Raw genomic sequence first — 120,079 nt, 5'->3', positions numbered from 1 at the left:
TGTCTGATACTGCTCCTCCGATTCATCCCTTCACGGGGAAAAAAGAAAGGAGGAAGAGGATGAAACATGAACTTGTGGATTAGGGAGCGGTACCCAGGAGCATACAAAATCAGGGAGCGTGACAGGGACTGTGGGAGTGACATATGCAAACATGATCAAATGTAATTACATGGAGGAGCCTCCTTGTTCCTATCAAAGGGTTTCTTTTAGCCACTGTGTGAGGAATGAGAGGCGCCAAGTGCTGGACGTGTATAATTTATTCATGTGCTCCTGCAAACCAAAAGGCATTGTGACGCTGATTCAGTCATTACATGGTGAAAAGGTGTAAATCCCATTCTGAGCAAAAATCATTCTTCGTTCTTTGGAATTTCTGATTCCTGGAACAGCACGACAACACTGATCATGATTCATTTAACATGAGGAGGAGAAGGAAATCCAATCAGAGGGAGAATCAGGGAAAGTCTTTGATCCATCACTAAACACCTATAGCAGCAGTGAAAATCACAATATTGTCCTTTACTGACATTTTCAAGTCAAAATTCAACCATATTTTATATTTAAATATGAGTTAGATATTTATACTTTGATCAACTGGAAGAAGTACAAGCATCGATTTGCCCATTTGCAGGTCAAAAGGGGCCTTTGGTTGGTTAGTGAAGGATTTTGTATATGTCACATGTGCAAGATAAGCTCAGCATGTATACAGCTCCGGTTTCATAATGAGATATCATTTAATGCTGCTGAATTTAGAAATCTCGCCTTAACAAAAAATCCATGAACTTTTCACCCAAATCAATGTTGACTAGATTAAATTAACAGTTGAACAGTTGTTCAAGATTATGTTTGAGACATCAAATTTAAAATCTTTAATAAAATATTTCCGCCTGCACATGTTGACCCATTCATTCATTGGTCACAAGCCCTTTTTCCCAGCCGACGGTTTGACAAGTCACAGAAAGAGAAGCACAGGTGGTAATAACAAATGGCTGGATTCCATTTCGCTGCTTCAGCGTCAGGCTCCAGGTATCGTTCATGCTCAGACTGTCATGAGTCACTAGGACAGTTAAATAGAACGGAGCCATGGTTAATGTTGTTAGTAACACCTGCTTTTACAAGTCAGACTGGGGCCACGGCTACAACTGAGGTCAAGTGCTGTGTTATATTTTTTTATAGATTTATTTATGTGATATTTATGACATGGGGAGTTTAAAGGGATAGTTCACCCAAATATTAAAATTAACTCATTATCTACTCACCTCTATGCCGATGGAGAGGTGGGTGACGTGTTTGAGTCCACAGGAAACCTTTGGATTTCCAGGAGTAAACAGCATTGCAGCCAAATCCAATACAATTGAAGTAAATGGTGACCAATTCTTCAAGCATAGTATTTAAAAAAAAACATGGAATGCCTCCATACTGCTCGTGTGGTGCCATCCGAGGAATGTTGTGGGTTTTTTTCTGTTGTTTTGTTACATTTGAAGAAGTGATCACCATTTACTTCAATTGTATTGGATCGATTAAATAAAATAGGTTGAAATATATATAAATACAGCAGCCTGATCTGCATCTGAACTACGTAACTGTGTAGAGAAAGCTTTGGACCAGGCTGCAGCTAGATACCATTTACAATAAACACAGTGGAACATTTAAATCAATTAATAAAGTGTAAATTATTCTGACATTTTAAAAGGTTTGGTACGAGAAACTATCAGACATGACGTTATCTTAGGGAGTTGAGGTTCTGCTGTGGGACTCTGACCTCCTGACCTCAGTATGTCTCTGGTCTTGTCGTCAGTGTATTAAGTACAAAAAAAACAATTTCAAAATCCACCAGTTCCCCTTTCAGGACTCAATGTACCAGGTCTGAATATTATTCTCTTTATTTTCAACACCTTGAGGAATAATTCATTGTGATGTACACCACAAAAGCACCATTGAAGATATTGGCCTTCAGCACTGTTAAAATCTGCAACAACCTACAAACAACACACTTTCTGACTTGTTAAATCATGAGAGAGCATCATCATTGTTTTATTTCAGAGCAATTTATGGACAATATTTGTTGGATTAATAAATCCATGGAGTGCAGTGTTTTTTTCAAAAAGAATCTTTGGATCATTGATTTTTTGGGAGAGACAAAGACACTGTCCTTGCACATATGAGTGTGTTTTTTTATGGACCAGATAATTATGAACTGAGAATAAATATCCTGGATTGAGTGTATATTTTTGTTTCAATATTGAAATAGATGTGATTTATCCTTATTTTCTGTTGTCTAATAGTAAATTCAATACAGGTAGAATCTTAAAAGAGAGTCATAGTCTACCCGAGTAATAGTCACACAGTATTTTATTTAGCTGATTGTTACAAACTTAAATTGAGCAAGCACATATCGTTTGGACTTTTGTTTTCATTTTCGATTTTTGTTTACAATTCTGCTACGCTGTAAAATTTTCGTTATGGCAAAAAAAAAAGTTAGGCGTCTCATTGTGTTGATGAAAGCACAGGTTAGTTACATTTGGAAAAGACCAAGGCATAGACAGTATATCTTCCTGACCTGATCCTCATTGGTTAAGAACATCTGAGCCTTCTCATCACTGGACTTTCAAATCAATCATTCTCAACCAGTGGACAATGCATGTGGCACCTACAGTAGGGCTCAGGGCTCACATTATATCAATGACAATAACAAGGCTCATAAAAAGACTGGCCTTATTCACAACGCATAATATGCATCAGTTACATCAACGGCTGCCAGTATGATATACAGACACACACACACGTGCACACATGCACGCACACGCACACACACACACAACACAACACACGTGCCTTGAGGGGAGGGCTACTGAAGCAGATGATGCAAGGTCTGAGGTCTGAGGGCACGACATAATGGAGAGGCTTTGTCTCAAGGAAGCCCTCTGCATTAATGTAATGAAACAAGTCTCCTCTGCACTTAGAGATCCTCCATGAATCATGTCCATGAAAAGAAATCCGTCCAACTCCAGAGACAAAAAGGTTCTGCAGGAATAGGGTCAAGTAATTAGTGACTGTGGGTGTGTTCCAGTCAGTGTTGCAGATTTGGGGATTTGGAAAGTGTTCAGTTTGGCAGAGTCTTGCCGCTGGAAAGCAACAATTTCGTATATTGCCTATGCCACCCACAGATCTTTAATGAATTCCTCTGATCCCAACTTTCATAAAGAAGACATTTGGAGGAGATTTCACACATCGGTGTGCGTCATCTGAGCCTTTCAAGTTATTTCAACCGTGGAACATTTGAATTAGAGGCTGCAGTATATTTGAGCATGTTGGGTGTGGGAGTTTAAGGCTGTAAAGTGTTTCTCTTTATTTGCCTAAAGCTTCCATAATGAGCAAGATATGGACCTTATCATGTTCCTCAATTATGAGGGGGAAAAACCCTTTATAACCGTGCCAGGAGATGCTCTTATTAAAAATTAGAAAGTTATCTCTGCAAAACACAAATCAGAAATAAAACAAAAACATATTTTGTGCTGATGATCAAGGAAATTTGGATACAGTGCTGTTGCAATAATTATGGCGCTCCCATCCAACAACAAATGTGGCATCATTGATTCACTCATGCCGCTGTGAGCTAATTTGTTTTGGGGTTTGCGTCTGTGTTTTCATCTTTCTAAATGTTTTTCACTGCATTTCTGGACATGAAGTCATCAGACATATTTGGTCACTGCGGTGTGTCACTTTAGAGGGAGATTCTGTCTTTTCAAAAGACACCAATGCTGATTATGTTGTCAGGCTGGATTTATGTCTGATAAAAAACTGCCCTGTTACCCCTGCTCCCTGCACCCTGCTATGTACTGTATATTGTAATTTAGGAGGCAGCTGTCATATTGAGTTTCCCAATTATCCACTGTGTAGTGAGACTGGTTGAATGTGCCGTATGTGACTATAGCGCCCTCTATATGTCACACACAACCTTGATCTTTACCTTGAGATGTAATTCTTTACAATGGACCTGAGGCGGGTCCTGTGATGCGCAGTGAAACGCTGCTGACCCCTCATGGTCAGTGTGACTGCAGGTGTCTCACAAACACTAACAGGAGGAACCACGTACAGGAGGAACTACATACAGTAGGAACTATAGAAACAGGAGTAACTACAGAAACTGGAGTAACTACAGAAACTGGATTAACTACATCCAGAAGTAACTGAGGATGTATTTAGGTAACAGGAGTAACAACTGAAACTGTAGTAACTAGAAACAGGAGTAACTACAGAAACGGGAGTAAATATAGAATCAGGAGTCACTACGGGAACAGGAGTTATTAGAAACAGGAGTAGCTTCACAAAAATAAGTAACTACAGAAACAGAATTACCTACAGAAACTGGAGTAACTACAGGAACAGAAGTGACTAGAGGGTCACAGAAACAAGGGTAACCATGTGAACAGAAGCAACTAGAAACGAGAAACTGTAGAAACACAAGCAACTGCCGAAACTGGAGTAACTTAAAACAATAGTAACTACAGAAATAGAAGTAACTACACAAACAATAATGTAATTTGAATACAAAAATTATTTGCATTTGACTTTTGAGATATTACAAGAATACAAGTGCATTGCTTACGATTCACAATTGTTAAGGAAGCAAACTGTGAATTTACCCTTTTGACCTTTTCTTTAGAGAATACACTAACGTGCCTTCAGCTTTGACTACAGTAAAATAACAACAAAAATAATAATGATAAATCATAATCATCATAGATATTATTTTAAATACATTATTGGTAATGGCTAGGATAATAAACCACATTTATCCTTCACATACATATTATATAAAGGGCATATAACATTGCATTTGACTTGGCTTTGATATTGGAACATGTGAACTATCTTTCAGTTAAACTAATAGAGTAAGTCCAATAAAATCCTCAGAGGGTCATGGTGGGGATACAATCCCTAAATAAAATGCTTCTGCCTTTGCATTTTTCAGGCTGTGCACTGCAGATCACGTGTTACACAATTCTTCTGTTCTGCTGTTCTCCAAAGGATACAAATGTACTTATCTTAGTTTACCTCTAGCCATTTAGTTCCCTTTCATGTAATTATACCCTGAACATTTACTTCCAGTGACCGAATCGAACAACAACTAGCACCAGCTTTAACTTTTGTTGTGTTAACATAATTGTTCTGGTGTGTACAAGAAAATGCAACATAGAAAACAAAGACATGGTAACTGATTCTTTGAAAGAACCAAGCCCCAGTGACTGATTGTAAATGCAGTATTATTTGTGAAGTATAAAACTGCATAATCCCTGAAGTTGTGGGTGACACCTCGGTACACCCTGTCTGCAGGTTGTCGCCTGTGAGCTCTTTGTTTATAATTTAGACCTCATCTGCGGACGTAAGTGTGACCTTGTGCAGCTTTGAGCTGTCTCAGCAGAGAGCCTGACCACGGCGGCTGACACAGCGAGACGTCCGCCTGTTTGGGGACAGAGGGTGTATGTAGGTCAGCCATGGGCCTGCACGCTGTGACAGCAGCACGGTCACTGTGCTGTGTGGCAGGACAGGGATTGGAGTGGACAGAGGGAGCCGGCGTGGAGAGAGGCCCCTCTCACACGTCAGCACGGATACTTCCTCATTTCCCCCCTTAAACACTTTGACATTATCAGGCCACACAGAGCAGTGTCCACCCTCATTACTCTCACCTTTGGTGCTGCTGCAAAATGGTCAAAGAGAAGCAGGAGGAGAGGAAACGGGGAGAAAGGCTGGACAGACATCAGATCATGGTGCATGTCTGAAACGCTGGGATGGTCATTTGATGGGTAACGTTCTGTCTGCATAAGTGATGTCAAACACTTATGATGTTCAATCACAACACAGTCACTGTTTAGACAACACAGACATTGTGTTAACATCATTATTGTTAGAAGATAACTGGTGCAACTGGATAACGGATTACTTGTGTAGGATTTCAAAAGGCAAAAATCTTTCTAAAAAAAAAAATCGCAGAATATTAATTGTATTTATACTTTGTTAGTATGTTATTTAAATGCAGAAAAAAAACAATTTAGTACACGACCAGGTGGTCTTTTTAACAAGTCCTTTATTGAAAAAGTGTTGAGAGTGAAGTCACAAACTCAAGCTGCTGTGATCCAGTGAATGATGACATACTGCCATCTAGTGGCTCCAACACTATAGTTGAGTAAAAAATACTCTGGTAAATATAAATCAGTTACAAAGAGCAAAAGCTTTACAGACTAACAGTTTCTTACAAACTATTGCATGCTAACACAGCATCCAAAGGTGTCATCATGTTCTTGATGTAAATATATCTGTTGTCGTATAAAGGTTCAGAATCAAACAAATCCAGGTGGAAGAATTTACGAGGTGGGAGCTCATCGGTTGTAAGGATGTATTGAACCGGACGCAGATTTGATGTTTGTCTTGATGCTGCTTGGCATTTTACCTGAGAAAGAAAAACAGGAAGAAGATCACCAAAAAATGTTGACTATGGCCCAAATCAGCTCAGTTAAAATAATCAAATCGAATATGAACAATTGTGTATTAGCAGCAAAAAGCTCACATTAGAGTTAGTGAGTGAAATGTAAATAAAAGTTCAAAAATCATAACCATATATAATGAAAGCTATACACCTAGTAATTGTTCAGTTACATATCCACTTGAGAATCTACAGAGCTCATCACTCATCAAGTTTTTTATATGCTGTGAAGGCCGATAAGTGAACAGTTCCCCAGAAACATGAGGCTCGTCTGAGATACAGTTCTGCCTTGTCTTAAAGTGGAGAGATAAAAACATCAGAGGTCAAGACACTGAGGTCACTGAGGTCAGAATATTTCCAGCAGAATCATCAGCCCCATACATGAAGTCACATAAACATTTATTCTGAGATCTGTTCAACTAGTCCAGTTCAGCTTTGACTTAGTCGACAATTGTTTGTAAAAATTATATCGTCGGTGTGATACGGTATTACTGACTTTATAATCATTATTGTTTAATATTCTAAATATAAAGTACATCTCAAACTCTTAAACATCAACCTATAGTGCAAATATGGTTTATGTGATGTGTGTGAGAATCATCACACCTACACTTGTTAGCAGAATCTGGATGTCACATTCCAGTGTACAAGAATTAAATACCAGTAATATTCGGTCATTGTTACTTGATAATCTGGAATGAATTCATTCAGCTTCTCTGGCATTACATTTTTTTTACACCAATTACAATAATGTATCTCCATTATTGATTAACTCTGTTACATACACTGTAAGCACACTCCGCGTCCACAATAGCTGTGTTATGTTCTGAGATGCTAACAAATGAACAAATCCATCCCTTCAAATAGACACGTTCAGAACTGCTTTTAACATCCGTCTCGAGTGATCAGGTCTGGACGGAGCCGATTGGTCCTGAGATCCGATCTCTCAAACCACATTTGGAGGTGGTCTGGGACACATGTTGATTCATTCATGTTCTGGATGTGTGAACACAAATGTGTGTCCGGGGCCACATTAAAGGGGCCGCCTACTAAGCTGACGTCCTCTGAGCTCCTACAGTTTCACATTGGATCTAATGAATTTTTAAGCTTCTCAGGGTCCATCAGTTGACTTATTAAAAATTATGTACATATTTATTTGCATATAGAGCGGGAACGTGCATCCAATGTCTGCTTGTGGATGTAATCACTGGAGACACATTCACAGGGTTCCTTAAAAGGGGCAGGCCATGCTAGCAAGTTATTCGCGAAGTAATTTCCTAATCCAATACATTTTTTATACCTAGCAAAATCAAATTTAAGAGTTTTTAAGACTTTTTAGGCCTAAAATTATGATTATCAAATTTGAAACTTTTTAAGACCCCGCGGGAACCCTGCATTCAGGAGGCATTTTGGTAACGGGTGGGTAACAGAGGAAATTAGAGCGGACCACAAGTGATCGGATCTCTCAGGACCGATGTTAATACCAGGTTGAACAGGGCAATAAAGACTCTTGATTATGTTGCCTTCATTCTATCTGTCCTTGTCCTTCCACAAACTACAGTGGATGTTTTCTTCCTTTGCTTAAGCTGCTAAAGTATGTGCACACATGCAAAAATAACACTCAAAGACAAAGAAGTAGAAATAGAAATACAAACCCAGCTCTCCAGGTCTCCTACCTGGCTGCCCTTGCTGCTGCTGAGCCACAGATCCCCCCATAGCTGCTTGCTGACCTGAAACACCACCGATGGTGACCTGCTGTAAGGTCGGGCCTCCACTCATCATGGGGCCTTGTCCGGGGTGTCCAGGGGCAACTGGACCAGGAGGCCTGCATTTAGAAAGCCCCTTTCCAAAGGCAACTGCTCCGACCAGAGCGTTGGTATCAGCGGGGTTGAAAGATGGTTTGTTTTGTCTCAGTGCTGACAAAAAAAAGAATGCATCATTAAAATACACAAACATTCACTTAGAGAGAAAAATTTAACAAAGGACGCCAGATTAAGGTGCAACTTACTTGCACTCTCTGAATCTCTGTCGTCACGTGGATTGTTAAGCTTCTCCAGTAGATTGGAACACAGCTTGTTCAGCGCCTGGATTTGTTTCTGTCGTGAAGAATATGCCAGGGTTTCTTGTTAAAAATGCTAAATACTCATAAAGCCGAAGAAGTTACATACCTAATATTGTGTGTATGTCTAAGACAGCATCAAACAGCTCAGTGTTTATTACTGACCTGTGCCAACTCGGGGCCAATGCGTGCTGCCTCTGTACTGAGCTGTTTCTCCTGCTCCTCCACATCCGGATCAGGTTTAGTCCGCAGGTAGTCTGGTACGATCTCATGGCTAAACACCGGGACACGCTGCTCTGTTAGTTTCTGATGGAGAACAGGCAGCAGTGATAAACGGACATGCCTCATACAAAGCAGACACATTTCTGGCTTTCACCTGTATAAAAAATACTCACGGCTAAATCTTCATCTCTGTCCGGAGACAGGAGCAGAGGAATTATAACCTGGTTGCGAAAGGACGGCGTCTTCTCATTCTTGAGCAGTTTGTTGATGGTGTTCAGTTGACCAGAGAGCAGAGCAAAGTTGTCCAACACAGAAGGCCTGAGAGACACAAAATACACATCACAGCATCTGACAGAAAAGAAAACAATCCACTGAGAACATCTTAAAGAGAAATTTGTCAAGAGTCACATTTGTAAATATATTGACATCCAGTGACCAAGTAATACAAACAGTAACATATGTATAGAAGAAAATAGACTTAAATAGGGTGATTGTGACAACTTTGCCATCATTTTATAAAATGCCTAAAAATGATGTACTGTTTATAATATAATTAATAAATAATGAAATCAGTTATACATTATTGAGTATTGCAATATTAATATATTGTTTATGTAATTAACAACACAATTGTGTCTTGATATGGGAATATAACAATTGAAACAATCTAATCCCAAAGCTGCTCCTTAGAAAGAGAATTATGTGTTTTGGACTGAGCGAGCAGGTCATGGAGACATGTTTGAAGCCTTAGATTGAAATACAATTAATTCTGAATTAGAATGACAATAAGTAAAGTGCAAACCTCTGCCAAAGCCCAACACTGCCCTTATGAAACAACATTTAAATGCACTATAGATCTCGATTTGTTTCATCAAGATCTAGCCAACAAGACAGCTAAAAAGAGAACCTCCTTGGCCGAGGTAATATGCATTTCCAGGCTCAACACTTCCTCACAAATGAACATTTCCACTCAAAGCACAAATCTACTGTCCAGTAGTAAAATGCTTTACTTACCATGTTAATCTCTCATATTCATTTTCCAACTTGTAAATGAAACTGTGAAGAGCATTTTTGACATGAGCCACCCGAGAAATTAGAGAGTCCACCGACGCTTCCAACTGTTTTTCCTCTCTTTGCTGTGGAAGAAAAAAACGCACACAAATACAAAAGCTCAGTCTCAGAAACAAATACAACAAATACAAACTGTATTCTATGAGAGAGGCGTGTGTTAAGCACGAAATCAAAGAGTGTGTATTTATTATATATATATATACACAGCTGAAGACACGTGGGGGCTTTCTGTCTGTGCCTCCTGAATGCTTCTGGTGCTGATTACTATAATGGAGCACCACTTTAATGTGTTTATTGAACCTCCAAGAGAAATTATGTATTTTCATAGAGTTTCCAACAATGTTATCTTATTTCTCTCAATAATTGAAATAATGGTGAAGACCATTATTATTATTTTATCATAGGCTTAAATCCATGATTCATGTATAGATTTGTTTGCAGTATTCTTCACTTAATGTTTGTTGTATGTGTACTTTGTACATTTTCCCTGTGCAAGAAATATTTGGCAAATAAAGCTGCCTCTGATTGTAAGAAGTGGGTTCTTGTGCTGTAGTCGTATCTTAGACATGGGAAAGACTGAGGGAAAGGCAGGGGAGATCCTTTCAAAGAACCAAAATCGTCTTAGTCGTTGATGGCAGCAGGAAAGTTGTTTGTTCTCCATAAATACGAATTAGGTTGTCAATTAAACATGTTTCAATTAAACATGACTTCTTATATCAAAGAGGAGTGATCTCATCATGGCAGACATTAACACATTGATGCAACGAAAATGCTGATTGCCTCAAAAGCATGTATTATAAAATACAATACAATATAAAATAAAACACCGACATGGTTTCTCTTTAACTGATATAATTATGTAATATGCACAAATTAGTCACTTTATATTGTGGTCAGATGCTGATCTGTTTACATGCAGCATCAACACATGAACTCTTCGGTGAAGCTTCATCTCACGGTTTCACACTAAACGTTCCTAAACTCTGTGAGAACCACGAGTCATCTACCGAAACTTTAGTTTAACAGTAACGTTGGATTCATTGTTATTTAAACCTTTAGCTCCATGCTAACCATCGCTACCTTGTTCAGGTAGCTAGCAGCTGCTAGCTTTGTTTATTTTCATGAGCGAACCACAGGCTCGGTACACAAACAACACTATAACTGATTAAAACAACACAGTTATTTACTAAAGGACAGAAGTGAAAACGAGCATTACCTGCATGGCTGAGCTAAAAGCTGACGATGAAATGATCCAAAAGCACTGGACACAAACACTTCCGGTTCACTGTTGTCAAAATAAAAGCACGTTTTGAGTATTTTCGATTCAGTGACATTTGCAAAACGTGTCCATTGACTGTCTATAAGAGGCAGGGACTGGGCCTGTTTACAATTATACTACCTGATAGACAGTGTTATTTTCACAGATCCCAAGCCAAAAGGTTCAAATTGTAATAAGATGATAAATTCACAGTGTTGCAATGTAAAACTCGCATTTACATAAGAAGTCTCCTGAAAAGTAGGTTAGAAATATAAACTAACATTGACTGGAAATACTCATACAGGGTTCATTGCCCATAGGACATTTAGCAATTGGAAATGAACGTCTGCACAAAATTAATTTTTAGTTATATTCTTTGAAATGTTTTCTTTAAACATGTCTTGAGTGATTCCATGTGATCATAGGCTATTTCCAACTATTACAGGGCTTTGACTGACACTGTAATCGTTTTTCAAGATGCTCTTAATGCTACTATATTTAGCAAACCTGGTATATTTTGTATTTTTATGGATTCTTATAGCAGTGTAGTTCATAACGGAGCAGAATGAGGCACTAGCAGCAGACACATCACACCACATGTGTAACTTAACATGGAGATTTTTTGTTACTATCAATACATCAGTATCTTGCATCCTGAGTAGTAATTTCTTTGTTAGAAGTGGGAATAATTTATCTAGTCCATGTGACTTTTATTCAGAAGCAACAGACAAACAAAACAAAAAAATATGAGAAAATCAGACACTGTATCGAAAAGATTTTATTTTGGCAGTAGCTGTCAAAGTGTAGCAGTTTAGAAAATCTGACAAGCTGTGATTAGCAGTTCTTTTTTTCTACTGCTGAATTACTGTAGTTTCTCATTAAGGCTCTTGGTTCTTCTTCCACATACACACCAACATATGTTCTTCTATAATAGTGCATTAGTACATAATTGCCTGCCTTAGTTTATTTAGTCAGTACTAAACCAGTGTCACTTGTTGGTTAAAAGTTGAGAGCTGTGAACAGGTAAGAAGGACATGTTTCATAGTAACATGCCTCTCCAGGTGGGCAGAATTAAAGCAATCATAGGCAGTACAAAGAAGTGTATTACATGTACTTGAACATGTTCAGCACTTAGTACATGACTACAGGGAGAAGTGTTAGTCACAGTCCCAGCACAGCAGCCTCAAATCGGTGAGGAAGGTTTAAAAGAGGCTCTCGACATCACCCATTTCCACGACCACGGTCTTCAGCTGGGAGTAGTACTCGATTGTCACCTGGCCGTTCTCTCTGCCAAAGCCTGGTGAAGCACAGAACAGATCATGAGAGCACTGAATCACCAGACTGTCATTCAGTGAAGATGATCTGGGTCTCACAATGCCACAATATATATTACTATGAATGCATTTTCTTGCAGGTGCAATGAGCATTTTATTCGGACTATTTTAACATGACAGCTGCCCACCTGACATCTTGTATCCACCAAACGGCACTTCCACAGGGCTGATGTTGTAGTTGTTAATAAAACAAGTTCCTGCCTCCAGGTTCGCAGCTACACGATGGGCTCGAGAGATATCCCTGCGAGGGGAGGAAACATTCATAAATAAAATAGAACAACTGCATTATAGAAGGTAAAGTTGTTTGAGATATCAATTATTATTTTCCTATACATGTTCATTATGATCTACAGCTCCTTTTGTCTTCTGAAATTGCGTCACACTCATGATGACGGTTGTGTTGGCGTGACCATACAAGGTATAAGCTGTATAAAAAATGTGCAACTTTTGTTCCATAAGACACCTGACTGACTTTACTGTGGTAAGATATATGTATACAAAAAATTCTACTTGAACCCTTCAGTGTTTTGTGCCTGCATTTATTAAGTGGTTTCGAGCCATTTTCAGCACAGCCTTACATGCGTTGTATGTCTGTTCCAGAAGGAACAGTTTGAGAGAAATTCCCTCAAAGTGTTCCTGAGATATTGCAATTCCAACAAGAATTTGGACAGATGGATGGATACCCTGAAAACATAATACCTCCTGCCAAGGCAGTCAACAGAATGGAGGCAAAAAAGAGAGTTAATACTCTGTAACCATGATCAGGAAGAATAACCCTAGTCACAGAGAATGCTGTTGCATAATGAACCCTTCCTGGAACTTTCCACACCATGTAAAACCCTGGGGTGCAGCCAGCGGAATGCATTGGCCTCATTATCTACGAGAGTGAACCTTTAGCACTGTGTAAACAGAAGGTTGTGATAAACTGCTGAGTGATCATAAATTCAAGTGATCTGCTTTTCCTCAACTGACCTGGTGAAGACTCCAGAGGCCAATCCGAAGGTGGTGTCGTTGGCTCGCTTGAGTACTTCTTCCTCTGTGTCGAAAGGCAAGACCGACATGACCGGCCCGAAAATCTCCTCCTTCACACAAGTCATATCATCTCTGCAGTTATCTGTGCCAGGACAGAGACAGTGCTGGATGTAGTGTGGGGTTTATACTGGGCCACAAATGTGGAAAACAGCTGATTAGAGTGGTGCTGCAGGAAAAATGGATAGGATATAGGAGAACAGCAAAGACCTACCAAGAACACAGGGTGACATGAAGTAGCCGCCTTTTAGTTTGGGGTCACTGGGCACAAAAGGTTCTCCTCCACAAAGAACTGTGGCGCCCTGGCACAACAGAAAACGTCATTTAAATCACTTTGTGGATAAACTCATTAAAAGCCTCTTGCACACCTGTAAAAAAAAAAACTTATTTATGATCAAAACATGTATGAAAAGATGTACCAAAAATGAACAGAAATGAAGAAACCCCTGCAGGCTGTTTAGACAGTTTGTGGGTGTTTCTTAAGTTATCCGATTTCACTGGATCAGTGAAAGCAGAGCCATTATCAAAGTGGATGAGTAACACACCTGCTTCTTGGCCTCACTAACAAATCCCAGCACTTTCTCCAGCTGCGGCTTGCTGATGAGTGCTCCCATTCGAGTGCCATCCAGCAGAGGGTCACCCAGCGGGATGGCCTTGGTCCTTTTAACCACTTCCTCCAGGAACTTGGTCATAATCTCTCTTTGTACATACACTCTGGTTCCATTGCAGCAAACCTGTATTTTCATCGGACAGAAATCTTAACCTGTAAGGGCTGACATAAAGGGTCGAGCTTGAGATCATGCATAATGGGGATACATAATGACCCGAATATCTCCTCCTCACCTGTCCCTGTGTGAGGAAGTTTGCCATGAGCGCTCCTTTCACTGCATTCTCCAGCTCACAGTCTTTGAAAATAATGAGTGGAGATTTGCCTCCAAGCTCCAGAGTCACCTGCTTCACCGTCTTCGAAGACATTTCCATGACCTGAGAAACAAAGTAAATTCTGTGTTATGACATACTAACATGAATGCAGTTAAACCAAATTCCCAAAATGTAAGACTACATTTTACTTTTCTAAAATACCACATGTTAACGCATTAGGCAAATACTGGTGGAAAACTGGTTAAAATACATTAACACTACAATTTCCCACAGAATTAATTCAATCCTTGGTGACAACGGGGTTCACATGCAAGAAGGTCACGGTAATCCGCACAAGACAGAGTGACAGGAACACAGATAAGATCTAATGTCAAATGTAATTTATGGGAAACACTGTAGCACACTAGTACGGTCAATTGAATAGAAAGCAGATTTAAAAGTCAGTTCACATCAGATGCTGCCAACATGTTGTGTCCATAACACATTTTTATACCTTTTTGCCTGTTGGCACACTACCGGTGAAGGAAACTTTGGCGACCGTCGGGTGGTGGCAGAGCAAGGTGCCAGTCTCCGCCCCGCCTTGCACCACACAGAAAAGCCCATCAGGTGCGCCTGCTTCCTTGTAGATTTCAGCCAGAATGACGGCCGTCACAGGAGTCATTGGAGAGGGCTTGAATACCATGGCGTTACCTGACAACACAGCACAAAGTTAACACTGCAGGTCCCTTAATTACAGTTAAGGGAAACAAGAAACGTGACGGCTGGATGAATAAGAAATAATGGTTTAAAACTGGATAATCGTAGTTCGTAACATGTACGTGCTTCGAAACTCACCACATGCCAGAGCAGGAGCAGACTTCCATGATGCGATCTGAAAGGGGTAGTTCCACGCACCGATACCCACGCACACGCCAAGGGGCTCCCGCCTGGTGTAAGCAAACGCTCCCCCAGGAAGCTGGATGTGCTGGCCTGCAGAGAACAAGAACAAAAATCCATCATTATCTTTATATAACATTTTGGAGCAGTAGTTGGTTGAGTCTTCATGCACTCACCTGCCAGTGTACCAGCCAGACCAGCATAGTATTCAATGCACTGCCAGGCAATATCAATATCCACCAGTGCTTCAGTGATGGACTTGCCATTGTTGATCACCTCCAGCTTTGCAATCTTCTCCCTTCTTTCCTGTTTTCATGGAATCATGAGTGTGTAATGGAAAATTTCACTGATCAATGTCTTACTAATGTGAAGAATGTCTTAATACTGTTTGGACTGTTTTCTGTGCACTTATCAGATTGTATAAAAACCTTCCTTTTTAACTTCTCGTGGTTGCACTCTGAGCCATGTTGCTGGCTCTGTAACCCACTGCAGAGCTAATAATTAAAACTCTAAGGCAACTCCGGTCTGGGAAACTCATTATTTCAAATCTAAGGATAAAGTGTAAAAACAGAACTTATCAATACATGTGTATAGCTTTTAAATGATGTTATGATAGTGATAGATGGAGGTTGAAAAAACCTTCTTCACACACTCCTGTTTGCAAAAAATGTAGGGCAGGGGAGGACGGGGCACTTTTAATGAATAACCAGTGTCTTATTGCACAGTTGCAACAGCCAAGTCTAATCTCTGTTGCACAACACTGAAAGCATGCAAAACCCCCACAAAAGCTGTTCACCACCAGACTGACAATACACAACCACTAAAAATGTTGACTGTCTCACCCTGATAATACGGGCGGCCTCCAGCATCACCCGTGCCCTCTCCATGCCGGCCATCTTGCTCCACTTCAGGTAGGCAGCGTGCGCGCTCCTGATGGCCTCGTCCACCTCCTCCGCCCCACAGGGCACCATCTGACACAAGACACGTCCTGAAGAAGACACATCCACACACAGGTCATAGACAGACCCCAAGACATAAACAACTATTGATGTGAAATGATAATTTTTGAAGCAGCTGATCGTTGATTATGATTCCAACTGGAATGCTTAGATATAATTAGCCTACTCACATATAACTGTATGTAACTGTTTCTGGCAATACCGCTATCATTGCAATTGGCATTACTGCTCCCTTCTTATCAGACATTTTTCTTTTCTATATATACACTTTATATACAACTACAATGTATAGAGGGATCTCTCTGTTTTTATTCCCCTGTTGAAAAGTTTTAATTTGGTAGTTTGTGGTTAAGGGCAGAAGATGTTGCACCTTGTTATGCCCTATGAATCAAATAGTATTTTGTGAATATTGACAAAACAAATAAAATGGTATGTGTTTTTATCCATGAAATAAATTCCATGTAACAGGGAGAGATGATCCAGTTTCCTTAATCAAAGGTGGAGAGTCTCTATTACATAACAGCATAACTTCCTCATGGGGGCTCCAGTGCACAGCCACACTGGGACATTAACGTGATATTAACTAGTGCTCTGTTAACCAGGCTTTACGGTGTTGTTCTCACCCGTCGCAGGTTCGAACACGGGCTCGGTGTTTATCTCCTGTCTGGGTTTCACCCGCTTCCCACCCCAGAAGTTCAGGTGGTCTGTGACGGTCACGGTCCCGGTCGAGGCTCCGGGCATCATGTCGAGGACTGACTGGGACATGTTGGAATGGAGAGGACCTGCAGAAACAAAATGGAGACTGACGGGCAGGAGTGGTTGTAAAGGACTTTTCAGAATAATACTTAGGACACGTGCTCTCAGCTGCACGGAAAGTTAGCTAACGCATTTAAATAGCAGAGAAAATGCTCCGCTGGACATCTTTCACACACAGAGACTGGCAGACACGCACAGAGAGAGACAGAAAGACAGACAGACACAGAGGGACACACGGAGACTGACACACCGAGACATTTGGACTGCGTGTCACCGACCCACTCACCTGTTGTCTCGAGGCAGAGCTGCAAACGGAAATGTGTGAGACCACAGCTCACGTTATCGGACTCAGCCCTTTATATACGCAGCCAGAGCGGATCGATACTGTGTCCGTGTCGTTTAGTTTCCGTTGCTGGCTCGATGCTCATACCAGAACATCGATATCTAAACGGAGTCGTTAAAGGTCAATATGGGTAATTTCACCACCGTTTGTTCCACAGAAGTTCCCTTTCTAGCCGAATTGATAGGAACTACTTGTCCATCCGCCAATTACAGTCACATATGCGCTGTGACGCCCTGAGGCAAGATTGTTGTAAGGTTCAGCCACAGAGAAGGTGAGACATGCAACTGTCGGGCAACCACCTCCTGTCATCCCCAGACGGAATTGTAGGGTATGATCACGAGTTGAACATGGCCTTATTTATTTAGCTGATTTGGACAAATAACTTCTTGGCATTTTAACAGATTTTAATTGATTTTATCATTTCGTCTCGTATTGAGGACTTTGTAACAGTGTTCTGAAAAGTGCTGTATAAATGAAGTTTATTATTATTATTACTACTACAATACTGTTTTACTGTTCATATTTGCTGCTCTATCACGATAAGTTTACCCATGTAGTTTATTTAATGTTGACCTATGAGCAGTTAATAACGTTCACTAACCCATGACTCAATTGTTTTGACTGGCAGCTGATAGATTACTTAAAAATGCAAGTGTCGACTTTTATTTATTAACTTATTTATTTCAATGACAATATTTATGTAAATGTGAAACAAAACAGCAAGTCGATGTGACTTGACGATTCCTCTCCTCTTGATGTCTACTGAGAAGCTTTTCACACAATCTCTGAACACAATGTACTGTGATTAGTGAATCCAGCCAGTGGTACATTCTGTGACTTCTTCACTTGAAACTTGTCCCATCAAGTCAAGTGTGTTAGGGTGGGAGTGTCACTCCTCACCTTATGTGGATTCTTTGGGAGGCTGCAGAAAGGCCAGTTAAGGTCCTCTCTGCACTGGATGAACTTAGGTTCAGTGTTGCCAACTCCTCAGTACAGAATGTAATGGTCGCTATAGGACGTACAGAAAGTGAGAAAAAAACACCTTAAATATGTTTAGAACTTAAAATAAGCTTTCTTCTACAGAAGCGTATTGCATTTACTTCACAAAAAAAATATTCTGTTTTTCCGGGATAATTATCTGGGAAATTCCTGCCAAAAAAAAAAAAAATTAAATATTATTCTGTTGATTCTTTTTTTTATCTTGCCATTGACGTAGGCCGTCACTTCTCAAATTAACTTGACTTTAATGTTGTATCTAGACCCACATACATAAATCGATTTTGTCCTGTATTGTTAAATGTTAGAATATCAAATTTAATCAAAAGGCTGTTATGTGGGGTGGAACTTCTAGCTCTAGGTCAAACCTTCCTCCTTTGATGTGCGCCGCAAGACGATGTGCACCGCAGGATGAAGTGCGCTGCAGGATGATGTGCGCCGCAAGATGATGTGCGCTGCAGGAAGAAGTGCGCTGCACGATGATGTGCGCCGCAGGACGATGTGCGCCGCAGCCGCAAGCGCATGATGATGTGCGATGATGTGCAGGGCAGGATGATGTGCAGGGCAGGATGATGTGCGCCGCAGGATGAAGTGTGCCGCAGGATGATATGCGCCGCAAGATGATGTGCGCCGCAGGATGATGTGCGGTGATGATGTGCGCTGCATGATGATGTGCGGTGATGATGTGCGCCGCAGGATGATGTGCCCCGCAGGATGATGTGCGCGGTAAGATGATGTGCGCCGCAGGATGATGTGCGGTGATATGTGCGCCGCAGGATGATGTCTGCCGCAAGGTGATGATGTGTGCTGCAGGATGATGTGGGCTGCACGATGATGTGCGCCGCAGGATGATGTGCGGTGATGATGTGCGCCGCAGGATGATGTGCGCCTCACGTTGATGTGCGCCGCACAATTAAGTGGGGCGGCATTGCTAGCTCTACGTCCAATTTTTTGTTTTTTTTTCAGGGTCCTGAAAGGGTTCAGTTTCACCATGTTCCACACGGGAGATGTGGACTCTGCATCGATGAAGAGACTGATTTCAATGACTCATGACTCATATTTTCCAGTGACAGTGAAGATGCATTGACACTTACATGTCGGGATCAGCGTTGGCTTTGCGCATGCGCAATTCATTTGCAGTCTGGAGGACGCGGAGTGTGGGTCTCCTCTCTGCTCTGACTGCAGGACTCCTGCGTAAGGCTACTAGGTGACTGACCGCCTGTGAGTGCGTTGGGACGGCGGAGGGGCTCACGGCAGCACCCGCTGCTCGTTGAGGACAGTAACTGCAGAACGATACGTGCTTTCACGTCAGTCAGTCTGCAAAACACCAGAAAGTCTCCAATATCACCGGAAAAAGTCGCGAGATTTGTCGGTAGTAGCTTTTGACAAAAAAAGTCGCCAGGAAGGTTTGGTCACCAGATGGCAACACTGCTATGTGAATAAAAACAGGTGCGGACTTCCCTTGCAAGTAAAAACTGAGTACTCGTGTATGTGTGGTGTTTGATTCCGTTCTTACAGCATTGTTACACGTCTGGGTGAAATTCCCTCGACACTGGCTCCAATTTAGGCCAGACACCCGATAATAAAAATAATTTTCTGCCCTGTGGGTGTTGGCTCTTGAATAGAACTGAAACAGATTCAATATTAAAAACAACATGACAGGTCAGGAAATGGACTGGGTAAAGGCTTGTAAAGTAAAAAATAATGTGTTAATGATTGCTAAAAAACTATTTGTGGTCTCTAAAAGGGAGGTATGCAAGAAAAAAATGGGCTTAAATCAGCTGCACATTAATAAGGGCAATAGCAATTACACAACACTTGATTATTACAGAGAACACAGAAATTCAGCTTTCATGTGAAACATGTATATCTCAGATAGAACTTCATAAACAAATTAATAGCACAACTAAAATTTAATCATAAAAATTTATTATCAATTACATATAATAATACTGGATGGATCAGATGTAACTATGCCAATTAATAATTAAAATCCCCCCCAAAAATGTTGAAGGGCATGTTCTAAATACAAGTGAGTCATTTCTATAATTTGGTAGTTAGTGATGTTAAGAACAACTTTTATTCCTCTAATTTCTAGGTGAGACAATCTTCAAGTTAAATAAACAACAAATGAATGAAAACTCAAATAGAAGACAGTGATCACAGTAGCTGCAACAGATAATACGTTTGATCCAGCCTGAGCAGTTCTGCAGGTGCTCAGATGAGGGAGCTATGAAGACGCACAGTTGCAGAGCGGGAGCACAACAGAACCTGTCTGAGGATTAAGAAAACTTGGCTGCTTGAGGAGGAGGTCCCAGGAAGCCACCGGCCTGTTTTGTTGCAGCTCTAGAGGGTGCAAGGCCGAGCATCTTCTGAATGTTCTGGGTAAAAGACAGCAACACGAAAAGGTATTAGGTTTCCAGCCAAACGTTTGTGACATAAAGGTTATTCAGACATGAAAATCACTGCAGGTGACCAGATTCAAAACACAGCTTAGACAAGGGTTAATTATTCTTATCTTGAGTTTAAGACAATTTCAATTATAAATAAAGTGATATTTGTTTTCTTATGCTCGTCATTAGTCAGGTTATCAATATAAAAGTGCTGAATATTTATTTAGATAAGTGCTTCATTGATAATAATGAGACAGAAAAAACTGCCCAGTGACATACAGTAAACGTAGTTCTTAAGCGAACTTTCAGTTATCGGCGAACTGCAGAGGATATCATAGGACATTGTAAAAGACGCCGTTGCAAGATGAATTTGAATATCAAGGCTTACGGACACTTGTACGACACCACAGGAGCCTAATGGTGTGATTTTATTCACTTGATTCTATTGTTTTTTTCTGTTTGAAGAATTGGTTGCCATTTACTTATGCAATGGCTGCAATGCTGTTTACCCCTGGAACTCCAAAAGTGTTTTGTGGACCCATTATTCCATCGGCAAGTCGGAGAGTAGATAATGAGTGAATTAAAACATTTTTGGTAAGCTATCCCTTTAAGTTTAAAACATAGACGTTACCTGTCTGATGGACATGGTGCAGAGGATGTAGAGGAAGATAAAGGAGCAGTCTGTGAAATCCTCGCCCAGGAGGTTACGATGTGACAGACCCTGGATGTAAGACAGCGGCACGAATGGCAGTCTGGCCACTACTCTCCCATCAAAGCTGAACGAAAGCAAAAAAGAAGATTGTCAAAATTTATGCGCAGCTCTGAAGACATATTTTTTACTGATTTAAGAATAGTAATCGATCATTATGTGGTGATCCCTTTCAAACAAATTTACGTTTAAACTGTAGCGGGTCAGAGATTTCCGTTGAGTTGGTGTCAGTGAGTGTGTGTGCGTTTGCAAGTCAAAGCAAGTGAGAGACAGAGAGAGAGAAGTGAGCAAAGGAGTCAGTGTGCATGTCTAATATCGTCCTTATCCTTAAATAACACTGTTACCTTTCCCTCAAGCTCCGGGACTTTCATATAGAAGCTAATCAATGTGGTTATGGTTATCAACCAGTTATATTGAACAATTTGGCGCAGGACAAACGTTTACACTATAAGCGGTTTCCTCTGTATCATGTTGCAAACAAGAAATAAACCAAGGCATTCTTGGAGAGGCTAATGCCTGAAAAAAAGATTGTCAAAAAAAAGTACGTCACTCTGAAGGCCGGTGTGCATCAAAATGTATCACCTCTGAAACAAACAGCACCTTCTGGGATTTATCACACATATTTCCAAACAGATGCTCTTTCACCATTCTACAATGATAATATATTGACCTGATGTAAGTGTGTGCTGGACTTACATGGAGTTGAACATGCCCATCAAAGCCGTAAAGCAGAAGCCGATGGCGAACATGGACTTCATGCGTACCTACATACAAACAAACAAAGATTAAACATATAAATGAAGCAAAATAAAAAAGATTATATTACGGTTACATACTATAAAAATTAAGGAAACACTTCATCAGATACAAATCAGATCTTGATGAACAAATAATACAAGATCTTGAGTCATGTACATTGTATAATTTGACTCAGCCTGTATGCACTCCTGGGCAGATAAATGGTCTGTACTTATATTGTGCTTTTCTAGTGTTGACGACCATTTAGAGCACTTTACAGAACAGTCGTACATACATTCACACACACACATTCATACAGTGGATCTATGTACAGCACTTTTCTCCATGAAAATAATCTAGCCTCAGGACACTTCGGCATTTGGAATGGGGAAGACCGTCGAGACCTTCTGATAAGAGGACCACTGAAGCCCCTGAGCCACAGCCTCTGCGACCCGCCAAGGATATGCCTCCCCAGACTATAACTGACCCACCGCCAAACCAGTCAAGCGGATTGATGTTACAAGCAGCAGTGTTCACCTTGGCTTCTCCAGGTTCGTTCACATTCTCAGGCTCCTCCTGTTCCTCCTCACACAAAGGAGCAGATACCTGCTGCTGAGTTGAAGCCCTTCTACAGCCCTTTCCAGCTCTCCTTGTGTAACGGCCGGTCTCCTGCTGACTCCTCCATGCTCTTGAGACTGTGCTGGGAGACACAGCAAACCTTCTTGCTACAACACGTTATGGATGTGTCATCCTGGACGAGCTGGACCAACTGTGCCACCTGATTGGGCTGCAGGTACTGCCTCATGCAACCAGTACTGACAAGGACACTGGCAAAAGATAACACTAGAGAGGAGTCATTCAGGATGGAGAAGGAGAGAGCCGCTGTCTGTGGCCCCCACAAGTAAAACCATTCCCTTAATGGAGGTTGTTTTGCTTTTGCTTCTCCATTGCACCTGCTGTCACTTTCATTCGCACCAAAGCAATTGAAACTGATTCAAAATCACTTGTGCGCCTTAAATGGAAGTTTAACTGACTTGGTGTTATGCTATGACGATTAAGTGTTCCCCTAATTTTTTTTAGCAGTATATTTGACTCACCATAGAAAGGTCTCTGTTGTTGTTCTTCAGTTTCTCTTCTTGTCTCTCTGTATAATGTCCAGAAGCAAAAGGTCAGAGGTGACACAGTCACTTTGTTCATAAAATATTTAGGTCTTTCTCTTCACTTTATTTGCATCTTCAAAAAAAAGCTTTTACAATGCCTTCACTTGGTTCTTACCAATCTTCTTCTTCTGTTGACGTCCTGAAGATTCTGTGATGGTTTCCTTTTTCTTCTCAACTACCATGAAACAGGTAAACCAGAAAACAATAAACACTAAAATCCCAATAGCATGATTCTCACTCATTTTGTATCACTTACGTTTTTTGCTTTGTTTTTCCACTTCAGCCTTTAGCCCCTTGTACTTTTCAGTGCGATAAACTAAAACCCATGTAATTCCTGCAGAAAGAATCAGAAGAGTTCTGTTAGTTAAATGTCGCAACTCCTAATTGATCTCTAGGGTGTGACACAGGGTCAGGTAATACACACAGAGAACGATTTAAATTTGTCAACTCAGAATTTTTTTGTTCCTGTCATTAAATTTGTCAGATTAGTTTATTTACTGAATAATAATTACAATCCCATTCAAATCAAATAAGATATAAATATACTTTTATTATTTAATCAAGAAGCCAGTTTTTCTGATATCCAAGAGAATATAATACATCATCAAATGTAATCAAATCAAATCAAATCAAAATCTAATCAAAGTTTATTGTCACATGCACCAATGACAGCGTCATCGGAGCAGTGAAATTCTTGTGACATAAATGGCAGGCAACATCTACGCAGTAGACGACTTTACAAAATAGAAAAATAACAAACTATGTAACATAACATATAACATATCTATACATTATTGTTTTTATGATAATTCAGGTAATCTGGGACAATGGGTTTTGGTGGGACACCCAAGCTCGAGCCTGTTTATTTACTTTTCTAATGAAATCTAGTCAACAGGACTTTTACTATTAGTTAGCATGTATATCATGTGACTGAAATCAAATAACTTCATGGTGTCACATTAAGCGGTGGGGCACTTTGTCAAGCATGATTCATAATGTGGGACAGCCTGCTTTGGGTAAATTGGGAATGGGAAAGTCATTTAAGTTCTTTCTGAAGATTCCTGATTTAAAAATAAATAAATAGATAAGATATGTAGCCTATGATGTGCAGTTGTCAGCCAGGAGCAAATGGTAAATACAGTCTCTGCCTGTTTAAACCGATAACTAGCACATCATCAGAAGGCTCTCTAGGACAGAGATTATCCAAAAAGCACAGAAGAGTCTGTTCTGTGGTCTGATTAATATGTTGATCGAATGTGTAAAGCAGACAGTCAAAGATAGAACAGTCAAAATTGCAAAGAATGTCAAAGATTACCTAAAATTCACCCTATATATATATATATATATATATATATATTGTTGTTAATAACTTTATAGAAATAACAAACACTCTCTTTGTGCAACACAAACTACCCAATAGATAGATAGATAAATAAATAAATAAATAGAATTTCATTTAAGTATTTGCCGGATTCATTTAAATTGTACAAAAGTGTAACAAGCTCTATTTTGGAGAATCTAATAAAATGGATATGTGTGGAGGTGGTCATATTTAATTTAATAATAATTTGTATTTATATTCCCTTCAATGACATTGGCTGAACGGCCGACTTCCCCTAAAGCGTTCCAAACACCTTACAACCATATACTGTATATAACGTTACAACGAACTTCTTGCTAAAGATTATTGTGAAAAGTTTAGCGGAAGTTGAATTGCTGGTTCCGTTTGACTTGAGCATTAGCTTGGTTGGCTAAATTCGCTAGTTAGCTTGGCAACTAGCGTCTGATAATGGACCAAATCAAAATGAATTCATATATTTTTTGCTATCACTGACAGCGTTGCTTCGCCATGTGAATGAAGAATGGAGTAGAGCAGTGATTCAGCAGTGAGTTTGTTGAACAGCTTGTCAACCTGTCAGCAGGATTTCACTCACCTTCGGCTAACAGCGCCGTACACACCGAGATGAACACGATTAGGATAGTATCTGCAAACATGGTGCTCATGTCGATGTTACCCTGCCGATCCGTGCGCAGAAGGAGAACAGGAACACTGTGTTTTCCTGATTAGAAATGAGCCTGTGAGCGCATCACACCAGCCCGAGTCTAAGGCTATGTCAGCATTAGTGACGACGAGGTCAGCCTAGGGTGAGAAGTACTTCCGGTTCACCTCGCCCTCAACATAATCATTGCACAGGCCACACAGCTTCACTATGAACAAGAAATACAGGTGAAGAAAGAGTGACAGCAATTATAAGGTGTTATACTCAATATTTACACAATGAACTGCTCATGTCATAGATTCTGATGATTAAATCAAATGTGTTTTAACATATTAAACAACAAACTCCCTCTGTTGGTATCGCGAGGCACTTCAGTGTCCTCATTCAAAAATGTTCAAAATGGCTTTTAACGAGACTTTTTGTCTATTGCTTTTTTTAAATTATTATTGTTGCTATATAGCTTTAAACCAAGCTCTCCATTGTATTTCACACTAACTTGTTTAAATGTATGATTGTACTGCATGTATTTTCTGTTTAGTTTTTGATTGTTATAGCTCCAGTGAAATCTATTGGCAGAAATTGAATGTAAAATAATCCCAGTGATGTGTTATGTGTGTTTTTTTTAAATCTAAATTGTTGTTTTCTTTACCTGAGAATGGGCCCTTTATCTAAATAATTTATATATATTTCATCAGTAGCAGTTCCTCTGTAGGTACCTTGTGAATTTGTATGTCAAGTGAAGGTTTCCACAGGTTCATGGGCATTCAGCTGCTACATGCAACTACACCATTAGATATCACTAAACTCTATACACTGAACCTTTAAGCACTTTGTCAAAGGGCTTTTGAGAGGTCCTACATAAATAAAGTGTGCTATTATTAGATTATGATAACTATTGTTGTTGTTTGTATCATTATTTTAAATGCAGACATAATGATGCCAACAAAAATAATAAACAATTTAATTAAAATAAGGGCTGGTTTCGGCCAACTCCCTGCTTTAGTGTAACCAAAAGAACATCCGTGTAAACCATAATCATCCCTCCTCTGTCGTCATGGTGGCGTCGGCCTCATCATCACCATCTTCCTCATCACCATATGGGAGGAGCAGCAGGCAGCGGACGGACTGGCCGGTGTGTCAGAGCTGGGCCGCATCGCTCCGTGGCTGCAGATGAAGCATGGCAGGCGACAGCGACACAAAGACAGGTGACAAAGCCCGCGATGAGAGCTCCAACTGGCAGCCTTTCCTCATCGGGGTGGCCGGAGGCACAGCCAGCGGCAAGGTGGGTATTTATATCACCAGGTTTTTGTTTAGTTTTCTTAATTTGTATCTCCTGGTTTTAATATTGGGTTGTTTGTTTTCTGTGACACAGACAGAGGGGTTGATATAGTTTGATTTATGTAATTTGCAGATAACATGCGTTGGAAGCCTATTTATCATGTTTCATCAGATTGTGTTGATCAGTGTGGAGTCTGTGTAGACCATCCCTATATACTGCATGTCAATACAGGGTAAAGTGTATCGTCAAAATATGCCTTCACTTGTATGGTTGATAAAGAAGTTTGATATATGTGACTCTGACTCAAACACTCCTTCTCTCATTATTGTGTTTTCACATTTTTAAACTCGAGGGGATTTAAATGGAGACAAAGGCTAAAAGGACAACTGTGGTTTGAGTTAATTGTATCAGCTATGCAGGGTCTGCCTGTGAAAATAAGAGACCGTAAATAAAACACTTCAGGCTAAAATCTGGCTGTTGTGTCAGGATGATGCCATGCTGTCTGCAGGACATAGATTTAAGGATATAATACATCCAGATGTTTTATTCTTTTATCATCCTGATCTGGATTATTGTTCCTGGAGGACTTTCTTCTCTGTGACACTGATGTATCCACTGGTGCTGTTTCTTTGTTTGGCCAAATATCTGCTTCATCATTCTCTGCTCTGCGTATGGTGCCTTGTTGTAAAGGTTTCACTCACTTCTTTGTTACAAAGCTGCTTTGCAGAGTAGATTCTCGGTATTCACAACTCGATACAAAATTAAAAACTTTAACTCTAATTTAATTTAATTTGTATAGTGCCAAATCACAACATGTATGATCCCAAGGCACTTTATATAACAAGGTGAAGAACTTTCAATATTATAGAGAAAGCCAACTGTTCCCACAACAAGCAATCAATTGGTAACTGTGGAGAGGAAAAATTCCAGAGGTCATAAGCCTAACAATAGGCGTAATTTTCATAGATGTAATGATATTAGCAGCACCAGTTGTTAATAATAATAATAATAATAATAATAATAATTAAGTGGTGTCAGATCTGGCAGCTCTGGAGTCACATATTTGTTCAGTGAACCGTCAAAGAGGCAGTTGTGGTTTAAGTTGACTTGATCCCAGGCTCCATTGTGACATTTTTGGCCAAGTGAAGTTAGTTAAAATTATATCCATTATTTTGTTATTTAAGTAGCCTGTTTTCTTTACATTAGTTTTGTAGCTGACAGTTAGTTGGATAACTGAACCAAACTAAATCCTGTGGTTCAGCAGACAGTTGTTGCTGGGTTTAACTTCCTGGTATTTTCTCTGTTTTCATCTACTCGAATAACTGCTCACAGAACCACCTGGTGTCCCTCACATGTTTTCTGAAAGGGGAGTAGACTGAAATCTTAATGTATGCCAGTTTCACATGTGATGCAAACAAATGGGCAACCTTTGAAATCGACAATTATTTTGATTAAGTCATGAAACTTCAAGGCCACAACAATGTGAGTGAACTATGCCAAGTGGAGATTCAAGTTTTTCAGAAAAGAAGAGCCATACATTATCATAGTGCTTGTTTTGTTTTTCTTGTATGGTCAGTCTTCGGTGTGCAGCAAAATCATGGAGATGCTGGGGCAGAATGAGATTGACCACCACCAGAGGCAAGTGGCCATCCTCAGCCAGGACAGCTTCTACAGGGTCCTCACCCCAGAGCAGAAGGCCAAAGCACTAAAGGGCCAGTTCAACTTCGACCACCCAGGTACGTTGGTATTATTCACCGAAATACCATAGTGTTTATTGTAACAGTAGGGCCATCTGCAATGGGCATCTGCTGGCCTGAATCATGTGTGGCTTAACCAGCTGTCTGATGATACTTCATCCTGCTGGAGCAGGACTTCCCAAACTTTTCAACCCTTGACCCCCAAAGTAAAGGTGCCAGAGAATTTGGACCCCAATTATCCCAGCAGGTGGTTGAAGCATACAAAGAAAATCATCGGAAAATCACGGGGTTTGTACTCTTTCGTTTTAGATGCGTTCGACAACGACCTCATAATCACAACTCTGTGGGACATCAAGGAGGGAAAAACCGTACACATCCCCGTTTATGACTTTGTTTCCCATTCCAGGTGAGTGACTCCCTGAATGAGTCTGTACGTGCAAGGACAACATTAGAGGAGTGTATTTGCATGTTTCCAGATTTGAGCTATAAAGTCTCTGATGCATCATAATGCAGCTGCAACATTCACTTTAAAAGCAGACATGATGGCCACTGTGCTGGACTTATTACTATCAATTTTAAGCTTTTTTTTGTTTTTTTATCATAGTCAAATGAATGGAAACCAAAGGCTGCCTGAAACCATACAGTGTGTCTGGAACATAGGAAAATACATTTAAAAATGTGAAACGCCACAATAAGGCTCATTCCCATTTCAATAACCTTTTCAAAAATATATCTAGCATGCTAACGCTATCGTTGTTGCATGATAATCCTGTAGTTTGACATAATTTCATGTCACATTGTGTAGTGCTTTTGATTTATACGTAAAATAATGATGAGCATCCAAGCGTTTCAATTTCGAGTGGATGAAGGTCAAATATCATTGTGCTGTACAATTATTGCAATAGTACAGAAAGAAAGCAGGAAAACATGTCCTGAGCATTTTCCTGGTAGTTTGATCCACCTGCATCAGCATAGATGTTATTTATATTATAGGTTTGTCACTTTAGTAACTGCAAGCAATAGCATTGGTTTATTTAAGACTTCAACACTGTTTTTGCATCGTCGACTACTGATGACGTAACAGCTTCTTGAAGTGGTGTCCCAATTGTCCCTTGGAATCAGCAAATGTTACATAGGCAAGCTCAAAGTGTTTTTATACTGAATGCGTTTGGTATGGCAGGAAGGAGGAGACAGTGAAGGTGTACCCTGCTGATGTGGTGCTGTTTGAGGGTATCCTGATGTTCTACTCGCAGGAGATTCGAGACCTCTTCCAAATGAAGCTGTTTGTGGACACTGATGCAGACACACGTTTGTCTCGCAGGGGTAAGACATAAACTCGACAAGACAACTCCACTTGGTTCTAAACACAAAAGGCACTGAAAGAGATGCTAACCGCAGGCGAAGGGTGACATTTAGGGAAATCCACTTCTTTCACTTCGTTGAGGATGGATACCACCCTTGTGACCGTATGCTAAATGTGAAGTTACAACCTACAGCTAGTTAGCTTAGCACATTGAGTGAAAACAGCCAATTTAGGTCTGACCAGGGGTAACAAAGTTGTTCTACCAGCCATTCTAAAGCTCACTGACAGATATGACCTCATATTTGTGTTGTTTTAATCAAAGAATAACATGGCTGATGTGTTGCTAGGCTGGGAATACTTATTGAGTGAGCCCCATCACGATAACTTTGCAAGCACATAAACCCCTGTTGAAGCATGGCTGCAGTTTTTATACAAATTAAACAAACAAGATATATAAAAGATTGGTAAGCTTTGGAGGTACTGGTAAGTAGACCTATTTTCCCTACCTTTGGACAAGCCAGGCCAAATTAGCAGTCTTTATGCCAAGCTAACCATCATTTTGCTGTTACCTCATATTTGCCTAACACATTTGAGTGGTATCATAGTTCCAAAACTACTACTATAACCTTTATTGTCCCATTTTCAGTGCTGCGAGATATTAGTGAACGTGGTCGGGACCTGGAGAGCGTTCTCGCACAGTACATCAACTTTGTCAAGCCCGCGTTCGAGGAGTTCTGTCTGCCGGTGGGCACATATTCTACCAGTACTACTACTTCAATCAAGTTTGCAAGATTATGAAGATGAACTCAGTCAAAACCTCTCCCCCCCCCCCCCCCCCTTTCTTGTTGATACTATATATAGACAAAGAAATACGCAGATGTTATCATACCAAGAGGAGCTGATAATAATGGTGAGTATTTGTGCTTCTTTAACTTGAGAGATTCTTCAAGTGTGAGAGCATTAGAGATGATATTATTGACGCCAAATGTTTCAGACGCTATAGTCTCAACAGTGTTATCATGAAGGACACAGCTGTGTTTGTTAACCTTCGGGCTAGGAACTGCTGTGCTCTCAAAACTAAGGAAGGAAAAGCTTCTGCTGTGAGAACAAAACAACTCTGTGTGTTGACTGGAGAGAAGAACATCCAAAACAAACTGCTGTATGTTGAAGTAGATTACTCTGACCTATCCCCAGTATGTGCCTCTGTGCAGTAGCATTATATTTGAGCCATTGATCAGATATGGTTAGACATCTTTAAATATTTAGTGTTTTTGATTTAGGTGAAAGGGATCTATTGGCAGAAATTAAATATTAAATGAGCCTAGTTGATTCCACTAGTTTGTTTAATCTAAACTGTACAAATTGCTGTTTCTTTACCCTTTATATTTAATTACTTTATATTTACATACGGAGCAGGTCCTCCCCACGCAGGCCACTATGTTTTTTTTTTGTTTTTTTTTACAGTAATCCAACTGGACAAACTAAACGTCTTGTGAGTTTTTAAGGCTTTTTTTTAATGATTTTAATGTTTGTAAGGGGAGGGTGAGGTGAGTGGTATCCAGCTGAAAAATGAAATGTTACTAGATGTCCCTAGATTCTACACTGAACCTTTATGGCTTCTGAACATGTCTTCGGGAATGTACTTTGGGGCTTTTTATCAATAGATTACTGGCTATTTATTTCCGCAATGATGCTATTAATTGTAAAAGTTATACACTGGAGACACTGAAAACTCAGACTTACCCTGACCAACATCTGTTTATCCCTCAATACAGTTGCTATAAATCTCATAGTGCAACACATCCAGGATATTCTAAATGATGGTTTGACCAAGCGGCTGAACGGGTGGTTTAATGGTTACGGAACAACGAAGAGCCAACCAAACATGGAATCCAGCAGTCGGCCTCACTGAGCACAGCGCTGTGCAGAGAGGAGGAAGAGTTTCACCTGCACGGGGCGAGTGTGCTCTTCATTGTGGCCAACAACACAGGAGTAACGGCCAGGACACCAGAAGGCCGGCTTTTTATATGATTCCGCTCAGATTGAGGAAGGACATCATTTTCCCATGGTGGATATGATGTAAAGCAGTTGATTTCAGTTTAGTTTGTCTCTTTACTTATTCTATGAGATATAAGAGGGAGAAATCCACAGGGGCTCATTTAGAATTTAATTTAAAACTGCTGCTTGCCTTTACCACTGCGCTGAAACAGAGACACTCAAGAAGCTGTTATTGTGTCTAAAAACTCACTCAGTTGAAAGATCACTGTGTGACCGGACTTATTTCCTTTATTTATGCAACTTTTTTTCTCTTTTATTAAAAGCTCCATTATAAAGCATATTTTGACTTCAGATTTTTACCTTAAGACTTCAGGTGTGTGTCATGTGGCCCCTGAGCTGTACTTGTTTTGTCATGTGTAAAAACGACTTATTAGACTAATTTAACAACCGGTTTGCACCTCAAGTCATCTGATATGTGACATCCTCTCCAAAGATAATTTTTCATTCTGTCCGTTTGAACTAATTGATTTATACCTGAATGCAGTATTGACGTCACTGTAACTCATTTATTAAGATGTTGATGTAACTCAGAACAGTTGATTAAATTGTCATTGAATTACCAAACCAAAAATAATTCTTTGATTTTTCTTAAACTTGAAACAGCAGATGCAGGTTTGTTAGGTGAATTCAAATGAAGATGCATTCAGCTGTAAGTACAAGACACCCAGTGTTTGTGTTCTGTAAATGTTTTTCAATTGGTTTCTCCTGTATAGATATTTCTAATGATACAGTTTTCATCTGTCATGAGTCTTTTATTTGATATATTTGTATGACTTACATACATATTAATTTCTGGTTGTAATGAAAATCTGATTCAGGTAACTCATCTGTCTCCCATTTAAATCTAGTGTAGCAGTGGAAAACCTGTAAAACAAAGTGGCGGACAACATTAATTCATTAAGTTCTGAATCGATGCAGAGTCGTTCACATCCCCATCACGATGCCACTGAGAATCAAGAAATGTTCACCCCTCAAGTATAAACTATAAAAACTGCCATGAAGTTTAAGGTAAACAACTTTACTTGAATCATTTGACACTTGATCACAGAAGAAATATTTTGATTCCTTGAAGTCCATATAACATTCACATACAAATTATATTTTTAGTCATAAGGTCAACAATGCTGACAGTGTCCCTCAGAATAAAGGCCTTGATTGATAAAGAACTGAATGTGCCTTCTGAGTCCATTTTACTCCTGTTCCACTAGACCACTGTAACTGTCCACCTCGTCTGAATCAGATCTCCTGACGAACAGCAATGGGGAGAGGGGGTCTCCCCCTTCAATCTGCTGCTCAGCATCATTTTGGGGATGTGGTATCCTGGCACTCAGCATCTGCTCCACATGAGAACCTCCTCAACGTCACTCCCTGACAGAGGAGTTCTGACCAAAAAGGCCACGATAGAGTTCGCTACGAGCCTCGTCGTTCATTAAGCTGTTGTCAAACGGAGCCATAAAATTCACCAGCTTACTGTGGATGTGGAATCGGACCTTGCGCCCCTTGCTGGCTTTGGTATCCACCTTCTTCTTGATCTTGCTGCGCAATTTCTGGATGGCCAGCCACTGTCGGCCCATGGCCACCTGGTCGTTGGGATCTGCTGCATTCGTCCTGCGCTCGATGAGCTCTCGCAGTAGCTGGTGGTAGAAGTCGTCGTCGTCAAATATGTCCTCGTCCAAGTCTTTGAGATGCGTGTTAGCTTTCAGCTGCTGCTCCACCTCTTCATCTTCACAGGGGACAGACTTCGAGGTGAAAGCAGAAGACTCTCTCTTCCCCAGGACTCTGTATTCTGAGCGTCGGGTCTGGGTACGCCGCACCAGCCTATCTTTGTCCATCAGCACCTGCTCCACCTGAGTCAGTATGTTCCTATCAAATGCCCCAAAGCCCTTGCTGCTCTTACCCATGGTCAGTCTAGTTTTGTCGTGCCACTTCTGCAGCGTTGCGTTGCGGTAAGGCTGGAATGCAGCGAAGCGTTTGGCCATGAAGTCTGGGTACTCTGCCATCTCCAATTTTCGTTTCGGTGCTAGGCCCATCTGCGCTGATCCCCATTCGTCGTCATTCTCATCACTGTTTATCTCCTCGTCTTCACCCTGAGCCCCAGTCTTGCCCAGAGAGATGGGCCTCGTGTCTGCGTTCTGGCACAGCAGCTGATCATGCAGCTCCAGCAGGGACCGTTGGAGAGCCTTTAAAGCCTTGTGTGTGGTCTTCAGCGCCCCTGCAATCTCAGCACCGCCCTTCCTCTTAAACTCTGAGAGGGTCTGCGGCTGTGGAAGCTGGTTGGCCGTCACCAGAGCTTTATGGAACTTGATTCGCCCTTCGAGCAGGTGGTCCCACAGGGCCAGCTGGTTCTTCACAGCTTTCCCTTTCTCGACCTCTTCATCTACTTTCTCTTTGGAAAATGTGCGCAGGGTTCCCTCCTCCTCCTCCCCATCATCGTCCTCCATGTCATCATCATCATCATCAGAGGCGTCATCTTCGTCGCTGCCCTCAGTTTCTTCGCCACTATCATCACCAGCATCTTCTTCACTCACTCCTAGATCATCCATGCCCTCTGTCAGCTTGTGGAAATCCACTCCCTGAGGAAATCTCACGCCAGAAACTTTTGTCTTGCCCGCCAACTCTTCCTCATCATCTTCTAGATTGTTTTCATCATCCCCTGGCTCCTCATCCACCATGAAATCCTCTCCTTCCTTCTCGTCCAACCCTTCTATGCTGCTGCTGCCGTCCTCCTCCTCCTCCTCCTCCTCCTCCTCCTCATCATCACCATCATCTTCATCACCAGATCCCCCGATATCTATCTGCAACTGTTTACGGGAGACTGCTTTACCCACGTACCGCCGGTCTGTGTCGGAGAGCAGAGACGTGTTGTGCTTCCGCAGGGCACTGAGGCCGAGGCCGTCTTCGTCTTCGTCGTCATTGAATTTCTCGACGACTTTGGCTTTGGTCGCTTCGTCACCATCGTCCTCTGGATCCACGAATTTAGGCAAAGGATTCAACAGCTCCTCGAGCTCCTGAGAAAACGAGGCTGCCATTGGGAAACGCTTTCAACAGCCACACGTGGGACGTATCAGGCACTGCTCCATAGAGTGGTGGGTGATGACGTCAGTAAAATGCGACGAAGATTTAGGATTCTAAGCTCCCGGGTTTGTCTTAAGGCAGAACCATTTTTCAGAGTAAATATAAACTCATGATAAATCCTGTTAATTACCATATCAAATTAAAACAAATACAACCATTTGATAAAGATGTAATGGTACTGACTCTACTGATAGGTAATGAATAACAGTGACTGAGTTACAGATATGAAGGTATACTTGGAACTGAAATGTATAAAATATAAAACAGCATCAACAGATTGATAACAAAAACTAATAATGAAACCTCAGACACAATGGGAAATAGTGGCGAAATCCTTTAAACTGTCATACAATCTTTGTGCTATACCTCCTTTGATTAACGAGGGATTTCAAGTACGACTTACATTTATTGAAGTAACCACTAAATTGGGGAGACGATTTTTGTAAACTACTATTGTGAATGAAAAATAACCAAAACCATTGAAATTGAATCACATTACAACAGAGGTCATTATATTGTTTTTTCAAAATCAGACCAACTGTTTTATGACTTCTAGAGAGGAATGATAAGATTTTATCCAGTTGTGAGCAGCTGGCCCAAATTCCTGAAAGACAGATCTCGGGGACTGAACACTTCTACTTCCGGTGTTGACTCTTAACGCATGCGCAGTTGTGTTTCGGTGCTCCGGACTGCCCCTGCTCGCAGAGTTTTGTTCCGCAGTCTTCTCCCGAAAGAGCACCTTCTGGAGAGTGAACATGTCGACGAGTGACTTCTATTTACGGTATTATGTTGGTCACAAGGGGAAGTTTGGACACGAGTTCCTGGAGTTTGAATTCAGACCTGATGGTGAGTAAAAATTGGCGGTAATACAGACGTGTTAGCTCTCCTACCTCCAAGCTAACGTGGCTAGCCGCTGTGTAGGCCCCAGCTCACTCACAACCACTTGCTAGCACCAGTTTCAACTTGTAGTTACCATTGTATGATAAATTATATTAGTTTACGTCTAGACTGAATGTATTCCTATAGCGTGTGTAATTTAAAGTTAGTTATGCTTTAAGTAATATCCTTTGGACATAGTAGCGCCACGCGGCCTTAAGAGGAGGTAGCGAACTCGTGCGTGTTGTGGAAGTGATCCATTGATTCAAATCTCTGCTTTAATCTCACCATGTTCCTACAGGCAAACTGAGATATGCCAACAACAGCAACTACAAGAATGACGTCATGATCAGGAAAGAGGTAATCTATGATTAGCAAGCGTCTTTGTTTTGGAGTTAACAGCAACTGAACATATTTCAGCCCCTTTTTGTGTGGTTTTCTTTGGTATGAATGGTAAAAATATCTGCTGCCATATTATAACGCTACTTTGATCATAATGCCAATCTGTGACATCAATATGCGTTTATGCAGCATGGTATGTAATTCAGGGTTGGATTCACAGAGTGTAGTGCGAGTAGAGAGGGTCATTGTTTGTCAGTCAAATCATGTTTTCACAAGCACGGTCAAAGTATGTAATTGTACACATTATCAACGTGGAGCTATCCTGTAAATAGGTGGCACAGCGCTAAAGGTTCTCATCTCCCCTCTGTACCAATCCAGGCATATGTACACAAAAGTGTGATGGAGGAGCTGAAGAGGATCATTGACGACAGTGAGATCACCAAGGAAGACGATGCATTGTGGCCACCTCCTGATAGAGTTGGCAGACAGGTTTGTGACTCCACTCACCATAGATAGTTGGTTACACTTTATTTTCTACCCGAGTTAGAGATTCTCCTTTTGACAGGGCTCAACTGTACAAACATAATTCATATTTAAAAACAGAGCTCAACAATACACAATTTACCTTTAAAACGCAAAGCACACATCTAACCAAAATTTCCAGAGCCAGAAAATTAAAAACGACACCTGACAAAACAGGTTAAAATGCATTGTCTATTATAAAGGTTCAGAATGGTTATTGCAGAGAGAAAGAAGGAGATTTCTCTGGGCCACTGGGACTTGGTAACCCCTGCCTTATGGCAGTAACTGCAGAGACGGGTGTAGGGACTAAGATGGCTCCTCGCTGATCAGGATGTATTTCCTTTAGATTGCTGGCCTGATACCTGATGTGGAAGATTTATATTGTGTGTTTTGTGGTAAGGGCATTGTACAAGGATGAGATGTTTAAGGTGAGAATGGAATTGATAAGTGATCGGTAAACCAGGGTTAAAATGTTTATACTCGTATGGAAAGTCCTGAGTTTTCAGGTGGAGGCGCTGTTGAGCTTTTTGTGTTCGGAGTCAGTGTGCTGGGAAATGGACAGGCAGGTCTCGCTGCCAGTTCCCATGTATTTAAAAGATAATTTGTCACAAGTGACCAAATAATTTTGCATGAATCTCTCCAGCTTCTTGTTTTGATAGTTCTGAATGGTTACTCTACACTGGGCACACTGCACCTAGAACATAACACCAGTCGAGTTTTCTAGCTTTTATTGAATACATTTTTTGCGATAGTCAGTGTATTTGTTTTCAAAACAATTGTCTTCAAGGGATCACATTATGATCTGATATCATTGAACATGGGTTAGAAAGGTTGATACCATTTTAAAGGGATAGTTCACCAAAACACTGTAAGTCTAGAAACACTTTTGGAGTCTCAGGGGTAAACTTTTTTACAACAGAATACAAGTGAAGCAAACAGTCTTACACTTCAGACATAATAAAACGGAAGAAACATAACAAGCCTCCATACTGCTTGTGGGGTGTCATCAAAGTGTCCACAAGCCCCGACATTCAAATTCGATTCGAAACAGCGTAATTTACACCATGCTTTAAAGCCTAAATGTCCGCTGATATCTCACGGACCCTCAGACACCATCGTGTAGCTACTTCTGCTAGCTTAACCACTTCCAGTGGCCTTTTAGGCTAAGAACATGGTGTCAAGGAACTGGATTTGAGTCGAATATGAATGTCAGGGCTTGCAGACACTTGGATGACACCACACGAGCAGTATGGAGACATGTTGTGTTTTTTCTATTGTATAACGTCCGAAGTTTAAGTCACCATTGGCTTCAAATGTATTGGATTCTGCTGCAACGCTGTTTGCCCATTAAACAGTGGTGAGAAGATAAAGGGAATTTCTTTTTTTGGTGAACTATCCCTTTAAAGTTACCACTCAACCGTAAAATAATTGATATTTTTATGTGATGTTAGTTGTAAATTCTCTGTATTTGCGCTACTATTCACAGGAACTGGAGATCGTCATCGGTGATGAACATATTTCATTCACAACTTCCAAAATCGGATCCTTGATTGATGTCAACCAGTCAAAGTGAGTATTGTAGAGTTGAGTGATCACAGCATATTTGTCACTGTTTAAGGGCCACAGCTTTAAAAATCTTCACTTTGTTTCAGGGACCCTGAAGGTCTTCGCGTGTTCTACTACCTGGTGCAAGACCTGAAATGTCTCGTCTTCAGTCTCATCGGTCTCCACTTCAAGATCAAGCCCATCTAAACGTGGATTTTGCTCATTTTAATTGCTTTAGCTAATGTTTCTGTTGTTGACCTACCGCATTTGTAAATTTGCCTTTGATGAAACCATTTTTTATTTTAAATAAACAGTGAAGACAAACGTTGCGTTCTTGTTTAACTTTTGAGTGTTCTTTGCAAATAGACGCTACAGCCTAGGTTTTAAAAACAATTTAATCGTCTATACTCATGTGTAAAGAAATACTGTATTATTAGTAAAAAAATTGTAAACAAGAAAATGGTCTTGCCAAAATTATTTTTGGAATAATTAGGTTTTATTTCAACTTGCACTCACCCACACCAATAAGGCTGCACGTGAAAAACTGTATGTGTATTATAGAGACATTAGTTAATGCTTTCTGATAAGGCACATCATTTGTCTCTATTGTAATTGCAGACAGTTCTACATCTAAAATGATTAAATGCATCCGTTTTGTGACCAGCACTCTTCAGTCTTAGCTGACGCTGTTTCACATGTTGCTAAATCCGAGAAGTTAGCCAACCCTTCACATGATGCTACAGTACAGGTATATCAAGGTGTAGCTGTTTGATTCAATCACAACTTAAAAGAAAAAACACTTGGATGAAATAAGCCAGAGTGAAAAACAGTTTTGATGTTCATTGTACCATAAATTAAAGTGGATACTGTCTATAATTAAATGCAGAAAGCTACCTATTCATTTCACATCTGTTTTGATTATAATGACACTTCATTAAGCCTGTAATTTCCTAACCACCATTTGCTTTTTTTCATAACTTAAAACCCAAATGCTGACTCCTTTTATTCTCCCGTGGCTTATAAAGTATTTCTCTTATTACTTACTGCACCATAATGCAGACATGTTAAACCAACTAAGCAGAAACCAAGCGAAATAAAACAAACTTAACTATTGTTTCTTAACTAGTGTCTTTCCCTCCAGGACTGTGAAAATGTCCTCCAAAGACTTGTGGACACACTGCAGGAATTCATGGACGTTGCGAGCAGGGTAGCTGGACACATTACAGCCAATCCAGTCATCATGGACCCCATAGCCAACGCCAAACCCATCAGGCACCACTGGGGCGAAGCCGCCAAGGTTCACGGCTGGACTGGTGAGGGTGCTGGTCGAGAGGATGTTGTGGTTGATGGCAGCGTAAGCAGGGTCAGTGTACAGGTCTTGCAGAGCTAGGCCCTTTGAGTTGGCCAAGTATCGAAGGGCAAAGAGGTGTCGGTCAAAACCTTGGCCTGGTGAGAGAAATGGAAAAGGTGGTTAGTGCTGCAGCTGTTAGTTTATGTGTATGTTGAAACCACTGCTGTTGTGTCAGAGTCAATGTGTGTATTTACACAGAGGATGCGTGATGACTATATAGTGATGACTGTGCGCTACTCCAGGCTAATTAAGAATGTTAAGGCACATAATCTTGGTTGTGATCATGAGCACTGTGATGACTGTTTGCCTTTTAATAACCAATGATCTACATTTAATCATTTCAAACAGCCCCAGGCTTGCTAACAGCGTCACACCCCCTTCATCAAAACTGATCTCATACAGCACCTCTCTCATATCCAACTGAAAAAATCTGCCAGAGAACATAAGAGTGCAAAAAATAGATCACACTATTTATGATATGAAACCAAATGATCAGGGTTTTATATAAGTTTATAATAAATGGGGACAAATCCATCTCTACTGTTGTAATGTGGACAACTAAAATGTCACTGTTTTAGTAACATTTTTGTGTTTTTTTTAAATCTTAAGATCACCATTTGTAGAAATGTCTTATACACACCCATAGCTGCTTCCTTGGTGAGCTGTCCATGATATTTGGAGCATTCATGGAGCATGGCCTGCAGTTGCTCCACACTGTGTTGTCCTGGCTGACAAACGAAGGCGTGGGCACACTGTTTGGTGAATGAGGTAGCCGGTCGGATCGTCTCTGTGCGGCCATGCTTGAATGCTGCGGTGCTGCACGACTCATATGTGGCCACTGTCTCTCCATACTGCCTCAGGAAGCCCATCTGAAAAGCCAGCTGGGCTATAGCATCTGGACTCAACTTGCTCTTCTTAAGCTGTTTCTTCCCACCCTTCTTGAACTCCATGGCATCAATAGTGAGTTCTGACACAGCTGAATCAAAGTTCTCCTTTGCATTTTTGATGCCATTTTCCAGCTCACTGTCCAGCCTAAACTCAAGTCTGCGCACAGCAGAGGCCGAATCTACAGCAGCAGCAACAGAACCTGGGTGCACCAGTGGCTGCTCCGTGGTGTCTTTGAAGATCTCATTCTGCAAGCGGAGCACAGCTACACCATCGCCCCATGAGTGCTCAAAATTAATGGATGCCTGACCATCCTTTGTGAGAATGATGCTGAAGGACTTGTCGTACCACCGGTTGCAGCCATCACCATGCAGCATGTTGTGGGAGATGTGAATATGGTCTCGCATGGTCTCATCATCCAGAGAGAAACAGAAAATTGCGCTGTCAACAAGATTTAATTTCTCTGCGTTTCCAGCCGCTATCAGTTTTTCCCTTAGCCGAGCCCACGTATCCCTGTTCTCACTGGTCAGCACCCCAAGAGGGAAGGCAGGCGCTGGTGTCGGATCAGACAAAATGTACTGTAAATGGGACTGGATCTCTGCAGGCTTCACTAAATTCCCATCTTTGTCGACGATGTCAAACACATACATGTTGCCTTTTCTCATAACTAAGAGATGTCGCCCTTTCTCATTAGTGAAGAGCTCATCCCGCCCACATTTCGGAATCCGAGTTGAGTTAAAGAGGCGATAGTACTGAGACATGTCCAGGGGGTAAGCATTCATCATGTATGCTCCATACCAAGACAGAGAGGATGGGACCCAGCGGATGAACCTTTTGAATCCGTCTGTGTCACTCTTTGCTGGGTTTAGGTGAAAAACCTCAGGCTCCAGTACTCCAGCTCGAAGTGTTTTCATGAAGCGGACCGCTGAACACACCATATTAGTTGCCCGTACAAGCTGGTTATTGTACTCTGGGTTAGGGTCCAGATTGAAGTGCATGAAGGGGTTGAAGTTCAGCACCACAGAGTCACGAGCAGACAGGTACATATCAAACCAGGGTCCTGAAATGAAAGAAAGCCAACCAGTTGTATTAGTAATTGTATGAATTTGCTCAACTTCAGGTTTATAGTTGTCGAGAAAAAGGCTTCACCTGAGATGTAGCTTGTGTTTTTATTTCTTTTATCCTGGGCTACCAATTCCTCATGCAGCTGTTTCCCCACACCACTCTGGAAATCCTGTGTGAGTTTCTCTGTTGTTCTGAGGGCACACAAAAGAAGATTTTTGCAAGATCTTAAGTGTTAATATTGTCCATTAATGAAATTAAATAGGTCGAGTGTCTCACTACACATACCTGTACTGGTCATCATCCAACAGGGGCCTTTGGGCCGCTAAATACCTCTTCATAGTCTCCTCCAGCTTTGGTATGGGTAGCCTGAACAATTGTTAAAGTTATCAAGGAGACAACTCAGCCCATTCAAAAAAATCAGTAAATATTAAATTATACAGAAAACTGAGTAAAGACAATCATGTGAGGATTTCCATCAGTTTTGACCTGTTTCACAAGAATTAAAAAAGACTCTTCTCAACTACGAGGTTATGCCCCTTAAAATTTTGCTTCTGCAATGAATTGCGGGCCAGCATTTTCCTTTCCCTTAATAAAGATTGGTGCAGTATTTCCTATGCTAAAGGAGATAAAAAAGGAAGCATGGATTGGATGAATAATCCATAGCAAAGGTCAGGTCCAATTTTACAGTTTCATGACCAATTCCTATTTTGGGGTTGCTTTCCATATTATATTTCATGTACTATATCATACATATATATATATATATACACACGTTTTTGTTTTCATCAATTATACCTAACCTGTTTGTCAATCATGCATACGATTAAAATACCCAATAAACAAGAGACACTGATCAAGGGTTTACACTATTTTATAGTATACTGCAGAGGTCACTCATGTCACCGCCCCCTAGAGGCTTACCGAGCTTAACACAGTGCACTTTCCCCTACATTCATCTAAAAGCTAAATGCGGCACTTGTTTAAACCTTGTCACACTTCACCACATTCACCAGGCATTTCCAAGGCAAAAAAGTAATATTCACACAAGGCCAATAATTAATAATAAAGTCATGTCAGTGTCATACTTGTGTGAATACTTGAGTAGATTCCCAGTGAGCTCCTTACCTGGGTAAACTCTTCTGGTAGTGCATCGATGGCACCACACTTTGGTGGAGGTACTCGAAAGGAGACGCTTCTTTCTTGCTGTAGTTTCGCTGACTGACACCAAGTGCTGAGGTCCTGAGGTGAACCAGACCACCGCTTCTCCTCAGGGAGGCGACGCACTGCACCGAAAGCAGACTGGCCATATTGAAAGTAAATATCCGGTGTTGTTCACCGACCTAAAGCCTTCCGGTTTGTTGAAGCCTGCTCGCTGTCAACACAGGAGGGCGTTCAGAGGTGGTGTGGAGCCCCTCAGGACCGTCAGGTAAATACTGCAGCTAGCTATCATGAGCAGCTAGCATTGGCTGACAGATTTCCTCCGCTGACCACGGTTTGTTCCCGCAGCAGTTGAACAACCGGACGAACTCACAATTGATCCGACAACAAATTTAATAATCCCCACTTCCGACCCTGTAAAAATTGACAGAGCAGAAAAACGACCCCAGTTTAGAGTTTTGAATGAATAAGAGGAAGTTGCACCGACTACGGCAGTCACGTGACCTGAGGTTCGTAAGAGGAAGTGTTTCTGGAGGGTTCACAGTGAAGACTCGTGAATGGCTCTGTGGAGCCGACTGCAGCAACACAATGGGATCAAATAGCTGATATCTGAATAACAATAATCGAAGAAGCTTATGACAGACATTATGACAGTGAAATGTATTACTCTGTGTATATATTTGTGTGTATGATACCCTTATTGAAGTGTGGTGGGTATCATGTGTTTAGAATAAAAAATATCCAGATTTATTGTTATTTGATTTTTGTTTCATTAAATACTGATGTTGCTATCAACACTAAAAGTTCAGTTTTCTTTCAGGCGTTTAAACTAAGACAATATATGTATTCATGACCCAGACTGAAAAGTCTAACTTCTATGTAAGCATTACTGTCTAACTTATATCACATGGCAGACTATCAACTATGTGTCATCTCAATGACTAAGACACATGGTCTTCTAATTAAAATATCCATCATTTATACTGATTTCTGTTAGTTGGATGAATATGAAAGAGTGGAGTTGTGCTGTATGAAGGAAAGTTTGTTGTAGCAGATGTAGAGACGAAGGAAGCATGTTCTGTTTAAGACTGAGCTGTAAAGTAGTTGTTGGACCGCTGCAACTTTACCTTTGGTATCATTGGAACCCATGAGGGTTGCACTCTTCTGTCAGCCTGACAGGAAAAATAAATATAACAATTAATCAGAATCAGAATCAGGTTTTATTGGCCAAGTAAGTTGCCCAAACAAGGAATTTGACATGGTGAAGTGGCTCTCAGTGTGCTTACATAGAATACACATAACAACATAAAACAAAACAGATGGTCTAAGAAAAGAAAGAAAAGAAGTGCAGGGATAAATATTGAACGGTATGAGTATTCATTGATTATGTTCAGACATTATCCAATAACCAGTAAGTGCTCAAAGACAAGACATGTTATCTTTCAATACCGTAGCAGTACAGCATTAACAACACATTGCTGCACATTTACATTAGCAAAACGTTAACATTACTTATGCACTGTGCAGCAAATTATTATGTCCAGCAGGGGGCCATGTTCTCATGGTTAATTATTTGCTGTTCTGATCTGCTTAAACTGATGTCCTCCCCCAGGCAACAGCTTCCATCACCACCATCTGACCCCCCTCCCCCAATATACAAAAGAATTGAGGTTGATAGTTCACTTCCATTAGATGGATGACATTTTCTGATGTTTGTCCCCACTGATGCTGTCACTTACTGACCTGCTCTATTTGCATTGCCACTGGTACACAACAACCATCTGCACGTTTTAATTGACTCTTAACCCATCAGAGTATGCCATTATTATATGGATTGGTGAAATGTGACCCCTTTTTTCGCTTTTCGACTGATATCGTTGTGGTAATTTGCAGGTGCATGTTTTTGTATCAGTTATGTGATCGTAAAGGGGGATTTATTTGACGTCCAGCTATGTCTGCAAAATTGAAACAACAAAAACCAGGATAGCAATGTAAATGCAATGTAATATAGAACACAGACAGAACTCATGTTCATTTTTCTTTCCTCTAATTGGTTTTCTGCCAGTTTTACATTTTTATTAGATGGTTATTCAGTTTAGGTGCATTATTTTTGGTATGTTTTTGAGAAATGTAATTATTATCCTTGGAAAATCATGTTTCATATGACATTACTTTGTCAAACTGGAATTCATGGAGAAGAAAAAGACTGTGAAACTGTTAATTATGAGATAACTTGAAAATATGACAGGTGAATGCTCTGTTCCGGAACAGTTCTAGTATCTGTTCACATTTGCTGTTGGAGTATTTTTGCCTTGGGACTATCTGTCATTGATTTATTATGTTGAGTTTTCTTCTTTAAAAAAAAAGAAATATATATATATATATATATATATATATATATATATATATATTAGGGCTGTCAAACAATTGAAAATGTTAATCAAGTTAATCACTATGTATATGGAAAGGTAAATGACAGAAGGTGGATACATACATTTAACATTTGTATTTTTATTGATAATAAGTCCAAATGATAGTTATTAAGATTGAAAAATTAAATAAAAATAAAACATACACTGTAATTAAATTTGGCTCTAACTTTGCTATGCCTCTGACCAAACATAGAATGATGTTATTTGGAATTTATTTTAAATCAAACTCCAAGATAACCTTTATCCTAAACAATTGGGTATTCTCAGCCTTTGCTCTCTATTTTAAGCAAATATGATGGTTAAATAATACTCTTTCTTTCCTTTTTTAAATCAAACAAACCTTACACAATAAATGTGAATGTGAATGTGAATCTGAATCTGAGACACTCTGTAGAAGCAGTGGTGATTCAGAGTGGAGGAGGACAAAGGAACTCCAGCTCGAAATCTAGCGACTTTTTCTGGTGATATTAGAGACTTTCTGGTGTTTTGGAGACTGACGTGAAAGCACATATCGTTCTGCAGTTACTGTCCTCAACGAGCAGCGGGTGCTGCCGTCCCAACGCACTCACAGGCGGTCAGTCTCCCAGTAGCCTTACGCAGCAGTCCCAGCTGCAGTCAGTGTAGAGAGGAGACCCACGCTCCGCGTCCTCCAGACTGCAAATGAATCGCGCATGCGCAAAGCCACCGCGGATCCTGCCCTGGCTTACAGAGAGCGGAGCACATCATCCTGCGGCGCATACCATCATCACCGCACATCATCGTGCAGCGCACATCATCCTGCGGCGCACATCATCACCGCACATCATCCTGCGGCACACATCATCACCGCACATCATAGTGCGGCGCACATCATCCAGATAATTATCCCAGAAAAACAGAAAAAAAAATTTGTGAAGTGAATGTAATACGCTTCTGTAGAAGAAAGCTTATTTTAAGTTCTAAACATATTTAGGGTGTTTTTGTCTCACTTTCTGTACGTCCTATAGCGACCATTACATTATGCAAATTAGGCGATGACGTTATTTAGCGACATCTAGCGACTTTTAGGACAGCCAATAGCTACTTTCCTTACTAAGGAGTTGGAAACACTGGAACGAGCTCAGATCTCACTGCGTGTGTGGCTCTGAGCGAGTGAGTTGGGGCGGGGGTATGGTATGGGTATGTGGAGCGGCTCATTCTGAGCATGCATTTAAAAAGTTACTCTTAATTCCACAAACGAATCTTCCCGAATTAATGCGTTGATTTTCACAGCTCTAATTTATATAAGATGAAGGGATTTAGATTGTGATTCTATTTTCCGATTCACACTCCGGAGCAGAAGGTGGCGGTAATGCTGGATGCCTACCGCCGTAAAAAAGAAGAAGAAGAAAACGGAAAAAACAAGGAAGTGTAGTTTGGACACAAAGTACAAGCTAACCTGCCCAAGTGTGTCAGTCAGTCGGTCTGTTTGTTCACCTGACGCAACAGGAAAATGCCTGAAAGACAGAGGTTAAGGTAAGAATCGTAAGCACGGTGTCATTGAGACCCTGAGCTCATGTTTTTAAATGGTTCATCCTCGTTGTCCCGGTTAACACACTGACGTGAGGCCACGGTTTGCTTGCTAGTAAGATACATGTCAAACATTCACGTACACTAACGTGTAATGTTAGCTGGCCGATCCGTTGCTACAAGCTAACGAGCTGCTATAACCTGCTATTGGTAGCAATGTTGTTTCCTTATGAATTAGCACATCCTACTAGCACATGGAGAGTAAAATAACTATCAACAGTTCCCATGTTAATTCGTGTTTAGCCACTTATCATTGTCCGGTTCATAAAGATGGTGACAAGATGCACGCAGGATTTTAGATTCCTCGACTGCCACGACTGTCATTTCACCGTGACCCTTGTAAGAAGTTGAAACCTTGGACCTTTTGTTGTGTTACTGCATGTTCTGCTCTTATCTGGAACTGACAAGCACACAGTGAGCTCCAGTGGTGAGACACATGCAGTACATGTCTCTATGTTTCTTACAATTGAATATCACATCGAAATTGACCGAGTGTTTAATTTCTAGTAGCCAGGCATGTTACTTTGCTTTGTTTCCATAACTGTCTATTGTTAATGACCTTACTTTTACATTATTTCACCCTCACCTCCACCATGTCAAGGATTGAAGCTATTAACACCAGTGCCAGTGATGGGCTGGAGGGGTTCAAGGCCCATGCTGTGTTCCAGGAAATCAACAAGAAGCTTCAGGAGGTGATTGAATGACTTGTACAGTAGAAGATAAAATTATGAATTACAGACCAGTGTATATTATCCTCATTTGTTATCAGTTTGTACACCATTTTGTTAGTTCAACTTGACTCGTCGTATTCACATCAATTCCTTACAGGACACATCTATCTATTAAGTCATACTATTTCTAGCCACGAACATTTTGTACACTTGCAAACATTTGATTCTAATCAATTGATCTAAAGTAGTAGTATTGGGAAATAGCAGGACTAGCATGTAGACAAAGTAAATTCAACTGACTGTGTTTACATTGTGCAGATGTTTCCGTCACCTAAAATAAATCTGTGTGTTTCATACAGGAAGGGGAGCAGTTTGTGAAAAAGATCGGGGGAGTGTTTGCCTTTCAAGTGAAGGATGGCCCAAATGGTCAGGAGGCAACTTGGTTTGTGGATGTGAAGAATGGCAAAGGCTGTGTTCATAATGACACAGGTAAGACAACTCAAGAAAACCTCATCGGGGCTTTGTATTGTCTCATTTGACATTGTCATGTAATCATGTTAATATTTAACTGTGGGTGTAATTTCAAGGCATGCACACACTGTTTTTACATCAATGCTATCTTTGAGTCAAATTAAGCTCTTATTTCTGCCCTGCAGCTAAGAAAGCAGACTGTACCATTTCCATGTCGGATACAGATTTGTTGGCCTTAATGACAGGGAAGATGAACCCACAGAATGTGAGTATTGACAGAACTTTTACAAATATACTACCAAACTAATTATTTCTTGTCAATAGTGAGAGACTTTTTTAGACGTAGTAGTATCTTCTGTCTGAGAAAACTGATTTTATGTGGAAAGCTCTAAGTACTGTACATCTGTTCACATCTAGTATTGAAATGCATCCTGACTGTGATTGGATCTCATTTACCTATATGCAAACACACACTATTTATATATTTCTGTTTCGTGAAGACAATAGTGTACAGTCACCCACACCACTCTCAAACTCAACAATTTAATTATCTTTCTACATCAAATCCTCACTGTCCTTGTTTGTTAACTCTCCCCTCATCATGTGATAGAGTATCCGGGCCTGGGTTCAGACAGAAAAACAACAACACCTGTGTAGCTTGTGCCGTGCACATTTTTCTTCGGTCAGCTTTGAATAGGACAATAATCTTTGGCCTGAGTGGATTCACACTCTTGTAGATTGTGGTTTAAAGCCGAATAGAATAAATAGGGTTTGCTTTTTTAAGAACACATAAAAGACACTTAATTAAGTTAATTCTTTTATGATATTTTTTACAGGGACTGAAGTATTATTGTTTTGACTTTAGATATTGTTAATTCTTTACTGTAATTTACTGCATAATTATATGTGTTTAATACTTTTCTGTCTGTTAATATTGATATTCACTCCATACCCATATACTGTCTTTATAACCATTTACTAACACACCTGCTGTTGTACTCCAAAGTGTGCAGTTCTTTTTTCACTGCATTTCATTTCAATCTACCTCAGTCTGTGTGCCCCATCTCCCTAAATAGTGGAACACATTTCCCGGTTGGATGTGTTAATATAAGGATATTTGTTAAGTATCCCTGCATGCAGCCTACAGAGGAGGAAGAACTGACCAATGTGTATAATTGAATGACATCTAGTGGTGAAGTTGCATGTTGCAGCTCAATAACCCTCACCTCCTCCCCTTCTAAACATGACAGAGAACCCTTGGAAGCCTTTGGGACAGTTTGTTTATATGTTGGGAGTTTGAAAGCTCTGATGTATTGTTTTACCATTTTCCTGACATGACATGGTACAATGGCCGTGGAATGGCTGCAGAGAGGCTTAGTTTTCATTTCTGCGCCAATGTTAACAGATTAGACCAGGCACACTGACTGCTGCTGTGGCACTGCACAGACGTGGTTCAACCGCGGAAACAGCGCTGCTAATCTAAAGAGGAGATGTTTCTCTCGAAGATTATTTCTGCGCTCTGCATGCTTTTATCTGCAGAATAAAAAGTAAAAATGATCTTATCTTAGCGATCGTCTTTCATGCTATGTGCAAATGTTTTCATACCCTGAATTGTAACCGGGTGAAAAGCAGTGAACCATGAACACAGGTCTTTTGTACTGGAAGAGTGATGTGATGATACGTATACATTCCCACCATCAGTCCATGCCAGTATGATTGCTTGCCTGGGGATAAGCTGTCGATCAATCTTCATGTTCCAAGAACACAGTCGAGTATTTCCTCTGCTTCATCCTCCAACTGTGTCATAAACTGGTGTGAAAAAGCTTGAGAACGGCTTTGATACTCTGAGACTTTCCTCTCATGGTGGTTGATTCATACCCCCCCTCATCCAATTATTTTTCTCTTTATCACTCCAGTCCACATACAATCGAACTCTACACACACTGTGCGCCATGCAGTTCTCTGACATTTCATAAGCTGTTGTTGCCATTGCCCCACTTTTCCATGGCTTGAGTTAATCTCCGATGGCAACTATTTAACCCAGCTGCATATTCGTTCTCTCTTGCACTGGCTGAACAGTTCTTCAGATTGCAAACTGTAGATGATGTTTTTCACCTTTTCTCATTTACAGGCGTTTTTCCAGGGCAAGCTGAAGATCAAGGGAAACATGGGACTTGCCATGAAGCTTCAAAGCCTGCAGCTGCAGCCAGGCAAAGCCAAACTGTAGATGAGACCTCAGAGTGATCTGTAACTTCACCTCTGAGCTGAATAGAGTGCATTTCAGAAAAAATGTAACAGGGCTGGGAACCTTCTCATCACTGGACTAAACCCCTTTCCCTACTAGTGACCTCACTGACAACCAGGGGTCTAGTCCTCAGCCCAGCCAATCTAACCAGCCAATAATATAAATGGATAATTTTCTAATCAAGTCCCTGTCTGCGGTCTGTCCCATGATAACACTGTCAGAACACTAGCGTAGAGACGGGTGCTCCTACTTTCTGATTGTAGTGATGTTTGTGTCTACTTTTCAATAAATTTCCAGTATCCGTCTCAAATCAATTCCTTATGGAAATGTTTTGAGAAGTATGTTTTGATGATTTTCAACCATCATGGACACAATAGTCGAAGTGCCTCCTTGTCTCAGATTTTCAGTTTTCAACCATAATGCGAAATGGCTTTTACTGTGGCTGCTCAACATTTTAATGGAGGGGGCTGTGAATATCTGCTGTGCTGTCATTATTGTATAAATATCAAAAATATTTCTACTAAATAAAAGTATCTGTGCTGCAAGAACCAGTGGGCTGTCTGTCAGCTTTTTTAAAACAGGAATGTAGCCTTAATTGAATAATGTTTCTAAGAATTTTGTGGACATAAAGGGCAGAGTGGAACAGGTTTGTGAGATGCCACGTGAAAATGGATTTAACAACAAACTTTGGCCAGATGTCCTAACACAAGCTTCAGTGATTGTTCAGTGTAAAATATCACACTCCTCCTGGCTCCACACAATGTTACACTCACAAGACACCTCCCACATAATTTAGGGGGCCTGTTCGAGGTTGTATTGGTGTGACTTACCACAATAATGGTCCTGTGTTCGGACGGGACCGAACTTGGATGTTACGGTCAGGCTGCGCCTATGTGTGCTCCGCCTTTTTTGGAAGACCTTGCACTTTTCCAACACGGCAGCGACCTGGTTCCAGACTGCCACGCTGTTGTTTTTCCTTTGTAAATGGAGAAGTATGGCAAAAACACAAATCTGTTAACTAGCTCTGACTCAGATTCCACCGCAGCTTTGGCTTGGATAGTTTTCTGAGTCTTACTCTGTAGTCACACACCATAACTCACTAATGGCTGCTTTTTTAGTATGAGATTTCATTAACCAAGTTATTTGTATTTTGCAATGTAACATTTGCTTTTGATGAGAGGTGTTGGGCTAATTACATCATAGCACAATTGATTCACACAAAGGTTTTAGGATCATAAAAAACATATTCATTATGCATGGTACATATGAATTATAAGTGTGTTATTAAAGGGGCACAGAGAAATGTAGGCCCAAGAACTGTCTGGGCTTGATCCATAAGGCAGACTAAAATGTGGCATGTCTGTCACAGCTGCATTCATTTATAGGTGTTAGCTTGGAACCGTACACTTTTTGGGACATGGGAAATTGATGGGACATGGACCAAAAAAAACCTTGCTACTGCGGCTCCATCCCCCTGTTACTGCTGAACACACCCTGGTTCCCTGGACAGTGGGAGGAAGAGACATGTCCTTCATCTTTATTTACAGTTTGTTTGCTAGAGTTAAATTGTTGGTGATGAGTAGCTAAAAGATCTAATGTTCACAAAATACACTGTTTGAGACTTGAATCCGTGATTTGTGTTCTGCATTAAACAAAAGAGTTGCCCTTTAAAGAGCTGCACCTAGTGGAAAAGAGTTAATTCAAGCAAAAGATGAAAGGATTAGTTTATAATAATGGAGACAGAACATCATCTGTATGCAAGAGAGCAGGCAATATCCCCGTTGTAATTGGTGCGGACAAAGAGGCTCTTTGACTGTGTCTTTCTTTAAACGCAGCGGGGGCAACTGTGTAAGTAGGAATTAAAAAATAGAGATTAGATGTCCCATGGTTCCACGCTGATCTGGATAATAGCCAACACAGTCCCTGCTGTTCTGTGATGTGTCCTGAAGAATGACATGAACCTGGAACCTGTTCAGAAGAATTGTGATATCAGTCTGGCGGAACAGCCATTTCTCTGAACATGTTCCACTGAAAGAATGGAAAGTTACAAATAACATAGAGCTTGGACCAGAGAGCTCCTCTCGGGGGAAAATAGCCCGCCAAATACTATGATGAGTAGAGAGGAGAGCCGGGATCAGTGTGTGTAGTTCCCTGCAGATTCAGGAAGAGATTCATGGGTCCGTCTCTGCCAGCCTGAAAACAGCAGCTCAGCAGACATAAGTAGATGAGACTCACTATAACCATACAGGACCTAGCAATCATCACTGTCTTCATTGAAGTCAGTTGGTGGCTGCGAAGTGAAAAGGGAGGAAGTGGGGGATTTAAATTCTCAAAAAAACTTCAGATAGATTTGCAGCAGTTGCTCTGAGTTGATTGGGTCCAGCTGAACTTGATGAAAACATGTTCAGTTTTGAATTTCAGACATAAAAAAAACAAAAAAAACCAGACAGATAAATCTAGAAACTGATGCTGGAAGGATTTTATCGTGATATTGTAATAGTTGGCTCTAATGGAGGAAAAGAGGTTTCTATGATGCCAATATAAATTAGGTTTTCTGTTTCACAGCAGCTTGGTTTTCAACGACAGAAATCCATTTCAGATTAGTGCCTTTCTTCAATCAACGTTTGAAGACCAGGTACTTTCTAGGAAAAAAAATTTAAAGTTCCAGGAAACCGAGGGGAAAATAAGGGACACATAAAGCCTTTTTTCCAATCAACATCGACCCATAATTGGCTTTCAAATTTAACTAAAAACACATGCTGGTTCTTACAGATTGGTCTTTTACTAAGATTTGTCCTACAAAGAAAATCGTCTTTAACAGAATAGGTGACTAAGAGGAAATTGGTATGACATTTTCAGGCTGACAACCAAACTCTTCAGTGCATCCAAAGGTTTATGCTGTGCCTTTCTCTTCTATTTTACCTTAATACATGTCACAGCAAAAAAGTTTTACTACAAGTTTACCAATGGGGTCCGGATTTTCTCCTGAGTTTTCGTTTCACTCATGAACAATGCAGCAGGGGGGTTCTCTGCTCAGACGCATTGACAACAGTAACAAATAATCTGCAGGATTCAGGTGAGGGGTTGTTCAGCAGACAGAGGCAGGAGGTGACTAATAATTCCGCTACAGAGATCACCTGATTTTGTTTACAGCACATCGACGCAGCTCTTATCACTACAAACTCTCTTGACATCTTTTTCTTTTATTTTATATTTTTGTGTCTCATCACACCCCACTTGCATATGGTGAATCCAGCGGGGGATCCCCAGCTGTGCTCTCGCATTGGATTCTGCAGACTTTCTGCTGAGTTTTGACTCCCCAGGCGGTGAAAGTCCGTGAGAAACCGCGGAGGCTCACACGCTGACATTTGTGTTCACACATACACCTCCTCTAGAGAAAATGTGGAGGATCTCTGGAGCTCACTGCATGTCTGAAAGCAGCACGAGTAGTTTCTACCCTGATTGTCTCTCACCTCTCCCCACTGTGTAATCCATTTTTCAATCCTTAGTCGTCATGTGTCATCCATATAACTGTAATTTTGTTAGTTCTTATTAACACTCCATATGACAGAAATTGCAATATAATGTACATGTCTACATACTCTTCAGATCATCACAACACAACCCCACTTGAAGGGAGCATTAGCACTAGTGCAGTGCATTGACTGCTGTAAACCTTCCTGATGGGAATGGGCTGTTAGTTCGACCTGATCCAGATCCTACTCCAAAATGATTCCTTATCATAAATGAGTCCAATATATATACTACAATATAGGCTGAGTGTGACTTTTTATTTTATTTTTATTGTTTCTTGTGTGCTGCACATTTTGAGGAAGGATTTTTATTAACAGTCTATGGTGAAGAGTGAAAAAAGAAAAGAGTGTATTTATTTGACCTGGTTTATAAAATAGTTATAAGAAGCTTTAGGTGGGCTTGCTGAAAAAGAAGGAGTCTAAAGGGGTCTAATCAAGATACACTGACACCCTTCTCTAGCAGGCTGCTCTTACACTTTTTAAACATTAGAGATGACTCATCTTTGTGCCAAAGCAAAGTCATCTCATAAAACGGCTCTGTTCTCAACCAGAGGAAAAAACTGTTTATACATACCTAATACAACATCGTTTATCAATAATCTGCAACACAGATGTTCGGAGTCACTACACCCCAGAGAGCGAGACTGTGTTTTAGCTGTTACTCTTTCACATCCAAGATGTGGCCCCCCTATCTGTTCGAATTGATCTGTTCTTTAAGTGCATGAATCAAGAGGAAACGTCAACAACCAAGTGATCACAACACAAACTTCTAACAAGTCCTGCATTGATGGGAAAAAATTCAATACTTGGGGAAAAAGATGAGGGGAAAAAGATGAGGGAAAAAAGGAAAGAATTTTCAGTTTTGGCTCCCAGTCAGGTCAGAGCAGGCTCTCGTGCTCACTCCCTTCCCGTCCACTCTCGCCTGTTCCCTTTCCTGTCTTTCTCTTGACTTTCTCTCTCCTACTCCCACTTCTTTCTCACATCTGGAGGGTATCCGCTGTGGCTGTGTGACTCCTTGCTTGCTGTGGGACAGCCTGTGTTTGGACTGGACATCAGACTTGAGTGCATTTCAGCTAACGTGCGGAAGAGGTAAAGTAAAACTGTATAAATCAGCATGTTGCATTTGCAGACCTATAGGTTATAGGTGGCTGTTATGGTATACATATGGTATAAGGAGCATAGACTGAGCTTTATGCATCAAGGTCATTCATCCATGCATGACAGTTCTGGCATGTACATTTCAGATGACTATTTAACAGTGCAGTAAATCCACCACAAAACCTCTGCTCAGCTGAGACAAAGTAGAGCAAGATGAAACTATAATGACTTTCGAAATGCTAAGTATTTGTTTTCACCTTTAACTACAATTATTTGGTAATATGAGTGGGTTGTTGACGTTGGTGGCTTTAAACGCCTCTCTGACCCCTGGATGCTGTTTTCAATCAAATCATCAACAAGATTGAACAGTCAAGTGCACATCAGGCTTTTATTTTTCATTGTATGTGGGTGTTCCGATGCTGCTGTTTAAATTTCTGGTGTGTGTGTATTCACTTGTCAGAGTGTTTACCGCTGTCCTTCTGGTGCTTGTGGGGACACAATCTGAAAAGGTTCTTCTGATTGCTGCCTTTTAGACTTTTGCCTTGAGAGCTGCCTTGGCTGGAGGTGATAAGGGATTTTTCAAGGCTTTACCAAACACTAGCCCCAAAAACGCCACTGTTCTTTTGCTTGCAAGACAAATGAAAAGGCTGCATTCATATTATTTTATGAAATATACCTGAAACTGATGTTTGTGAATGTATGATTGTTGAATGGATTGATGCTTACGTACCTTTTTCAAATTAGCTCTTGCAGCTGGTGAGGACTGAACCTTCAAACTCAGCAGAGAGAAGGAGCAGAGAGCCGGCTTTCTTTTGTTGTTGGCCTGGTGCGTAAATAATGCAAACCCTCCATCAATTAATATACATTTTAAATGCAATATCTTTTTTGTTTTTGCAAAACACAAATTGGAAATGGCACTGTAGGTAGAGATGAAGGTTGATGGGTAGAAAAATATCTAGATGTGAGTTTTGCTTGCTTTGAAGGGCTTCTTTAGTGATTTACTAACTTCCAAAAAGTTATATTTGATGGTCAGATTAAAAATAATCACTTTTCAAGCTGTTTTTTTTGTATCTCGTATGGATAAAAAAAGATACTGGGTCCCACACTTCCCATGATGCAATTCAAAAATGTCTACCTGGTTTAAGACTCAAAGACTTTTCCACTGATAAATCAAGCACTCATATTTAAATGGCTTAAGAGAAATGTGAGACTGCAAAAACTTTTCTGAAAAGGTATTTTTGTTGCATTAAAACGTGTATGTGCACAAAATATTCAGTTATTTACCCTAATTCCAAAAAAGACCAGAAATGCTGAGCTGTTAACATTGCTAACTTTCTCTTACTACTTCTGTTTACATGGAGCCATACATACTGCAGCGATATTTAAAACGTCCCCATGATGTCACTTGGGTACGCCTCTTTTAACTTTATTACTCTTCAGAGAAAATCCTGTTTATAACTTCATGTCTTTCTTAATGTTTAAAAATAAGTGTTTCTCTTGTGAGCATTTCATGGGGTTGGTTCTTTACCCGAGCCTCGCAAACTGTCTCTCTGGGTTGTGTACAACTCACAGAGCTGACTGTAAACAGGCAAAAGGCAGTGTGTTGCAAACTGCCATAAAACCCCTTTTAAATAGCATTTTCTGAATTTGTTGTTTACATTTACAAAGAATATCCCTAATGCCCAGATATTATGATTTATTAGGGCATTTTGGAAAAAGCACAATTTGGACAGTTTATTTATGATCTGCATAAATTTCCAATTTTCTGAATAATCTGAAATTTGCACGAGTATTTGATCATCAGAATGCCAAACTAGTGACCATTGCTAATATGCTCAAAGACAATGACAAAATGCTAATATTTCACAGGTGTTATATGTACACCATCACCACTTAGCTCTTTAGCATGCACAACTTTTGCAGTTAACAGAAAAACATGCAGGTTACTCATAGTTGAGGGTCCACCTTTATTTTGAATACCAGATACGTATAAAAGCCTGAAACAACAAGTTTGATGGTTCAGCAAACGGCACAGGCACATTTTCCATGCTTATACATTTTTCTTCCATTTCACCCCTGAGGGGCTCTGTTTCCTCCAGCCACAGTTAACATTATACAGCTGTTTTCACAGAGTGAGAAGTACTCACTGACATTTAGAAAGAAACCAAATGCATCTTATTGTACACTTGGCTCGACAGGCTGCCTGATCTGAGGCAGTTTCTTAGGATGAGCAAAGTGTTGTGTTTAAATTTGAAAGCACAGGAAATGGTCAAAAATGCAAGCTTTGAGATTTCGAAGAGCTCTACAAACTGTGTGTTTCGAAATTTGGAAAAAAAATCTGTTTGAACATTGAAATTATTTATCATTTAAAGTTTTTACACTTTCACTGTTGTGAGTATAGCAGATGTCCTTCTGGACAGATGTCCTTCTGGACTTGTACAGGTGTATTAGTCAGTGCATCAACCCCATGACTTTGTCGATTATATTTCCTCCCTCATAAAAAATGTATTGAGGCAGATGTTTTCATATTCACTGCAAGGTCTGGAGCTACTTCAGAATTATTCCGTTTCATTAGTGATTCCTCCTCAAACAGTTCTACAATATACTGTCACTTTTTATTGGTCACTTTGTGCAGTGCTTTATACTGAAGATTTTATTGTCAATGTTTTTATATAAAATTTACTTAAGGTTTTGGCATCTTTCACCTCATTGTTTTGAGTTTAAGGTACATACGTATACATTGCTTGCCTTTTTCAGCCACATCCCCTTTTGAGAAAATGAACTTGTTCACCGTAAAAGCTTGAAATATTTCTTTGTTTCTCTGCATTTTGTAGATAGCAAATGTCAGAATGAGGTTGTTATGAGTCACTGACAGGCAGTTGGCTTCCTCACACTTTAGGATTACCTTAATGCGAAGTGATGAGTGACAACAAAATGTTACTCCCACCACTTTATTTGGTGTCACCCAACATATACTCAATTAAGAAAGACCTAGAGTAAAAAAAGAAACCTGCTATTGCTTCAGTATAAAAAAAGTAGCAAATTGCAAGTTTCATCCATAGCCTTATGATTTCAACTTTGCAGCATGCACATATCCTCGTGCAACAGGAGAGCTCAGCAGTGAACATGGCCTTTCCCAAGCCCTCCCTCCTGCGGGCCCTGAGTGTGCTGCTCTTGGCCTCAGTATTGGTGCGGTGCCAGGCCCCTCTGGAACCAGTGGAAGAGGAAGAACCAATAATGGGGACTGACATTGCAAAGTTGGCGACACAATCTCAGCCTGTCCAGTGTCCACAAGACTGTAGCTGTACATCAGAGGAGGCAGTGGACTGCGCTGGAGTCGACCTCACAGAGTTTCCATCCGATTTGTCAGATAAAATCAGCCGTCTCTCGCTGCAGGTCTGGCACACCCACATAGGCAGTAGTGGGCTTTTGCATTTTGTAGTTCAGCTCAGAAATGACTGTGTTACCTGTGCTAAACTCATCATTTTTTCCTCTCCGTGTTTTGTGTCCTGATTTCAGAACAACAAAATCAAGCAGTTAACAGTGGAGCACGTTTCCCATCTGTATCAGCTCGAGACCCTCAACCTTCAGAACAACTGGCTCACTACAGATGGTAAACACTGTAACACAATACAAACAGCAGGACTCTGGCGTATACGGCAAGGGAGCAGATTATAGTCAGACAGCTGGATGCCCACTTGTCCTGCTCAGCTCTGAGTCTGGGGTGACTTGTGGAGGCTCAAAACGATGGGTCGATTTGGAGACATTTTTGCTCGATAATAAGTTGTTCTGCCACTGAACTGTTCTGTGTGTCAGCACCATTCTGAAACGTCCTGTTGTAACCGACTGTGAACGTTGGTTTTCTACAGCTGTATACAAACATAGATAGCATGACCCTCAGTTGTGGTCATTGCCATTTGTGTTTACCAGAGAGATCTTCCATGCTCCAGAATGAGACCGGTGATAGGCCTGGTCGCTTGTCACTCAAAGTGCAGTCAGCCAATCAGAGGAGTGGCTCATAAATAATGAATGAGGCATGCAAAAACAGCCTGTTCTGTCTGGAGCTCCAGAGAGAAGCAGAAGATAGGACATGGAAATACACATTGCAGAAGATTTTTTTTTAACTTTAAACCACTGACATATCATCTTGGGGGTACGTACCACAACCTCGAATTATATCCCGGAAAATTGTAAAATATGGGGCAGTTAAGTTGTATTTATAGGGACCAATCTCAATACTGAAAATGCAGATGTATACATCAGTTGTTCACATCAGTATCACTTGAAAAGGCAGAAAGTAATGGTCTGAAATGTGAATGCATGCAAACAACATTGCAAGCTCCCATTAACCCTGACCTTTACCCTGACCCTTACCAATAATGCTCCAGGTTAGTCGACCCATTCCATCTACTAACCACATAATACCAAAACAAAGCGTGAGTCATGTATTCTTGAAACTGTTTGTGCAGCTAGTGCCAGTTGCACATTACCATTCTGCGGATTCTAAGATGAAGATTCTGTGGCTCTGTTTATTTCTGGCCAGCTGTGGTGACTGCTGGTTTTGGTTTTTCTTGCTCAACTGACTGCGGCTTTCCGATACTTTGTGAATTAAACATTATGTTGTAACGGGATATATTGCATGTGAGGTAGTGTGGTGAGATTGTGTAATAATAATAATAACTTTATTTGTATAGCACTTATCTAAACGAGGTTACAAAGTGCTTCACACAAACCTGATCACAGTTTCTATGTATAAAAAAGAGAAGACTACATATGTTCTTACATCTTTAAGAACACTTGCAATCTGAGAGTCAGGTAATTAAAATGTTTTCCTTTTCCCAACTGGCTCAGACAGATCACTTTCCTATTCCAGTCTTAACTTTTGGACACCAAAATTAAAAATATATAAGAAATATAGTTAAATATGACCAAGATCTAAAAGAGTGTAGTGTGAAAATGTTACTTGAAACTGGATAGTCCATTTTGTCAATTTTTATGAAAATTGTTGGGAACATTTTGGACAATGTAGGTAAATAACTCATCAAAGTATATAAGATGGGTCAAGTTGCTTTTATATATTTAATGTGGAAACACGATTTATTAAACCTTAAATTACCACTTAAATCTTAAATTGCCTGAACAAAACTGTTCAGGAGCATACTGAATTTGTTTTAAAATCAAGGTGTTGCCAGTGCCTAACTGAGACAAAATCAACAAAGCACATCATAAACTAACTATGAATCAGGGAACTGAAGACATCTGAAATTTGAAACCATGCGGTATTTTTTTCTCTTGACAGGCCTTGAAGAGGAAGGTTTCGAGATGCTGGAAGAGCTGGCTTATTTATACTTGGCGAATAACAAGGTGAGCCAAATGTTTGTTCTATCAGTCTCAATCGTGCAACATCAAGTTCATCTTTTACATTTTCATCCTACTGTTCTATTCTGTTATAGAACCGTGACATAGTGCCAGCTGGCAGAGAAAGGTGGCAGTCGTACGCTCTGTGTGAGCTTATGCTTGTAATGACTCTCAGTATGTCTGGGCCAGCTGGTCAGAGCTAAAATGTTACTGACCCTTTTTGACACAGAGAAAAGAGAAAAGATGGCCAGATTTGTTTGTGCCTTTACAGGGATGAATATGCTAACAGGATACAGGAAGAATAGGGGATTTTAAAGTGCTCACTAAGCCTCAAAGACACCCATGTTGCTTTAATCCATAAACCATATTATAAAAAGGAGAGCTCTAAATGAACATCTAATCTCACCAGTGCTTCCCGGATTTCTATATTCATTGCTTTTTTTACGGTGAAGTTGTAGTTGTGGTAAACTGTGCTCTTTCATGAAGGGGTACACAGATTGCCTTTCTTCTTTGGAGATGATGGACAAACTGTACCAAAGCAAATATTAGAATACCACAAGAATGTATTATTGTTGCTTTTCAAAACATCCCTGTTTGTAATTATCTACGGTTAGAAAAGAGTAAGAGTCGAGCAGCTTTGTAAGACTGTCCGTTTTGAGCTAAATGCTACGATAACCATATTAGCATGCTCATGTCAAATCGCCATGTATATCCTGTTTACCATGATCAGCATCTTAGTGCTAACATGTTCTAATTAGCACTTATATAGCCGAGGCTGCTTGCATTAACATTTATTTTGCCAGTTTTGGGACATCATCTTTTTGACGTCATGGTGGCACTGGATAAAAAGTTAAAGGAAGCCCAAAGTTATTAATGCTCATCTTGAGGGGACAACTAAATGTTGAGTCTTAACTAGTTAAAACAAAAGCTAAATAAATGAAAGTTCGATGAATGTCTGTACCAAATTTAGTACCAAACCATCCAGAATCTTCTGTATTTCCCTGGATCGTTCACAGCAGACATTTAACACAAACCACAAAATGTCTGCAACTGGTGGTCTGTCTGAATAAGTGACCAAGAGACCAACATTGTTTCTTAGGAACCCCACCACCAGCTAGGCTAAAATACCTATTTATATTAGGGAAAGATTGTGGTTATAGTTGAAAGAAAAAGTAACCTTTGACAAAGAGGATGAAAACTGCAGACTCCAGTTTCAAAGACACTCAGACACTCCTAGTCCAATAAGATTTTTTGCAGCATCATAACAGGATATTTGTTTTCTTTTACTTGCAGCTTACTTCAGCACCAAAGGTCTTACCCCCCTCTTTGGTTAGTGCTGATTTTGCTGCGAATGAGCTTTCAAAGATCTACCCATATACCTTTGGCCATAAACCAAAACTGAGGTATGGATGTGTGTATCTCTGTAAATGTATCCCTTCTTTCTGGAAGTTTTATGTCCAGTTACACATTGCAGTATCCCTTGATTATGGCTCACAGGTCTGTGTATCTCCATAACAACAAGCTGACTGATGCAGGGCTTCCTGATCACATGTTCAATGCTTCTGACAATCTGGAGATCCTGACAATGTCAAGCAACTTCCTGCGGGTTGTACCCAAGAACCTGCCCTCCAGCCTTTATCGTCTTCATCTAAAGGTATGGCACCTGTACCATTGCATACTAACAGCAGAGTAGAGAATAATATAAGATACCAGATGGTTGTCCAGCTTACGTTTGCTCTTAGATGTTGGGTGGACGACATCTGTGTCTTTAAACTCATGAATATGGCCATGATGCTAACATTTGGATTGTTCCTGTGGTTACAGAGTAATAAGTTGGAGAAAATCCCAGCAGGGGCTTTTGACAACTTGCAAAACCTAAGAGAATTGTATCTCCAGAACAATCTGCTCAGCAATGAGGGCATTGACAACGAGACTTTCAGGTGGAAACATCCTCACTCACAGACACTCAGTGGTTATACATTGTTGATATATTCAAGCATGCCGATGCTATTGCCCTGTGTAAAGCCATAATGGCCCCACAACGCATTTATTACAAATTTATTTATTTGTGAACTCTTGTGTTGCAGCAGCAGAGAGAAAGCAACACAGTTCAGGATCAGAGAACTGATTTGATGACTTCCTCTCCCTCTCTTCTGGTAGCCAACTGAACAGCCTGGAGTGCCTGGATTTGTCAAATAACAATCTGAGCGTCGTCCCCAAGGGTCTGCCTCGCAATCTAGTGCTGCTACACCTGGAGAAGAATTCTATCCGCAGCATCCCTGGAGACGCTCTTACCTCTGTCCGAAACCTTGAGTACTTGCTTCTCCACAATAACAACATCCGCTCCCGCTCCATCCACCCAGCTGCCTTCCAGGTATGATTCTCTTTCATTTCATATTCTCTTAGATCTTTCACAGAATCACACGGTCGTGTAATAACGTGAGGATTTTATCGAGTATTTTCAATTGTAGGAAAGCCCTTGATGAGATGATATTCTCCACTGCTTCACATTTGATATTTTGAATGTCTGCCTAATAATGGATCTCTTTTTGAATCTTTTATTTGCTTTTTCACCAGGGTTTAAAGAAGCTGCATACTCTACACATGTATAACAATTTGCTGGAGCGGGTTCCCCGGGGCTTGCCTCGACGGGCCAAGACCCTAATGCTGCTCCACAACTCGATTTCTGAACTTGGCCGGAACGACCTGGCCCTGCTTTACACCCTAACGGAGCTCAATCTTAGCTACAACAAGCTGACCAACCAAAATGTTCACAGAGATGCCTTCAGGAAGCTGCGCGATTTGGAAAGACTGGACCTGTCGGGGAACAACTTTCATGCCGTGCCCCTGGGTCTTCCGCGCAGCCTGCAGGTGCTCGAAATCAAGAACAATCACATCAACGCTATTCCGGTTGGTGCACTGACGGGCATGGAGAAGCTACAAAAGATCATCCTGAGTCACAACCAGTTGAAACTGAACTCAGTCTACCAAGGAGCTTGGATGGAGCTCAGTGCGCTCACAGTGAGTGTCTGGTGGGGGACACGGATCAGATAATAGTGGAAGACGTTAGCCCTATTGTCCACTGCATAAACTTACTTACATTATATGCAAGTGAATCAAGATCAACGGCACTGCTCTGAAACCTGGAAAGTGCATTTTAGTGTTGGGTGGTTTGCTGCCTCTGTATGTGTGCTACTGGGCCTGTCATATACAGACGAAAGGGTCATGTCTGTGGCCAATGTTTATTTCTGCTATTGAGTGAAAGTAAATGAATTTGGAGAAAAAGGACTTTGGGGACCTTGGTAATATGGGCAGAAGTTTGATCAAAAACTGTAAGTGTCAGCAGTAGCCATCAAGAAAAGCGTACAAGTGGGAACCACTGAATTATCTTAGCAACAAGCCTGCAGCTAGAATAAGCCCATGAGGAAAACGTGTCTATCAGGCACCACCTGCACTGATATTTCACACAACATTTGTGAGTGTTGTATTTAAGGATTCAAAACTTTGATTGCAATCACTGGCAATCGGAGTGGTAAAATATAAAAGTGGAGATGTCAGACAGGAGCTATTTTGGCTATAAGTTACATATTGAGTGTAAAACATATTTCTGCACATTGCCTCTAAGAATGATTTATAATACAGATCAGTGAAAATGTTTTATTATGCTTGATTACTGATGATGCCTCTTTTAATTGTAGACGTTAGATCTGTCTGCCAACCAGCTGTCGCACATCCCCTCGGACCTTCCTGAGTCTCTGGAGTACCTTCACCTAGAGAGTAATCGCATCTCCACTGTTCCTGCTTCAGCATTCGAAGGCACTCCGAACATCAAAGGCATCTTCCTCCGGTAAGGGCCATGAAACTCCGAGTCGGGTTTCACTAACCATTGAATAAACAGTGAACAGTGAACAGCTCTTAGTGCAGCTTCAGTGGCTTCAGGGTTCTGTTGACTGTTCAGCAGCAGGTCTTCACTTTCCGCAGCTCAGTTACTGCAGGCCATGGTCACATTTTCCAGAAACAAAGCTGTAACCAGCTCTAACAAAGGCCAAGCAAACAGGCAGGATTAGAACGGACACTGCACTATTAACTAGTAAATCTAAAGGAATAGTTTGAAATTTTGGGGAATAAGATGAATTAATAGAATGTGAGTTAACTGGAAACAGGGGGAAATAGCTGACCCTGTCCTTTCAAAAAGTAAGGAAATCCGAGTTGCAGTACCTTTAAAGGAAACTTATTATCACAATATATTTTGGAAACTCAAGTGTAAAATCACCGCTGTGGTTTTATAAGGGTTATGTGCTGTTGCTTTATATTAACTGTGGAGACCTCAGATCAATCTTATGCAACTCTTGGCAAGAGAGTCAATAAGCACATTTTCATAACTGTCAAACCTGGTGTTTACAATTGTGAAACATACTGTGATACACATAGACTAGAGACTATAGCCGTTCAAATTTTTGTTTATAATGTCCTCTTTTTACATTTCAAGGCATAATCTAAACTCATAGAAAATGATATGCTCTTTACAAGAAATTCCTCTTCTGTTACTAATCAACTAAATGTATTGCATTGGACTGAGCTTCATTTCGAAGAGTGCTGATGTCTAATCTCCCCATTTCCTGTAACTTGTGTTCATTCAGCAATATTTCCACTGTGGTTTGTTTCACATAGTGCAGGCTTATGCCCGCAAGCAGAGCAGCTGAAAGCGGCTGTCAGACGGCAGAGTAAAGAGGTTACAGACAAACGCTTCTATGGATTTTGTTCTGTTTGGTTTTCAGTCTGACCTCAACCTGGCTGCTTTATTGCTTGTGTTCATGGGCCTTGACCCTTCCAGGCTGTTGTGCTCTTCATGCTGTTCATAACAGCTGCTGCCACATTTCTTTGATTTGTTTGAATCAGTGAACGAAGGGAAAAAAAGGATTTGAGTATGTGAGTGCGTGTGTGTGTGTGTGTGTGTGTTTTTTGCATGTCCATATGCATGTTGGCTAGCTGTTAAAGTTCATAGACAACATTTGCAAGCATTTTCACTGATGGATGGGAGTAGATGCAGTTGATTCCAGGTTCAATTAGATGAAATACTTTGATGTAAAGTGAGCACATGTACGTGTTGTGGGTGTTGCTCTATGTGAAATATGTGCTCAACAGATGGATCCCACTTTACTGATCCCTGAGTGGAGAGATGCTCCTCCTGACAGATGACATTTGTAAAAGTCAAATGCTGTTAAACCATCGCTTTCTCACATACATTTCCTCTCTTTGTCTCCTATGAAGGTTTAACCGCCTGTCTGTGGACTCTGTGGATGAGAGCTCTTTCGCCCACCTGTCCAACTTGCAAGTGCTGGACATTGGCACAGCAAACACTGACCTTCCCTTTAAAAGAGACGACATGGAGGGTGATATGATGATGGAGGAGGAGCAAGAAACATAAGAGACGCTTAATTAAACGGGACTTGATTGTGTGAAGGAAAGAAATATTATCTAAATGGGAATGAACCTGTGAATGTAATTTTCCTGGTTCATTATCGTATTGTGCTGAGTGGCAGAGTCACATGTTTCTGGTGCAGGATACCAGATGAAGTTACTTTAGTTTCCATTGTATGGGCTGGTTAGTATATCTTTATATCTGAGCTTTCATATTGTATTGTACAACATCTTTCTATCGTCTACATTTTGTTATTCTGCTTTATTCTGAGAAAAATCTATTCTTTTCCTCTAATTTTCCTTTGAAAATGTCTCTGTATCAAAATGAAAATTAGGTTGCAACTTTAAGCAGATGTTGATACTTTGTGCATCTTAATGCATACTTTCATTTTGTTTATGGCTGTCCCTTCACCCTGGCTTACTCAATTGATTTTACTAGAAATACTGTGAAACTATTTGTGTTTTAACAAGAGTGGCCAGATATGCAGTTGGACTCCCACTGAAACCAACACACCCACAGTAGCTGTTGAATGAAACACCGCAAGTCTCAAACATGACTTTATTTCAAATTGAATGAGAAATCTATTGGTTAGTTAATTTAAAGCAGTGAATCAATCTCTCGAGCCTGAGGGGATTTCATTATATCACCCCTCCAAAAGTCTTCAGTATTTAATTCATTATGATATAAGTAGAAAACAAAAACAACAGAGCAAAAGATTACATTAGAGAACCTTTAAAGTAACATCCTTAAATGTGTCAGTACAATAAATACTTATATATACATGTTTATACATTTTTATATAATATTCAGTATATAGGCACTGTATTCCTTAAAGGTTCAGTGTGTTGGATTTAGTGGCATATAGTGGGTGGTGTCACATTTGCATCTAGCTGATACCCCAGAGACTTAACCCCACTCCAAGCCTGTAGGAGAAGGAAAATCAAAAGGAAAAACAATATGAAAGGTCATTTGTGGAACCTGTAGAAACATGGCAGACTACTTGGAAGAGGACCCACACCTGATGTAGATAGAAAGGTCTCATTCTAAAGTAAGAAAATGCAATAATTCTTAGTTTTAGGGATTTTACAGACATGAGAGTCGTTGTTGTGTGTCTGTTGCTCCAAGCTTCCAATACATGTATAATACCAAAATGTACATTCTGTTGCACCCCGTCACTAAATCAAACCAGGACTGAAATCGTAATGTTTGCAAGTTTAGATTGACAATTTTGACCTCATGAATAATTTTAATTATTAATCTAATTAAATTTGATCTCTAGAATTTCTCATTCAATTGACAAATTTAAATAAGAGTGCTGTTTCAGCACTACTATCAAATCAATCCGCTGGTGTTTAGTGTGACACACAGCCAGTGAAGTATATCCATTAAATGCAGTGATTTACCTACAAAATTTACATAAAAATATTCAAAACATAAACCAAATTTCAGCTTCAATACTACTTCAGTCTGCACCTGTTTTATATAAGATGATGGAAAGTATTTAGATATGACATTTAAAATATCACTCACCATATTGCTATGATTTCAGTGTCACTTTCACACACAGCAGTATTGTATTGTCACATATACGGTCATCAAACACAGCAATAAATCATTTTAAAAATGACTGTGCATTTCTGAACCTTCAACAGAACATCTGATCACTATCTCAGCAGGTTCAGCATCACTGATCATTTCTGCAGGTAGTGCAGATATGGGTCTCATTCTGGCGCAACCGGTTATTTTGCTGCGGCATACTGAGCTTCTCTCAAATAATCTTGTTAACTCAATATGCACCCAAGTGGGAAGAGAGATGTGGGAGATGATGTCACGATGGAGAGCCATCAGTGCACTGATATCTTCAGCCATTTGCAGCTTATAAAGGTTCCAAACTGAAGGAAATGACTCAGTGGCAGCCATGATAAGAGTCGGTCCAATTTTCAAAATAGTACGGAAATGAGCCTCAGTGCTTCCCTTTTTTAATCTCCTTTAACATAAGGTACACAGGTCATCCTTCATGATAGGAAATGATAATGCTTTTCAACAATTCCTTGTGACAACCACATTTATCATTGCCACACATTAATAACATCCATTACATTACATGTCTTTTTTTTTCCACCATTCACCATCGTACAATTATTGGCTAGTATTGTCTGCGTGGTCAGATTGCTTTGGCACCAAGTCTGCTTCACATCTTTCCTTCACCTCATGATGTTTTTTGTTGAGGTAGTTCTATAATGCTGGTGTATGTTTGAGTCCTCATTTTTCTGGTAAGTGTGTTTTTAATTTGTTGTTTGAGATCACATGATTGACAGCTGAAAGTGACTGTGATCAAGACTCTGCCCCTCCGTCACTGCCTCACAGACTCTGGCTCCAAATGACGTCAGCAGCACAAGATAACACCATCTGCATCCAGGTTGTTTTTGACATTGTCATCATCTTTGTTTACAGTTATTGATACCGACTTACACTTCCTGTTGTGTGTGCTCGGACATGGCTCCAGTTCAGGAGGATAAATATGGTTTAAATGACACAGTTTCAAGTCTAAAAGATTTAAAGTTCAGCCTGAGGTAACAAGGTATTTTTCCAAATTTAGACTGTTCAATTTTGTGTAGGAATGATTGAGTGTATATCTGGAAGAAAGTGAGACAGAGATTTCCCTACGGAAATCTGAACTCTGAGGTTCCTCACATGTATACAGTCAGAACATATAGCTATACGAGAAAAATTGGTAATTGTATGAATGAAGGAGGTTAAAAACCTCATGTTGTGGGTGGTGCACCTTGAGAAGTAATTGAGTCCTGAAAGTGCTTAACTACAAGATTTGTCAAACTATGACTGCCGCAGCCTCATATTACCTCTGGCTGAACTTTGCAATGTACTTTTGCATCGCCTGAAGACCGTAGGCCAAAGTCACTCTGCATCTAGAGCGCACTAAATTCACTTGGTCCACAAATTCCCACAATAGAATACAAATATCATCCGTAACATGTTCACTCATTTCTTGTGACAAAACTAGGCTGCAAAGCTCTGCTTGTTTTATGTAGATGTTAAAAAAACAGATGATAATGCCCAACAATGATGTGTGATAATTAACAGTAAAATGTTCTGATCACGGTGCTCAGTATTAAACAAGGTAATGAACAAAGGAGTAGAATTTGTCCCCCATGTATTTATGTGAGGGTTCCAGTAATTTATGGAGGAGTACAGAGACCAGTACGTGTTTCCACAGACACAGAGTGTATTATCACACACCTGAAAACATCCAAGCCTAACATTCACATGAATGTCTTCAGGCAGTGGATCACGTCGACAGGTTATATCAACCAGTGCATCAGAAGTTCATGTGCTGTTGGTATCAAATGATACAGTGTATCGCAAACAGAAGCAAATAAACTCACTCAACCTACATACAAGAGCCACTTGGATTACGTTACATTACCAGTAGATGTTTTTAGGCTGTTCAAGTGCCAGGAAAGTTAAATTTAATGAAGCAATGAAATATTTTAAATCTCTATCCTACTGCATGTTTGTACGCTTAATCATGACCACAGTGGAAGTTTGGTGAAATCTCTCGTCCTGTTCCTCAGTCAGCCTGTAGCACCACCAGCGTTGTTAAGGCAAAATTAAACATTAGGACATCACTTTGTCTCCTTGCCATTCAGCTCACACCAGACTCTTGCAGTCCTGACTCGTCTCTTATATGACTCTAATAACTGGCTTTTTGCAGTAGTATAAAACAAAATAAACACTTGTCTTATTAACATGTTGCACAGAAAACAAAAACAGAAACCAGTAAATCATATAAAATGTAGGTATCAAATAGAAATCAGTTCATCAATGTAAGTACTCACGTGTGCTTTCAGAGTCTGGGAGATTAGTAGTTCAACCTGAAGGTCCAGACGAAGGACATTTTATATTTATAGAATAATCTGTTCATTTTAATCAAACACATGCTGTGAAGATGAGCTCAGTCTTCCTGTCCTCCCACCTGTACTGGTGTTCTTTGCTCCGAGGCTCTGATCAGCACAACTACACAGTCAACACATAAACCTCCAGGAGGAGGCTATACGTTGGTCTCAAGGCCATTCATGTCAATGTTGCACTGTCCTTTGCCCTTCTTCAGTTGCCTTGGAGGAATCTGTGGCTTCTTCCTCTCTGTCAGCGGCCGCACGCCCTCTTCAAGCTGCATGAGCCGGGCCACGTCGGGAGGGAGGAGCTCAGGTTTGATCCCTGAGGAAGGGGGCCGGTAGTTGCCATTGTTGTTGTGACAGTTCATCAAAGGTGTGGTGCTCAGGGTGGGTTTGGCCTCGCAGATCAGTGGCACCTGATGGTGTCAAGGAGGAAGTTGTGGGATGATTAGAGTTTAAGATGTAAGGAAGGAAACAGAGATATAATATGAAATCATAAAATTGAGTTTGACAATAACTTTTTAATAACTGCAAATAAATGAATCCTTCCTTCCTCAATTTCTGCTATTATGGAGTATATGCCAAAAACTAAACCAGATAAGTAACAAGTGGCAGAAAAGAAATCTCTGGCCATACCAAAAACTATAATTAAAGATGAACGACACATCTCTATTTCCTCTTGTTTTACAAAAATGAGGCTAAAATATCATGATGCTTCACCCCATTCTTATTGCATCAAGTATTGAAAAACAAACTTACTAGGAGAAGTAAGGTTATGACGAATAAGAACTACGTAAAATGACAAACACGAGTGATGCATTTTAAAACTACAGCATTGTTGTGTGGCTGTAGATTCCATACTGCCAGCACACTGGGGTCAATATTTCATTGTAACGGCTTGATCATGCAAAAGCAGCCCTTGCAATGCCCTGAAGAATATCTCTCTTAAAGGAACCAATCACAAGTGGACAGCTCTGAGTACGTTGCTTCACACCTGGCATTAGATGATGTCTCGAGCGACCACTTGCGATCGGTTCTCACTTTCCTGCTCTGTATGCAGATACACATGTGGATCCTTTCTGTTATCAGAGACAAAACTAAGTTGTGTAGGATCCTGCTACTTTCTGCAGAGAAAATAACCTTTTCTGGACTCACCCCATCTCCCTCTTTCAAGAAGTCTTTCCTGCAGATGTGTGCCATGATGCCTGTAGCCAAAGCATCGCCCATTACATTCACCATGGTGCGGAATCTGTCTCTGTAGAGGGGGTAGACATTGAGGAGAGAATATGAACAACCGGAACAGAAACATTATTTCATACACTATTTCTGGACATTTTGGCCTGAAGGAAACTGACATGATTAAAAAGGGGACACATCTGTTTTAGCCCTTGTATGATTAGTTTAAATGTGTTCTGCAAAAATGATGCAGGTGGACACATGTGCTACTTACAGTGCCCAGTCTACTGCAATAATAAGAGTGATGTCATCGGTTGGCAACCCAACGGATGTTAGCACTATCACCATGGTGACCAGTCCGGCTTGAGGTATCCCTGCAGCTCCAATGCTGGCTGCAGTGGCTGTGATGCTGGTAGAGAAATGGGATGTCAGTATGATTATAGAATGAAACCTAATTCCCTTAATTGATACAAACCCTCAGTTGTGGCTACCTCTGAGGTTTCTATGGTTCTTTACCCTGTTAATACCAGGGTGTGAGGGTGGTTTGGTAGTCAAGGGTTAGGGACAGAGGATGTTGCATCTTGTTAAGACCTATGAGACAAATTGTCATTTGTGAATATGGAAAAAACAAATAAAATATCGATTTGATTGATTTACAAACATATAGTAATACTTTATGCCTATGGACTACAAAAGGAAATTGACTCTTTGTATGAGATTTTGGAATTACGACCAACCACCTTTTCATTTCATTCATGTGAGACCCCTGCTTTTTCCACAAAAGTTGTAGCCTTCTTCCACTCTTAATTAATCTTATTGCAATTCTTAATTCTCATCACAGAACATTGCTTTCCTGAGTCTGTAAGTCGTGGCGCTATTTTGTGACGTGCCGCACGCTGCAAGCACATTTAACAGACAAAAATATATATTTACTTGTTGTCTTTAACATTAGTTGAGTAATTTGCCAGATGCTTACTTTTTTTAATTAAAGCCATTCGGTAAAGTGCCTAGAGATAATACTTGTTGTCATTTGACGCAATATAATATAAATTTGAGTTTTCTGGTGTGGCCCCCAATGTGGTCAAATATGATATAGAGACAGGTGGACTAGGCCAGTATCCTCCAGTATGTAATTATTTTTTCATGCCAAGCCAACAACATCAATGCTTCAAAACTGTGGTGATGCATTTTCTCCTCCTCCAAATTCCTAAATGGTGAGTTTCAGGAGTTAAGTGGAAAACTTCACATATTAAGGCTCCTCTGAGTTTGGTATCCTGCTGCTCTAACATCCTCTGCACACCAGAGCTTAGCAGACAGCAAAACACTCTACTCTTACCCGTATTGTGTGGTCTGAAAGACTGTCCTTAGAAAAAGGAGAATGATCTGACCATCACATCTAAGTTCCCACACACAAGGATTTTCAATTAGTCTCAAACACAGTTTACCCTGCTGTTGTATTGTTATTGCTCACTGAGACCAATCTTTTTAATTGAACCACTCTATTTTCTCCATGGGCAGCAGCAGCAAGCAGCTAGGTTGTTTTGAATAGAACTTACTCATAGTACAAACTTTTTTTTTCTTCTTTTTGGAAATCAATCAAAAGATAAGCCAGGCCTCATTTTGTGAGCAGATAACAGAATAAACTAATAACTTCTCCACAGAGGCCGTCCCTCTACATGTGGATTAGTTCCATCCTCTGTGATGTCAGATGGTGCCTGGTGTCTATAATAGAAGACAGTGTGTGGACAGTGAACGGCATGTTGCTGCACATGTGATGACTTGTGCAGATCCGGAGGTTGAGGATGATGATCCCTCCGCTCATGGCAGCATGCTAGTGGTGGGGGAGGTGAGTTGGGGTCAGAGGTTTCCCGATGGCGTGACTTGGATATGGTGGTTTATCGAGGCCACATGGCTCTTTTCAGACAGAGATAAGCGGATATTTTCAATCTACCGTTGCTTTATGAAATTATACATTAAAAAAACATCCCTTGATGGAATATAGGGGAGGATGACAGCTACAAAAGATGTTGTATTTTAATGTCTTAATTTATGTTTGTAAACAATCCCTAAGCGGAAGATATGACCGTGCCCTCGCAATGATCGGCCATCGGGAGTAATTTAAATTTTCTAACTACATGCATAATTTTGCAAGGATATTGAATATTTTATAAAAAACATTACATAAGTGTCTGCTAAACTGACTGACTTTGTAAAAAAATATTCGTATTCTTATCACCTAATTAACAAATATATTTCAGAAAACATTTCCATATGTTTTATCTTTTACAAACATTCCTGTTTTACTCATTCTCAAATTCACCAGAACCACTAGCAGCTGAAAGTGCCCAATTAGTATAAACAGGAGTTTCGCTGCAGTGGTGGGGTTTTCCTCATAGTTTATTGTTGATTTACCTATAATCCCTGGATTTCAGGGTTTGAGTCCCTCCTCTATTTTGGAAAGACAATCAAGGGTTTACCGTGGTCCCTGTAGCAGAATGATAATGGGTGAGGCCAAACCATTACCGAGCACTGACTCTATGGGGTTAAAAGATCTAAGACACTTAAATGCGGTAGTGTGCTTTGATTAAAGAGCTTGTTGGATCATTGCAGTGTATGGAAACTCCTCCCCCAACACATCTCCCACGGCAGAATTATCACTTTTCATGTTTGCAGCTCTGTGTAACACCATGAAGATACTTTTGATGAGAGACTGAAGCTTCACACAGATACATGTAGCAGAAGGGTCCTTTAAATTGAATTGTCATTTGCTATTGAGCTATGGCTTCACCCCAATATTTTAAGTTCTGAGAAGAAGCAAGTCCGTACTTAGACATGTTCATTTAAAGCATCACTTTCAATCTATAGTAAAGCAGTAACGCTGTACATTATATATTCTAATATTAAAACATTTTTTTTATGTGCAAAAGCTTGTTATTTTAACATCTTTGTGTAAAAGGAAACAGATATTGTGGCAGTGTTCATTATATAAAGTGCAATTTTTCCATTCATGTGGCCCTGGCTTCAGAAATAGTGTGCTCTCTACTCTGATGAAGCCTTTATGTGAGGACGGTCCTTTAACACCTTCAGATGAGACAATCATCTGTATCCTCCCGCTTCTATTTGCTAGGATGATCTCTATGATCAGAAACCACACTGTAGCTGGTGGAAACTGTTGTTCGATTGCCACCAGCATGAGATTCAAACCTTGGTTTGGTTTCTTTTCTTGATAGTATGGGGGTGCTAATCATTTCAAACGGCTGGTTCAGATGCTCATCAATGACTTTCTGAACGTTAACAGTGATCTTGGATTGCATGATGAAGAGCAGGACCATGCTAACAATTGCTGGCTCTTCTGCACAGCTGAGATAGAAGGCTCTGCTGTTTGATGGCATAGTGTAGTAATAACCCACAAAAAGAAGTCATTAATGCTCATGTAGCAATGTGAGCAACCCTCGAAATATACAGATAAATGGGGAAAAAAAGTGTATATAAATAAATATGGCACATTCATTAGATAAAGGAACCTCTAATCCATCATCCAACTTACTATTTACTCTCCAATGTGTCATTAAATTAAGTGGATATGTTAAAAAACCAGAAACATATATATTCCGTGATAATTCTGCTCTACAGTTTAAAGGATTTATTGTTGTTGACATCATTGCTTTCAAATCCCAATGATATCTTTCCCATGTTAATGAGCTTACAAGCGCAGATGGTATAGAGCACGATGCACTGACCTGATGGTGATGATCTGGCCAAAGTCCAGCTCATAATTATTAACTTGTGCGATGAATATCGCTGCCACAGCCTCGTAGAGAGCAGTGCCATCCATATTGATAGTGGCGCCCACAGGAAGCACAAATCGGATGATACGACGGTCGATGTGGTTGTTCTCCAAGAGGCACTTGAAGGTAATAGGCAATGTGGCAGAGCTGAGGAAGACAGAGAATAAGACCAAAGAGCTCAGAAGATTCAAAAGTCAGTAACATAGCCACTTCTGAAATTGTCCTGAGTATATCAGCCAACAACTGGGTACTATTCCAGTCTGTTGTGGTGAGAGAAACAGCTGAAACTCTTACGAATAAGAAAACATGCAATCATGTTTGTAAAACATTCAGCATGCACCGATGCATCAGATTTATCTGAGCCCAGTTAACACATCTCGAGGATCAAAGTGTTTATTTATATAAATACAGGCATCTTCAAAGAAATTCTTTCTTTGCCTTCCACTCTGATTACCAAGTTTTTTAAGAGTTAAAAAATATAAAAGTACGAAAAATAAATATATATAAATATGTACAATAAAGCATTAGTGCAATGTAGTGCTATAAATGTATGTTCTTATTGAGTCTGTGCAGAACACACATTGCAGAGATCTGTGTGTTGAGGTAGACAGGCTGGTGTCAGGGCCAGTGAGTATTTGACCTATTTAACAGTCAGATGGCTTTTGGATAGAAGCTGTTCCTCAGTCTGGTGTGAACAGTCTGTGTTGGAGCTTGGTGGAGTCCTAAATAATAGAGCAGGCTGTTCTGTGGTCTCTGCGATGGTAGATGCCCGCAGAGAGGGGACTGATGTCCTGACAATCCTCCCAGCAGTCGTTACCACTCTCTGCACGCACTTGCAGCCCATTGTAGTGGTGCTCCCATACCACACACTAAGGCAGCTGGTCATGATGCTCTCAATGATGCAGCTGCAGGAGTTGCTGAGGATCTTTGGTGACCTGCCAATTTTCCTCAGCCTTCTCAGGAAGTGTTGTGCTTTCTTGACCAGCTGGGTGGTGTTTAGTGTCCAGGTGATGCCATCACTGATGTAGACGCCCAGGAATTTGAAGCTGCTCACTCTCTCCCCCGCAAGCCCACGGATGATCAGCGTTCGATGAGTTCTTCCCTCCTTTCTCATGTCTATAATCATTTCCTTGGTCTTGTCTGTGTTGAGGGTGAGATTGTCCTCCTCACACCATGTTAACAGACTTGCCACCTCACTTCTATATGCTGTGAACAGTGTGTAGAGCATGGGGCTGAGAATCCATCCTTATGTGGTAACAGGGTTCATCACAAGGCTGTTTGATGTTGTATTTCCAATTCTGACAGTGAGGAAAACAAATAGACATTCACAGAGTGTGGAGTTGAGGTTTAGCAGTTTGTTAGTGAGCTTGTAAGGGGCGACGGTATTAAAAGCGAGGCTGTAGTGTATGAAGAGAATCCTGATGTAGGCGTCTTCTTTTCCAAGTGGGAGATGGCTATGTGAAGGGCTGCAAAGATTGGTACCTATATTAGGGCAGGGGGTACTGCAATGGGCCCAGCGTCTCAGGTATGCTGCTCTGAATGTGGGCCAAAACCACTCTCTCAAAACACTTCATGATGATTGGAGTTAGTGCAACTGGCCTGTAGTCATTCAGACAAGTAACTGGGCTCCTTTTGGGAATTGGGTTGATGGGCATGGTTTTGAAACAGGTGGGGGCAGTGGCCTGTGAGAGTGACAGGTTGAAGATGGATGTGAGAATATCTGCTAGCTCTTAGCCAGAGATGTTGTCTGGGCCTGCTGCCTTGCAGGGGTTAATTCTCCTCAGGGCTTTGTGTACATCAGATTAATGAATGTATGATTATAGCCGGTCACCAAATACTGTGGTCATCAGCTCCATTATGCCACAAGCTGACTACGCACCTTCTCCAAGGACCGGATTCACATGGAAATGCTTTCAAATTTATTTGACCAAACCAGTGGTTTTGTGTGTTTTGTCCAACTTATTTCAAATCGCAAAGCATTTCCAACATGTGCTGTTATGTTTTAGATTTCCAGCTTGCTGCTTACCCACTTCCAGGCAGCCACTGGCTCTCGTTCATTTCTGCATTGGATTAACAACCAATCTGTGTACCACAGTGAACATAATGTCTGCTTTTACATGAATGTGCTGTATCCCAAACTATCAACCACATGTGCATGCAAAAATGTGGCCCTGACCACACGCACACATACAAAAATGCACACACATGCACAAATGGATAAGCGCCAGTCTAATGAGATGAGCGGAATGCTTCTTTTCATTCCATTCTCTTCCCCCACGCACCAGATGTTTGATGATTTCTATGAGGCTTTTTACAGTCATGTTCCTGTGAGTTGTTATGAAAGGAAAGGATCTGTAGCATCAGGACTGTGAGATGTATTGAGATTCAAAAATGACAAAATTAAAATCGTTTACATCTCTTTTCTTTTCATACAAGATAAATTAATTGAGTTTCTTCACTGTGTAGTAATTGTCTTTACCTGGAGGAGGTTGCAAGGGCGATGAGCAGAGCTTGCAGGATTCCCCGAATGTAAACGATTGGGCTCTTTTTGGTAATGAAGAAGTACATGGAAGGCAGGATGAACAAGCCATGCAACACCAGACCGAACACCACAGTGATGGCATAGAAACCCAGCTTCTTCCCCATGTCTGACGGATCACTCATCTCCAGGATTTTACCGGCCACCAGAAACACGATGCCAAATGGGAAGTACCTGAATGGGGAGTTTGTCAGTGTCAGAAACAGTAACTGTGAGATCTTTGTATACAACTTAAACACCTACTGACAGATAGTTGGGTTTTTAAGCGACATCATTAGATGATTATAAAAGTGTACAGACGATACAATCCCAAATGAAATAGATGAAAAACTTTCATAATCATATCATCTCCTAAAAATCCTGTTTTTATACAGCTAAACTGCAATGGCAAATATTTTGCAACACAAATACATTTTCTTTTATAGCTTTGTGTAAGAATGAGACTACTATCAAATTCTGTCTCCAAAGAGGAAGGGGGACACATATTCACAAGAAGTTGGTGTGTCTCCCCCTATCGTAACAAATGAGGAAACGCCCAATGCTGCATCACAGGTTTATAATATATCTGCATTTATTACTTTTTGTTGGGCTGAGGGCAGAATGGGCACTAAAATTACTCATTATCATCTCCTTAAGTTCTACGTGTTTTCAAATGTGACTAATGGGGCACAATACACAATACACAGATGTCATTTTTTCACAATGTGTTGATGAGCTTATTATTTTTTGGGGTGTTTTATGAATTGCTTCTTTAATTGTGGCGTAAGCAATTTTCGATATAAAGGATAGAGGGGCAGTGGGAGCGAGACAGGTCTCTGAACCAGAAACAGCGATAATGAAGGGAATTGTCACGTATACAATAATAGTACATAAACAGCTTTTTCTTGGGGCAATGTCCAAGAAAGACGAAATACATATTATATGTATGAATATAACATGTGGACACATCACCTGTTACATCTCAAACAAGATAATGTAATCATTCCTCTGCCTTCTATGATCGATGGACAGTAGGATAGTGTCCCATGGTAATGTACATCACCACTTACATCTACTGTTAGCCACTGGAAATGCTAATACCACCTCACAGGACCCACATTCAATTTCACAGAGTCAAATGCTGAAGTACCACATACTACAGCTAACCCAAAGAAGATATTAAAGGGATGAAGACCCATTGCATCTTTGATCGGTGGAAAGTTCACTGAGAGTTCACAGGGATGAAAACTGATGAATATCTTTTAGTTCATTATCAACTTTAGTGAGCTCATTGTGTGACAGTTTTAGCCCTATTTGCAACCCTGATGAGTTCGAGCTCAGTTTTGAGTAAATAAAGAATATACTTAGTATGAGTAAGTAGGTTGATTTTCATATCTTTACAATAAACCTTGTACATCTCATTCATTTAACTTCTGCTGTATATTAATATCAGTATACAAATGCACAATGAGATTTGGAAACAAGTCTGATACTCAATGAAAGTAAGTACCAGAACCAGAAAGAACAATTAAATGTAGACCCAAAAAAAGCCATTGGTCTGTTTCTGTTGAGCTGCTCTGCTTCAGCAACAGTGAACCGGTAATAAGTTAAGAAATGTAAAAAGATGCACACAGTCTGTGGTACTTTGGTTACGTTCGGCTCCAGCAGCTGTCCATGGTTTATCATTCCATCCAATGAGAATCTATATCTTTCATAAAGATACTCATCGGAGTAGGATTTGTCGTTCTCTGAAGGTCCTTGAACTCCTCAGAGGTTCTCTAACAATGATGCGCCACAGGATCCTCTAAGATCCCGAATCAGATTTGAAGGAATTAATTGGAAGGTGAGGAGATTTTATATGTGTTTTTTCTATTATCTTCAACTACGAAGCAGGTTAGCCATTCAGCATACGTTACCATGGTGATTTACCCTGAGAAGAACTGAACAAGCTTCGTAGGACTGAACGCCCTGAAGTGAACCTGAAGTGAACCTGAAGTTACCCCAATAACCGCAAGTCCTTCTTCGCAGTGCAGGGCAGAGAACTACAATCTTTCCCCAACCTCAACCAAAAAGCTTTTTGTTTAGTTTAAACCCAGGTCTCTGCATGCCAGTTGCCCCCAGCCCCCCCCCCCCCCCTCCCAGTGACTCCACTGTTGTTAATTAATGGAGCAACAAAATAGTTGCCTGTAAACATAACCCAGCCGGCAATTAAGTTACTTTTTGTGTAATGTTAGATAACCAAAGACGTCAGAACCTGACACTGTTCAAAAGTGAAGGAATCTGCCTTCAAGTCTCTTCATTGTTATTTCTATAATGAGACTGCAGAAGTCACTCAGATGTCAAATACTTAAAACCGTAGGTCATTGTTTATCTGCAACACAGCTGTAAAGACATAGCTGGCCAATCTAAATTAGCAGTTGCCACAGCAACCAAGGTCATGGAACGGATACTACACTGGGAGACAGAGTGTCCGCTCATTAGATTTGAATCACATAATGAATGAATGTCTATTAAGGTGAAGCTAGGACTAAAGTTTGGAAAAAGATAAAAAGTTTGACACACAAATCTATCTCTTAAAAAGATCCATATAAAAGTCCCTTATTCACATTCATTCAGTAAACTAACATGTAAACTAACAGCGATGACGTGTCAACCCCCTCGCTGCATGCTCGTCCTCCACTGCCTTTAGAGCACATCTAAAGCTAAATGAAATCCTCACCATATGACAATGGCAACAATTCTGAGGACAGCCTCATTCAGACTCTGACAAAAGTTCACCAAGGCGCTGCCATTTGGTCCCATCCTTCCCAACATAATGCCTGTGAAAACAAAAAAGGCAGTCTTTAAAATGATGAATACAATTGTTTAATTTGCAATAATAAGATTGACTGTATTTGAGGCCAAGTGGAACACAACAGACTTCAGGCTAGAATAAAGCAGATATACCCATTGTGGCTGAAAAAATAACAATTCCAAGGACATTCATGCCATCACTTGTTCCTTCCCGAGTGCGTATGAGCACGTCAGGGGGTGGAGTCAGGTCAAGGGCGAAGTTCTGGATGTCAGTTCCATTATCATCTTGGATACCATAGATGAGTGCTCGCCGTGTGGTTGACTCTGATTGGCTCAGACTCACTGTGGGCTTGGGTTTCACAATGTACTCGCTACTTGTTCGATACTGTTGCCAGGGAATAAAAAACAGAAGCAGTGAGAGACTTGCAATAAGGCACTTAAAAATTTCTGAGCCTTTGTGTTTGTAAGTGCTATGTCTGAAAATAAAGATCTTACCTGCTGAAATGTGGCCTGGACCAAATTAGATGGGAACATGTTGCTGCGAGACAAAAAAATACACATTGAAATATTAACACATCATGGTTAAAAAATTATGGAATATGAAAAGCCATGTGAGGTTTGAGAACACTGCCCACTGCACAGCCACACAAACTAAAATCGTCAAAAGAACATGTTTTTCAAATACAGCCTAACCATAAAATATTAACAGCGATATTAACAAAATCTTAACACCACCAAATACATAACATTTCTAAATATTCGATCAATAAAGTAACGATATAACCAATACATCATCTATTTAAGACCTTGATGAGACAGACTCTATTGAAATAGGAACACACTTGAACAATTTATCCAAACGCCTCGTTACCATGGTCTGAATGGTATCCTTCTTAAAGTATCTGGATAAAACTGTGTTTGAAAACATCAGGGCAGCTAAAGAGCACGGCCTCTAATCCAACACACTCTTGGTTTGTGCACCCTGTGTCTGTATTAAGATCCAACAGGAGAAAGAAGAAGAAAACAAAGAGAAAAAAGTAAAACACCAGAATATGACTCATAAGAATAACCTCTGGGAGGATTGACAAGCTGCCAAGCACAAGAACCCTGGGGGCTGAGAGCACAATGCAGGTCCTAATTAACTGAAAATATAACCACTTTACTTCCTTCATGAGCAATTGCATCAGCCAAGGTGAGATGAAATGAGATGCATGAAACCCAAAAACACCAATATACTTTGAAAAGTACACCAGCTGAAACCATTGATTTCTATCATGATTACTATACTACTAATACCTCTATCATGACAGTTGATCATCATCATCTTTGCTGCTCCCTTCATCCCTGTCAGACTTTTTCTTCTGCATACATTCTTAAAACACTGACAACACCTCGCCATTAATGTTAGACACAGACTTTTCTCATGGACATATTATCCATGAAGATATTGTTATATTGTTGCTGTGCTCTGTTCACTCACTCGTATCTCTCTGTGGTTTTTGTTTTTGGTAGTTTTTCTTTACGCTTGTTGAGGATTACGGGCAGGCGATGTTGCACCTTGTCAAGCCCTATGAAGCAAATTTCGACTTCTGAATATGGGCTTTGACATTGATCGATAGATTAATTGATTGATTTCTATATACCTATTTTCGAAAAATCTCCCATTACTGTTTTTCTTTCTGTGCTCAGCCATATAATTACGGTTGAAGCAAACAAACACAATGCATTTTTAATCTAATTCTTCTAGAGTTCACTGCATGTTTAAAGTAGCCTGCAGATGCGCTCAGCCTGCATACACAGCTCTGTGCTGTCTCATTTATGGCCTGTTTCACTAACAGCATGAAAAGCTCAGATTATACAACAAGATTACTCACAGAGGCACAACATAAGACCTATTACTGTTAATAGCTGTGCTTACTGGTTCTGTATAAAGAAATACAATTTCCTATATTGTTAACAACAAAGGAATCACAGCAGGAACTGAACAACAATGGTTTGAATCCTGTCTCAGGTTTTATGGCATATTTAAACAGTCTGAAAAACTAGCATGCTGTGAAGTCTGCTCCAGAAAGTTGTGAATTATTTTGTTATTTTGTGTGAGCACCAGAATGAAAAGTGAGTTGAAAAGTGTAACAGAACTTGGAATTAAATTTTCCATTGAACTCAGCTGAAATAAACCCAAAAGGGCAAAAGAGAAAAATAACATCAATAACAATTTTTGTTTTGCACAACAGAAAGCTGACCAGCTGGCACTGTGCCATCTGGAATGTCAATTGGTTTGGTTCGTAGTGAGAGCTGCTGCTGTTTGGATCTCCGTCTTTTTGTTGACCATATAGATAGATATACCACAGCTGTAAGAATGATGGTAGAAGTATTGTCATGGGAAAATGCTGCTCAACATATGTGTTTTTAAACTTGTTCAAGTGCTGTAATGTAAAATAAGGCAATTTAAGTTAATGTAAGGTAATGTAAGATAATATTGTTTAATGTAATTTAAGAAGGGAGCCAACATAAATATGAATATGATAGACTCTTTGCTTCCTTTTTTTTTATTTTGTAATCCTTATGCAGTTGTGTTGACTATTTAACTTCCAGATTTTTTCCCCCTCCCATGTGATTTTCTGCTGCAGCCTGATTTCATTCATTCGCAATTATCCCTGCTCCCCTAAAGTTTCTTGTTACAGACACATTTTTATATTTTCGTTGGAAACGCCTCATCTCTGCTACGTATACTCCGTAGAATTTTAGAGCCACTTGAACCGAGAAGTATGAAATTGGTCCTGGCCCCATTTTAGTTTGAAAACTGTGGGGCTGCATTTTAGTTTGGACAGGTGGAAACTGAGATGTTTGGCAACAATGATGGAGACACTCACAACCGCTTTCTGATTAGGGTTTTCCAGTCAGGACGTAGCCTTCGCTGATTTGTCAGGCTCCTATAAGTATAGAACGCAACATGGATCATCAATTATAAAGCATTGCTGAACCTGTAGTCTTAACTTACAGCAACTAACAACATTCTGCAACTAACAACATACTTCTTGTGCACGCTCACGTTACTGTGAGTAGTCACGTTATATGCATTTTCGGCCGTTAGTATGGACGAGAATTGACCTGATACGGATCCAAAACTGTTATGTGGACCGAGGTCATATTATATGGAAAATGCAGTTTTATATGAAAACATAGCAGTATATGAATGTAGCCTCTGTGTCGCACCTTGCCACCGACAACAAAACATCTGTTTAGTTTCGGGTTTGAGTTTTTTTCGTTCACCATGTTTTTGTACTTTTATCTGTTTAGTGAGCTTATCCTACTGAATGACAGTATGATCTTACTCACTCATTAAAGAGTTACTTCACTAATCTTGCCTGCATTTGTAAATGAACAAGCTGTTACATCAGTTTAGCTGCGGGGCTAAAACATGCCACCACTCTACTGGGGGAGATGAAACTCCATTCTTTCTAAAGATATCCCTCATTGGGAGTTTTGAGGGTGATGGTGGAGAGCACTGCCTAACACCTCAGTCCAAACTTGCGATGAGATCTGTTGACTGTGAACGCCACAACACATCATCTTCATAATCCTCACATCAAACCCCTCAAGCTCGATAGATGTGGACAGTAACATCCTGGGTTCTCCATTCATTTCTCAGGTTTTTCCTTAAATTTGTCGACTGCCTATATCTACAGTATACCCGGCAGAGCATTGGAGACACAGAATAAATCATCTCAATCTGAACTCTGATGGCTCAGTCACCATGGCACTAATGACATCATCAAGAGGACCCTTATGGTGTAATTAGTGTCATCAACCACACAAGTCGTGTATTTCAATATGCATTATTTTGTTTTCCATATTATATTTTCAATTTCTGTATTTTATTAGCATAGGCTCACAAAAGAGAAGCTGGGTAAACTCCAAGCAGGGAGGTTTTATAATTGGCCTAAATCTTACTTTTGTGATATTGGCTTGACTTCCCTTTGTGTAGTGTGACAAGTTAATGCTTTTCCTGAAGCCTGCAGTGATTTGCTCCTCCTGTGTGTTTTGCATTACATGTGATAGTGATGTGTACATAGTGCGGTCGGCTCTGGCTTCCCTCAGCACTGATAGATCTCTCACCCGGGTTCATCCAAAGTCCATGTCTGTGTGACACTAAGTTGATAATAAAGATTGTCTTTTTACCTTTTACCCTCTTTAGTGGTGTGTTGTTCATCCTGAGATTTCAGACATTTGGTATCTGGTCTATTTTGCCAGTCTAATTCTCCCATAAATTGCACGACAACCCTTTAAATTTTATGATAATGTAAACACATTTCACAATAATGATGAACCCTGTAATCTAGTAAACCTGCAGATCCTCCATGTTTGAACTGCTCTCTCTCTCTCTCTTTAATTCAAATTCAAAATAAACTTTATCACCATGTAAGATCAAAAACCTTTATTTTCAAAGCAGCTGATGGATTATTTGCATTTAATATAGAATAATATGGAAATATCCACCATTATATGAAATACAATATGATATTTGAATAATTATTATACTCATGATTAAAACCTATATGCTAATTGAACGCATGGCCATTCTGGACAGACAGCTTTATGTAATTGAAGGATAAAATAACATGGGCAGCTGCGAAACTCAGAAACATTGACTATAGAGCTTGTTTTTCTTCATGTGCAACAAAAGTCGATACATTTTGTAACTGTGTTGATGAGAGGACAGGAAAGAATGGTCAGACTGGTTGGAGCTGGCATTGGAGTTATTATAAATATGTTATCAGCCTATTATGTATCACTCTTATTACTTTTGATTATTAATTGGTGCTGTTGTTATTGCTACTGTTATTACTGGTAACGCCATTCAAGTTCAAGTTCAACTCTCAACTTAACTGGTTGTAATTTGGCACAATACAAATAGAATTGACAAATAATAACGTTTTACAACTATGTTGAGCAGAGCACTATCTCAGAATAAACAAGGTGCGAGGGTTCTACAACAGCAGAAGAAAAACTTCAGCTTTCACTCCCATAATCACAAAATGTGAGGCTGCAGTGACACAGTCTCCCAAACACTAGACAGCTGAAGGCTGAAAAACATCCTGCTCTGATGAATCTGGATTTCTGCTTAGACTGTAGATGGTCAAGTCCCTGTCTGACATCCACAGCATGAATCCATGTACCCAACCTGCCTCGTGTCAACAGTCGAGACTCCCTGTGATGTGATAGTGTGGAGAACGATTTCTTATAAAACTTTGGGCGCTCAATACCATAAGGGTTTGAATGTCACAGTCTATATGAGTATTGTTGTTCACCATGTTTATCTCTTTATGGTCATAGTTTCCATTCTTCTAATGGAAACTTCCAGAAAGATAATGCACACTATCACAAACTGGTCTCATGAAAGTGCATCTGATGATGTGATGCATTCATGTTACTCTCAATCAGAATCTCAAAGGAATATTTCTTGGAATCCATGCCAAGCAAAGACGCAAACTATATGTGCTGTAACTAGTTTTAATGTTGTTGCTGTTCGCAGTATAGACACTGACACTCCATATAACTGTCTTTTACCTCATCCCCTTGTGATCCCCTCCTGTATGTCCTTCTCTACAGAATTCAGATCTATGCATCAGCCTAAAACCTTGATGACACAAATCCCCGGCAGCAGAAATAATCTGTGTACAGCTGTCAGTGTGCAGTTGTTCTAAGGACAGTGACTCCAGCAGCCCCCCCCCCCCCCCCCATATCCTGTTTGTTCTCTGCTAAGTATTGTTTTCCTGATGTCCAATCACAGACAAGCTAACTATGTGCTGATCTGTGCTGATTAATGGAAACAAAACACCAGACATGGCAGACGTGGAGCTTTCCCTGAGGGTCAGACAATTGAACAGCAGCCTCCACGTGTGCTGTCTACATCTGCCAAACTGGTGGACGCAGTAATTGCCAGTAAATGAGTAATGTCCGCATATGTTGGAATCTTGAACTAGGAATCTGTTGTTCGGGGTGTGGTGTGCACATGTGCAGCCGGGGGGTTGTCATGGTGATCTTACCGGATAAGGTCGAGCAGAGCATCAGCAGAACTCATGATTGCCTTGCCGCTATCCTCTGAGTCCTCCTTCTGGGCTGCACCACCAGGGTGGATGATGGAGACCATGATGATCCCCACTATCACGGCTACAAAGGTGGTCCACAGGTAATAAGACACTGTGATCAGACCAAGCCGACTGGAGCACTTGGCATCGAGGGCAGCCAGTCCTGACATCAAACTGGAAGAGGGAACATGCACGTTAGACGCAATTAAACCTCTTCTTCAACAGTTTGGGGATGATTAATGAAACACAATTTATTTTGAAACCATCCGCAAATTCTGTTTCCCACTTTGACAAACAACACATACTAATTCCACAAACAGAAGCACAATGAACATCAAGACTTTATCTGCTGAATTTTGAAACCATCTGCAAGTTCTGTTTCCCACTTTGACAAACAACACATACTAATTCCACAAACAGAAGCACAATGAACATCAAGACTTTATCTGCTGAATGTACAAATTAGCCCATTAAAAGAAAAAACGGTAATTTTAGTTATATATGCGGTCTGGACCTTACAGTGAAGCAACATAACACTTCCTCCAACAACCTCCTGGCTCAAACAACCTGGGCATTGAAGAGAATCACAATTTTATGCATCAATAAATGAGACATGCCAAACTGTGTAACACCAGCAATAAAATCTCCATTTCTTGCAGAAATTAATAGGAAGCACTTAATGTTTTACGTTCTCGATGTTGGCAAGTGGCGATCTACAGCCAATAATATCTGGCAGACCAAATAATTTTGATGATCTGATTTTTATATTGCCTTATCGGACTGACACAGACTTTCCAGGTGTCACAGGTGTTTTTGAACTCCATCATGGCAGCAACACTCACAAAATCACTTCCTCTTTAGCAAATTGACTTCAAAGTAAAAGCACAACATTAATTGGGTTGCTGTTATGCTTTGTATCTAGCGTAATTGAAGTGCTTTTACTTAGAAAAGTTATGACCCTGGATCTGAGGATTATTTCAGTTGCTTTACAGACCTCTTGAATAGTCAACTAGCAAAAAAAAACAGCATTTCAGTAATCATTTAAATTTATATATAAAACACATACATGAACCATGATGGAGCTAATTTAGTTTCATTTTATGAGAAACATTGACTACAACATCTTGATTGAAGATAAACCAGGTAGGATGAACACAACCTTTGCTTACTTCACTCTGCACCTTAGACTATTTAACAAAATCAATAAAAAAGTGACAGTATATTGTAGAATTTATTGAGGAGGACTCACTAATGAGAAGGAATAATTCTAAAGTAGAATGAGGAGCATTACCACTCTCCCAAACTAAATCACAATTAAGCGAAATGAAACCTGACCTCCGCTGCTCCTGTAATAGTCACCATAGTCATGCCTGATAAAAGACAGATGCTGTCACTATTCTAAAGTTCCAAAGCACTTCGCTTTAACTCACGCAAGGACCCACTACTTGTTGTAGTTTATAGAGACTCTCCATTAAGGGGTGCTATGATTGTCAGGTCTGTTCAGCAACCTGCACCACCTCCAAGAGAGAGAACTATTAGAAGCAGCAGCAAAAGTTCAGTCTTCGAAATGTACTTTCAGCACCTTCAGGCAAAGAGAGTCAGAGCTATCCCATTATTAAATGCTGCATTAATAATCATTTTCCACATAAGCCTTTGTCTTTTCGACTTCTTATTTTGACAATAAAGACACTTATTGGTGTACTCAGCCATCTGAACATCCAGTCTATATGTTACGCTCAAATAATTCAGCTTGATGCTGAAAATAAAATGTAAGTGTTTTGAGATATAATTGGTTTCCCTTTCAAATGTGTGTATAGTGAGTCCCATAGTACCCATGTGTACAGTTAAGATGTTCGACACCTGAGTTGGATTGTTTTGTTTTCTACAGACTTCCAGTAATCCTCAGGCACTGTGTTCATTAGTTTTTTGTCTGCTAATATTTTCCTCAAGAATAAATACTGTTTATTTATTTTCTGTTTTATATTCATTCCTTCAGATTTATTCAGTACAGCACTGAAACCTTAACCACTCGTTCCCACTCCTGGCACTGCATACAAAGTAAAAGAAAAATTTAAAGTAAAGTTAGCTTGATTCTTTCAATAGATGTAAATGTTCCAACACATTTCAGAACACGATCATCTTCTACTGCAGGACACTACTTTGTGTATTGTGAGCATGGATATATTACATATGCACATGATCTAACCTGAAGTTTGAACTAGTGCCTCTAATCCATTAGGTAATTTATATATATTTATATATTAGAGCAGAATGTTAGTAGTAACCACAAGAAGAGCTGTCAGCAACGACTGGAACAGACATTACATTATAATCCTGCAGCACATCACAGTGGATTTCTCTAGTGATAGTCAGGATCAGTGTTCAATATGTCATTGCGTTCATTCAGGGACGGAGTGGCAACCACACACACAACCACACACAAACACACACACACGGATAAATAGATTTATCAAAGCAGCTGTTAGTAAGAATGATAGAATCTAACTACACACAGATATAAAAGATTGAGAACCATATCAAATAATTAAAAGTCCCCTCTGATCTGAGCTGAGTATTTTGTCATAGTATATCATTCTTGCTGACATAAATTCATAATTCAATAAAATAAATCAATGTGAAAATGTTTCTTATAGAAGATGATTGTAAGGCCTGATAAGGCTAGGAGAAAAATTCTTAATGTGGGTCTTTCACCAAATGAGCTCAGCTGCTCAGCTACAATTTCAAGTTAGAAATTCGATGTTAACTTTTTCTTATCACTCGCATTAACTCCGGCTCTGGTTGTTGGAGACATTTGTGGTAAAGCAAGTCACAAATGTTATTGGACGACAAGGTTTGTGTACCGTCAAAATTATTTTGTGTTTCTTGTCTTTCTTTACAAGCCATCATTGTAAATGAGGAAGTAAAGGTTAATATAAAATTTGGATGTGAATTTGAGACATTTGATAAGTAAGTTATAACAATGTCTGGACCCTAATCTGAGGCAACACGTCACTTCTGCCCAAAGCTTCCTGGAATGAATAAGCTGGGCATTGAGGAGATTCACAATTATGTGCATCAATAAACAAGACTGGCCAAATTCTGACACAACTGCGTAGAACTCATCTTATTTCTTGTAAAGATGAACAGGGAGCAAGATCTAGTCACAGCCACATGAAATCTACATTTATGGAAAGGTCTGCAAAAAGGCAGGGTACTCAGGGAGTGAGAGAGAGAGAGAGAGAGAGAGAGAGAGAGAGAGAGAGAGAGAGAGAGAGAGAGAGAGAGAGAGAGAGAGAGAGAGAGCGAGAGAGAGACGCCGTGTTTTTAAATCAGATCAATGATGAGGACATCCTGCTGATCGGTATAAGCGGACCCAATTAAAATGTATGTATCCTTATAGACAGACATCATTACCTGGACACGACGAGTGGGAGAATCAGCATCTTCAGCATCCTCATCAGCAGCTCTCCAGGAAACTGAAAGTACTTTACCTCCTGTCATGAAGAGAGGAGAAAAAATAATAGGTAGGGTCATTTATAGAAGAACATAGAAGAGATAGTTTGGGGAAAAGAACTTGAACATGGACAAGTCATTGTTACAATGCCTGCCGCAAGGAAACCTTGTGGCAGATGCATTTTCTCACCAACTTTCTTTAAAATTGTAAGATAATACTTTGTTTTAACATTTTCATCAATTTCACTGAGAATAATAAATAACACAATCTATTGAAATCAAATGGAGACTGTTGGGCCTTGGAGGACGTATACACTGAGTACCATTGTAGTTTTTTTTAATGCTTTCTGTCAGGGATATAATTCAACACATGCACTGTACATTCACTCTGTGAGTTCAGTCTATTTTGTTTATTTTTCTTCATTTGGTTATCAAATATTATGTCAATTATTTAAATTAAGTGAGCATGTTTCTGCATTTTTACAACGTGGATTATATATATTTATAGAATGTTCTATTCTCTTCTTTGCAAATGAAAATGTTCCATCCTTCTGTCTATTTTCTTCTTTACAAAACAAGTGAACCTTGGTTCTGTTTGCTTTGTTACCTCTGTTGCAGATCTCGTCACACATTAGAGTGAGACTGAGAGATCACCCAGATACCTCAATATGCATTTGCTGTTTCGGTAACATCTATAGTATTTATAACACAGTAACTGATTCAACTACTTATTAATTGCATTTCTATTAAAAAGACAAGTCAGTGTTTCTTATGCTAGTGGAGATGATGAGAGAGGGCATCCATCGAGTAAGGCCATTCAAACGGCAAACTGTGTTAAAGAAAGCTGATAAATGATCTGGATTTATAAAGCATTTTTCTATGGTTGATGACCAATTTATAGTAGGCTTTGTCATTAGCCCATTCACACATTCATACAGTGCAGCTATGTGCAGCACTTTCTCTTTCACACATCGCTCACATACTAGTCAGGGGCAATTTGGGATTTATGCCCTGTCCCAATTCCCCCCTTAGACCTGCCACCTGGCCCTACCCCTTTGTTTTGTGTGTGACCATGAAGGGGTCACTTTTTCCAATTTTTCTATGTGATGTAGGCGTAGTGGCCATCCAGCCCTTCAAACACCCCTTCAACCATAGTGTATTCAGGACTCCCATAAATTAGAAGTCGTCAAGGAAAATTCCTGAATGCTTTACAATCAAACAAAGTAAATCTAGATGGTGAACGCTACTGGTAAAATACTAATTTATGTAAGTATGACATTTTCCAAAACTAACCTTTTTTTTAATCCAGTGGAATGTCTTAATTAAATCAGTCAAAAAATACAAATACGTCAAAACAAGAATGTTAAGAGTCTAAGTGAGAGTAACGAGTGACGTACTCTCAATTTCTAGGGCAAGATTTTTCTTGCACTAGCCCTTGTGGCTCCTTTTAGAGAGAAGGACACTTCATATTTAGGGGAGGCCTAAGGGAGAGGAATTGGGCCACTTTGGCATGCAGAATGGGGGAGAATAGGATCGATCCACTGATCTGTCTGTTACAGGACAACGTACTCTACCTCCTGAGCCACAGCCATTTCCTAAAGCCATATCAAAAGCTGATATGGTAAATGCGTTGGTTATCTTTACCTCCAGCAGACAGGGAACAGCACTGGCAAAGAAATAACTTGATTGCTAACGTTAACTTGCATTAGCATTCAAACAGCTACCTAACGTCTTTTCTACATGTAAGCTATAGTTTACAGACTTAATAATGACATTTGTAAGTATATAAATGTTAAAGACTCCTCATCTCATGAGAAAAGTCTACTTGATGCGGTTGTTTGCATTTTGCAGAGAAAAGTGAGAAACTGCAGGGTTAGTCCCCGCAACCAACATCTTCACCTTAGACAAAGTCAGAGGATTCACAGCTGATGTGAAAATTACATCATGGATATATTGTATGGCTTTTCATTTTAGATATCTGAAGTTAAAATTATGAATTTAGATATTTGAAATTGGAGTCTTTCCTGCCTAGAAATTCTATTAGATATTCAAAATGTTCATTCTGGAATTCAACAATATAACTGTGAGTATCTGAAATTGAATACACACACATAAAACGCTAAAGGTACCTCAATTGTCCTCCCAAATCTAGGACATCGAGCATTCCGGAAATGATGGTTGCAAATGGGAGGAATTGAATTACAGAGATCTGCACTACACAATAAATACAGATATTATTTTTAAAACATCACACACACACACAAACACACACACACTTGAGCAAGTAACCTAAGATAGGTTATATTTGTAATTTTTGCACACTGTAATATATATCTGGCAATATTTGCAAAAATATAATGGTGGCACACCCTGGCTCTATCTGTGGAAAATCAATTGTTCCAAGTGACAGTTTACAAAAGAAATGTCTGGCCCATAGACGAGTTGACTCAAAATGTATAATCATGTAGTTGCCTCACCCCTAAAGTCTTTGGACATGGTGCAAAATCTGCATCTGTATCAGAAGTTTAGTTTCTGGGTGACCTAAACATGGAAGAGTAGTCTTTCATGTCACTGCTTGTTACATGTCATGGCTGTTTTACAGTTTTTTTTCGATTGCATAAACACTACAATCAAAAGTATTACACAATCATCAAAACCTTACACTCAAGGAGCAAAACATGGGCCCAGATCTTCACCACTATAAGCACAATGTCAGCTTCACACTTTTTTGCAAAACAATACACACAGTGATCTGCAAAACATTAAACACAGAAGTATATCAAGAAGTCACTTCCTTGCAATTCCTAAGCACTGCCTGTCAAATGACCACCCCTATGGGCCAATTGGTTAAACACAGCCATCAGGTGTTCAAACACATGATTGCTTAATTGTAGACACACCAATCAGGTTTAAGCACTTTAAAAATGCATCAGCTGAGTTCACTTGTTTTCAACCGAAATGGAGCTTGTGCTCAAAAAAGAAGAAGAGTGAGGGTGAGAGGGGGAATCCACGGAGGAGGAGAAGGCTGCGGCTGCGGCATTAGTAATGATTTTGTGTGTGATGTTGCATACTGCTCACATAACTTTCATAATGTAAATGTACTGTATTCCAGACCTATGCTGAACTACACAATCTTGTCTTTCACTGTATTTCTGAGAGTTTTACAGATGGATGCTGAGGAAATCGCATGAATTCATATACATAGATGAGGCAGGGTCCATAGGAAAAAATCAAAAAGGAGAGGCAGACATATCATTGGCCACGGGGCTATAATCCATGTCCCAGGGCAACGTGGGGGTAACATCACCCTTTGCGCTGCCACTACACAGAATGGGGTCCTCCTCGTCACGCCAATATGATCCCTTACAACACACCTCACATTCTCAAATGTTTGGACCGATTACACAACATCGTCACAGCAGTAAACCACAGGCACCAGATGCAATCCATTGTCATCTGGGACAATGTGTCATTCCACCGCTCTGCTCTGGTCCAGAACTGGTTTCAACACCATCCACAGTTGACAGTACCATACCTTCCACCATACTCTCCGTCTCTAAACCCAATCAAAGAGTTTTTCTCGGCATGGTGGTGGAGGGTTTACGATCTCCGGCTCCAGGCTCAGGTTCCCCTTATTGAAACTGTACTGGATACAGAATGTTCTGCTTGTCTGATATTTGTCGAGCTTGCAGTGTTATGCACACTCCTGTTGTAGCATGAAAACTGGGACATGTTTTGTTGTGATTCTCCATGTTGGCATGTTGACTGATTTGGGGATATGGAGAGAAATACATTCAATTTTCATGGGACTGCAGCATTGGTCTTGTGTAGTGTTTGGGGAATTTATTGTATATTTGCACTTTCTCAGAGTACTTCACTTATAGAACTCTAATCACTGAGAACTGGAATTGCTAAAAGTGTTTAAGGTTAGCAACAGCAGTGTGTAACTGGCTAAAGCAGAATTAAATCATATGAAGCGTGTGTGTTTCATATGGCAAAAAAAAGTATGGTTTTGATAAACAAGTGTAGAGTGTTTCGTTTTGCAAAGGATCTGAGGTGTTCTGCTGATTGGGTGTTTGGTTGTGCTGATTGTGTTTGAAACACCGGGCCCTGTTTTGAAAATCGTACTTAAGCAATCGAAAAAAACTGTAAGCACGATTTTCAAAACAGTGTGAAGCTGACATTGTGCTTATAGTGGTGCAGATCTGGGCCCATGCTCGGCTCCTTGAGTGTATGGTTTTGATAATTGTGTTATACTTTTGATGTTAGTGTTTATGCAATCGAAAAAAACTGTAAATTTGATGGACAAATAAGCCATGATCTATGAAAAACACTGTGCTGTAGTCTAGAGATGAATATGACAGGATTCAATAAATGCCATTACATTACCACAATCACATTCTGTATTTATGTGACTTTAGATGATTATTTTGTGACAGACTGATTAGGAGCTCAACAAGTGAACTTCGTCCATATAACATATTTTGAAGTAATTATGTTTTTCAGATGAAAAGTTCAGATTTCATTTTATTCAGAGATTGGATTCATCAGTCAGCGATATACATGAATATTTTCTCAAATCCAACACAGTCGTTTCATAGCAACAGCAGCAATTTCTCAAAACACGTGCTGTTAGAAAACTTTAATAGGTGACAGAAACACTATCATAGAAACTACAAGGTGCTATAAGTAAGTGCCTTTTAAGTGCTCCTAAATTGTTAGTTTAAACTTTTATTCAAGCTATAGTCGGAAGAGGTGTGTATTTAGTTTGCGGCAGAAGATGTATAGACTTTCTGCTACATTCATATTTAATTACACTTTCTCTGAGTGTTTTGTCATACACGGACAACACAGCAGGAGATTGTGAGCATCTCACTCAGGTGTTTGCGTCCTCACTTGCAGCCCCTTTGGAGAATGCCAGGTGATCAGCCTCAGTTACGTGCATGTCTGAAAGCAGCTTTAAAGACACTCCCAGGAAAGACCACAATTCACTTTGATTAAAACCAGTCTTTCTTTTTTTTTTGGCAAGTTATCATTTCTGCCACTAGCCAGAGGAGATCAGGCAGAATTAGTTAAAGTCACATCCAAACACAGAAGGATAATTTAAACCTAAACTGAAAAGAATGGGAGAGCAGCCATTCAACGTCACACATAAACCACCAGTGACACATTTACATGATCCAAGAGTTTTGGGTGACAGTTTGGCAGAAATCTGCAGATCTCACAGTTTTTTTGTTGTTTTTTTTTCATGCGTGCAAGTGTGTGGGTGTGTGTCTGTTTGTACCAGCAGTGGACAGCTGTTTTGTGTCAGCTGTGATGTTTCCATCCCCTGCAGCCAGAGCTTGTATCCTCACCCTGTCAAAATAAGCCTGGCAGTGCATCAAGATTTTGAAAAAAGCCTCTTTCCTCATAAGTCGTCACCAGTCACAGTGTGGTGGTTTAGGGATCTGCAACATGAGTCAGTGTAGGATGATCCTGCACTTTAAAGTCTAATTACCTTTCCACAGTCCACAGGGAGAATGTGATTTGGTTGTCAGTTTACTGTGATTGGATATAAATCAGATTTGTATAGTTTGAACCAAAGGAATTAGTAATATGATTAGGGATTTGTTTTTTCCCTGTATTAATAAACTTTGAGATGTTGGTTTTAAAATAGATCATCAACAATGACTGAAAATGAGAACATAGCAAGTGCAGATATTTTCTTTACCACATTTAACATTTAGTCATTTTCAGGTATTTTTGACAGTATAAATGGCAGTTCAAAATAACACTTCATGTGGATCAGCTGTCTCTTTACTATATCTCTGATTCATTGTTTTTGTGACAGAAATATATGACAAACTATCTGTGAGCAAAGCTGGATTACACTATCTTGAAAAAGGAAAAAAGGTTTTGTGATAAATAAAATGTGACCCAAATTAAAAAACTTAAAAAGTAGGTATATACTGTTATGGAAGTTTTCTGGAAGCAGGTGAAAGGAGAACTCAGACAGAAGCTGATAGGCAGAAGATAATACATCAGCTGATGCCTGAGTTATCCTTTCACCAGCTTCCAGAAAACGTATAGGGGAGAGCAGGGTAATGTGGGACATTTTTTACATTTGCCCCACTCTAGGCGTTATATATATGTAAAATTGACACATTTTCCATTAATTCAGGATGTTTCTCAATCAATGGAAATGATCAGAATGTCTTCAGGACAAAGGGCAGTGAAAATATGATTGTTTTAAAAAAAGTGGTCTTGTGTCCCACTTTAGCCCAGCTACGGGGTAAAGTGGTCCACTTACCTTTTCCACTTTAAAACTACCATAACAACACATGTTGTAATAGTTAAAATCCCAACAGCTAGATTGATAACCACTAATATCGGACTAGTAACAGAATCATGGGGATTGGTCAATTAAGCACACTTATGATTATTATGATTCATGTGATCTCTTGCACACCCTAGCTTACCTGCACATTGTTTCTCTGTCCAATTGGCAGGGACAGGGATATTGTTTTTCTCTGCGTATTCAAATGCCAGTTCACGGCTCTTAACTGGAGCAAGGCCATGGAACTGGTTAGCTAGTTGTTTCAAGTGTTTGGCAAGCTCCTCCTCCATCTCATCTGTGAATATTCTCTTTACCTCAGCTACTGCACCCCAGGCTACTGATTTTACTTTCCCTTTCTCTTTTTTCTTTATGAATCTTTTGAGGGTTGTCTTGTCAATATTTCTATCCCTTCCAGCTTTTCTTAAGGACTTCTTTCCTTGCATGACCTCAGCGGCTGCACTCTCCATCTCTGTGAGGGGGGTTTGGCCCCAGGTTGTCTTCCTGGTGTATAGTTTCTTGGCATGATGGCTTTTCTACAATGTTTATGACATTACAAATAAACATATATAATGTAATATAACACTAAAATATGTTTAAGACTAAACTTAAATTGTGCTTCACAGCATTTGTCCCACTTAACCCCACAGCCACCGTTTTAGAAAAAACATCTCTTAGCAATTCAGGCTAATTTTCAGCTAGCATCAATCACATGGTTTTATATGTTGGAAGTTCATCAACATGTATGATATAAGTTTTTCTACCTGAATCAATTTGTTTAGGCACAACAGTTGATTAAGTTCATAGCAAGAAAATTTACTTTTACATGCAAAAAACAAATTTTTGTGAAAAAACATACTTTCCACAGCACCAGCACCAACTTCTCCTTCATGGCAAGGGGGGGATGGGAGGGGCTTGAAAACATATTGGTCAAATGACCACAAATGTGTTCCGTTGCCTAGATACAGGGGGTGTCTCACATGACCCGATGTCACACATTACCCCGTTCTCCCTACCAGGTTTAAACAAAAAACATTAGCAAAATGTTTACTGACACAAAGTTTAATTGGTTTTCCTTTTCCTCGTTTTGCCTTCAGCGATGCAATATCTCTTATGATGACCACTTTTTACTTATTAGCAAAACTCTTCCATAAAGTAACATAAGCATTAATTTCAAGTTTCTGTTCACATGGGGAATGAAAGATCAGTATTCACTCTATTTAAAGCATTTTTTAAGTCACTAACAAGCTGCAGTTTGGTGAGCACTGAGTTTTAGAAAATGCATGGTGAATGGAAAAAATTGTCCAACGTAATCGTTTTGCAAAATGTGTTCATTTGCAACCTTTTTACCAGTGAAGGGGGTAGAGGACAATAAATGGGGCCAAATTCAGACAAAATCTTGATGAGAAACATTCGAGCAAGCAGTGGTTTTACAGATAAGCTGGGAAATGATTTCTCAGAGGGAAATCATGTCCCAGCATGACCTGAAAAAAAACCCTAAACTGACTCGGCAATAGCTTTACAAATCGTCAGCATGTGTCCTGCAAAAGTCCAAAGTTAATCCCTGTGAAAATTGGTAGGATGACGTGAGGAAAACACTTAACAGGCATTACCCAACCAAGTTAGCAATTTTTAGGAATACATATTCAGATAGAGTCTGAAGTATTTCTTACACACTACTACTTTGCCTTTGCAGCAATGAGGCTGCAACAAACAAAATCATCAACCTTCTCATTCGACAAAATGTTGGTCTGTCTGTATGTGGAATGCAAATCTCGTGAACTGTCTGATCTCATCAACTTCACACTTGGTGTGTATATTTTAAGGGTCAGGGGAAGGGCAGTGTCACATGTTGGTGCAATTTGGACGTCTGAAAATATTAGTACAATTTGAAAAAAGAGAGGAAACGGTCAGTGGGGTGGGATAAATGTGTCCTCTCATTCTAGATCCAACTATGGCAGTGGCCTGCAAGTGGGTCAAACCATGGGTCAAAGTCGTTGGCAGATCATGTCGATAATTTTATTATTTTTATTTCATTCTAGAGGACTGACAAAGACCTTCACAGGAGTGGCAGATGCTGGTCTTTATCATGGCAACAATATTTACTGAATCACTTTATCAACTTGTTTTAAATGTAAAACCATAACCTTTGTTTTGCTGCTGCAGTGCTTTATATCAAGCGTAATTACAGAGATTTAATTAAAAAAATGTCAGAACTTGGGTCTGAAGAGTGTGTCAATTGCTTAATAAACCTCTGAAATAGATGACATGCAGTGAATGAAACAATAAAAGCAGTTAAGTCAATCAGTCAAACCTACACAACACGTGGATAAGGCAAATTAAAATATTTATTAAAGATAAACCAGGTTGGATGAACACAAAAGCTCTGTCTGAGGAGGACTCACTAGTGACAGGGAATAATGCTGAAGTAGCTCCAGATCATAAACAGGTAAAGCAACAGTTCATTCCAAACAGCCACGTTTAGAACAGGCACATTAGTCATCTTAAATACCTTAACCCTTGGCTCACTGGACAACACCTAGGCTATAGCCTTAATTCACCATTTTATGGTGTATATAATATGTGTTCTGTAAGTCTGTCCTACTTCTGAAACACGCTTTTTGTTGACTTCATTAAAAAATCTGTCACAATATCAGCTTCTTTTATTCTTTAATTTTGTCAATTTCAGGCAAGTATGATGGGTTATGATGGCCATGTGGAACTAAAAGAAAATGTAAACATTAAAGTTTTAATGTTAAGAGAGAAAAGTCGTAATATTATGAGAATAAAGTTGTAAAAATTATGCATCAAAATATGAAGTATGTCATCATAGTTGAAACCTGTACTAAAGTTAACTTAAGAAGATGCTACATATTTCTCATTTTAATGCAAGTACCCGGCTGATCTTCTGTTATAATTAACACGTTGCTAAAACTCTCAACCTGTTTTTGTAAATTATGGTTTTATTCACATAAAATTATTCGTTTTTCTCACAAAATTCTACATATATTCTCGACATTTTTTTGAGGTTGGTGATGTCAGAGAGGATGGTGGATTGAGGGGTTGTAGGGCGAAGCTGGAGCATAATGACGGCTAAAGAGCTTTTCTGTGGGGCATTAAGCAGAGAGAGCTTAGTTTGCTGTATAAGAGCAGGATCAGCACTCGCATACAGCAGTGAAGGTTTGTCTCTCCTCTGCTCATCTTGCACTCCTGCATATGAGTTGGTGTGTATGTGTGTGTGTGTGTGTGTGTGTGTGTGTGTGTGTGTGTGTGTGTGTGTGTGTTGTGTTTGTGTGGTTTGTGGCAAGTGCAGCTGGATAAATTAAGAGAGCTTTCTGTATATTATTGTCATCTAAATTGTAGTGAACAACACACCCCCCTTAAAATGAGTTTTGTGCTACAAGTCAGTCATTGTGGTCCAAGTGAAACAATTATGGGATATGGTGAACATTACATGTAGACGTAGTGTAACAATTCCGTAAGCACATATGCATTTTCATGTCAGTGGCCCTGTTCAGACCTGGTATTAACATCTGTCCTGAGAGATCTGACCACAAGTGGTCAGCGTTAAATAAGTGTATTTACACCTGACAGGGAAATGTGTCCTGGATATGTCTCCTGTGACCACTAATTATTGGATTGCCCTTCCACTACATGCAAAAAAACTCATATGCCAGTTGTGTTCCAAAAGACCAAATCATGTTGTTTAATGTGGTTTGTAAGGGCAGAGAGACAGTGAGTGGATTCAGGTGTACGCACAGCTTTGAAGAAATATTTGACTAAGTCACCTGAGAAGGTGGTTCTTCAAATATGTCCCAATATACAATTGCCTTCAGACAGCAAAATGAATGCTGCTGCGCATGATGCTTTTGTTGTAGGACTCTGACAGACTTCATACTCTCAATGTAGCCTCACAAAAAGAGATGAATACACATTTTAAGTCTATATAATTTTCAGGGACAATCAGGAATTGGGTTTCAGATAAAGGCGTCACTCTACACTCACCAGAGATTAGGCAATTGGCTTTCAAAGCTTTCAATGCAGCACAGATCTAATTTATTTCCAACGTTGTGACAAAATAGGAGCCTTTCAACCCAGTGACAATCAAGCAAAGAGATGGCGATGGGTTCTTTTGCCTATTATTTATGCCCTGACTATTAGTGCCTGTTGAGTCAAACTAAACCCACTGATGACGGTTGCATGCACTCAAAAGCTTGGATGTTGTCCGTGAGTCAAGATCACTTTGTCAAAAAAAGGTCACATAAGGATCATATTAACATGGGAAATGTGCCGTTCCAAAAGACCAAAGAGGTGTCATTCTTATGTGTTTCAATTATTCAAAAAAGGGCTAATGAGGGCTAATTCAATAAACTCACACCTACACAAACCCAGCATTCTTTCAACTAAAAAAGTCCTTGAATCCTTGATGATGTTTAAAGGAAATAGTTCCAATGGTTCATGCTCATTCAAAATGTCAGAATGTGGAACAGAAATTGCCGGATATTATATTTTTCTGATGTTTTCAGAAATGGCAGAAGCCATGGAAGCTCATCTTTTGTTGGATGGTGAGTTAAAATATTGCATTTTAGGCATATTCAGTTTTTATTCAGAATTATGTAAAATATCTGAGGAAAATGTTAATATTCCAGATGGCCTTATCTTTTCCCTCTGTCACCATGTCTTTGCATTTCCTGCACTATGTTCTTCATTTGTTAGCTTGCTAAACTGTTAGCCTCTGACACATCTCGACCATAAACTGTATAAAGATGACATGACAGCTCTACAAAAGGAAAGCCAAAGTGCCTCAATCGCCACCTGGTGGCTGCCTGCAGTACAAATCATAAATCCTGCTTCCTCAATATTAGTGAATGATCTATGGACCAAACTAAAAGATACAAAAAAAATGCTAAAGAAGGTTTCTGACATTTAAGGTATTCTCATTAGAATTATGGTTGTTAATGTTTGATTTAGTTATTTGATGTTATATAATGGGGTGAAATGTGATTATTGATTACTCAGAATGACTCGTGATTGGTCAAATGTGTCAACGGTGTATCTCTAACAACCTAAAATCATTACTCTGCAAACTCTGGTTCAAAATGTGCAAGATGGCTGCATTGATATCCATCGTATTTTGGCTTCATTTCTGGGTAGTGGAAGGAAGTGGAGTCATGTCCATCTTTATATACAGTCTACGCTCTAGACACAGACAGTAGTGGTAATATTAACGTGCAAGTCACTGTTGCTTATCAGTGGTGTTTTTACAACTAAAAAATAACTTGATGTTTAACACAAACCAGTTTGTAGTCAGTCTTTCTTTTCAAACTCATATTATTTGATAACAGCTCAGACAAATTGAATATGGATTTTTTTTCCCTTATTCTTCTCAAAATAGTGTTTAATAATGTTTCAATCACTAATGCTCGAATATTCCAACGATTCAACAGAGATTAGTGTAAAACTCGTAAAACTCGTAAAACGGAAAAGAGATCTCTTCATGAGAAATGTGCTTTTCCTGCTTCCCTGTTTTTCCTACATTTCCTGACAAATGTGCTCTTCAATCTTGTGGGTTGTTTGTCCACGCTTTGTCTGTGTCTGTGATTAAGGACTTTTCATCCCACAAGACTCCACCAGATTGTCAAACATCCTCAGCAGTTGTCATGCTACTGCAGCTCGTCTGTCCAGTACTCAGTTTTTTGCCCGACCTGCTCACATCCTCTAGGTGTGCCTGATCACCTGCCCTCTCTAGAATACATGCCATGCTCTGTTACCTGTTGGTTAAGTCTAGACTTAAACAACAGGTTCAGCTACCTGCTCTCATTCTAAAACCTTGTTAGTTAATAAACCATTCTTAAATCCTGACATTTGTCTAACCCATGAATCATATCTCCCTCCCTCAGATTGATCTGCTGTCCCTGTATATGAATGTATAACTGATTGTAGTGGCTGTATCCACAGCCACACAATTAGCATAGATGGTCAAAACCACTCTGTCTCATCACACATTATATGGATTCACACGTTTACTTTGCAGTCATAGTAGTTCACAAACAGTCGTTTTTTGGTACATTTTTAGTTTATTGGTACATTTCTGACACTACATTGTATTCTGTATGAAGCACATACATTTAGTTTACACTCTTTTGCCCTTGGTAGTCACCTTAATTCAGTTTTCTTTGTCTTTGAGTGACTGTGTCTGCTGCGTCAGTTCTCTTTCCTGGTTTGACCAAAATATGTGGCTGAGGGTGGAGTCTGGTTTAATACAGAGCAGAAGGCCCCAAAAAAAGAACAAGACAAAGTACTTCCTCAGCATGGGGGGATGGAGTTTCCTTGATTGAATTTGTATTTGTTCTATTTAGTTTTCCCCGCATCATTTCCAAATGGTCTAATCAGCCAGCTCATATGTCTCCCCTTTGACTCATTTGCAAGTCAGTTGTAAAAGTTAATGTACTATTTTGTTAGCAGTATTTTTGAGTAGAGTTCTGTTTTTAGTTGACCTCTTTTAATGGGCACATTTATCTACTTTATTTGCTTATTTTACATTCCTTTGTCGTTGGATACTTTTTGGTGACATAAAATGGAAAAGTAATTATCTGCTTGGTCCCCTGACAGCAGTTGAAACCAGCCCCAGAAACTAAAACACTAATAAACAGTGATACTCACTTATTCAAGTCTGGTTTCCACCCCCTCCATAATACAGTAACTGCCAAGGTAAAAATCACCAATGACCCTCTCAAGGCAGTTGATTCAGGTGTGTTAACCATTCTCATCCTCCTTGCTCTGAGTGCAGCCTTTGACACCATTTTTCAGAATATTCTCCTTGATAGCCCCCATTTGCATCACCAACACCTGGTCTAAATTATATCTCTCTGGCCACACTAAATTCATCCAACTGAAATCTATCAAATCCCAGCCATTTCAAGTCACTACTGGTGTTCCCCAGGGCTCTGTCCGGGGGCCCCTTCTCTTGATCATCTATTTACGTTGAGGTTGTGTATTTTCTTGGCTATATCTTTCGTAAAAATTTAATATAAATTTCCATTGCTAGGTGGATAATACCCAGCTCTACGTGGTCACCAAACCTACTTCCATTATTCCTCCTACCTCCCTTTCTGATTGTCTTGCCACATCCAGGTTCTCCCTTTTGGCACCAAATCTACTTTAACAAAATCAGAGAATTTTCCTCCACAGTTGATAATTTGTCAGGTTAAAGGTCCAGTGAGTAAGATTTAGGTGAAAGGGATCTATTTCAGAAATTTCATATAAAATAATCCTAGTGATGTTTTCACGAGTTTGTTTCATCTAAATTATACAAATTGTACCATAGAATGGGCGTTTTAGATTGAAATAATTAATATTTACATCAGGTGAGGTCTGCCCAATGGAGGCCGCCATGTTTGTTGTAGTAGCCCAGACTGGAAAAAACTAAACACCATTTGAGTTTTTATGAAAACTGAAGGCTACCACAGGTTCTCTTTTATTTTTGGAAGTGGAGGGTGAGGTGAGGGTTATTCAGCTGAAACATGCAACTTCACCACTTTATGACACAAAATTTCAAACACTACAAATGTAAGAGTCTGAGGGTCATCCTTGACCGCACACTATCTTTCCAAGCTCAATAATGTTACTCGTTCTGCATACTTCCATCTACATAACATGAATCATCTCCGCCCATCCCTCACACCCAGCAGCTCTGCCATTCTTGTTTAAAATACATACACATTTTGAGTGTTTTCTATTTGGCCGAACTACATGTTTTAGTCACTGTTCATTTATTTGATCTTTTTTAAAACATTGTTCTTTTTGTTGTCCTGTTTTTATCCCTGTCTTGTAAGGTGACCTTGAGTGTTGTGAAAGGCGCCTATAACTAAAATGTATTGTTATTATTATTATTATGAATCATACTGATGATTAATTATTAATTATCTAATGATGTATTATACAATAATTACAAGAATGATACTTCAACATTTCTGCTTAGGGAGCCAGTCCATGTTCAAATGACTGGTGGATGTGGTACAGAGACAAAACCGCACACACATTTAGGATAAATATCTGTACATGGCTTTTTTGTTTACATGCAGACATCATGTATGCATGTAGACAACATGACATTTGTGTATTTAATCATACTAATATCAGTTGTAAAATGTTTATTGTGCTTAGAATTTCTTGTTTTTTACAATCTTTGCCCTTCTAACTGGGAAATCTGCAGCTGATGGTGTGACTCCACAGAGCCTTCAAATACTATAATCCAGACTTATGTCATAGATTCAGCCATACGTCTCCAATCACTTGTGTGGAAACTGTGTATGCAGTGTTTATATAAGTCCATTTTTTTATTGATGCCCACTTTACATTTAGGATAATATTTTTTCTTTTTCTAAATGCAATGTCTCATTTTTCCCAGAAATAAGTTAAGTTGTATTATGCCACCTCTGTAATACCAGGCAAGCAACTGTACTCACTTACACACACACACACACACACACAAACACACTTAAATAGATTGAATGTACCTCCCCTCAATCCCATGGTGATGTGGGTGACTATAAATTGAAAGTAAAGGTCCATGGTCTCTGTGTACCTTGACATGCGTCACAATGACAGACACACATATTTGATGTAAAATTAGAGAAAGCTTTTGGCTGATTGAATTGTAATCCCCTATTGTGAAAGTAAAGGAATCACAGGCTATTTTTAGGTATATTTGAGAATATGGCAGAGCTTTAGTCAGAGGGGTGAAGGTTGCATTGTGTTTATGGGGCCCCTGCACAAAGCTGCATGGTCGCTGTATTCAGAGCAATGTTCTGCAGCTGCCACATGTATTATTTCCCCCCTGTGTATTTAACGTAAGCTTGTGGGTTTGCTCTGAGCCTGGATTTGTGCATTGATGTTTTCTATGCAACTGCCAATATTTAAAAAGCATCACCAGCAATTACACACATCCCCCCCAATGAAACACCAATCCAAGCAAAGTTGGGGTTGTGCATTTCTTTTTTTGTTGGTCAGAGGGTGTGTAAGAACAGACACTGCTCAATAAATGCTACAAAGTAAAAAGGTTGTATTGTTGCAATTGTTCCAAAATTTAAAATTGATGATGGTGGTTATTTTGTTTAATTTAAAGAAATTTAGATATTTATTAATCTGTTTGGTTTCTCAAGAACTCCTATTTGATTCTTTAGAAACTTTGGGGTCTCCATTAGAATCGTAACTACAATTAGGATGGAGATAAGAGGTCTATGATAACATACAGTGTTGTCGGCAGGAGGAAACGGACTGACCTGCTCTGTGAGGCGCCTTGTCCGCAGGAAGAATCCCAAAAGACACCCGATGACCACAGCCAGCACCGACATGATGAGGAGCCCATTCTGCTTGCAGACATTCTTCACCCTCACCCAAACTGCGTCCAAAGCCACGGCCATCGTGAGTCACCTATTCCGTATCCTCTCAGCAACCCATAAATGTGGCCAAGTCTTAAAATCCAGGTGTGAGAATAAAAACAGACAAAAGAAGAGGAAAGAGAAGAAAAACTCCAGGGTGAGATGGGATGTTCTGTAAAATATCCAATCCAGTTTTATAGTACCTTCAGGCTCAGCATCCCTCTCGTCCCGTCGCTGCGGCAATCTGCATTAAGCTAAGAAGATCCTCTCACTTTCCCGATTTCCCCTCCCATCCTGCTCCACCCATCATCGTCCCTGCGAGCGCTGACCCACCACCAGGGGGGTGGAACAGCTGGCACCCATGTCCTCTGGGGGTTAACATCACCAATCCTGTTAGAGCGCTACTATATTAAACAGGTCTGAAGCTGGATTATAGATCAGTGAACAATTTGACAAAAGGGTAGCAGAGAGAGCTACATCAACAGTAAAGAAAAGGACGCTTTAAAAAACAATCCAACACAGGACATAGTAGACTGTGATCATAGCAGCTACATAACAGAACAATCACAGAACATGTACATGTGCCGAGGTCGGATCAAAAGTGAGAATGAACCTAAAGATTACACATAAAGTTACAGGTGTTGACATAGAAACAGATCCCCTTCTCTGGTATTTCACCCTTATTGGATGTTTACGATTTTATAAACAACTTCCAAAAGAGTTTCAAAAGTCTGGTTTCTCTGTATCTTTGTGTACATGTAAAACAGAGCATTATTGCTTACTTTACACATACTCACAGTTTTTTTGTGTGTATCACTACTTTGGGTTGTGCACCACAAAGGTCTTGGATAAAGTAAAGAAAAACAGGTCAAATAACTATAAGCCAAGACATAAGCAAATAAAAAAGGAAAATAAGTTACTGTCGCTAAAGGGGATTAAGCTCAATGAGCATGCTTCTTTTCTGGTATTTGACTGATCATGGATGTAGACTTTATCCCCATGTACTGGACGAGCATGCTTGTTTGTCGCCATTTTTGTGTTCCCATCTGGACGAAGATATTTTGTGAAGCGAACGTCGTATGGACGTGGAAATTTATAAAAATGCACTTGAATGGTCATGTGATTTCAGGTTTGTTAGTTTGTGTTTGTTGCCCGTTCATAATTCTTTCCTGTTTCTGCTTATTTGCCTGACTCACTTTTTTAGATGTTCACCTGCACTGATGAATGCCTGAAGCTGACTTTAGACAAAGTAAACCTTCTTGTAACGCTACCTGCCCTGATATGGATATATCTTCATGTTGTTTTATTAATCATTTTCTACTTCTGTGCCTTCAATGTCCTGTATGTCTTTTTCATATGTCATTCAGTTAGGTTGGGGATTTATTGATTATTTATGCTACATGTGTGTCTGCTTTATGTTTTTTTTTTTTTTTTTTACCATCAACCTACATGGGGCTGCAAATGAAAAAAAGCCAGCATGGCAAAATCCTGCACATTTGGTGTTGGACTTAAGGATGCATGTTAATATAAATGGTCCCTTTTAAGCAAATAAAATAAAATATAACAACAGGCTGAGTAGAAGGCTTACAACTATGGTCAACCCGTAAATTGAACTCTAACACTGCATTTTAAAAATGAAACACTAGAACAAGGGTATTAATAAAAAAAGAAAATATAAAAAGTGAAATATAAAAACTTTCAATCAAAATAGCAAATGTCAGCAGTAACTAATCATTTTTCATATAAAAAAACATCATCCGAGATGATCAACAATTATGAGATTGTCAATTATTTCCAATATAGTCATACTATGAACATATAACATCATCACAGAAGTCCATTATTGATAAACATCTGTGCTGTTTTCATTCTAGTCATTTAATCAGATGCTGTCAGAACTGAGATGGCAAATTAACGTAATTGACTGTGTGAAGGATTAGAGAAGTAGCACTGATTGGTCCTCTGGGTTATTACTGGAGGCCGAAGACAGACAACGTGCACCAGTTCATTAATTGTAATCCTGAGGATGACAGCTGTCATTTGGCTGCTTAACCTTTACTTAATGAAAATAACTTGGAGGTGATTAAGGATACAGAGGAAACTTTATTGTTTAAATGTAGCCAAAAAGATCCAAAACTCATTCAGTCAGTATTTGATTTCATTAAAATATTTGTTTACTGCGCAAGAAATGACACAGATCAGTGCCTACCTCTGTGTCTGGCCTAACACTGAGTTTCTATTTTGTTAGTATACAGAAACTAAACTTTGATACAAAAACAGAGGCAATATGACTTTTAGAATTCTGGTAATCAATGTAAAACTGAAAATGGAGTTGGTGGAGCTCTCTCAGCACCATCCACAGCGGACTCATTGTCTTGCAGATTCACAAAAAATAAGAAAGTATATTGTTATGCTTTCCCCTGTCCGTTTGTCGGTTGATTAAGATAATACAAAATTTGCTCGACAAATTTCCACGAAGCTTGGTTGAAGGATGCAATGTGAGGCATCCCGAGCATTTTTTGAAATTTTTGTAGATTTCGAAAGAAATAATATATTTTTTCAAATCTCTTTTCTATACAAGCACTCTGAGCTAGCTGGTACTGAAGGTTGCCCAGTAGTAGCGGACAAATGTTCACAAAATAAATAAATTGTTCAATCTTGATCTAAAAGAGAGACTGAGCTGCCCTCACTAAGTGCGTTTAGAGTCCACTTTTGTTCCACTTTAGCTGTATTTTATTTTAATTATCATCTTTCTTGGAGTTAAATTGGCAGCAGCTAATCTGTGCAGTCCTCTATTGTTCTCATTTCGACTGCTGACAGGAAGAGACTGGACAGACTGATTAGGAGGGACAGCTCGGTCCTGGGATACTCCCTTGACCCAGTGGAGGTGTCTTCTCTGATGGAAAACCAGTCCCGGCCCCTGCAGGACACCATCACTGATTCACCCTAAGGGTCTGAAGGAGAGGTATCAAAGGGTGTTCCTTCTTGCAGCAGTAAGACTGTAAAACCAGCTCTGCTCCCAGTAGAAATACATTCACCACCATTATGGACTGCACTTTAACACAATATTAATTTAGCTATACTTATCTGTCTGTGCAATATCAACGGTTCATGTGCCATCCATTCACTGTTCATATCCTCACACTCCATATATTTCTTTCTGTCTTTATCAATCAATCAATCCATCAATCAATCACTCTATATACTATATAATTACATTCAAATGTTTGTATATTTCTTTATAATATTTATATTTCTTAAACGTACGTATTTCCTGTTTTACTTATTACTTGCTGGTGTCTTTTTAACTCTTGCCGCTGTAATAAAAGGGACTAATAAAGGACTATATTATCTTATCTTATCTTTTTTGAGTGGAAGAAATTTATTTAGTTAGCTTTGTCTCCTGTTCTTTCAGTGGAGCGCACGATGGAAGCTCAGCATGGTGACATGCAGAGGTTGAAAGTTATTGTGATGCCTCATTTGAAGCAGTTGTGTGACTGTTGATCCAGAAAGTAGTGCAGCTGTTTCCGGTGACAATGACAAGGATCACTCTCCTCAGCTGCGTGGTAGGGACGTGGTGTGCATGAGGGCTTTACAATTCAGATGGATTTCAATCAGTAATGTATGTATAAATGCCTCATGAGAATACCCAGCGGATTATCACAATGTATTTGACTGGTATTCCATAAATATATATATATATACATGTGCAGTGGCTGTCAGTATGCACGAGACCCGGCTCCTCACATCTAATCCAAAACAGTTTTTCTCATTGTTGAGCTACATCGTTTCTTCAGAAAACTGTGTCTGTTATGCTGCTGACAAACAAACAAGCAAAGAAACAAAGGGGCGAAAACAAAGCCTCCTTGAATGGTAACAACCTTGGAGTGGTTGGACTTTTTCACACCTCATTCACTTATTAACATTAGTGACTGTAAATACCTTATTCGCTGTTCCAATTCTGTTTTCAGTTTTTATAGTGTAATATAATTTACAGTTTTTTGGGATTGCTTACACACTAAAATTAAAAGTAGTACACTATTAGCAAAACCTTACACTCAAGAAGCAAAACATCAGCCCATATTTGCACAACTATAAGCACATTGTCAACCTCACACTTGTTGCAAAACTCTACACACAGTGATTTGCAAAACACTAAACACAATTAACATACATTACACACAAAAATCGATCATGAAGTCACGTCCTTGCAATACCAAAGCACTGACTGTCAAATTACCACACCGTCCAACCAATTGGTTCAAAACAGTCATCAGGTGTGCAAACACTCGTTTGCTTAATTGTAGACACACCAATCAGGTGTGTAAGCACTATAAAAAGTAGCAGGTGAGTTCATCGTTCTTCAAGCACAATGGAAAGAGTCAGAGAAAGAGTAAGATGAGGAGGAGGACGAGGAGGAGGACGAGGAGGAGGAGGAGGACGAGGAGTTTTACGAATGGATGGAGAGGAGATCCAGCATGAGTTCATTTACGTAGATGAGGATGGGTTCAACCTGACGAGAACACGAAGGAGGGGAAGAAACATCATTGGCCACAGGGCTATAGTCAATGTCCCAGGGCAACGTGGGGGTAATATAACACTCTGTGCAGCCATTACACAGAATGGGGCCCTCCACCGCCATGCCCATATGGGCCCTTACAACAAAGCACTCATACTTACATTCTTGGACCAATTGCACAACATAACAGCAGCAAATCAAATCGATCATATGAAATACATTGTTGTCTGGGACAATGTGTCTTTCCACCGCTCTGTTCTGGTTCAGAACTGGTTTCAGCAACATCCACATTTTACCGTCCTATATCTTCCACCATACTCTCCATTCCTCAACCCTATAGAAGAGTTTTTCTCGGCATGACGGTGGAAGGTATATGATCTCCGTCTCCAGGCTGAGGTACCCCTCATCCAAGCCATGGAGGAGGCTTGTGACCAAATGGAGGTAGCAGCAATGCAAGGATGGATTCGTCACTCAAGACGTTTCTTTCCAAGGTGTCTTGCTAATGACAACATTGCCTGCGATGTTGATGAAATTATCTGGCCAGACCCAGCTAGGGGAAGAGACAATGTCGAGTTGTTGTTTTTTTTAACTTACAATACGTAAAGTGATGTTTGGTTACAGTATTATGAATCTCTATGTCAACATTTTGGGCGTGTTGAGAAATAAATGAGTTTCTTCAGTCTGCAACATTGGTCTTGTGTAGTGTTTGGTGAATTAACATTATATTTGTACTTTGTTGATAGTAGCCTACTCTAATCATAGGGAAGTAGAAGTGCTAAAAGTGTTTTAGGTTTATCACAGCAGAGTGTAACTCGTGCAAACAGAGTATAGTAATGTGAAACGTGTGTGTTTCATATGGTAACAAAGTGTGGTTTTTAAAAAGAAGTGTATAGTTTTTACAATAGTGTTTAATTTTGCAAAGGATCTGTAGTGTTTTGCTAATTGGGTGTGTGGTTGTGCTAATTGTGTGTAGTGTTTTGAAAACACGGGCCCTGTTTTGAAAATCGTGCTTAAGCAATCGAGAAAAACTGTAATATAATATAAAATAATATATAATAATATAATTTAATATTATAATATAATTGACTTTACCATTAATCATCAAATCTAGTCTTCTTTTTCTTCTTACTTAAAGTAGTATTCCCTGAGGACCATAGGCCGTCCACGACCACCTTCATCCTCCCATCTTTGGTCAACTTGTTGCCATGACAGCCCATCATCTCCTGCTCTGTTTATCAGAGTCAGTTCAGTTCAGTTATTTTTGCATTTTGAATAAAGAGTATTTCAATCCAAACATCTGGTGACTTCTAATTGAAAACAGGTAGCAATACTGAGTAGCTCCTGGGACTTCTGTTTTCTTTGTGCTGTGCTATGCTATGTCTCAGCTCTAAATAGCTCCCATTATGCGGACATGTGTGCTGGAGTCAGGGCTGTGGTTCTGTGAACAGAATACAAAACAAAGGGGCTCAGACTGAGCCATAAAACACTCTTCTTTCAAAGTAAAGCAGGGTGCTTTAATGTGCACCTCAGTGGTAGACCAGCGGGTGCTCAGCTTTTGAAGTGATCGACAAGCTTCGCCAGATTCACTTACTCCTCCTTTAATTATCTGAGAGATTGAAGTCTTTTCATCTCGCTCTTGGCAGAGAACAAATGAGCATATTTTCAGAAATGTCAGATGACAACTTAAAGTCTTTATCAAGTGCCAAATCATGTCTCAGCCTAACCTTGATGCAGCCTGCAGATGTGCAGGTTGGAGCTGACGGTTGGGTCTGCGCTTCTTGTTTTTAAGACACATTCTCCTTGTTTGCACACACAGCCCCAAACTGTCTGCCGCACAGATTTTATTTTATTTATTTATTTATTTCAGGCAGAGTTTTAATCTTCTGTTTCCCCAAAGCTTGATAGATTCAGGTCGCTTTGTCCTTCACAGTCTGTCCTCAGGATGAGACCATGTGTGTGGCAGTGTTTTTTTTTTTTTATAGAGCAGGGTGTACTTGAACTGAGAGAGTTCTGTAGCAAAATTACGTTGAAGTAATGAATTCATGATCAAAACCAAAATAAATTGAAAAAATTAAAGCAAAATGACAGAGTTTTGATTCACTGTACTATCCCCAATTCAATTCTCATCTACGAATCAAATATGAGCAAAGATTCAAAGGGTATCATGAGGCATGTGTAAAGCTAGCATGGCACTGTCCCCCCTCAATAGCATCATCTTTTATTTTGCTTTACATGTGGAGGAATCTTGAATGGAGGCAAGCGCTGTGTTGTCTGCGTGTGCCAGGGGAGAGCTGCATATGTGTGAGTAAAGCATGTACTCGTGCTGGGATCACATGTTTTGCCAGACTCCACGGTCACTAATCCCTGTCTTTTACCAATATTCCCACTCTCTCTGGTTTCATCAGGCAGGGATTACACAGTATTAGACAATTTCCCAGAAGCTGACATGCATTCATTCATTAAAAACCCAAAGGCAGTTGCTCACACGCCTCCAATTCAGCCAAAAATGCACAGATTACGCCCCGGGCCACTGAATATGTAATAAACATGGTAGAATAGCTGTAGGGCGATTCTTTAGATTTATGTAGGAGATATATGGCTCCAACCACAACGCTGTCCTGTGTGGTGTGTTATTATGTAATCTAGTGATGTCATCAGGGTGGGCGTGGTATCGAGGTTGTAGTTTAGCAAACAGAGCCTGGCCTTTACCTCTGAGCAGCAGGCAATCAGTCTGCAGAGCATGATCCTCCAGCTGCTAGCTTCTAACCAATGTTACAGCAGGCTCCATTTTGATTTACTTTTAATATCCTGAATGAACCAGGACTGAACTGGTCAGAGCACTAGAGGAAATTCTAATTCATTCACATGAAGGTTGCAGTTTTTGTTTGGTACCAGCTCGGATGAAAACAGGACAGGTTGTTTTGCTGTCCCTCACAAATCAACATTCACATTGTGCTCAGCTAAGACTCATTAAACATCTGCTTGGGACAGATGTTGTCTCAAGTAAGCTGCAGAGTGGATGACTGACAGGTCTCTCCTTCCATAAGACATCAACATAAAACCCACTGATTGCTGAATGGAAACACACTCATTTGGCTGAGAATGATCTTTGTTTCTCATTTTCAATCTGGGTAAAATCCTGGAGGTTGTTCTAGAGAATTGTCAACAAATCTAAGTTGCGAAATAGGCCATGCAGCTTCAGAAACCTATTTTTTTTAATAACATCTATTTAATCTAAAATCCAAGTGACAAATTAAGTCCCGGTCATCTCTCATGACCTCTCTTTTGAGAAACAAGATTATGTATTTACAGCCATGGTGGTGGGTCTGTGTAGCTGTATTATAGCACATTTCGTTGAGACTACAAGCTCATAACCGATTACGGCCAACACTGAGAGAAACTTCATTAATTCTGATTGGAAGATAAACCATGAGGAAATCTATCATGAAGTCACGTCCTTGCAATACCAAAGCACTGACTGTCAAATTACCACACCGTCCAAACAATTGGTTCAACACAGTCATCAGGTGTGCAAACACTCGTTTGCTTAATTGTAGACACACCAATCAGGTGGGTAAGCACTATAAAAAGCAGCAGGTGAGTTAATCGTTCTTCAAGCACAATGGAAAGAGTCAGAGAAAGAGTAAGACGAGGAGGAGGAGGACGACGAGGAGTTTTACGAATGGATGGAGAGGAGATCCAGCATGAGTTCATTTACGTAGATGAGGCTGGGTTCAACCTGACGAGAACACGAAGGAGGGGAAGAAACATCATTGGCCACAGGGCTATAGTCAATGTCCCAGGGCAACGTGGGGGTAATATAACACTCTGTGCAGCCATTACACAGAATGGGGTCCTCCACCGCCATGCCCATATGGGCCCTTACAACACAGCACTCATACTTACATTCTTGGACCAATTGCACAACATAACAGCAGCAAATCAAATCGATCATATGCAATACATTGTTGTCTGGGACAATGTGTCTTTCCACCGCTCTGTTCTGGTTCAGAACTGGTTTCAGCAACATCCACATTTCACCGTCCTATATCTTCCACCATACTCTCCATTCCTCAAGCCTATAGAAGAGTTTTTCTCGGCATGGCGGTGGAAGGTATATGATCTCCGTCTCCAGGCTGAGGTACCCCTGATCCAAGCCATGGAGGAGGCTTGTGACCAAATGGAGGTAGCAGCAATGCAAGGATGGATTCGTCACTCAAGACGTTTCTTTCCAAGGTGTCTTGCTAATGACAACATTGCCTGCGATGTTGATGAAATTCTCTGGCCAGATCCAGCTAGGGGAAGAGACAATGTCTAGTTTTTTTTTTTTTTTAACTTACAATACGTAAAGTGACATTTGGTTACAGTGTTATGAATCTCTATGTCAACATTTTGGGCGTGTTGAGAAATAAATGAGTTTCTTCAGTCTGCAACATTGGTCTTGTGTAGTGTTTGGTGAATTTACATTATATTTGTACTTTGTTGATAGTAGCCTACTCTAATCATAGGGAAGTAGAAGTGCTAAAAGTGTTTTAGGTTTATCACAGCAGAGTGTAACTCGTGCAAACAGAGTATAGTAATGTGAAACGTTTGTGTTTCATATGGTAACAAAGTGTGGTTTTTAAAAAGAAGTGTATAGTTTTTACAAGAGTGTTTAATTTTGCAAAGGATCTGTAGTGTTTTGCTAATTGGGTGTGTGGTTGTGCTAATTGTTTGTAGTGTTTTGAAAACAAGGGCCCTGTTTTGAAAATCGTGCTTAAGCAATCGAGAAAAACTGTAACATTAAAACCAACAGTGATATTTGTGCTTGTCTGACATAACTGTTCCATAAGAACTTTCTATTGAAAAAAAATAAAAACATGTTATGGAAAATTCCACTGACCAGTGTCTGAGGTTGTGGAAATCCCCTGACTAGGTGTCTCACTGCTGTGACCTTGGCAAACAGGGAGTTTGCTACAGCGGACGGACACAGCAGAGAGACACAGAGGAGGATTTCATATCTTTTTTCTTATTACGTTTTATGAAGCACATCTTTGTATTAGTTCTAGCATGTCTTATTTTTTTCATATTATGTGTTATGTAACGCCTCTTTGTATAAATTCTGGCTTTTGTGAACTTGCAGCCAGTTGTTCCATTTTGAGCACCCGTGCTTGTTGTGTAAACTCTGCAGAGCTTAGTATTATAAAGACTCAATGGCAACTCCAGTCTGAGAATTTCATTATTTCAAATCTCGAGATGAATTTCCATCACAAAAACAAATTACATTCTGATACCATTAAACAGCAGAATTTCAGCGCCGAGTCATTTTAGTTTTTGATAAAATCTCCAAACACTGTGCGTGTATCATCAGGGACGAGTGTGTATGAAATCGATGGAGCGAATGCGACAGGAGATCACTCACAAAATAAAGAAAAGCTATTCACTTTCAAACGTCTATTTCCAAATAATATCCCACAGCGGAGGTTAAGTTCCAGTGATGTGTGAAGTAATTGGTCTGATTTCTCTAAATATATAAATACTGTGGTGACACTCATGCGTGTCGCTGCGTGATGGATGCAGGCGAATGGAAGGATGAGGAGGATACGAGGGTTCAGCGATCACAAAGATGTTTCATCCATGATGATCAATGATAAGCTTATATAGATTCGATAGATCTGTGATCTTTATGCTGAACTGAGTCCAGTATCACACAGATCGAACCGAAACATTCCAGTACAAACCAAAGCATCTAATAATAATTCAGTTGGTTAAAATACCAAGGGATATAAGGCCTATCCAAGTAGGAACGTTTTCCAGGTTTTGAAAATCTGGTTTGTTTTTTTGCTTAAGCCATTTTCGGCTTTTGTGTGTACTACACTTTTAGTATGAATCCTACGCACTGGTTTCTTAAATGAGGGCCCAGATGAGTATTTCATTTAACTATGAAAATCATTTAAATGTCTGATATATGAGAAAATAAAACAACAGGTGAAATATTTTAATGTGTCAGCTTTGTTTAAAGGACCACACCACAAGACATTACCAGTGTCCCTATAGCCGCTCAGTAGATACAGTGTGTTCATTGTATGAAATACAGTTACAACAGCAACAACACGTGTCCACTGATTCACTCAATGATCCCTGTGGAATTTGGTTGCTGCATTACAAGCAGAGAAATATGTTACCCACTATAAAAAAAGTTACTCATATGTGTGATAGGCGATGGAGTTATGGTCAATTTCTTTACAGTTTTTTTCAATTGCATAAACACTAAAATCCAAAGTATAACACAATTATCAAACCTGACACTCAAGGAGCAAAACATGGGCCCAGATCTGCACCACTATAAGCACAATGTCAGCTTCAACTTTTTGCAAAACAATACACACAGTGATCTGCAAAACACTAAACACACTTGTATACATTAAACACAGAAGTATATCAAGAAGTCACTTCCTTGCAATTCCTAAGCACTGCCTGTCAAATGATCACCCCTATGGGCCAATTGGTTAAACACAGCCATCAGGTGTTCAAACACATGATTGCTTAATTGTAGACACACGAATCAGGTTTAAGCACTTTAAAAATGCATCAGCTGAGTTCACCTGTTTTCAACCAAAATGGAGCTTGTGCTCAAAAAAGAAGAAGAGTGAGGGTGAGAGGGGGAATCCACGGAGGAGGAGAAGGCTGCGGCTGTGGCATTAGTAATGATGTTGTGTGTGATGTTGCATACTGCTCACATAACTTTCATAATGTAGATCACTGGAAAAAAAAAGCTCTTTTAGTTAATGAAATAGTCTCCGATTACAACATAGATTTACTGTCCCTCACTGAGACGTGGCTGCATCCTGATGAATATGTCAGTCTAAATGAATCTACTCCCCCCAGTCATATCAATTCACAGGTTCCTAGAGAAATTGGGCGAGGAGGTGGAGTTGCTGCTATTTTTAACTCCAGTCTATCAATTAATCCTAAACCTAAACTCAGCTACAAATCATTTGAATGTCTGGTTCTTAGTCTTCCACGCCAATCCAGGAACCACCAACAGCCAATCATATTTGCCGTAGTTTACCGTGCTCCCAGGGCTTATACTGAATTTTTAAAGGAATTCCCTGAGTTTTTATCAAACTTAGTCCTAAAGACCGATAAAATTATTATTGTTGGTGACTTTAATATTCATGTTGATAATAATAAAGATTGCCTTAGCGTAGCATTTATTTCAATACTAGACTCTATTGGTTTCAGTCAGTGTGTGCACAAACCTACTCATTGTGGTAACCACACACTTGACCTTGTATTATCGTACGGTGTCGGAATTGAAAATTTAACAGTACTTCCGCGCAATCCAGTTCTATCAGACCATAATTTAATAACCTTTGATTTTTCAATAACTGAATATATGCCACTAATAAAAAATTCATTTTCTAGATGTCTACCTGATAGTGCTGTAGCTAAATTTAAGGAAATAATCCCAATTACATTTAAACCCGTATTAGCAGTAGATATAAACAACAAATTCTTTAAAACCCTGAGCTCCATTGAGATCGACCACCTCGTCGATAGCTCTGCAGACTCATTACGATTAACATTAGACTCAATAGCGCCTCTAAAAAAGAAAAATGTCAAACATAGTAAATTAGCTCCGTGGTATAATTCCCAGACAAATGAGTTAAAACAATTATCAAGAAAACTAGAAAGGAAGTGGCGCTCCAGCAACCATGTTGAAAACCTAATAGACTGGAAGAATAGTGTTAAAGAATATAAAAAGGCTCTCCACAAAGCAAGAGCCGCCTACTATTCAAAACTAATAGAAGAGAATAAAAACAACCCCAGGTTTCTCTTCAGCACTGTAGCCAGGCTGACAGAGAGTCACACCTCCACCGAACCCAGTATTCCTCGATCCCTAAATAGCAATATCTTTATGACCTTTTTTAATGATAAAATTCAAACTATTAGAAATAAAATCAACCATCTCCTGCCCTCAATTGGCACTAATACCCTCCCAACAACAGAGATCTCAGAAACGGCTGAGAATCCTACCCATTACTTAGACAGCTTCTCTCTGATCACCCGTGATCAGTTTACCAAATTAATCTCAGGTTCTAAACCAACAACCTGTATCTTAGATCCCATTCCTACCAAATTACTTAAAGAAATTCTGCCCCTAATTGATAGTTCGTTACTTAACATCATCAATCTGTCATTATCATCAGGTTATGTACCACAGTCTTTTAAAATAGCTGTCATCAAACCCCTACTCAAAAAACCCACCCTAGACCCAGAGGTTTTAGCCAATTACAGACCAATATCTAATCTCCCCTTCGTCTCTAAAATCTTAGAAAAAGTTGTTGCCAATCAGCTGTGTGAGTTTCTCCGGGAAAATAATATATATGAAGACTTTCAATCGGGGTTTAGAGCCAATCACAGTACAGAGACAGCCTTGGCAAAAGTCACTAATGACCTTTTAATAGCCTCAGATCAGGGACTTGTGTCTGTCCTCGTTCTGTTAGATCTCAGTGCAGCATTCGACACAATTGACCATCAAATTTTATTACAAAGACTCAAACAGTTAATTAACATTAATGGAACCGCCCTTAACTGGTTTAAATCGTATTTTTCTGATCGCTCCCAATTTGTGCAAATTAATGATGAGTCATCTGTGCGCACCAAAGTTAACCATGGTGTTCCACAGGGCTCTGTGCTCGGCCCAATTTTATTCTCATTATATATGCTTCCACTAGGAAACATTATCAGGACACACTCGGTAAATTTCCACTGCTATGCGGATGACACCCAGTTATATTTGTCAATAAAACCTGAACAAAGTAATCAATTAACTAAACTTCGAACATGTCTCAAGGACATAAAAACCTGGATGACCCGCAATTTTCTCTTATTAAACTCAGACAAAACAGAGGTTATAATACTTGGCCCCAAACACCTTAGAGATACATTATCTAATGATATAGCTGCGCTAGACGACATTGCCCTTGCTTCCAATGAAACAGTCAGGAACTTGGGAGTGATCTTTGATCCTGATTTATCCTTTAATTCTCACTTAAAACAAATTTCTAGGACCGCTTTTTTCCACTTACGTAATATTTCCAAAATTAGACTTTCCCAAAAAGATGCAGAAAAACTAGTCCACGCCTTTGTTACATCGAGACTGGACTATTGTAATTCATTATTATCAGGCTCCAGCAGTAAGTCGTTAAAGACTCTACAGCTTGTCCAAAATGCCGCAGTACGTGTCCTGACGAGAACAAAGAGAAGAGAGCACATTTCTCCAGTACTAGCGTCGCTACATTGGCTTCCAGTTAAATCTAGAATAGAATTTAAAATTCTCCTCCTCACCTTCAAGGCCCTTAATAATATGGCGCCTTTTTACCTTAAAGAGCTGTTAGTACCTTATAAACCCGCTAGAGCACTCCGCTCCCAGAATTCAAGCCTACTTGTCGTCCCTAAATTCTCTAAAAAAAGAGTAGGAGCCAGAGCTTTTAGCCATCAAGCCCCTCGGCTGTGGAATAATCTACCACTTTCAGTTCGGGAGGCAGATACCATCTTTTCATTTAAGAGTAGACTCAAAACCTTCCTTTTTGATAAAGCTTATAGTTAGAGCTAATTAGTGCGCCAGAACGTTACTTGTTCTATTTTATGACACATGACACACGGAGCTTCTCTTTCCAGCTTCTCCTTCCTCTTCTCCATCCCTATCCCCCTTCCCCGGAATCCCTTTGCTTTATCACCCGCAGATCCAGGGCCTCTGTGGCCGCACCATGGATTCCGGTTTGTGGATCGTACACCGGGGGTCGCGGTGGTGGATCCATTGTGGCGGATACTGGGCTGATCGTGGTGCTGGTGGCGGACCCTGTGTCGCGTTGGCATTGGGCACGGGCGGTGGACCAGGGCCGCGGTGGTGGCTTGTGATGGGTCCTGGTGGGCGGCGGTGGACGGTGACTGAGGACTGGAGTGGCGTCTGGTCTGGATGGTGGATCGTGGTCTAGATGGTTGCTGAGCATGGACTGTGCTTGCAGCGGGACTGCTTGGCATGTCATGTTGGGGTTGTCCTTCGGGATGTCTACCCTCATCAAATGCTGCTAGAGACTTTGATTATTGATGATGTTCTCCTGCACGTGGCATCTATTGCACTTCTGTCCGTCCTGGGAGAGGGATCCCTCACATGTGGCTCTCTCTGAGGTTTCTACATATTTTTACCCTGTTAAAAGGGTTTTTAGTAGTTTTTCCTTACTCTTGCTGAGGGTTAAGGACAGAGGATGCCACACCCTGTTAAAGCCCTATGAGATGAATTGTAATTTGTGAATATGGGCTATACAAATAAAATTTGATTGATTGATGATTGATTGATTGATAATGTAAATGTACTGTATTCCAGACCTATGCTGAACTACACAATCTTGTCGTTCACTGTATTTCTGAGAGTTTTACAGATGGATGCTGAGGAAATCGCATGAATTCATATACATAGATGGGGCAGGGTTCATAGGACAAAATCAAAAAGGAGAGGCAGAAATATCTTTTCGTTTCCTTAAGCAAGATTTTTAAAACAGGGCCCGGTGTTTCAAACACTAAACACAATCAGCACAACCAAACACCCAATCTGCAGAACACCTCAGATCCTTTGCAAAACGAAACACTCTTGTAAAAACTTTACACTTATTTATCATACCATATTTTTTTGCCAGATGAAACACACGCTTCATATGACTTAATTCTGTTTGAGCCAGTTACACACTGCTTTTGCTAACCTTAAACACTTTTACCAATTCCAGTTCTCAGTGATTAGAGTTCTATAAGTGAAGTACTCTGAGAAAGTGCAAATATACAATAAATTCACCAAACACTACACAAGAACAATGCTGCAGTCCCATGAAATTGAATTTATTTCTCTCCATATCCCCAAATCTGTCAACATGTCAACATGGAGAATCAC

General features: G+C 39.9%; 10 protein-coding genes across 13 annotated transcripts; 4 read left to right on the top strand and 6 right to left on the bottom strand.

The window, feature by feature from the left end:
• Positions 1 to 6,068: 6,068 nt before the first annotated feature.
• med8 (mediator complex subunit 8) lies at positions 6,069 to 11,160 on the bottom strand. 2 transcript variants are annotated; one of them, XM_053430354.1, is made up of 7 exons: positions 11,050 to 11,160; positions 9,777 to 9,898; positions 8,936 to 9,080; positions 8,706 to 8,846; positions 8,490 to 8,577; positions 8,137 to 8,397; positions 6,069 to 6,448 (listed from the first exon to the last, which is right to left on the bottom strand). In XM_053430354.1, exons 1-7 carry the CDS (start codon positions 11,053 to 11,055, stop codon positions 6,378 to 6,380), a joined length of 834 nt encoding a protein of 277 aa, XP_053286329.1. In that variant the 5' UTR covers positions 11,056 to 11,160; the 3' UTR covers positions 6,069 to 6,377. The 2 variants fall into 2 exon arrangements, with proteins under 2 accessions (XP_053286329.1, XP_053286330.1); XM_053430355.1 differs by having other exon boundaries at positions 8,158 to 8,397.
• A 691-nt stretch (positions 11,161 to 11,851) lies between these two features.
• aldh9a1a.1 (aldehyde dehydrogenase 9 family, member A1a, tandem duplicate 1) lies at positions 11,852 to 17,597 on the bottom strand. The gene is made up of 12 exons (XM_053431122.1): positions 17,214 to 17,597; positions 16,795 to 16,953; positions 16,055 to 16,200; positions 15,389 to 15,518; positions 15,171 to 15,305; positions 14,830 to 15,026; positions 14,298 to 14,438; positions 14,000 to 14,188; positions 13,669 to 13,756; positions 13,398 to 13,539; positions 12,554 to 12,666; positions 11,852 to 12,388 (listed from the first exon to the last, which is right to left on the bottom strand). Exons 2-12 carry the CDS (start codon positions 16,934 to 16,936, stop codon positions 12,294 to 12,296), a joined length of 1,518 nt encoding a protein of 505 aa, XP_053287097.1. The 5' UTR covers positions 16,937 to 16,953; positions 17,214 to 17,597; the 3' UTR covers positions 11,852 to 12,293.
• Positions 17,598 to 20,178: 2,581 nt separating this feature from the next.
• tmco1 (transmembrane and coiled-coil domains 1) lies at positions 20,179 to 25,422 on the bottom strand. Its single transcript, XM_053431203.1, has 7 exons — positions 25,201 to 25,422; positions 23,523 to 23,600; positions 23,382 to 23,441; positions 23,204 to 23,250; positions 22,065 to 22,132; positions 21,291 to 21,435; positions 20,179 to 20,647 (listed from the first exon to the last, which is right to left on the bottom strand). The coding sequence occupies exons 1-7, from the start codon at positions 25,268 to 25,270 to the stop codon at positions 20,549 to 20,551; spliced, it is 567 nt and encodes a 188-aa protein (XP_053287178.1). The 5' UTR covers positions 25,271 to 25,422; the 3' UTR covers positions 20,179 to 20,548.
• Positions 25,423 to 26,395: 973 nt separating this feature from the next.
• On the top strand, positions 26,396 to 32,821 carry uck2a (uridine-cytidine kinase 2a). 2 transcript variants are annotated; one of them, XM_053430069.1, is made up of 8 exons: positions 26,396 to 26,548; positions 28,122 to 28,281; positions 28,552 to 28,648; positions 29,423 to 29,565; positions 30,192 to 30,289; positions 30,407 to 30,455; positions 31,010 to 31,037; positions 31,321 to 32,821. In XM_053430069.1, the coding sequence occupies exons 1-8, from the start codon at positions 26,444 to 26,446 to the stop codon at positions 31,364 to 31,366; spliced, it is 726 nt and encodes a 241-aa protein (XP_053286044.1). In that variant the 5' UTR covers positions 26,396 to 26,443; the 3' UTR covers positions 31,367 to 32,821. The 2 variants fall into 2 exon arrangements, with proteins under 2 accessions (XP_053286044.1, XP_053286043.1); XM_053430068.1 differs by lacking the exon at positions 31,010 to 31,037 and having other exon boundaries at positions 31,321 to 32,819.
• On the bottom strand, positions 32,601 to 34,699 carry aatf (apoptosis antagonizing transcription factor). Its single transcript, XM_053430067.1, has one exon. The coding sequence runs from the start codon at positions 34,630 to 34,632 to the stop codon at positions 32,965 to 32,967; it is 1,668 nt and encodes a 555-aa protein (XP_053286042.1). The 5' UTR covers positions 34,633 to 34,699; the 3' UTR covers positions 32,601 to 32,964.
• A 629-nt stretch (positions 34,700 to 35,328) lies between these two features.
• On the top strand, positions 35,329 to 38,287 carry magoh (mago homolog, exon junction complex subunit). The gene is made up of 5 exons (XM_053430070.1): positions 35,329 to 35,524; positions 35,856 to 35,914; positions 36,275 to 36,385; positions 37,905 to 37,987; positions 38,071 to 38,287. The coding sequence occupies exons 1-5, from the start codon at positions 35,434 to 35,436 to the stop codon at positions 38,168 to 38,170; spliced, it is 444 nt and encodes a 147-aa protein (XP_053286045.1). The 5' UTR covers positions 35,329 to 35,433; the 3' UTR covers positions 38,171 to 38,287.
• Positions 38,288 to 38,437: 150 nt separating this feature from the next.
• On the bottom strand, positions 38,438 to 42,951 carry cpt2 (carnitine palmitoyltransferase 2). The gene is made up of 5 exons (XM_053430066.1): positions 42,390 to 42,951; positions 41,550 to 41,630; positions 41,349 to 41,455; positions 39,955 to 41,259; positions 38,438 to 39,409 (listed from the first exon to the last, which is right to left on the bottom strand). Exons 1-5 carry the CDS (start codon positions 42,569 to 42,571, stop codon positions 39,072 to 39,074), a joined length of 2,013 nt encoding a protein of 670 aa, XP_053286041.1. The 5' UTR covers positions 42,572 to 42,951; the 3' UTR covers positions 38,438 to 39,071.
• Positions 42,952 to 46,188: 3,237 nt separating this feature from the next.
• On the top strand, positions 46,189 to 50,337 carry scp2b (sterol carrier protein 2b). The gene is made up of 5 exons (XM_053430307.1): positions 46,189 to 46,348; positions 47,004 to 47,094; positions 47,433 to 47,562; positions 47,730 to 47,809; positions 49,676 to 50,337. The coding sequence occupies exons 1-5, from the start codon at positions 46,326 to 46,328 to the stop codon at positions 49,769 to 49,771; spliced, it is 420 nt and encodes a 139-aa protein (XP_053286282.1). The 5' UTR covers positions 46,189 to 46,325; the 3' UTR covers positions 49,772 to 50,337.
• A 3,904-nt stretch (positions 50,338 to 54,241) lies between these two features.
• Positions 54,242 to 66,827, top strand: podn (podocan). 2 transcript variants are annotated; one of them, XM_053430445.1, is made up of 12 exons: positions 54,242 to 54,411; positions 55,165 to 55,246; positions 57,505 to 57,816; positions 57,940 to 58,033; positions 59,720 to 59,784; positions 61,072 to 61,181; positions 61,276 to 61,432; positions 61,603 to 61,718; positions 61,939 to 62,152; positions 62,356 to 62,799; positions 63,477 to 63,625; positions 65,050 to 66,827. In XM_053430445.1, exons 3-12 carry the CDS (start codon positions 57,547 to 57,549, stop codon positions 65,204 to 65,206), a joined length of 1,776 nt encoding a protein of 591 aa, XP_053286420.1. In that variant the 5' UTR covers positions 54,242 to 54,411; positions 55,165 to 55,246; positions 57,505 to 57,546; the 3' UTR covers positions 65,207 to 66,827. The 2 variants fall into 2 exon arrangements, with proteins under 2 accessions (XP_053286420.1, XP_053286419.1); XM_053430444.1 differs by lacking the exon at positions 55,165 to 55,246 and having other exon boundaries at positions 54,243 to 54,411.
• Positions 66,828 to 69,269: 2,442 nt separating this feature from the next.
• On the bottom strand, positions 69,270 to 104,672 carry slc1a7b (solute carrier family 1 member 7b). Its single transcript, XM_053430753.1, has 11 exons — positions 104,532 to 104,672; positions 88,896 to 88,975; positions 85,440 to 85,655; positions 79,885 to 79,927; positions 79,543 to 79,774; positions 79,316 to 79,415; positions 76,558 to 76,791; positions 74,031 to 74,225; positions 70,565 to 70,699; positions 70,270 to 70,369; positions 69,270 to 69,530 (listed from the first exon to the last, which is right to left on the bottom strand). The coding sequence occupies exons 1-11, from the start codon at positions 104,670 to 104,672 to the stop codon at positions 69,270 to 69,272; spliced, it is 1,737 nt and encodes a 578-aa protein (XP_053286728.1).
• Positions 104,673 to 120,079: the final 15,407 nt, after the last annotated feature.

Source organism: Pleuronectes platessa, chromosome 9 (genome assembly GCF_947347685.1).
Source record: "Pleuronectes platessa chromosome 9, fPlePla1.1, whole genome shotgun sequence".
Taxonomy (NCBI): domain Eukaryota; kingdom Metazoa; phylum Chordata; class Actinopteri; order Pleuronectiformes; family Pleuronectidae; genus Pleuronectes; species Pleuronectes platessa.
Note: the sequence above shows the minus strand (reverse complement) of the source record. Positions and strands in the feature narration are given on the sequence as shown.

Excerpts from the sequence above, each read along its gene's own strand:
- magoh (XM_053430070.1), top strand. The coding sequence starts at position 35,434 with ATGTCGACGAGTGACTTCTATTTACGGTATTATGTTGGTCACAAGGGG. Across the intron at positions 35,915-36,274 it reads ACGTCATGATCAGGAAAGAG|GCATATGTACACAAAAGTGT; the intron begins GTAATCTATGAT and ends GTACCAATCCAG. Across the intron at positions 36,386-37,904 it reads CTGATAGAGTTGGCAGACAG|GAACTGGAGATCGTCATCGG; the intron begins GTTTGTGACTCC and ends TACTATTCACAG.
- scp2b (XM_053430307.1), top strand. The coding sequence starts at position 46,326 with ATGCCTGAAAGACAGAGGTTAAG. Across the intron at positions 47,563-47,729 it reads CTGTGTTCATAATGACACAG|CTAAGAAAGCAGACTGTACC; the intron begins GTAAGACAACTC and ends TCTGCCCTGCAG. Across the intron at positions 47,810-49,675 it reads GGAAGATGAACCCACAGAAT|GCGTTTTTCCAGGGCAAGCT; the intron begins GTGAGTATTGAC and ends TCTCATTTACAG.
- aatf (XM_053430067.1), bottom strand. The coding sequence starts at position 34,632 with ATGGCAGCCTCGTTTTCTCAGGAGCTCGAGGAGCTGTTGAATCCTTTG.
- podn (XM_053430445.1), top strand. The coding sequence starts at position 57,547 with ATGGCCTTTCCCAAGCCCTCCCTCCTGCGGGCCCTGAGTGTGCTGCTC. Across the intron at positions 59,785-61,071 it reads TATACTTGGCGAATAACAAG|CTTACTTCAGCACCAAAGGT; the intron begins GTGAGCCAAATG and ends TTTTACTTGCAG. Across the intron at positions 61,182-61,275 it reads GGCCATAAACCAAAACTGAG|GTCTGTGTATCTCCATAACA; the intron begins GTATGGATGTGT and ends TATGGCTCACAG.
- med8 (XM_053430354.1), bottom strand. Across the intron at positions 8,847-8,935 it reads ACAGAGATGAAGATTTAGCC|AAACTAACAGAGCAGCGTGT; the intron begins GTGAGTATTTTT and ends GTTCTCCATCAG. Across the intron at positions 6,449-8,136 it reads TAGGAGACCTGGAGAGCTGG|GTAAAATGCCAAGCAGCATC; the intron begins GTTTGTATTTCT and ends TTTCTTTCTCAG.
- aldh9a1a.1 (XM_053431122.1), bottom strand. The coding sequence starts at position 16,936 with ATGTCCCAGTCAGTCCTCGACATGATGCCCGGAGCCTCGACCGGGACC. Across the intron at positions 15,306-15,388 it reads TCTGGCTGGTACACTGGCAG|GCCAGCACATCCAGCTTCCT; the intron begins GTGAGTGCATGA and ends TGTTCTCTGCAG. Across the intron at positions 14,189-14,297 it reads ACTTCCTCACACAGGGACAG|GTTTGCTGCAATGGAACCAG; the intron begins GTGAGGAGGAGA and ends ATGAAAATACAG.
- uck2a (XM_053430068.1), top strand. The coding sequence starts at position 26,444 with ATGGCAGGCGACAGCGACACAAAGACAGGTGACAAAGCCCGCGATGAG. Across the intron at positions 30,290-30,406 it reads TCGAGGAGTTCTGTCTGCCG|ACAAAGAAATACGCAGATGT; the intron begins GTGGGCACATAT and ends TACTATATATAG. Across the intron at positions 30,456-31,320 it reads AAGAGGAGCTGATAATAATG|TTGCTATAAATCTCATAGTG; the intron begins GTGAGTATTTGT and ends CCCTCAATACAG.
- cpt2 (XM_053430066.1), bottom strand. The coding sequence starts at position 42,571 with ATGGCCAGTCTGCTTTCGGTGCAGTGCGTCGCCTCCCTGAGGAGAAGC. Across the intron at positions 41,631-42,389 it reads TACCAGAAGAGTTTACCCAG|GCTACCCATACCAAAGCTGG; the intron begins GTAAGGAGCTCA and ends ACAATTGTTCAG. Across the intron at positions 39,410-39,954 it reads CACCAAGGAAGCAGCTATGG|GCCAAGGTTTTGACCGACAC; the intron begins GTGTGTATAAGA and ends TTCTCTCACCAG.
- slc1a7b (XM_053430753.1), bottom strand. The coding sequence starts at position 104,672 with ATGGCCGTGGCTTTGGACGCAGTTTGGGTGAGGGTGAAGAATGTCTGC. Across the intron at positions 74,226-76,557 it reads GCCCTTGCAACCTCCTCCAG|CTCTGCCACATTGCCTATTA; the intron begins GTAAAGACAATT and ends TGTCTTCCTCAG. Across the intron at positions 70,700-74,030 it reads GGCCAGATCATCACCATCAG|CATCACAGCCACTGCAGCCA; the intron begins GTCAGTGCATCG and ends TTTCTCTACCAG.
- tmco1 (XM_053431203.1), bottom strand. The coding sequence starts at position 25,270 with ATGAGCACCATGTTTGCAGATACTATCCTAATCGTGTTCATCTCGGTG. Across the intron at positions 23,251-23,381 it reads TCAACAGAAGAAGAAGATTG|AGAGACAAGAAGAGAAACTG; the intron begins GTAAGAACCAAG and ends GACATTATACAG. Across the intron at positions 20,648-21,290 it reads GCACCATGTCCATCAGACAG|AACATTCAGAAGATGCTCGG; the intron begins GTAACGTCTATG and ends TCTTTTACCCAG.